This window comes from Pan troglodytes, chromosome X (genome assembly GCF_028858775.2).
Source record: "Pan troglodytes isolate AG18354 chromosome X, NHGRI_mPanTro3-v2.0_pri, whole genome shotgun sequence".
Taxonomy (NCBI): Eukaryota; Metazoa; Chordata; class Mammalia; order Primates; family Hominidae; genus Pan; species Pan troglodytes.
The window spans coordinates 135,639,138-135,783,316 of NC_072421.2; positions in this window are offsets into that span (position 1 = coordinate 135,639,138).

Below are 144,179 nucleotides of genomic sequence, written 5' to 3' on the forward strand. Positions count from 1 at the left end.
GTGCTGGAGAGGATTGGAGAAATAGGAACACTTTTACACTGTTGGTAGGACTGTAAACTAGTTCAACTTTTGTGGAAGACAGTGTGGCGATTCCTCAGGGATCTAGAACTAGAAATACCATTTTACCCAGCCATTCCATTACTGGGTATGTACCCAAAGGATTATAAATCATGCTGCTATAAAGACACATACCCACGTATGTTTATTGTGGGACTATTCACAATAGCAAAGACTTGGAACCAACCCAAATGTCCATCAATGATAGACTGGATTAAGAAAATGTGGCACCTATAGAGCATGGAATACTATTCAGCCATAAAAAATGATGAGTTCATCTCCTTTGTAGGGACATGGATGAAGCTGGAAAACATCATTCTGAGCAAACTATCGCAAGGACAGAAAACCAAACACTATGTTCTCACTCACAGGTGGGAATTGAACAATGAGAACACTTAGACACACGGTGGAGAACATCACACCCTGGGGCATGTCGTGGGGTCAGAAGAGGGTGGAGGGATAGCATTAGGAGATATACCTAATGTAAATGACGAGTTGATGGGTGCAGCACACCAACATGGCACATGTATACATATGTAACAAACCTGTACGTTGTTCACGTGTACCCTAGAACTTAAAGTATAATTAAAATAAATAAATAAATAAAAATAAAAAATAAAGATGTCTCTCCCTTTATTTCTGTCTTCTTTAATTTCTTTCATGAAAGTTTTGTAGTTTTATGTGTACAAGCCTTTCATTACATTAGTTTAATCCTAAATATGTTATTCTTTTTGCTGCTATTGTAAATGGGATTGCCTTTCTAATTTCCTTGTTAGAGAGTGTGTTGTTAGTGTATAAAAACACAACTGATTTTTGTATGTTGGTTTTGTATCCTGCAACTTTACTGAATTTGTTTATTAGTTTTAACGATTTTTTAATGGAGTATAGAATTTTCTATGTATAAGATCATGTAGTCTTCAAACAGGGACAATATTATTTCTTTCATTCTGATTTGGATGTGTTTTACTCACTTATTTTCCTTGCCTGATTGCTTTGGCTAGGACTTCCAATAAAAGTGGTGAGAGTGAGCACCCTTGTCTTATTTGAATTTAAGAAGTAAAGCTTTCAGTTTGAGCTACTCTTCCAAGCATCAGTTACACAGATAAACTAAGGACAGTTGTGAATAAAGCCTATGCTGCTCCCTCTTCTACTAGTACTGGGAATGTCAGCAGGGGAATGTCAACTTTTCAAGACTGAGCTGGGGATCATGACATGTAGTATTAAAATGCCATGAATCTCACTGTTCTTATTGAGATTCAGAGTTTTTTGTTGAATAAGTGCTCTTTGGGTTGCTGCAGGCTTTTGGTTAGTTTCCAGAGTTCTTAAAAGCTTTACTCTGCCAAGTTCTCCCAGTTATTAAGTAATTGTTATAGTGGAGCAAGCTTTGTAGTTCCTTTTCCCTACATCTTCACTGGTATCACACTTTTTAACTTTTCATACTATAATCGATGCAAGACGTTAGAGTCACATCTTACTTAGAACTAGTTCAAATATCTTCCCATGGAGCCTTTCCCATGTAAACTGACCTAGCCTAAACAGAGTTTACTTTAGCCATAAAGTTCAGTCATTTAGATATCCCTTAAATAAAGACTCACTATTCTGCTGGCAGCCCCCAGACTATGACTGATCATGACAAGGATCTGATCATTTCCTTCCAACATGAGACTTTTCTAATGTATCCATTCCTCCAAAAGAGGGTTCATGCTGGAATGTAATATAAATAAGATTGGCTAAGAAGGACAGGCCAGGGGGGAGGAGCCAAGATGGCCGAACAGGAACAGCTCCGGTCTACAGCTCCCAGCGTGAGCGACGCAGAAGACGGTGATTTCTGCACTTCCGTCTGAGGTACCGGGTTCATCTCACTAGGGAGTGCCAGACAGTGGGCGCAGGCCAGTGGGTGCGCGCACCGTGCGCAAGCCGAAGCAGGGCGAGGCATTGCCTCACCTGGGAAGCGCAAGGGGTCAGGGAGTTCCCTTTCCGAGTCAAAGAAAGGGGTGACGGAAGCACCTGGAAAATCGGGTCACTCCCACCCGAATATTGCGCTTTTCAGACCGGCTTAAAAAACGGCGCACCACGAGACTATATCCCACACCTGGCTCGGAGGGTGCTACGCCCTCGGAGTCTCGCTGATTGCTAGCACAGCAGTCTGAGATCAAACTGCAAGGCGGCAGCGAGGCTGGGGGAGGGGCGCCCGCCATTGCCCAGGCTTGCTTAGGTAAACAAAGCAGCCGGGAAGCTCGAACTGGGTGGAGCCCACCACAGCTCAAGGAGGCCTGCCTGCCTCTGCAGGCTCCACCTCTGGGGGCAGGGCACAGACAAACAAAAAGACAGCAGTAACCTCTGCAGACTTAAATGTCCCTGTCTGACAGCTTTGAAGAGAGCAGTGGTTCTCCCAGCACGCAGCTGGAGATCTGAGAACGAACGGGCAGACTGCCTCCTCAAGTGGGTCCCTGACCCTTGACCCCCGAGCAGCCTAACTGGGAGGCACCCCCCAGCAGGGGCACACTGACACCTCACCCGGCAGGGTATTCCAACAGACCTGCAGCTGAGGGTCCTGTCTGTTAGAAGGAAAACTAACAAACAGAAAGGACATCCACACCGAAAACCCATCTGTACATCACCATCATCAAAGACGAAAAGTAGATAAAACCACAAAGATGGGGAAAAAACAGAACAGAAAAACAGGAAACTCTAAAATGCAGAGCGCCTCTCCTCCTCCAAAGGAACGCAGTTCCTCACCAGCAACGGAACAAAGCTGGATGGAGAATGATTTTGACGAGCTGAGAGAAGAAGGCTTCAGACGATCAAATTACTCTGAGCTAAGGGAGGACATTCAAACCAAAGGCAAAGAAGTTGAAAACTTTGAAAAAAATTTAGAAGAATGTATAACTAGAATAACCAATACAGAGAAGTGCTTAAAGGAGCTGATGGAGCTGAAAACCAAGGCTCGAGAACTACGTGAAGAATGCAGAAGCCTCAGGAGCCGATGCGATCAACTGGAAGAAAGGGTATCAGCAATGGAAGATGAAATGAATGAAACGAAGCGAGAAGGGAAGTTTAGAGAAAAAAGAATAAAAAGAAATGAGCAAAGCCTCCAAGAAATATGGGACTATGTGAAAAGACCAAATCTACGTCTGATTGGTGTACCTGAAAGTGATGGGGAGAATGAAACCAAGTCGGAAAACACTCTGCAGGATATTATCCAGGAGAACTTCCCCAATCTAGCAAGGCAGGCCAACGTTCAGATTCAGGAAATACACAGAACGCCACAAAGATACTCCTCGAGAAGAGCAACTCCAAGACACATAATTGTCAGATTCACCAAAGTTGAAATGAAGGAAAAAATGTTAAGGGCAGCCAGACAGAAAGGTCGGGTTACCCTCAAAGGGAAGCCCATCAGACTAACAGCGGATCTCTCGGCAGAAACCCTACAAGCCAGAAGAGAGTGGGGGCCAATATTCAACATTCTTAAAGAAAAGAATTTTCAACCCAGAATTTCATATCCAGCCAAACTAAGCTTCATAAGTGAAGGAGAAATAAAATACTTTACAGACAAGCAAATGCTGACCGATTTTGTCACCACCAGGCCTGCCCTAAAAGAGCTCCTGAAGGAAGCGCTAAACATGGAAAGGAACAACCGGTACCAGCCGCTGCAAAATCATGCCAAAATGTAAAGACCATCGAGAATAGGAAGAAACTGCATCAACTAACGAGCAAAATAACCAGCTAACATCATAATGACAGGATCAAATTCACACATAACAATATTAACTTTAAATGTAAATGGACTAAATTCTCCAATTAAAAGACACAGACTGGCAAGTTGGATAAAGAGTCAAGACCCATCAGTGTGCTGTATTCAGGAAACCCATCTCACGTGCAGAGACACACATAGGCTCAAAATAAAAGGATGGAGGAAGATCTACCAAGCAAATGGAAAACAAAAAAAGGCAGGGGTTGCAATCCTAGTCTCTGATAAAACAGACGTTAAACCAACAAAGATCAAAAGAGACAAAGAAGGCCATTACATAATGGTAAAGGGATCAATTCAACAAGAGGAGCTAACTATCCTAAATATTTATGCACCCAATACAGGAGCACCCAGATTCATAAAGCAAGTCCTGAGTGACCTACAAAGAGACTTAGACTCCCACACATTAATAATGGGGGACTTTAACACCCCACTGTCAACATTAGACAGATCAACGAGACAGAAAGTCAACAAGGATACCCAGGAATTGAACTCAGCTCTGCACCAAGTGGACCTAATAGACATCTACAGAACTCTCCACCCCAAATCAACAGAATATACATTTTTTTCAGCACCACACCACACATATTCCAAAATTGACCACATAGTTGGAAGTAAAGCTCTCCTCAGCAAATGTAAAAGAACAGAAATTATAACAAACTATCTCTCAGACCACAGTGCAATCAAACTAGAACTCAGGATTAAGAATATCACTCAAAGCCACTCAACTACATGGAAACTGAACAACCTGCTCCTGAATGACTACTGGGTACATAACGAAATGAAGGCAGAAATAAAGATGTTCTTTGAAATCAACGACAACAAAGACACAACATACCAGAATCTCTGGGACGCATTCAAAGCAGTGTGTAGAGGGAAATTTATAGCACTAAATGCCCACAAGAGAAAGCAGGAAAGATCCAAAATTGACACCCTAACATCACAATTAAAAGAACTAGAAAAGCAAGAGCAAACACATTCAAAAGCTAGCAGAAGGCAAGAAATAACTAAGATCAGAGCAGAACTGAAGGAAATAGAGACACAAAAAACCCTTCAAAAAATTAATGAATCCAGGAGCTGGTTTTTTGAAAGGATCAACAAAATTGATAGACCGCTAGCAAGACTAATAAAGAAAAAAAGAGAGAAGAATCAAATAGACGCAATAAAAAATGATAAAGGGGATATCACCACCGATACCACAGAAATACAAACTACCATCAGAGAATACTACAAACACCTCTACGCAAATAAACTAGAAAATCTAGAAGAAATGGATACATTCCTCGACACATACACTCTCCCAAGACTAAACCAGGAAGAAGTTGAATCTCTGAATAGACCAATAACAGGAGCTGAAATTGTGGCAATAATCAATAGTTTACCAACCAAAAAGAGTCCAGGACCAGATGGATTCACAGCCGAATTCTACCAGAGGTACAAGGAGGAACTGGTACCATTCCTTCTGAAACTATTTCAATCAATAGAAAAAGAGGGAATCCTCCCTAACTCATTTTATGAGGCCAGCATCATTCTGATACCAAAGCCTGGCAGAGACACAACCAAAAAAGAGAATTTTAGACCAATATCCTTGATGAACATTGATGCAAAAATCCTCAATAAAATACTGGCAAACTGAATCCAGCAGCACATCAAAAAGCTTATCCACCATGATCAAGTGGGCTTCATCCCTGGGATGCAAGGCTGGTTCAACATACGCAAATCAATAAATGTAATCCAGCATATAAACAGAGCCAAAGACAAAACCACATGATTATCTCAATAGATGCAGAAAAAGCCTTTGACAAAATTCAACAACCCTTCATGCTAAAAACTCTCAATAAATTAGGTATTGATGGGACATATTTCAAAATAATAAGAGCTATCTATGACAAACCCACAGCCAATATCATACTGAATGGGCAAAAACTGGAAGCATTCCCTTTGAAAACTGGCACAAGACAGGGATGCCCTCTCTCACCGCTCCTATTCAACATAGTGTTGGAAGTTCTGGCCTGGGCAATCAGGCAGGAGAAGGAAATAAAGGGTATTCAATTAGGAAAAGAGGAAGTCAAATTGTCCCTGTTTGCAGATGACATGATTGTTTATCTAGAAAACCCCATCGTCTCAGCCCAAAATCTCCTTAAGCTGATAAGCAACTTCAGCTAAGTCTCAGGATACAAAATCAATGTACAAAAATCACAAGCATTCTTATACACCAACAACAGACAAACAGAGAGCCAAATCATGAGTGAACTCCCATTCACAATTGCTTCAAAGAGAATAAACTACCTAGGAATCCAACTTACAAGGGATGTGAAGCACCTCTTCAAGGAGAACTACAAACCACTGCTCAAGGAAATAAAAGAGGATACAAACAAATGGAAGAACATTCCTTGCTCATGGGTAGGAAGAATCAATATCGTGAAAATGGCCATACTGCCCAAGGTAATTTACAGATTCAATGCCATCCCCATCAAGCTACCAATGACTTTCTTCACAGAATTGGAGAAAACTACTTTAAAGTTCATATGGAACCAAAAGAGAGCCCGCATCGCCAAGTCAATCCTAAGCCAAAAGAACAAAGCTGGAGGCATCACACTACCTGACTTCAAACTATACTACAAGGCTACAGTAACCAAAACAGCATGGTACTGGTACCAAAACAGAAATATAGATCAATGGAACAGAACAGAGCCCTCAGAAATAACGCCGCTTACCTACAACTATCTGATCTTTGACAAACCTGAGAAAAACAAGCAATGGGGAAAGGATTCCCTATTTAATAAATGGTGCTGGGAAAACTGGCTAGCCATATGTAGAAAGCTGAAACTGGATCCCTTCCTTACACCTTATACAAAAATCAATTCAAGATGGATTAAAGATTTAAACGTTAGACCTAAAACCATAAAAACCCTAGAAGAAAACCTAGGCATTACCATTCAGGACATAGGCGTGGGCAAGGACTTCATGTCTAAAACACCAAAAGCAATGGCAACAAAAGCCAAAATTGACAAATGGGATCTAATTAAACTAAAGAGCTTCTGCACAGCAAAAGAAACTACCATCAGAGTGAATAGGCAACCTACAACATGGGAGAAAATTTTCGCAACCTACTCATCTGACAAAGGGCTAATATCCAGAATCTACAGTGAACTCAAACAAATTTACAAGAAAAAAACAAACAACCCCATCAAAAAGTGGGCGAAGGACATGAACAGGCACTTCTCAAAATAAGACATTTATGCAGCCAAAAAACACATGAAAAAATGCTCATCATCACTGGCCATCAGAGAAATGCAAATCAAAACCACTATGAGATATCATCTCACACCAGTTAGAATGGCAATCATTCAAAAGTCAGGAAACAACAGGTGCTGGAGAGGATGTGGAGAAATAGGAACACTTTTACACTGTTGGTGGGACTGTAAACTAGTTCAACCATTGTGGAAGTCAGTGTGGCAATTCCTCAGGGATCTAGAACTAGAAATACCATTTGATCCAGCCATCCCATTACTGGGTATATACCCAAATGACTATAAATCATGCTGCTATAAAGACACATGCACACGTATGTTTATTGCGGCATTATTCACAATAGCAAAGACTTGGAACCAACCCAAATGTCCAACAATGATAGACTGGATTAAGAAAATGTGGCACATATACACCATGGAATACTATGCAGCCATAAAAAATGATGAGTTCATATCCTTTGTAGGGACATGGATGAAATTGGAAACCATCATTCTCAGTAAACTATCGCAAGAACAAAAAACCAAACACCGCATATTCTCACTCATAGGTGGGAATTGAACAATGAGATCACATGGACACAGGAAGGGGAATATCATACTCTGGGGACTGTGGTGGGGAGGGGGGAGGGGGGAGGGATAGCATTGGGAGATATACCTAATGCTAGATGACGAGTTAGTGGGTGCAGCGCACCAGCATGGCACATGTATACATATGTAACTAACCTGCACAATGTGCACATGTACCCTAAAACTTAAAGTATAATTAAAAAAAAAAAAAAAAAAGAAGGACAGGCCAACATTACGGATATCTCACAAGCTAGACAGAAGTCTAGGCTTACTATGCAGGCAATAGCAGGTTATTGCAAACTTTAAGTTTTATAATATAATTCTTTTTATAATACAATAAAAATTGCCCTTACAGCTACTATGGGGGTGTGTTTTCTGGATCTCCCTTCAAGAAACAACCTGTCACTCAGCTATAAAGAATGTATTTATCTGACAGCCTCCACCAATTTGCTTAAACCAATTTGCTCAAAGACAGCAAATATCTTTCTCATAGTCACACAAAAAGCTAGTTGCCAAGCAATGGTTGAAACCAAAGTCCTCCTGATTTCACAGAGCTCCCCCTTTCTATTTGTGTGGTAACCATACTGGATGTGTCATTGATTCTAGAGTATTCCTGTTATCAAGAAGCTTAATCCAACAAAGTGCCTCCATCTATAATTCTTTGCCCTTCTCAATGAGCTAACATGCAGCTCAACAGAAAATTTTCTTTCTATCTGCAGAGATGATCCTTGATACGTGATGAAGTGAAAATCAACTAGAGGTTACATAATTTAGATTATCCAATTCCGAAGCAAGAGAAGACCTCAAGCAACATTATTTCATTATGGAATTTTGCTGTTGTAGAGAAGTAATCAAATTAATCTTAGAGGTTCATTTATGGGTGTGACATGCTCATTTCATCATACTGAAACTCCTCAACAATTTTCAGTACAAAATGTACTGGTGACTTCTTTTCCTAGTATTTTCTGATTTTATTAAAACCTTAAACTCTAAATGTTAGAAAATAGTTATTTACCTTGAATTTTCCAAAATGTTTCATAGTCAGGCTTTCTGGCTTTAATGTTGATTTCTAATGATATAGGTGAGCTCCTAAAAGGACAGCAAACTTATTAAGTTGTTTCTATAGAAAAAAATATATACCAGGTGCAATAGAATCGGGTGCAGTTGGATCTGCTTTTTCCAAAGTGCCAGGTTTAATCATAATTGTATCTTTTGGCAGCTCAGTGGCTGGCATTTTTCCCTTAGTCATTATGTAACTCATGTTCCTACAAGGTATCAGGGAATACAAGGCTTTGTGAAGTGCCAAGCTATTGACCAATTCTGGCTGCAGCAAATCGTATGACAAATGAAAGGATTTAGCTTGACTCCTCTGTTCTCTTGTCATCCTCTTTTGATTGTTGCCTCTGAGGATGGTCCTTTGGTTTGAAATTGGCACTACCTTGAACTGGTGGGACTCAGGCACTTCGGCAGAGTGAGATAGGCAGAGATTGGTAATGGCTATAGCTAATTAGGGTTATAAAATGTTGGAAAGACTCTAGAGATTTTATTTTTACATCCAATTTTTGTGGGTAAATGCCTGTTCCTGGGGAAGTATAGGCTGGTACATGTCCCTGTCTTAAACTTTCTTATAGCAGAATCAGGTTTAAATGAATTTCAAGGATATCTCACAAGGGGAGACTGTGTTTGCCTATTGGTGGTGGTAAGGCATTGCCAAAGCAATGCTCATTCATTTATTAAGCACACACTGTGTATCACATACTGGGCCAGACAATGAGATTATAATACTAAATAAGACAGTGAAAGGTCCTTGACTTCAGAGAAGTTATGATCTAATGGGAAATAGAAACAGATACACGTATAATAATTATAAACTATACGGAGATGGATTCTATGGAACTGCCTAGAAAAGGAATCTAACATGGATTTGGGAGTAATGAAAGACTTCTTAGAGGAAGTGATATCTAAGTTAAGACCCAAAGAAGGTGAGAAGTGAAGGAGGACAGAGTTTGTGCTCAGTAGTGAGGATGGCATCTGCAAACAGATTAAGAGAGTAAAAATCATGAAAGAAAGATCCATTCAATTAAGGAGAGAAGTCATCATAGATGGAGCATGACATGTAACGTAAGGAGTGATAAAGCTCTGAGGGCTGGCTATTACTCTGAAGAAGAGAGTTAGGACTTTAGCGTCAAAACGTGTATAGGTCTATTTCAATGGCACGCTATTCATTAGTATTCATCATATGTGAAACTCTGCACTAGGCACTCTGGGAGTCAGAGCTTTTATTATTATAGCACATATTTATTGAGTATTTAACTCTATGAAGTAGATACTATTGTTATCCTCATTTTGCATATGAAAATACTGTTGAATAAATGGGAGAAAAATGTAAGCAGTATGTAGCATGGACACTCATAAGAAGAAAGGATCATAGGACTCGAGCTCTCAAAAAGACAGAAAATATTGAGATACAGGAAACGATTGCAAAGGAGAGGTCAGAATTAGATTTTTCATCAGCATCTATGGGCTTAGATAGACACTGCCCCTAAAGGAGTGACTGAGCATGAAGAAGGGCAGATACCGATGATAGAAACTTAGAAGATGCTCATGGTCTGCTAGAGTGAAAAGGAGAAACCATCAAATGAGACCAAGAAGGAAATTCTTCTCTTCTCCCCGAAGCAAGTCAAAGTAACCAGAATTTTTCTTCCCCAAGGCAGGCTGTAGAAACTAGAACTCTTTTTTTCCAAAGCAAGTCTTAAAACTTAGAAAGGTCAGTATCTCCCTTTTCCCTTCTCCCTTCTCCCTTGAGGACCCTTATTCCAGAGGGGTCTTGCCCCACACCTGGGAGGAAGGAATGCTACACAGATAGAACAAGAAAAATCGAAACAAACAGAGCTTGATGGGTTCCTGGAATCTAGAAGGGATGAGTTTCACAGAATGTGTGAAGGATTGTGTCAACTAAAACTGAAGGAGGAAGTTGCTGTGACCTCTGACAATACAGTTTTACTTTTTCTTCTAAATATACTATGTAACAAAGGAAATGTTGATAGTTTTGATGCTAATATGAAAACTGAGATGCAGAAACATGATGTGTTGACAGGAATTGAAGACACGTTTTTGCTGTAGTTAAATCCTAAAGGTGTGTCAACATTTTCATAGCCAGAAGATTTTTCAGTGCATCACCAGATCACTTCTTTGCAAAAGTACTTGATGTTTTAAAAATAAAATTATCAATTTATTTCATAAGATGACTGCTCTAACAATGCCTTCATCCTCCTCAAGAAGAGCTTGTCTTTGCTACAAAACCTGTAGCCCAATGGCATAAGATTAAGATTCATGAAATGCTTCAATTAAAGCCAAATGTGTAACTACTTGATAAGTGCTTCTGTTAAGATTAGAACCCAGGTATCCATAGTTCTAAACTGTGCTTTTTCTTCTGGGGTGTCTCTTAATATAAAACAAATTAAGAAGGAATTGACCATTGAGCTGAATGAATCCTGGCCTTTTATTAATCAGGGTTCTCTAGAGGGACAGAACTAATAGGATAGATGTATATATGAAAGGGAGTTTATTAAGGAGAATTGACTGACATGATCACAAGGTAAAGTCCCATGATAGACTGTCTGCTGCAAGTTGAGGAGCAAGGAAGCCAGTGGTGGATCAGTCCAAGTCCCAAAACCTCAAAAGGAGGAAAGCGACAATGCAGCCTTCAGTCTGAGGCCAAAGGCCTGAGAGCCCCTGGCAAACCACTGGTGTAAGTCCAAGAGTCCAAAAGCTGAAGAACTTGGAATCTGATGTTTGAGGGCTGGAAGCATCCAGCAAGGGAGAAAGATGAAGGCCAGAAGACTCAGCAAGTCTACTCTTCCATCTTCTCCTGCCTGCTTTATTCTAGCCATACTGGCAGCTGATTAGATAGTGCCCACCCAGATTGAGGTTATGTCTGTCTCCCCCAGTCCACTGACTCAAATGTTCATCTCCTTTGGCATCATGCTCACAGACACACCCAGAAACAATATTTTGCATTCTTCAATGCGATCAAGTTGACACTCAATGTTAACCCATTACAAGTCCACCCCTTGCCAACTTGAACCTTTACATATCTCCTGAAATCATATATAATCTTCAAATAAAGACAATAATAAGGTCAAAATTATGCCTAACGTAATACAGCTACCCTTCACTAATCCTTAACCTAAAGTTAAAGTGCACTAATCCTTAACCTAAATGCTATTACATCAAGTTAACAGCACTTAAATGCTGATACAAAGTCAATAAATCTTATGTCACATGATAAGGAAAAAGAAATGAAATAAAAAGATTTTTTTTTCCAAGATGGAGTTTTGCTCCTGTTGCCCAGGCTGGAGTACAGTGGTGCGATCTTGGCTCACCGTAACCTCCGCCTCCCAGGTTTAGGCAATTCTCCTGCCTCAGCCTCCCAAGTAGCTGAGATTACAGGTGTGTGGCACCACGCCCAGCTAATTTTTGCATTTTTAGTAGGGACAGGGTTTCACCATATTGGTCACCATATTGGTCAGGCTGGTCAGGCTCCTGACCTCAGGTGAACCACCTGCCCTGGCCTCCCAAAGTGCTGAGATTACAGGTGTGAGCCACCACCCCCTGCCAAAAAGATATTTTCTTACTACAAGTGTATAAATGCACAAACATGTTCTTAACAAAATAAGGAGGAAATACTCATGATAATTACAGTCCTAATTTCTGCAACTGGTCATGTGGTAGTAGCTGGTAATGATGACTACCTTCTTCTACTACCCATTCTGCATTCCTTTTTAAACATAACTTCTAATTCCAAACTATATCTTTGTGAATGAATAAAACTGAAGGTTTTTTAAGAGCAACCTACTCACCTCTTGAAAGTTTTGCTGCTTAGAAATTTCTTCGGCCAGATACCCTAAATCATCTCTCTCAAGTTCGAAGATCCACAAATCTCTAGGGCAGGGGAAAAATGCCACAAGTCTCTTTGCTAAAGCATAATAAGACTCATCTTTGCTCCAGTTCCCAATAAGCTCCACATTTACATCTGAGACCACCTCAGCCTGGACTTCATTGTCCATATCACTATCAGCATTTTGGTCAAAAGCATTCAACAAGTCTCTTGTGGGAAGCTCTAAACCTTTCCACATCTTCCTGTCATCCTCTGAGTCCTCCAAACTGTTCCAACCTCTGCGTGTTACCCAGTTCCAAAGTTGTTTCCACATTTTGGGGTATCTTAATAGCAGTACCCCACTCTACTGGTACCAACTTAATGTATTTTCATACTGATATGAGTCCATTTTCATACTGCTATAAAGAAATACCCAAGACTTGGTAATTTATAAAGAAAAAGAGCTTTAATGGACTCACAGTTTCACATGGCTGGGGCGGCCTCACAACCATGGTGGAAGGTGAAGGAGAAGCAAAGACACATCTTGCATGACAGTGGGCAAGAGAGAGTGTGTAGGGGAACTCCCCTCTATAAAACCATCAGATCTCATGAGACTTTTTCACTATCACGAGAACAGAAAGGGAAAAATCCATCCCTATGATTCAATTACCAACCACCAGGTCCCTCCCATGACACATGGAGATTATGGGAGCTACAATTCAAGATGCGATTTGGATGGGTTCACAGCAAAACCATACTAGCCTTCATTCTTTTCCAAATGGTTGATGTGGTATTTGGACTTTTGAGGGACTATGAAGTTTTAGTAAACAATTCCTAACTTATCACGAACCAGGTTTCTTAAACAAATGACCTTTGATGTCACATACCTAAAATACAGAAAGATAGAATGAGAATATTTCTTCCAAATTTGCTTCTTTAGCTTGATAAGCTATAACTTGCAGGTTGAGAAGTGATACATTACTTAAAAACATTTATAAAATATGATATGTAAACATTTCTGCATAATTTTAATGGCTGTACCCCTACACACAAACCTATTTGAACCCAGTCAATGCCTTTGCAGGGGTGAAGGGAATGTACATTATTTCAACAAACTAAAATAATAAAATTCTTATTTTCTGATACTTCTGTTTCATGTAGGTACAATATGATAAATAGATTTTCAGTGCAAGGAAAGTTAAAGATACAGAATAGATGGAAATAAAGGAAGGCTAGAAGAATAAAAGGAAACAGAGAAGGTTGAGGCATTTTCTTGGTCTGTCTGACCTTCTACTTAGGTGGTCACTGGAAAAGGTCAAGTATTTTTCTCTAGATGAAAGTGAATCTGATTTAAATGGGAATATTGGATTTTTCAGATCACTGCAGAATGGCAATCATGCTATTTAAATGATTCATTTCTTTTGTTGACTTCACTTTGTCTTCTAATCTTTATATACCTGAATAGCAGAAGAAAGCTCCTCAAGTAATAAAAGGAACTTCAAACACACCTAAGCCCTGTTCATTTTTCTCTATCAGCTATAAACTTCACATTAACCCTAGCTGGCCAGCTCTCAAAAATGCTTTACCTTTTATAAGGAAGATTTGCAGGAAAGGAAAAATGTCTAGGTCTACTCTCTAGGTTTCCACTTACATGGAAAAAAATGCAGAGGAGTCATTGTTTATAGAAGGGGCCCACAAGAGGAGTTAAGAAAAGGAGGCTGTAATAGCTGTTTGGTGTGCTCCCAGATTCTCACATCAGGAATGAAGCACTCATTCCACTAACTGCAGTGTTGGCTGCCAAGCTAGTTTTTACCTAGGAATCACTCCATCAGCCAAAGGAAACTGCTATGTTCAACATTAAGCTTTCTCCCCAGGGGTAGCCGACATCCAATGGCTGGAAATATGGGAGTACAAAGCCTGGACCCCTTATGTTGGTTCAGTACAACTCAAAAGGGCCATCTTACCTCCAGAACTCACCCATAGGACCAGCTAAGGCCTTTGTTGCAGCTGCATATCAGTAGAACCTCTCTGCCAAAACTCACTTCTCCCATTCCTTTACCGTACTAGTCCTGACAGCATTGCTCAAGAAAACTCCTGCACACAAATTTCATTTCAAAGTCTGTTTCTTCAGGAACTTGGTGTAAGACAGAGGGAAAAGTAGAGATGTTGTTATCTAGCAGCATAGGAAGAGCTCCAAGGAGCTGGATGTTTCTTCTTTTTTCTGGGTTAGTGACAAAATACCATACTGCTGGCATACCACTTTCAGTCCAGGAATTGCTGAGTTTATCAGTACAGAGTGAACTTCTGATCTATTTATATTTTGCCACATTTAATATGACTCCATTGGGATAAATAAAATACCCTCTGATATTTTGACTGAATTGACTATTTAATTCAGTTAAGATGGTAAACTCATTCAACTGTATAGATAACAGCCCAAGAAAAGTTAATAAAATCAGACTGGGGAATTTAAGAATAATGAGTAAAGACTTATGTGATGCATAAATCTGAAAATTTTTTTTTCAGTAGAGTGGGTTATAAAATAAAAGACTGATATACAGAGAAAAGAAATATATTAGTGGAAGTGCTAAGATACGCATTATTGATTAGTACATAAGTTATTACCCTTGCACTTTCAAGTGATCTGCAATGACCAATAAGGGACAGGAATGTTTTGTGCCTCAGTCTGATCATTTTTAATACAAGGCTTTTGACAAGTTCAGTGAGGTTCAACCTTCTCACAACCAAGGTCTCTTTTTAAAACATTACCTATCCCCACCCTTGGAATACCATGGACTTCACAATTTAAAATATTAAACCCATTCTGCAAACTTCTTTTTACTAAACAGTAATTTTTTTACATTTAAGTGGCTAAACATACATGAGTCTGTCAATCAGAGCTTCTGATGAATATGAGGTAGCCAGATAAAGCACACAAATCTCACAAAAACTCCAGCCCAATGCAATGATACTTAATATTCTACTTAGCCTGTGTAGCTTTATTTTGAGAAACTAGGACTTCCAATTTGAAACAGTTCCAAATGCCTTAATATAAGGCTTAGAAAACCTATAGAAACCTTAGAACCTCAGGTTGGAAATCGCTAGACTATTTTACCTTGAAAGTATCTCTCAAGTCTAACATTTTATGTTTTATGACGTTTCTTCATGTCTCCTTTTAGCAATTCATTTTAATGCATTTTTGTTCAATCATAAAGAGTTTCACTGGATTCTGAACCCTTATAAATCTAAGAAGTAATTTCCTTTTCAATTGGTTATATGTAACACTTCGGTATAATCTTAAAAATAGTCTAATCAGAGGTGAGAATCAGAAGTTTATTATGACAATCTACAAGATAGGTGGTATCAAAGAAGTCACAAAGACCTCTACCTCTTGTCATAACTCACGTGGTAAATCCACAGTGCCCCAGAAACCTAGGATCCATTATTTGAGAAACATAACTAACAAATTCCAACGGGTGAATCCTGCCAACAAAGCTAATTTTTTGCATGTACAAGTAAATCAGCCATCTGAATTTTATCTGCAAGTTCACTTGGTTTCATAGGTTTCTATTTACAAATGAACAAAGGAATGTCATCTATCATCCATCAGGGTCAACATACATTTTGTACAGACGTGACAAATATTTGGCCCTGCTCTAATTGGAAAGTGATGGGATAGATCATCTGTGCTTATTGGCAGGACTGGTAAAATTTACTGGCAGCAGGAAGAATTCCTAACCAATATGCAAAGTATCTCCATTTATGGACAAGATGGCTTTATCAAGCAGTAGCAGGGAGGACTGGCTAAGAGGAAAGCCAAAGCCTCCTTTTAAGCTGCCTAGCTCCACGCTACAAATCTCAGTCAGTGTGAAAATTAAAATCATATTTGATTTAAATAACATTCGACTTCGGTGTAGCAAGAGTGGGAACACCCTACATGTTGAAATAATGAGAGGACACATTAATTACTATCTTTTGAAGAATGACTGGGGGTACTGAAGGACTGCAGAAGAGTTTCTTTGACTACTTTAAACACTCTTCTAAAGCAATAAAACATGCATAATATTAAAATACGACACATTTTACGTTTCTGTAATTCTTGTTTACCTGTCTTCTTCAAATGCTAATGAACAAGGATTATTCAGTTTACAAATGCATCCAAGGCCATGTTCAAAGACCAGTGGAGTCAGATCACATATGCAGAGCTCTGCCATTTTGGAAGTCACTGGACGTTAATTCCCTGCATGTTAATGGTTTTGCTCCTATGCAGAGATGGTGCAGAATACCTTTGGTGACTTTATAAGCAGCACTTCTGTTAAGTTCCTTCCTGTCTAGGTGCTTTAGCTTTCTGGGAGACCATCACTGTCATTTGAAGTCTATGAATTTAGTAATCTATAGATTTAGGGTGAGTTACAGCTAATAGAACTGTGATTCCCTGTGCTTGAAAAACATCCAGGTCCCTTCTTTACTTATTTATGTGACTTTTGAGGGAGGGTGACCGTCTTTATTTTGTTATCAGGTTCAGTTAGACAGAATCTCAAAGGCATTAAGGACCAGACACCTTTTTTATTATCTCAGAATTTCAGCAGAGGGAGGGGCGACAACTGTGGTATCCTGGAAGGCACACTGGAATGGGAGATGAGAGAGCTGCTTTACCTGTACTACTAACATCTTTAACCAAGGTCAATCACTTTTCTCTCTAGTAGGCAATTCTCTTAATTGCAAAATGAAAGGCTCAGGGATATGGGGAAGGAAGGAAGTTTACTTTTACTGAGAGTTTTCCATGTACTACTGGACACTACAAAAATTCTTTAACATATTATTGTATTTGGTCTTTACAACTACAATAAAAGCTAGATACTAGAGTTCTTTCAGTTTTACGGAGGAGAAAACTGAGGCTTACAGAAACTAGACATTTTAAATAGTCCTCAGCAGAGCCCTAGGAGTCCATAAAGGTGCCTCTGTACCCCTCAATGTAGTGAGAGGGTAGATGCCTTGACGACCAATTTCAATCAAACCTACTGTGTTTTTATACATTATATATGTTGGGTTTCCATGTATGTTTTTCTTTGTACTTTATATTCTGATGCTAGAAAGATATTTAAAAATTTTTAGTAATCTCAAAGATCTTGTCTGCCATCAATATAACATTCAACATCCAGTCACCACAAGAAAATACTACAAGGTAGACATCTGCTGGGCTTTCTCATTAGAGATCATCAGTTTCTCACATGAATTTGAAATCATCCATGTTTTTCTTCCTCCTAGTATAGAAACCAACATTCTGAGCTTTCCATATCTTATGCTGTTTTGAATTCTACACAGAAAGCCAGGTTGACCTGGCCTGGGTAAAATGCTCATAGGAAATGGCTGGAAGAGTTTGTTTCTTAGACCTGGTTATTCTGGTCAAAGCAAAAGTTCAGGGTGAAGTCAGGACTGTCCTCAATTCTCTGTCACTTCAAGCAGAGATGAGCTATTAGGCTTGCCCCATTTAGATGAGGCTTGGACAATCTCCAATTTCCCAGCTAATTAGGCAGCCCCTACTGCCCTGTGGAAGTTTCCAGTACTGCATACTGTCATAAATATGAGTAAAGCACCATATCTTGGCTGTGAAATCACTCAAAATTACAGTTTGGTTTCATTTTAGCACTCTTTGCCATCCATCTCTGTCCAAGTTTATTCCTAAAGACAATGTAATAATAAAATCTCATAAAAGAATGAGATTTAAAGCTACCCAATCTGTACTAAAATGCTCTTCTGATCAATAAGGCTTTTTTTCATTCATTCATTCTTTATTCATTTATTTTCTATTATGTGCAGGCAGTGAATTAAATGCTGAAAATGAAAAGATGAACAGCAAACACATGGTTCCTGCCCTTAAGAGGCTCACAGTCTTGTAAGAGACATGCATGCACGAGTAAGAATGAGTCAGGGAGATGAAGGTAATTATCCAGGTATGTTCAAGGTACACTGGTAAGGACCAAAGGACCAAATGGCTCTCAGCAGCCCTCTAAGAAGATTCTTTTTTTAAAAAATTATACTCTAATTTCTGGGATACATGTGCAGAACATGCAGGTTTGTTACATAGGTATACACGTGCCATGGTGGCTTGCTGCACCCATCAACCCATCATCTACATTAGGTATTTCTCCTGATGCTGTCCCTCCCCTAGCCCCCCACCCCAAGACAGGCCCTGGTGTGTGATGTTCACCTCCCTGTGTCCATGTGTTCTCATTGTTCAATTCCCACTTATGAGTGAGAACATGTGCTGTTTTTCTGTTCCTGTATTAGTTTGCTGAGAATGATGGTTTCCAGCTTCATCCATATCCCTGCAAAGGACATGAACTCATCCTTTTTTATGGCTGCATAGTATTCCATGGTGTATATATGCCACATTTTCTTTATCCAGTCTATCATTGATGGGCATTTGGGTTGGTTCCAAGTCTTTGATATTGTGAATAGTGCTGCAATAAACATACGTGTGCATGTGTCTTTATTGCAGAATGATTTATAATCCTTTGGGTATATACCCAGTAATGGGATTCCTGGGTCAAATGGTATTTCTGGTTCTTGATCCTTGAGGAATTGCCACACTGTTTTCTACAATGGTTGAACTAATTTACACTTCTGTACAGCAAAAGAAACTATCATCAGAGTGAACAGGCAACCTACAGAATGGGAGAACATTTTTTAAATCTATCCGTCTGACAAAGGGCTAATATCTGGAATCTACAAAGAACTCAAACAAATTTACAAGAAAAAAACAAACAACCCCATCAAAAACTGGGCAAAGGATACGAACAGACCCTTCACAAGAGAAGACATTTATGCGGCCAACAAACGTATGAACAAAAGCTCACTGTCACTAGTCATTAGAAAAGTGCAAATCAAAACCACAATGACATATCATCTCATGCCAGTTAGAGTGGTGATCATTAAAAAGTCAGGAAACAACAGATGCTGGAGAGGATGTGGAGAAATAGGAACACCTACAATAAGGCTTAAAAAATTTAGACAAACAAAACCACACAACATTACAAGTTGTAGTTTACAGCAAAGCTGGGAACGTGACCTGGAGCAGAATAGATGTATTAATTCTTCCAAGAAGTCAGAGCACTATGCCATCAGGGGCACCATTGTCTTTGTGACCCTCAAATTGTATCATGGCCCTAGATGATTCTGTCTTCTCCATCATCTCTGGGCCCTGCACCCTGGGTAAAGGGGTGAGGAATAAGAGCCACCTGGTTGGGCTTTGGCCATAATCCCTTGCTGTTGGTGTTTTGTAGTCTCCAGGGCAGTATGGCACCCATGTTTTCCCCTCCTATTTCTCCAATAAATTTTTATTGATGAGGAAATATTTTGGGGTGATAGATGTGTTCACTATATCTTGATTGTGATGATGATTTTACAGGTGTATAAACATGTAAAGACTCATCATATTGCATACTTGAAATATGAGCAGTTTGTTTTAAGTGAATTAGACCTCAATAAAGCTGTTAGAATGTTTATCGGGTGCTTCCCCTGTGTCAGTCACTGTGTTTGATGCTGGAAGTACAATGATGAATAATACCTCATGGTCTGCACCAAGTTTGATTGAACCATATCAAATTGCTTTTTGTATAGGTTAAAAATGAGCAAATATTGGCAATGGTTCAACCTAATTTAACAATGATATATACTTGTACTGTCACTTTGAGATAGGCAGTGTGGGTATTAATACCATTTTATAGGTAAGAAAATTGGGGCTCAAACAGGTAAGGTTAATTTTTGCCACCCCTTATTAGAGTAGTCTGGCCTGAGGACACTAAGAAGGCCAACTTATACAAGGCTGGACATATAGACCACTGATTGTTCCAATTTCTATATTCCTAGTAGCCCTTGGAGGTGCTGCTCCTGTGGCAACTATGAAGCCAGCGGGTCCTAAGGACCTGTTTGCTTTTCCTTGTTGACATACGGGTCCTTGCTGAGCTAGTCTTATGTGCTCTGGGTCTGTCTATGGATCTCAGACACTTGCCTCCATTTGCTACAATCTCACCTATCTTTTTGGTTTTTGGTTTCTACTCACAACTTGCTTTTTTATCTATTTCCAAGTAAACTTCCTTGACCTCTGACTTCCATATTCCAATGGTTTGGCTATGGTTTTCCTACCCAATAGTGAATCTTACCTTCTAACTAGAAATAGCACCTTCAAGGTCAGGGGCTAGAGGGCCCTGAGGAAGTCACAGTATTTTTAAAAAATATTTTCTGAGTTCACACAGCAATTCTTTCCGTCAGTGAATGTTTATATTTTACCTATTATTGTTGAGTTACTTTTCATGAAATGGGTATAACAAGTGTACCTAATTCGTGGAGTTATTACAAGGATAAAATGAGAAAAACCACGCAGACAACTTAGAAAAGGGCCTGGTCCATAATTAGTAGTCAATAATGTTAGCTATTATTCTTATCCACATAGCATTAGATTAAATTGTTGATTTATGTTCATAGCAGTTTAGATCTGATAGGATTAGAGACACAACAGACGAGGATACAGTAAAACTACTACCTGCAAGGAGCTTGCAATTTATTATCTAATTTTAATATAAGACATATTATGATAATTAACATTTAAAAAGCAAAATATGCTACAACAAAGGTGGAATTCCAAGTTAGGGATGGGGGACTGGGAAAAACTTTATAGAGAATGTGGCATTTGAAGTGGTCTCTAAAGGAAAAATCAGACTTTGACATGACAGATGGGCAAGAATGGAGTGGCTATGAAGGGTCAAGGAAATGACATGGGCAAAGGCAGAGAGGTGAAAAAGTATTCCTGGGCATTTGGAGGGAAGGCAACTTGCTGTAGTGTTCCTACAGGTATCATAAAAAGGGAAGCTATAAAGGTAGTCTAAGACCAGGCTTCCAGTAGATTTTGGCATAGAGGTATTACAAGTACCTGTCAAGATCCCTTTGTATATCCCGAGCCCAGCGTTAGAAGCAACTGGATGTGGTGCTTTTTCACAACTGGTGATGAAACTGATTCAAAAGCTGACTGCGATAAGTAACACTAAAATTTGCTTGTCTGTGAACCAACTGATAGGATGCAATGAGAAGAACATGGCATTGTTTCTGTAGTATCTCTACCAAATATGTATAAACTGAATCTAACAATGAGAAAACATCAGAAAACCCCAGATCGAAGGGCATTCTACAAAGTAACTATCCTAGCCTGGAGTATTCAAAATTATTAGGATCTTGAAAGTCAAAGACAGGCTAAGGAATGTATAGAGGGAGATTGGATATGCATAACAACTAAATATAACACATGATTCTGAACTAGGTCCTTTCACTATAAAGGACACTGTTCTGATGATTGGTGAAGTTTGAATGAGTTCTAAGAATTATACTGTATTTACCTATAAATATTAATTTCCTGATTTTGATGGGCACATTGTGATTATATCAGGCTGGCAACTTACTGTCACATGATTTGGAGAGGAGAAAAGCCCCTTGCATTGTACTTGAAATGTTTCTGTAATTCTGGATTGTTTCAAAAAATATATAAAATTATCCAAGTGGGTTTCTCAAGGGAAAGATAAAATTACAATGAAGTTAAAAAGTTATCTTTTCAAAAAAAATTGCTGGTGACTGGCTGCCATGGTTTCCTGGAGAGGCCCCTTAGATTGCCAGCCAACTGTGTGCAGGATGTGTCTCTACGAATTTGGTCCAGGGAGGCCAGCATGGCAGAGGCTGCTGTGCTTTTTAAAAATTAAAATATTATTGATACACAATAATTGTACGTATATATGGGCTACATGTGATATTTTGATACATGCATATAATACGTAATGATCACATTGGGTAATTGGGGTATCTATCACCTCATTTCTTTGTTTTGGGAATATCCAAAATCTTCTCTTTAGCTATTTGAAACAAAGCTATTTGGAAAAAAAGAGATTTCAAAATAGCTAGAAGAAAAGATTTGGAATGCTTTGCCCTTTGAGGGACTACACACAAAGAAGCAGTATCGGGAATTCTCTTCTGCTTTGGACACTTCAGTTACATATTGTAAACTTTCGTCCCCTCATCTTGCTCTAAGACATAGAGGGCAGAAAGAAATAAGAATGTGACCCAATAACAATATTCTAATCGACACATGGGCTACTCTTCCTCTGCTTGTAAGAAACATTAGCAGGTGTATTTATACCCTACCTTATATGTTTTGATTGGCCCTATGGGAACCTAGACAATAGTTTATCTTGCCACCCCTTTTTTACCCCAGCATAATCAGAAACAAGCTCTGAATCAATAGTTGAAATGCACAGGGATCATATACTTTAAGTAAGGTTTCAGTGAGCTAATTCCTCCTTCAGCATGGCTAGGGATTGCCCATATTTAAAAACCTGCCACAATGGAAATAAAATTTAGAACATTGTCTATTCTCACCCCACACCCCAATCACTGCCAATGCTGCTCCCACTGCCACTACCACCACTACGACCTGCCACCTAAACTGTGGCAGCATCTTTCTAAAAAGCCCAAAGCTCAAGAGGTGTGCTACCTTTCCCAGAAGGCTGAACCACCTCCTAGTATTTCAAGAGCCAATGATTAAATTCCTCAGTCAGTTGCCTGTTAAGCACTTTGAATCATTTACGATCACATTTGTGTGTGTGTGTGTGTGTACTTACTGTGTGCCAGGCATCATGCCATGTGCTTTACATGTATTAGTTCAATTGATTGTCATAAAATCCTATTAGGTGGGTGCTACTTTTGTTTTTAATTTTATAGGTAGGAATGCTGAAATTTGGAGAAGGAAAGTGCTCAAGGTCACACATCTCTTAAGTTGCAAAGCTAGGATTCAAACCCACACACCAAAGCCAAGTTCTCCACCACTTTGCTATACTGTCTTCCAGGCCATTTGATCTTATAAACTAAAAATTAGACACATATCCAAAAACCTCAGTCTGGTTTGGAGTGTCAAGTCAGACTGTCATCTGCTAGTGAGACCTTGGGCAAGTTACTTCAAGTCTCTAAGCTTCAATGAACTCACCTGCAAAAATAGTGATAATAGCATTGCCTCTCTCATAAGGGGTATTGAGGTGAAATGAATTTATGTATGTTAAGCATTTAGAACAACACCAGGCACATAGTAAGTACTGAATACATGATGCTATTACTATTACATAAATTTGAGTGTGCCATGGCAAATATTGTGTCCTCTGAAATAGTACCCAGACAATGACAGTCCATCAGACTCTCATTATCCCATTATGCAGACATTACTTTTGCTCTCAATATTAGCATAATGAATTTAGAAATTCTGCTCTAGTCATAGGTGGTCTGCTATGAAACTAGAGGAATTTTGTTTTTCTTTTAAATTATTTAATTGACAAGTATTATGGAGAAACTCCTACTTGTCTCAGCACTGTACTAAGAGTGAGAGTATTACATATGAAGTAAGGGATAGTTGCCCTGCCTTCATGAAGGCAACAGTCCAGCCAGAGAGACTAGCATGGAGGAAATAACAATGAGGAATGCTGGACAACACATAATTAAGTGCCAAGTGGTATGATATTTATTTGAAGGGACATGAAAGTTCAATAGGCAGGGAAGAGGTGAATTGGAATCAATATTCACATTAGAGCCAATTGATGAGAATATTCACTCCTAAAACATGCAGCAGAATTGACTGCTTGAGTGCTAACCAAAGCTAGAGTCGGCCTGGCCTGGTAGTCATTGAGACAGATGTCATCTAGCTAGTCCCTCATGTTTCTTAGCAACCCCTCATTCCCTCTCATGACTGTTTCCTAGCCAGCCGCTCTCACTATGTATCCCCTTACTCTGTGTTCTGTTTCTTTATAGTACTTATCACTACCTGACTTAATCATATATTTACTAGTTTTGTGTCTCGTCTATTTCTACCATTGGATTGTCAGATTTTTTTATAGCAGGAACTTTCTTGCCTTCATTCCTCAACCCCCAGCCCCCACAAGAGTGCCTAGAACCTATAGATGCTCAATAAATATTCTTTTGGGCAAAGGATGAACTTCTCACCATAAATGCTCTCTTCAGCTTTCTTTTTTGTTCTAAGGCCAAGGCTACCCCAATATTGAAGCCACAGTTAGCTGCCATAGAAAATAATAGTTATTGGTGATTGAGCCTTACTATATGCCAGGCTGTATAATGTGGTGCACACAACCATCTCATGAAGTAGATAATGTTATTATTCCCATCTTACCAATGCAGCAACTGAGGCCCAAAGGTGTTGTATAACTTGCTCAGGTTCACATACTTAAGAAATGAGTGAGCTGTAATAAAGATTGACTACATACCTTATGCTCTCTGGCTTTATATCTTATGCCGAATTCTAGTGGTTTGGGGACATGCCCAGAATTTGAGGCACAGAAATAGACCCTTGAAAAGGTAGGGGTGGAGGAAGGTGAGACAGTTGGTGGATAGGTGTTATAGTTTGAATTGTGTTCTTTCTCCCTCAAAGACCATTGTTCCTTACAAGGAAACCTGCTGAGACTTCACAGATTATGTGGTCTTGCCAAGGTCAACGTTGCCCTAAGCTATCCCAAATCTTTGTACGTGGATAAACTTCAGAAAATCCCACAAAGCTATATCCCTCACACATCATATGTTGGTGGCACTGCTTGAGAGAAAAAGTTGGAAACAGTTGGACACTTAAGGAGAAGACACCTTCTTACTCTCTGCAGTGTCTGCTGCAAGGTATTCATTCCATCGTCCTTTAACCCTCTGGCACAGAGGCTGATATTAAAAGCTGGTAATGAAGACAGGAGCCTGCCAGGAATTGTAAATGTCAGGGAGTCACTATTATAGGTCTTTTCACAGTAAAGTAATGGGGGCTCAGGACCAATTTTATAAAAAATGACAAGAGAAAATGTTTATGCCACCTCCATACCAACAGACCTACTGAAGGTCTTTATGCCAACTCCATACTCACAGACCTGCTAAGGGTCTTCCAGAACAGCAATTTGTGTTCTGGACATAACTCCCTTGTCATGACAACAGGAAGCTTTCCTCATGACTGGGGTTAGTGTTTGATTTCTCTAACATAAGGGTCAGCAAACTTTTCTGTAATGAGCCAGATGGTAAATATTGTGGATTTTGAGGGTTATACAGTCTTTGTTACAAGTACTCACTTAAGCCATTTTGTGCAACAATGGCCATGAACCATAAATCAATGAATGGGTGTGACTGTGGACCAATAAAACTTTACTTACAAAAGGCCGGGCGCGGTGGCTTATGCCTGTAATCCCAGCACTTTGGGAGGCCCAGGCGGGTGGATCACGAGGTCAGGAGATCGAGACCATCCTGGCTAACATGGGGAAACCCCGTCTCTACTAAAAAAAAAAATACAAAAAATTAGCCAGGCGTGGTGGCGGGTGCCTGTAGTCCCAGCTACCCTGGAGGCTGAGGCAGGAGAAAGGCATGAACCCAGGAGGCGGAGCTTGCAGTGAGCCAAGATCGCGCCACTGCACTCCAGCCTGGGCGACAGAGCAAGACTCCTTCTCAAAAAAAAAAAAAAAAAAAGCTTTACTTACAAAAATAGCCAGTGTTCAGATTTGGCCCATGGGCTATAATTTGTGGACCTCTGGTGTGTAACATAAAATGGCTGGTATTTTGCTGCTCGTGGAAATAATGTTATTGTTTCCAAAGCTTTGGTGTCCGATCTTTTCTGGGAAATGTCATGTCAGGGCTCACATTATCATTATTATTATTGCTCTGTATATTCAAACAGACAAGAGAAATGAATTGATCTATATTGTTATTCTTTTTTGGGGCTCCAAATTACCAACACTAAACTAAAGCGATGCCAACCTATGACCCTTTAATTATTTTCCCTAGAATATATTGGCTCATAAATTTTGTGATAAAGAACAAAGAAGAAATTGCCTTACACAGTGTTTCCCTCAGTGATGAAATGGCATTGATAGAAGAGGACTAGACTCTGTGTCTGAAGCCCTGGCTTCTTGTCTCTGTCTCTGGCCCTGACAAGCCCAGTAACCCCTCACAGTCATTTCATTTCTCTGATGTGACAATTCCTTCCTTACCTACTTCATGTGATTGTCATGAGAGTAAACTAAAAAGACCAAGATAAGAAATGTAAAGGCATTTCATACAAAGTTACATTGAAGCTAAATTCAGCTTTATTACAGAGATTATTGTCACAAATATATTTCTCCAAAGAAGCCAGAAAGATGAGAGGAATGTTTTTCTGCATAGACAGAAATGTTACAACTGAACACAGCACTGAATCCTCACAATCTAAGGGGACCAGGACAGGAGAGGGCAAAGGGCTACAGATGAAGCAGGGGCAGTTTCAAGCCTTCCCGTTAGACTGGCTGGTTGTTGTGTCATTTATATCTAAATTGATTCCTTTCACTTTTAGTTGCTTCCCGGCAAGTTTATTGGAAAGAACAGGTGCTCATTATTGAATTTCGTTGTTTATTTTCCCCCAGATCTATTAAATCAGTACCAAGCAGTCAGAATTCTCTGACACTAAAGCAAGTGATTTATTTATGTGTAGTTATCTATTGCTTCTTGCTTGATAGGCTTCATTTCTATGTTAAAAACATAGAGCCCTTTAAAAGTTTAATTTTGCTGCAAAAAGAAAAGTGACAAAATAAGCTATGTAGGAGGATGTGGATGGGAGTAAAGGGGAGCAACTCTCTGGCTGACAAGTCTAAATGTCAATGCTTTTTAAAAAATACACAAAAATATATAGAGTCTGAACATGGACTAACAGACCAGACTTCCAGAAATCCTCATAGGGAACTCTTGTTTAGGTTTAGGCCTAAGATGAATGTGGGAGATTTGGTGCAAGGGAAAGAGCAGTGGGGTCAGGAAGCCAGCTTTGAGTCCAGGATCTGCCACTAACTTGCTATGTGATAATAGCTAAGTTACTCACTCTTGGCCTTTGTCTTCTGATTTGTATTATGAAGGGATGTAATTTGATGTGCTCCAAAGCTCTTTCTCCACTCATTTTCTACAAAATAAGAATTCAGTCACATGACACATAAACCAATAGTTCCTACTACAGATCTCATCATTCATTCGTTCAGGAAATATTTATTGAGATGCTACTATATGAGCTAGGCACTGAGAATACAGTGGTAGACAAAGACAGCCTCAGGTCCTTAACTTCTTGTGTCCCATAGTGTAGAGACAATCTCTTTCTTCCCTTGAATCAGAGAAGCAGAAGGGCTTCTATACCATCATTCTTCAATTGTTATTTCAGTCCATTTTTTTGAACAGTACAAATTTTACCTGAGTTATAAGACAATATTGACCTGATCAAAAATCAGACTTTGTTGTGGTAATGAGCATAAAGTTTGAGTGTGCATGTGGAAGATGTTTTTGATTTAAAGAATATTACTAGAGGCTAGGGCTTCCAGTTTGAGGGCAAGAGTTGCCAAGCTTTTAGATCTTGATGACTCAGGCATTGTAAGTAACCTTGCAACCTCACCAGAAGCCTGACTCCAACTGGCTCTACCTATAGCCTGGGTCAGGAGGGGTGGGATTCCTAGCCAATTTGCCTGGAAAGAGGAGGGAGAGGTTTCAGCAGGCTCTCCAGAGAAAGGGCCACAGCCTAGAGCTTCACAAAGCATAGGACATGAAATAAATGGCTACAATAGCATAGAAGTCTCCAAAAGTTTGCAATGGCTAGGAAAGTAGGTAGGGAATGGAAAGAAGAAAGATCAGAAACAGCTGTCTGGGTTCATAATAGACAAGAACAGCCATGCTGGGGCTACTACATAGTTGTGAAAGTTGAAAATTAATTCACTGACATTTGCTTGTTGAGTGCCTAATTTGCACGACATACTTTGCTACATTCTGGAGATACAGAGGTGAGTTGGACTTGACCTGTGCCCTCCACAAGCTTACAGTCCAGTGAAGACGACAGATGAATAAACAGCTAATTAGAATACATGCCTGAACTCTGTGAGGACAGTGTTATAGTGTGTTTCATTAACTGCTGTTTCCCCAGTTCAATACATGACCTGGCACAACAGATTATTAGAGACCAGACAAAGGGTGTTGATGGCTGAGCGAGAGAAAAATGGAAGAGGAAGGATCAGTGAGATATTAAGAAGGGAGACTAGACCACACTTGGTAACGGATCGGAAGTAAAGTCAGGGGGGAAGTGTCAGGGATAACCTTCAGCCTTCAAACAGGCAACTAAGTGGATAGTGATGCCATTCACTGAGGGGAAAACTCAGGAGTTTGAACCAAGTACAGAAACTGCGGAATAAGGGGTGGGAGCCTAGTAAGGCACAACTTGCTGTGAAGCTCTGAAGTCACAAAGGAGCTGATTGTGGTACTGATCTTTCTGTTTCCAGCTTTGTTTCTACCCCAGGATATCTGTTTGTGTACCATATCCTGAGAAAAAGATAACTATTCTTTTTGAAGAGTAAGTAGAAACTGGGAATGGTCTGCAGTCTGACACTGCAGTGAGAGCTAACTGCAGTGAGAGTTAAATCAGGGAGGTGTGCAGTCAGTGAAGTCCAGTTCCTCCTTCTTCAGGGATTCCAATGCTTAAGTAATGTCCTGAGATATTTAAAATGATAAGGAAAAAAATCTACGTGGGAATATTTCACCCGTCAGTTCCATAGCTCAGCTCACAGATATGGGTATAGGGTTTGCCTTTCATCTATAAAGCCTTACCTTATTTGTGACTCCATGAAAATTTGAGATTCTCCCTCTCTTAAAGGCTCCTTTATAGAACCATTATGGCAATTAAGTTCAGGCAGAATGGAGCCACATACCCAAACATTATGCTAGGTAGAAGGATGAAAAATTAGCATATTACTAGTGAAAAGTGCTTCTGTCTGGAATTTCTTCTTGATGGGTTCCTTAGGAACATATTTTTGTGATATTGTTAGTTGAAACTGATGGCTATAGCACAATACTCAGTATGTATTTGTATGTGGGGTGGAAGAGTTTTGTTGGCATATTTTGGCATAGAAGTTTAGTATAATTTAAATTGAAAATTTTGTACAAAGGCAACCATCGGGAGGGAGTCAAGTGTAGAAGGAACACTGCACTGGGAGTCAGGAGCCCTTTATTTAGTTTTATCTTTGTTTCTATCTAGCTATGTGACCCTAAGCAAATCTCTTTCTTTCTGTATATCTCAGTTTCCCCAGCTATAAAACATGGAAGTTGGACTAAATGGGCTTTGTTCTTTTCAGCTCTGAGGTTCTAGAAAAGTGAACTGAGAAGAAAACTACTATGACATAACTACTATGAACTACTGTGAGATAAATCAAGAGTAAATAACTACTCTGGTCAACGGCTTCATTGCATACCTCTTTGAAAAGGCAGTAACTGGTAGATGAAAAGATAAAACAGCTTATAATTTTAATTAATTATGTTCCTATCCTAGAAATTAATCTGATGCATTTTCTACCTACAGAGCTGGACTAAGGAGCCAAATTGCAATTCTGAGAAGTAAAGAGCTCTACGTTTTTTGAGAGAACATCAATTGGCTTTAGGTTAACCCAAGTACTCACTTGGGGGTTTCCGCTGATATGGTTTGGTTGTGTCCCCACCCAAATCTCATCTTGAGTTGTAGCTCCCACAATTTCCACCTATCATGGGAGGAAACTGGTGGGAGGTGATTGAATTATGGGGGTGGGTCTTTCCCATGCTGTTCTTGTGATAGTGAATAAGTCTCACGAGATCTGACGGTTTTATAAAGGGGAGTTTCCCTGCACAAGTTCTTTTCTCTTGTCTGCTGCCATGTGAGATGTGCCTTTCACCTTTGCCATGATTATGAGGCCTCCCCAGCCACGTGGAACTGTGGGTCCATCAAACTTCTGTGTTTTGTAAATTGTACAGTCTCTGGTATGACTTTATCAGCAGTGTGAAAACAGACTAATACTTCTGCTAAATACAGAAGGTGGCTAGGATAAAGGTAATCAAAGGTTCCTATACTGACAGTTAAGTGAGGGCTATGTTGAACCCCACCCCTACCATCCAAAAGTGATCTTTTCCTATGCCCAAATAAAAATGAGTGCCTCATAATGCATGGGGATCTGGGCTGCTTCTCAAACAACAAACATAGCCTTTCCAGTCTCAAAAAGAAGAAGCTATGGTAGATAACACCTCTGCAGTTTGGCTAGAGACTGTAGGATCCAATCATCTCTACTAGAATTGTGATGAGGGTCCACATCACTTTGGGACACTGAGTCTTTCTGTCACTGCCAACCCAGAACTGACAGACTGAACATAACCAAGTCATGTTTTCTTAGAGGCAAAGAGTAGAAAATATGAAATCAACTATGTGGGGTGGGAGAATTTATGGTACCTGAAGAGTGGCTCCCTATGTTGGGCTTAAGACCCTGAAGTGTCTACTTGTTGGCTTCCCTTTCAAAATGGACTATTTTTCATGACAGTATTATTCATGGCTTGTACTGACTGCAGCAGTGTAAGAAAAAGAACATGAATAGTCACACCCTGTCTGTGTACTCTAGCAGTGCTCCAGGAACCACAAGACAACTCCTTTTCTCAGACTCAAGAAGTCTTCTGTGAGTATCCCAAGAGATTTTCTTACCCTCTCCCCAGAAACAGGAATGCAGAGCCTTGGGACTTGGGCCTGGGCCAAGCCATGCCTCAGATCGCAGTAAGTTAATGGCAAAGTTAAAACTCAAAATCAGACTATTTTTGCTGAATAATCAACCGTGGCCACTTTTCCTACTAGTGGTTCTGAACTCTAGGCAGCACCATTTCCCACACCTCTTCACTTCCACACACACAATGGACATTTGGAAATGTGTGCAGCATTTGGGGTTGTTACAATGACTAAAAGTAAAGATGTTACTGACATTAATAGCGAGAGGTATGCAATGCACTAGCCACTCCTGCATTACAAAATGCCAACAATGTCCCATTAAGAATCACTACAGGTCTATACCAGGTTGTGTCCATTTAGAAAAAAGAGAGAGTTATGGCTAGGTCTATACCAGGTTGTGTCCACTTAGAAAAAAATACAGGGTTATGGCTGTATCCTGTCTCCCTCTTTGCCTCAGAATAAAGCATGGAGAATTGAGGGGTAGGGTGATTAGAGACCTTGGTTCCAGTTCCAGCTCTGGAATTATATCGTTGTGTGACCTTAGACAAGACTTCCTATCCAGACCTCAGTGACCTGGTTTGTAAAATAGTGGTTTAGTCAAGAGGGTCAGCAAGAGCTCTTCCAATTAGACATTTTGCTCCTTTTTCTTTCAGAGTATGGTCCAGAGACCACCTGAGAAGCTGTTTGTTAACAATTCAGATTCCTGAACCCTATCACAGACTTGCTAAATCAGAATTTATGAAGGTAGGCCACTGGGATCTGTATTCACCACTCACTCCCATCCCTGGTAATTCTGAAATACAAAATGTTTGAGAACCAGGATTCTAGTATTCTAAATGTTAGAACTGTACCTGATCAGCTAGCAAATAGAGCATAAAGGGATGGTTTCCACCTCCCATTCAGAGGTGCAGCAGCATTTGTGTGATGGTAGGCCTGTCCCCACCAAAGCTTCACCACTGCATTCAATGCCCTTTGCAGGCTCCTTGCCAGATTGCTGAGGCATATGGGAGGGAAGACAGAGTCAGCTCAGGGATTGGAACTGGTAGAGGCAGAGGGTCTCCAAGGGAGCAGTCTGGCTTTTAAGACTGCAAGATTTACTGCTCTGACAACAGAGAGGAGACAGCCTACTCCTATTACAGCTGCCCACCCAGCACCTGCCTTCTCAAGCAACTGCCTCTGTTGAAGCTGTAAGTTCAAGCTATATGTTCCTATTGCTGCTAACCAAAGAACTTCTGCACTTAGTCTAAGCACTTCCTCTGTAGCCTGTCTCCTCACACAACTCCAGTGGCTTTCTCTCTATTCCAGTGCAGTGAATAGAGTCAGCAGCAAACATATTGTGTACAACACACCCAGAGTGCATTGATGAGTCATAGAGTGCTTTGCTCTTCCATTCAACAACCCAAAGTTGAAGACCTCCAACAATGTTCAAAACCAAAAGGCAAATACATGGAATTCAGTCTGGCTAGTTTGGTGGAGGGTGTTTGAGCTTGGAAATGAATGGATAAATAAAGTGGCAGACAGATTGCTTTTATTCATTGTGAGGAAGATGCAGGTGTTTTGTTCCAGGGAAGCTTTGAAGATTTATTATCTGGCATACTAGATGACCTTCAGGCCGACAGGCCATTGGTAATCACCCTTCTAAATAATGCAAAATATGTTGGCACAAAGAAAGAGAACACACACACACACACACACAAATGCACACACACATTTATTTATTAAAAACTCACTGTTTTCTCAGTGATTCTCAGGGATCATAAGTCACTAAAAGAGAATGGGGGAAGGTTAGAAGTTAATTGTCAAACTAGTGTCCCAATTTAGAGTGTACTCTCTCTTTCATGGAGAGCAATCTTTCTAATTTGCTAAAAGCAATGACATATAAGATGAGAGACAGTTGGTTCCAAGATGGCTAAATAGGAACAGCTCCGGTCTGCAGCTCCTAGCGTGACCAATGCAGAAGACGGTGATTTCTGCATTGCCAACTGAGGTACCTGGTTCATCTCACTGGGACTGTTCGGAAAGTGGGTGCAGCCAAAGGAGGGTGAGCCGAAGCAGGGCACGGCAACGCCTCACCCAGGAAGTGCAAGGGGTCAGGGGATTTCCCTTTCCTAGCCAAGGGAAGCTGTGACAGGCTATACCAGAAAAATTGGGACACTGCCACCTAAACACTGTGCTTTTCCAATGGTCTTAGCAAACGGCACACCAGGAGATTATATCCTGCACCTGGCTCAGTGGATCCCACGCCCATAGAGCCTTGCTCACTGCTAGTCTGAGATCGAACGGCAAGGCGGCAAGCCTGGCTGGGGGAGGGGTGTCCGCCATTGCTGAGGCTTGAGTAAGTAAACAAAGCAGCCAGGAAGCTCGAACTGGGTGGAACCCACCGTAGCTCAACAAGGCCCGCCTGCCTCTGTAGACTCCACCTCTGGGGGCAGGGCATAGCTGAACAAAAGGCAGCAGCAACTTCTGCAGACTTAAAAGTCCCTGTCTGACAGCTCTGAAGAGAGCAGTGGTTCTCCCAGCACAGTGTTTGAGCTCTGAGAATGGACGGACTGCCTCCTCAAGTGGGTCCCTGACCCCCATGTAGCGTAACTTGGAGACACCTCCCAGTAGGGGCCAACTGACACTTCATACAGCCTGGTTCACCTCTGAGATGAAGCTTCCAGAGAAAGGATCAGGCAGCAATATTTGCTAGTCTGCAATATTTGCTGTTCTGCAGCCTCTGCTGGTGAAACCCAGGCAAACAGGGTCTGGAGTGGACCTCCAGCAAACTCCAACAGACCTGCAGCTGAGGAACTTGACTGTTAGAAAGAAAACTAACAAACAGAAAATAATAGCATCAACATCAACAAAAAGGACATCCACACCATAATCCCATCTGTAGGTCACCTATGTCAAAGACCAAAGCTAGATAAAACCACAAAGATGGGGAGAAACCAGAGCAGAAAAGCTGAAAATTCTAAAAACCAGAGTGCCCCTTCTCCTCCAAAGGATCACACCTCCTCACCAGCAATGGAACAAAGCAGGACAGAGAATGACTTTGATGAGCTGACAGAAGTAGGCTTCTGAAAGTTGGTAATAACAAACTTCTCTGAGCTAAAGCAGGATGTTCAAACCCATCGCAAGGAAGCTAAAAACCTTGAAAAAATATTAGATGAATAGCTAATTAGAATAAACAGTGTAGAGAATACCTTAAATGACCTGATGGAGCTGAAAACCATGGCATGAGAACTACATGACTCATGCACAAGCTTCTGCAGATGATTTGATCAAGTGGAAGAAAGGGCATCAGTGATTGAAGATCAAATGACTGAAATGAAGTGAGAAGAGAAGTTTAGAGAAAAAAGAGTAAAAAGAAATGAATAAAGCCTCCAAGAAATATGGGACTATGTAAAAAGACCAAATCTACATCTGATTGGTGTACCTGAAAGTGACGGGGAGAATGGAACCAAGCTGGAAAACACTCTTCAGGATATTATCCAGGAGAACTTCCCGAACCTAGCAAGGCAGGCCAACATTCAAATTCAGGAAATACAAAGAACACCACAAAGATACTCCTCGAGAAGAGCAACCCCGAGATACATAATTGTCAGATTCACCAAGGTTGAAATGAAGGAAAAAATGCTAAGGGCAACCAGAGAGAAAGGTCAGGTTACCCACAAAGGAAAGCCCATCAGATTACAGCGGATCTCTCGGCAGAAACCCTACAAGCCAGAAGGGAGTGGGGGCCAATATTCAACATCTTAAAGAAAAGAATTTTCATCCCAGAATTTCATATCCAGCCAAACTAAGCTTCATAAGTGAAGGAGAAATAAAATCCTTTACAGACAAACAAATGCTGAGAGATTTTGTCACCACCAGGCCTCCCTTACAAGAGCTCCTGAAGGAAGCATTAAACATGGGAAGGAAAAACTGGTACCAGCCACTGCAAAAACATGCCAAATTGTAAAGACCATTGACGCTAGGAAGAAACCACATCAACTAACAGGCAATATAACCAGCTAACATCATAATGACAGGATCAAATTCACAAAAAAATAATATTAACCTTAAATGTAAATGGGCTAAATGCCTCAATTAAAAGACATAGATCGGTAAATTGGATAAAGAGTCAAGACCCATCAGTGTGCTGTATTCAGGAGACCCATCTCACGTGCAGAGGCACACGTAAGCTCAAAATAAAGGGATGGAGAAACATCTACCAAGCAAATGGAAAGTAAAAAAAAAAAAGCAGGGGTTGCAATCCTAGTCTCTGATAAAACAGACTTTAAACCAAAAAAGACCAAAAGAGACAAAGAAGGCCATTACATAATGATAAAGGGATCAATTCAACAAGAAGAGCTAACTATCCTAAATATATATATACCCAATACAGGAGCACCCAGATTCATAAAGCAAGTCCTGAGGGACCTAAAAAGAGACTTAGGCTCTGACACAATAATAATGGGAGAATTTAACACCCCACTGTCAATATTAGACAGATCAACAAGACAGAAGGTTAAGAAGGATATCCAGGACTTGAACTCAGCTCTTCAACAAGCAGACCTAATAGACATCTACAGAACTCTCCACCTTAAATCAACAGAATATACATTCTTCTCAGCACCACATTGCACTTATTCCAAAATTGACCACATAGCTGGAAGTAAAGCACTCCTCATCAAATGGAAAAGAATGGAAATCACAACAAACTGTCTCTCAGACCATGGTGCAATCAAATTATAAGTCAGGATTAAGAAACTCACTCAAAACCACACAATTACATGGAAACTGAACAACCTCTTCCTGAATGACTACAGAGTAAATAATGAAATGAAGTTAGAAATAAGGATGTTCTTTGAAACCAGTGAGAACAAAGACACAACATCCCAGAATCTCTGGGACACATTTAATGCAATGTGTAGAGGGAAATTTAGAGCACTAAATGCCCACAAAAGAAAGCAGGAAAGATCTAAAACTGACACCCTAACATCACAATTAAAAGAACTAGAAAAGCAAGAGCAAACAAATTCAAAAGCTAGCAGAAGGCAAGAAATAATTAAGATCAGAGCAGAACTCAAGGAGATAGAGACACAAAAAATCCTTCAAAAAAATCAATGAATCCAGGAGCTGTTTTTCTGAAAAGATCAACAAAATTGATAGACTGCCAGCAAGACTAATGAAGAAAAGAGAGAAGAATCAAATAGATGCAATAAAAAATGACAAAGGGGATATCACCACCAATGCCACAGAAATACAAACTACCATCAGAGAATACTATAAACACCTCTATGCAAATAAACTAGAAAATCTAGAAGATATTGATAAATTCCTGGACACATATACTCTCCCAGTGCTAAACCAGGAAGAAGTTGAATCCCTGAATAGACCAATAACAGGTTCTGAAATTGAGGCAGTAATTAATAGCCTATCAACCAAAAAAAGTCCAGGACCTGATGGATTCACAGCCGAATTCTACCAGAGGTACAAAGAAGAGCTTGTACCATTCCTTCTGAAAATATTCCAATCAATAGAAAAAGAGGGAATCCTCCCTAACTCATTTTATGAGGCCAGCGTCATCCTGATACCAAAGCCTGGCAGAGACACAACAAAAAAAGAGAACTTTAGACCAATATCCCTGATGAACATTGATGCGAATATCCCCAATAAAATACTGGCAAACCAAATCCAGCAGCACATCAAAAAGCTTATCCACCATGATCAAGTTGGCTTCATCCCTGGGATGCAAGACTGATTCAACATACGCAAATCAATAAATGTAATCCATCATATAAACAGAACCAAAGACAAAAACCACATGATTATCTCAATAGATGCAGAAAAGGCCTTTGACAAAATTCAACAACCCTTCATGCTAAAAACTCTCAATAAACTAGGTATTGATGGAACGCATCTCAAAATAATAAGAGCTATTTATGACAAACCCACAGCCAGTATCATACTGAATGGGCAAAAACTGGAAGCATTCCCTTTGAAAACTGGCACAAGACAGGGATGCCTCTCTCACCACTCCTATTCAACATAGTGTTGGAAGTTCTGGCCAGGGCAATCAGGCAGGAGAAGGAAATAAAGGGTATTAAATTAGGAAAAGAGGAAGTCAAATTGTCCCTGTTTGCAGACGACATGATTGTTTATCTAGAAAACCCCATCGTCTCAGCCCAAAATCTCCTTAAGCTGATAAGCAACTTCAGCAAAGTCTCAGGATACAAAATCCATGTGCAAAAATCCCAGGCATTCCTATACACCAATAACAGACAAACAGAGAGCCAAATCATGAGTGAACTCCCATTCACAATTGCTTCAAAGAGAATAAAATACCTAGGAATCCAACTTACAAGGGAAGTGAAGGACCTCTTCAAGGAGAACTACAAACTACTGCTCAAGGAAATAAAAGAGGATGCAAACAAATGGAAGAACAATCCATGCTCATGGGTAGGAAAAATCAATATCATGAAAATGGCCATGCTGCCCAAGGTAATTTATAGATTCAATGCCGTCCCCATCAAGCTACAAATAATTTTATTCACAGAATTGGAAAAAACTACTTTAAAGTTCATATGGAACCAAAAAAGAGTCTGCATTGCCAAGACAATCCTAACCAAAAAGAACAAAGGTGGAGGCATCATGCTACCTGACTTCAAACTATACTACAAGGCTACAGTAACCAAAACAGCATGGTACTGGTACCAAAACAGAGATATAGACCAATGGAATAGAACAGAGGCCTCAGAAATAACACCACACATCTACAACCATGTGATCTTTGACAAACCTGACAAAAACAAGAAATGGGGAAAGGATTCCCTATTTAATAAATGGTGCTGGGAAAACTGGCTAACCATATGTAGAAAGCTGAAATTGGATCCCTTCCTTACACCTTATACAAAAATTAATTCAAGATAGATTAAAGACTTAAATGTTAGACCTAAAACCATAAAAACCCTAGAAGAAAACCTAGGCAATACCATTCAGTACATAGGCATGGGCAAGGACTTCATGACTAAAACACCAAAAGCAATGGCAACAAAAGCCAAACTTGACAAATGGAGTCTAACTAAAGAGCTTCTGAATAGCAAAAGAGACTACCATTAGAGTGAACAGGCAACCTACAGAATGGGAGAAAATTTTTGCAATCTACTCATCTGACAAAGGGCTAATATCCAGAATCTACAAAGAACTTAAACAAATTTACAAGAAAAAAATCAAACAACCCCATCAAAAAGTGGGCAAAGGATATGAACAGACACTTCTCAAAAGAAGACATTTATGCAGCCAACAGTCACATGAAAAAATGCTCATCATCACTGGTCATCAGAGAAATGCAAATCAAAACCACAATGAGATACCATCTCACACCAGTTAGAATGGCAATCATTAAAAAGTCAGGAAACAACAGGTGCTGAAGAGGATGTGGAGAAATAGGAACGTTTTTACACTGTTGGTGGGAGTGTAAACTAGTTCAACCATTGTGGAAGACATTGTGGTGATTCCTCAAGGATCTAGAACTAGAACTAGAAATACCATTTGACCCAGTGATCCCATTACTGGGTATATACCCAAAGGATTATAAATCATGCTACTCTAAAAACACATGCACACGTATGTTCATTGTGGCACTATTCATAATGGCAAAGACTTGGAACCAACCCAAATGTCCATCAATGATAGACTGCATTAAGAAAATGTGGCACATATACACAATGGAATACTATGCAGCCATAAAAAAGGATGAGTTCATGTCCTTTGTAGGGACATGGATGAAGCTGGAAACCATCATTCTGAGCAAACTATCCAAGGACAGAAAACCAAACACCGCATGTTCTCACTCACAGGTAAGAATTGAACAATGAGGACACTTGGACACAGGGTGGGGAACATCACACACTAGGGCCTGTCCTGGGGTGGGGGAATGGGGGAGGGATAGCATTAGGAGAAATACCTAATGTAAATGACGAGTTAATGTGTGCAGCAAACCAACACGGCACATGTATACTTATGTAACAAACCTGCACGTTGTGCACATGTACCCTAGAACTTAAAATATAATTTAAAAAATAAAAAAAGAGAGACAGTTATAAATAAAGTTAAATATATCAATATATCTCCCCTGTGGTATTTCTTAAAAATTAGCATTGCTTCCCCTTCCACTGCCCTCCTCCAAGGAGAAAAATAATTGGTAACGTAGGGTTTATCGTTTCTGGCCAATCGCAACAATTCCTGCTCAGGGCAAATGTCAAAGAATCATTGCTCATTATTCAATAGTTCGATGTGAATATTTAATTACAAATAAGTAATTCATTAAGAGTAAAAGATAAGTCAAAACAAAGGCCAAAAGACAATGCATTGCCAGTAAGGAAAGGCCCATTTTACACCTGTTGGAATGTCATTAATCTGCCCTGACAGGAAGAAAGTAGTTTTGTACCTGACAGACTTGATAAATGTGCAAACATCAGTCCTACATTTTAAAATCAATATGGAATGTCTTTCATGGCAAATCCAGATCAAGCTGGCATACCAAACACATCGCATAACAATCAACATGTAGATTAAATGTTTAAATGAGTTCCAGGGGGCAAATTAAAATTACGAGAGGGAAGATAAGAGTGAGACAATGGTGATAAAAGGAAAATGGACTTGGCTTGGTTCAAATAAACTTTTCTCTAATAAAAACGATCTGGGATGTGAACGGGACCTGTTATGACAGACAGCAATAAAATGCAGGCAAGAACTGAGCAAGCATTCAGTGAGAGCTCTTTATGGATAGCATGCAATTTGGGGCTGAAAGTGTGAACTATGTATCAGATACACAGTTATAGGCACAAAAGCACTAACATAATGGAGGAATCCTCCAGGTTAGAGATACTCAGCTACAGCTTTTATTTTACCTGGATCAATTTATTAACTAAGCACGAACAATTACCAAGAATCCTGGAGAGTCACTGGTGAACAGAACACTGTCCTTGCCCACAAGGAGCTCAGAGAAGAGTAAATAAGATAGAGATATATATGTGGAAAACTACAGTACCGTGCAACAAGTGCTGTGACTGAAGGAGGTGCAAGTATTGTTGGACCAAAGAGCAGAGGCACCAAGTCCACCCTTTCTGGAGGAGAATCCAGGAAGCTTTCCTAGAGAAAGGCAGAATTATGTCACAACTTTGAGCCAGGTTCTGAAGTCAGATAGCCCGGAGTTCACATCCAGGTTTTGCCACTTGCTAGTTATGTATGACTTTGAGCAACTCACTAATTTCTATGAGCCTTGGTTAACTCATTTCCAAAATGAGAACAGTGATAGGACCTACCTCATAGGCACGTGCAGATTAAATGAACATCCCATGAAAAGCACTCAAAACCGTCTCTGTCCTCCAAAAATTGTTTAGAAAATAAAAGAGAATATATTTATTCATTCTCTTCTTTTTAAAGCAATGGGTACTATAGACAGTAAGGAGATGTTGTGCTAATGCACAAGTTTATTTCCATAAGGATATTAAAAGGGAATGATTTTTTCCACAGTGGGATAAAAAGGGAATGATTTTTTTTTTTTTTGGAAGTCTTGCACTGAACTTGCTCAGTCAGCTCTGGAAAACCAATCCCACAACTGCTACTGACACCTGCTACTCTTTGTTTTACTAAAGCTGGCTCCTACACCTGAGCCTTAGAGGAAGCTGGTCATTAAACGCACATTCATGTGCACGCACACATATGCACATGGTACGCACACACACATCTACCTTCTCCTGGGCCTTGTGTTAAGTTCTTTCACGTATTTTCTCTTATCAAATCTTCACACCAAACTTGAGAGAAAATTGTTGCTCTCCCCCGTTTACAGATGAAGAATAGGAAGCTCAGAGAGATTGACTAACTTGCCGTACTGGTTAATTTTGTGTGTCAACTTGACTGGGCCATGGGGTGGCCAGATATTTGGTCAAACATTATTCTAGGTGTTTCTGTGAAGCTGTTTTTGGATTAGATTGACATTTTAATCAGTAAAACAAATTGCCCTCCATAATGTGAGTGGGTCTTATCCAATCAGTTGAAGTTCTAAATAGAACAAATAGACCAACCTTACCTCCGTAAGAGAGAATTCTCCAGCAGACTATCTTCAGACTTCATCTATATCACTGAATTTCCTGGGTATCAAATCTGCCAGTCTAAGCCACAGATTTGGGCTTGCCAGCCTCCATAATTTTATGAGCCAGTTCTTTTTAATAAATAAATGTGTGTTTGTGTGTGCACGTGTGTGTGGTGTTCTGTTTCTTTGGAAAAATGCTCAGTAATACAGTCACATTTTCTATTTTATTAAATTATTTTAAAAGTTATGTAAGATTTAAATATTATTATTCACATTTAACAGACAAAACAGTGAGGTATAGAGAGACTAACTTACCAAAAACCACAGTTAACCACACATTTTCCCATGGCCAGGCTGATTCAATATGCCTGTTTAAAATGTTACCAGTGGCTAAAAAATGTTACCAGTGGTTTTAGGTTGTAGCAGCATCCAGCCAAAGCCCTAACGTCCTTTGAAGGACATGGCACAGCACACACAAACATGTAAATCAGGCTATCAAATGCAAATAGAGGCATCAAGTTGGGAGTATACTTCGGTGTTCACAAAAGGTACCTCCTTATCCAGTATGCATTTCTTCAATTGGAAAGCCTGTTCTGCATAGCAAAGACAGACTTTCGGCAAATTCAGTTTTTCTTCGGTGATGAAACTCTGGGTTTAGAAAACTCTTTTCCATTTCTTTTCAACGGCTGGCAGCCCTGGGTTAAATTTGGCTTTCTATGAAGCTACTAAATGAAAAGCATATCAGAGAACACTGGACAGAAAAGTGGAGACCCAGAGCACAGGCAGAAAGGTTCGGGTGATAGACATGGATGGATTTAGTTAAGGAGTGGAATGGCCTCAGATTTTCTGGCGGAATGTTTTTTCATCCAACATTTATCAAAAACCTATGCTGCTGATGGTTACCCTAAACACCCAGACTTCAGGACTGCAAAATAGATCCATGTAATAAAATTGCACTTGTACCCTTTAAATTTATACAAATAATTTTCTTAAAAAAAGAACCTATGTTATGCTAGGCGTGGGAAATCCAAAGACAAGTAAGATGTATCACTGTTTTTGAGTAATTAATAATCTAGTATGTATCACAAGATGACCCGGAATTCCTTCATCTGTACAACAAACTTACTAATCGCCAATGATGTGTCAAGGCCTTGTGCTAACCGCTGGACATGGAGTGGTGAGTAAATTCATGTACTATAGGCTCCCAGCACTAATGAGGCTCACAGTCTACCGCTATATCTGCCCTCAAATCACCAGAGTGAGAAGGAAGCCCTAGAGCCCTGCCGCCACCCTCTTCCCAATCTCCTTGAGTTGAGCTCTTCTGAAACAACGTATTGTGTTTCTCTATTAGATTCTGAATTCACTCCTTTTGTCAGGAACATAACCCTGTGACTGTGGAGAGATTACTGTATTTTCAGTTATACAAAGCCTAATGCTTTTGGGAAAAAAATAAGATGGACAGACACTATACTCAGACATGTAATCTTCTCAGCCAGGATGCAAGGCAGCCAGAGTGCAGTAATGGCCATCCATCTTCCCTAGCCCAACCCAAGAACAAACAATCTTCTCTAAAGCTTAAAGGCCTAAGAACAATTTACAGGGAAAATCTGCACTTGCTTCCTCTCCCCTACCCTATTCAGTGAAAGGCAATTCTGATGTGCAGAGAGGCTTCTACTAAGTAGATAATACAGCCACATTTTTCAAAGGGCCTGCCATGGCTTTTTATCCTCCACAGCATCTAATATCTGTCAAACATTTTAGATTAAAATGAATATAAAAAACACAGCCTTATTCAGCACTTCCTTTGCTCTGCAGGTCAGGGAGTAGGATGAGAACAATCCTCAGGGCTTTTAGGTTCACACTGGGATTCCCCTTCCAGATACCCCCCACCCTGCCCTTCATCGGCCAATAGCAAATAAGAAGTAGCATTGGCTTTGGAGTTGGGCATACCATTGACCTGTTGTTGAGCTTGGGAAGTCACTTCACCTCTCTGAGCCTCAATTTCCTTATGTTGATACTGGGAATAATAATCCTTCTCCCTCTCCCCATAGGATTATAATGATAATTAAATAAGATGACATATATAAAAGATTTGATACACAGTGGACACTCAACTGACAGATGTCCATCCTCTTCCTGTCTCCCATCCCTGAAGACAGCCTGAGAGCAGATCCCTTCTCAAGGCTTACACTCTTGTTTTGACCTGTACTTACTTACTACTTCTCGATTCTTCATGTAACTAGGGAATTCCTCCTGACCTTCCTTTAGGTATTTCCTGCTTCATTCTGGTTTCCATTTTTGTTGTTAATTAGGAAGTAAGATATTCATGCAATATTAGTACAACCCAATCAAAATGAGCACATTCTGTCATCATTGAGAATCTGCATAATTTAACTGATGCAAATCCTCCAATAATGGGAAAGTTTCATGTTGCATATGAAAAAAAATCTCTATTAATTAGCATCTTCTTGTCATCACTGTGTTCCGGCAGGCTGTCTGAATGGCTTAGGTCAGGGATTGGCAGCACTCCAAAGCCTCAGTCTGTTAGGAGTTCAGGCCTTTCAGTAGGTTGAAAGGAGGTAATTTAGGAAGGAGGAGAACTTTCAGCACTTCTCATGTCATACCATGTGAGTGGCCTAAAAATTGCCGCCCTCTGTGCAGAAAGCTCAAAAACATTTTCCGGTCACCATCTCTCCCCCAATCAAACTTGCTTGCTTCATCTATTAAACCGGCATGTCTGTTGCTAATTTACTGTGTGACTTGGGAAACTCTCCTCACTTCTCTTTGTGCCAAACTTCTCTTAATTGAATAATCTGGAGAAGGGCCAGAAGAAATCTGGAATGTACTGGATTTGGATTATTTCATTATCCTCATCTCCGCTCACCACTAACATCAAAAAACTCTCTAGGTAACTTAAACGGCAGCAATACAGGTCTTTATTGGCAGGATATCAGGGTGATTGCAGATTCAATGGGAGGCTGTAGACCTAGGTTAGGAAAGAGACTGGAACCTGGTGAGAAGTTATTTGGGCTCAGGGTGCTGCTGCTTGCATGGATCAATCCCAATCATATATATTTTGTCTTTGGATCACTCTTTGTAAGACTGAAAGTGCTGGGATGCAAAAGCAAATGCAATAAAAACAAAGATAAATAGCTGGGACCTAATTAAACTAAAGAGCTTTTGCATGGCAGAAGGAACAGTCAACAGAGTAAAAGACAACCCACAGAGTGAGAGAAAATCTTCACAATCTATATATCTAACAAAGGACTAATGTCCAGAATCTACAATGAACTCAAACAAATCAGTAAGAAAAAACAAACAATTCCATCAAAAAGTGGGCTAAGGACATGAATAGACAATTCTCAAAAGAAGATATACAAATGGCCAACAAACATGAAAAAATGCTCAACATCACTAATGATCAGGGAAATGCAAATCAAAACCACAATGTGATACCACCTTACTCCTGCAAGAATAGCCATAATAAAACAACAACAACAACAACAACAACAACAACAACAACAACAACAGTAGATGTTGGCATGGATGCAGTGATCAGGGAACACTTCCACACTGCAGGTGGGAATGCAAACTAGTACAGCCACTATGGAAAACAGTGTGGAGATTTTTTAAAGATCTAAAAGTAGAACTACCATTTGATCCAGAAATCCCACTACTGGGTATCTACCCAGAGGAAAATAAGTCATTATTCGAAAAAGATCCTTGCATGTGCATGTTTATAGCAGCACAATTCACAATTGCAAAATCATGGAACCAACCCAAATGTCCATCAATCAATGAGTGAATAAAGAAACTGAGATATATATATGATATATATGATATACACATATATCTATATATGTATATTGATGTACATCTATATCTATATACATATACAGATATACATATATATGAGATATATATATATATATATGTATGATACACACACACACACACACAATGGAATACTACTCAGCCATAAAAAGTAATTAATTAACAGCATTTGCAGTGACCTGGATGAGACTGGAGACCATTATTCTAAGTAACTCAGGAATGGAAAACCAAATGTCATATGTTCTCACTGATATATGGAAACTAAGCTATGAGGATGCAAAGGCATAAGAATAATACAATGAACTGTGGGGACTTGGGGGGAAGAGTGGGAGGTGGACGATAGATAAAAGGCTACAAATATGGTGCAGTGTATACTGCTCGGATGACGGGTGCACCAAAATCTCACAAATCACCATTAAAGAATTTACTCATGTAACGAAATACCACCTGTACCCCGATAACTTATGGAAAAAAAATTAAAAAATAAAAAATAAACAAACAAATTAAAGGAAAGTGCGGCCAGGTGCAGGGGCTCACACCTGTAATCCCAGAACTTTGGGAGGCCAAGGCGGGTGGATAACAAGGTCAGGAGATCCAGACCATCCTGGCCAACATGGTGTAACCTCGTATGGACACAGGAAGGGGAACATCACACACTGGGGCCTGTTGTGGGGTCGGGGGAAGTGGGGAGGGATAGCATTAGGAGATATACCTGATGTTAAATGACGAGTTAATGGGTGCAGCACAACAACATGGCACATGTATACATATGTAACAAACCTGCACATTGTGCACATGTACCCTAAAACTTAAAGTATAATAAATAAATAAAAAAATAAAAATACAAAAATTAGCAAGGCATGGTGGCATGCAACTGTAGTCCCAGCTACTCAGGATTTTGATATTGTCAAGGTAGTTAAGGTTTATGCTTTGTCTTGCAATCATGAGAAAAAGAAAAAAGAAGGAAAAAAGGAAAAAATTCTTTTTATTTATTAAAAGTTTATTATCTTCTATTTTTAAAGGCACTGTTGTGTTTAGTCATTCCTCTATTCCTCCTAGTTAGTCTTTGCTTTTCAAATGATTATTTTCTTTTATTTGTAATTCTTTCATAAGTTCTGTCTCTTTCTGAACATTTTAAATCATGATATATATTGTTCTTTCACATATTGCTTCATTTTTTAATATCTTGTAGCTTGTTTAAAATAATAAGTTATGATTTCGATCTGTTTTGTGGGCATGTCTTTCTGGCATGCTTTCATCGTCTCTGGGATGTTATGCTTCTTTTTTCATATAATAACTTTGTATGAGATTTGGCTCTGATAAACTTTGGTTTGCTCATTTCTATGTTAGATTAATTTTATGTTGTTTGGTGAAGTAGTCACAAATATAGTGGCTGGCTTTCTGAGAATCCCTGGCTTTCTCCTCTCTCTTATTTTGATCTGAAACCTTTTACCTTTGTCTCTGTTGTCCCTCTTCTGGTCAATTTTGATTCCCCCACCATTGATTTTAAAGCCCTGGCCAATCATGTGGAGAGTTCCTAGGAGTTATACTGCCTCAGTCTCTTTAGTAGTTGATATGGTTTGGCTCTGTGTCCACACCCAAATCTCATGTCAAACTGTAATTCCCACATGTTAGGGGAGGGAACTGGTGGGAGGCGATTGGATCATGGGGTCAGTTTTCCCCATGCTGTTTTCATGATAGTGAGTGAGTTGTCACGAGATCTGATGATTTAAAAGTATGTGGCAATTCCCCCCTCACTCTTTCTTTCCTGCCACCATGTAAGACGTGTTTTTCTTCCCCTTCACCTTCCACCATGATTTTAAGTTTCCTCCCCAGCCATGCAGACCTCTGAGTCAATTAAACCTCTTTTCTTTATAAATTACCCAGTCTTGGGTGGTTCTTTATAGCAGTGTGAAAACAGACTAGTACAGTAGTCCATTCGACTTTTCAGTTATACGATCTCACCTATGTAGGTCATTTGTTTTCCTCTGTTTCTAGGGAGACTTCTGCCCACTCACTCTAACTCAGACTTTATAAATTGGTCTTGTTTCAGGCCTACAGTGCTATCCTAGGAATCTCCTTTACTATTCTTCTAGGGTAGATCTAATGTCTTCCTCTTTTATGATTTATTATCTTATTTTGATGAATTATATCTGCAAGGAATGTTCTAAAAATGGGTTTTAGAAAGCCATACTTTCTGAGTTCTTATGTATCTGAAAAAATCTTTATTCTACTGTGAGGTTTGACTAATAGTGTCAATAAGATAAAATTCAAGTTTTCCATAGACCTTTGTATATATATCTTCATAGTATTTTAGTTTCCAATGCTGTTGACGGGAGGTCTGATGGCACTCTGATTCTTGTTCCTTTATAGGTGACCAATTTTCTATCTCTGACAGCCTTTAGGATTTTCTCTTTATCTTTGTGGTTCTGAAATCTCTCAGTAATGTCTGTGCAAAGGGGAGTCGTTTTTCCTTCGTTTTTGAACACTAAATGGGCCCTTTTCATCTGAAGACTTATGTCCTTCCCACTCGGGAAAATTATTACTTATTTTATTCAGGAACAATTTCCTTCCTTCCATTTTCTCTATTCTCTTATTTTGGAATTCTATTTAGTCAGCTGTTGGACCTCCTGGTTGGAGTTTCTAAAAATCAATTTTGTTGAAATATTATTCAGCTACAGAAATATACACTTATTTTGTGTGCATTTTAGTGAGTTTTGACAAAATGTATATGCCCAGGTAACCACCACCACCACAGTCAAACTATAATGTATTTTTATGATCATAATTTTTTTCATGCATCTTTGCAGTTATTCTCCCCACCTCCAGCTCCAGTCAACAACTGATCTGCTTTCTGTCACTATAGATCGCTTTGACTTGAGGTCATATCAATGGGATTACATAATGTGTATCTGGCTACTTTTGTTCAGCTAATTTTTAAAACAGTTGATCCATGTTGTTGCACATATCAAAAATGCATTGTTATTGCTGAGTAATAGTCTATTTTATGGATGTACCCGAATTTATTTATCTGGATTGACTTTTTAAAATCTCAGAGTTTAGTAGCTCAGAGTATGTGCTCTGGAGCTCCTGAACTTTACCCTCCGGTATCACACTTGTGATTGTGTTATGTTACTTGGCAAATGGGACTTTGAAGATGTCATTCAGACTACTAATCAGCTGACCTTAAGATAAAAATAAGTATTCAGGATTATTTCGTGGGTGGGGCAAATATAATCACATGCACTTTTAAAAGCAGAAAAAAAAAGTCAGAATGATGTGGCAGAAAGGAAAGTCAGAGAGAATTAAAGTGTGAAAAGGATTCAATGTGCCTTTTCTGGCTTTGGAGATGGAGGGGAGCATGTATCAAGAAATGTGATCAATCTCTAGAAGGTGAAAATAATCCCAGGCTGACAACTAAAAAGAAAATGGAGACTTCAGTCCCACAGTCTCAAGGGACTAAATTCTGCCAATTATATAAATGAGATTGGAAGCAGATTATTCCTAGAGCTTCATAATTATAGCCCAACTGACCAACAGCTTGATTTCAGCTTTGAGAGACCCTAAGCAGTGGACCTAGATGGGTCCTGAGAACTGCCTGCCTCAGAGCAAGCATTATATTAAATGGTGGACATTGCTATTATCATTTTTGTTCTTTTGTATTCAACTTTCTGGGAAACTGTATCAAGTTTATCTTCTAATCTTCTTATTAAATGCAATATTTTGACAATTATTTTATTTTTAGAATGCTTTTTTTGCTGTCTGACCATTCCCTTTCCATAACACCCTGTAAATCTTCTGTTTCTTGAATTATCTGGTTGCTAGCCTTTTAAAAAATTTGCATATTTTGTCTTTCTTATTCATATTGCATGCTTTTCTCAACACCCATTGACCTTTGGTTTTGCATTAATATTAAAAAAGTAATAGAAAAACTGACTGGAAACTCAAGGCATATGGGATTTGGGGCTTATCACCCGGCTGGCTTTGCCTTTGGTAAGTGAGTGGAGAGCTGCCATTAGGCAGGAGTCCTTTGACATCTCCCAGTCCAGACCCTTTCTATGGTATTGGCAAACAGATAAGTTCCTACCTAAGCTGCAGCTGCCTCTGCACAAATTCTAAGCTGTGTTTTCCTCTGTCCTACAACAGTTGCCAATTTTTTTAAACTGCTCTCTTCCAGAAACTTGTTCTTTCTCACCCACTGATGGTCCTTTTTCTTGTCTTGTTGGTGTTGAATATTCATACCTATTTAATATTTTAATGAGCTTAATTATAAAGCTAATTTTCATGGGCTTTCCAGATGCCCAGCCTACCATGTTGAACCAGATGCCCCCTGTCTGCCCTCAATCCTTAACATGTGACCTTGCCTTTTCTTTCCCTGAGAAAATAAAGGCTTTCTGACTTGCTACTCTCAACTTCCAGCTCTTATAAATTTGCTTCCACACCCATACTCACCTCTTTTTCTCAGAAGAACAGATGTCTCTTATTTGTCCAGAAATAATCCTCTACCTCCATGCCCTTATACTTTTGGTCATAAGAAAATTAGTAATTGGTGACTCTTTCCTTTAACATATCTTCTCAGAAAACAGACAAAATAAGCTGTGTAAAACAATGGTAAATTCACTCTGCTCTTCTTGGAGAGACTGTTCATGTCTCTTGCCTGTGATTTCAAATCTTTCCACCTGCCAATTTGAGTGATAGGAGAAAAGGTAGGCAGCCACTTAGTATTTATCAGGGGTAAAATACAGAAAGGAGTCAATTGCATCCATGAATGATGTGTCTATATATTTCTAGGTGCAGTCAAGCACAAAGCTCACTCCCACACTTCCAAGCCTACAATTAAAAATATATTAAAAATAAGGATATTTCTTTTACTTTAGCTTTGGTCTTCTATCTTACAGCTGCAATTTCCTCACATGGTTACACTTGGCATATATCCTCATTACCACCTCTCTTTCTCACTCAATGTTTGTAGATTATTTGAAGTAATCCTGAGTAGAATAGAAGAAATCAAAATGTAAGGCAAGAGCATGTTTCAAGAAAGAGTAGAGGATCAACAGCATGAAACTATTCAGAGGTCGAGGAGGATGGAACTGAGAAAAAAATACCATCAAATTTGGTAACGAGATCATTGGGGATCTCAGTGAGAATTGTTTCTAGAAGTTTTTTTAGATCAGAAGTCCATAATGCAGGAGGCTGAGAATTAAAAGGCATGTTGAAAGCCTGAGATGTATCTAGATGAAAGAGAAAGGAAATGGGAGAAGGCAAGAGTCAAGAAGGAGGTTACCTCTAAAATGTGGATGATTGGAACATGTTTGTGGGCAGAGAATAAAAAGCCAGTAAAGAGAGGGCCAGGGTGTATGTGGAAGACCAAAGAAGAGGAAACCAGTCTTTTTCTGCCCTTAAATTTGGTCGTTTACCCACATTTCTATCTTTAGTCTTCTTTTTTATACCTACACACTCTGTCAAGTGTTTCAGCTATCATCATAGTTTTAATCACTATCTATCCATTAGTAAACGCTCCATCTTCAGCTCTAGCTTATACCTCACTTACAAGCCTCAGTTCAACATTCTGGATTACTTATTGGGTATGGATGTATTGCTGCCCTCAAAGTTAGTGAGTCTCAAAATATACTTCCCTGTGCCTTCAGGTCTGTTATTTCCCTTGACTTCTCTTTGTGTGAAATATTCATTTTCCAGGTGCCACTGAGATAAATTCTGCATTTTCTTCGCTTTATTTAGTTTCCTCATTCTCCTTATCCAGTCATTCTTCAGATCTTGTTAAGTTTCCCTTCACAGTGACTCTAAAAAATACTCCATTCTTTTATCTTCATCTTCACTGCCCCTGCCATATAACAGCCTCTTGTAATTGCTCATATTTACTATTGGCACCTCTGCCTCTAGTCTTATCCACCTTTATTTTATCCTCCACACAAGTATCAGTGCCTTCTTTCCTAAATACCACTTTCATCATACCACTGCTCTACTTTAAACCAACCATCCAACCAACCAACCAACTAACACCTACTGTGGTTCTCAGTACCTTTAGTAAAGTAAAAGTCAATTACTTATTTTGGCAGTCAAGGTCCTTCACAATCTTGTCCCTGACTTCCTTTAAAACTTTGTATTGTGTTCATCTCCAAAGGACCTCCTTCACTCCACCAATTTGAAATGGCCAAAATGCTCCATTTGCCATCTCTGTACTCATGCTGTCATCTAAATTGAAATGTAGTTCTTTCACTCATTCTTACCATTTATTGATATTCTTTCCATCCATTGCAGCCTAATATAACCCCCACTTGCTCCATCTACCCTTATGCCCAGTAACAATGTTAGGAATACAATGCTGAATTCAATAACTTTTTTCCATTCTTCACTAAAAACTATTGCAATAAGCTGAATGTTTGTGTACCCCTAAAATTCATGTGTCTAACCCTAATCCCAATTTGATCATATTTGAAGGTAAGGCCAAACGAGAGGTAATTAGTTCACGAGGGTGGCGTGGGGCCCTTATGAATGAGATTATTGCCCTTATAATAAGAGGCCAGAGAACTAGCTTGCTCTCTTTCTGCCATGTGAGGAGGACACAAGGAAAAGTTGCCTCTCTGCATCCTGGAAGAGAGCCCACCCCAGAATCTGACCATGTTGGCACCCAGATCTCAGATTTTCAATCTCCGGAACTGTGAGAAATAAATTTATGTTATTTATAAGCTCCCCAGTTTATGGTACTTTGTTTTAGCAGCCTGAACTGACTAAGACAATGATCTATCTCATCTTCTAGAATCCCATAATGGCAACACTGTAAATTCCATCAAATATTATCTAGCCCAAGTTTCTCACTGTTTAGAAAATCAGGCCCTTGGGCTGGGGGTGGTGGCTGACTCTTGTAATCCCAACAACTTTTGAGTTCAAGGCAAGAGAATCATTTGAGGCCAGGTGTTCAAGATCAGCCTGGGCAACACAGTGAGACATCATCCTTACAAAAATACAAAAATTAGCTGGATGTGGTGGTGTGTGCCTGTAGTCCCAGCTACTTGGGAGGTTGAGGTGGGAGAATCACTTGAACCCAGGAGTTTGAGGCTGTAGTTAGATATGATCCAGCTACTGCACTCTACCCTCAGTGACAAAGAAAGGCCTTACCTCTTGAAAGGAAGGAAGGAAAGAAGGAAGGAGGGAGGGAGGGAGGGAGGGAAGGAGGGAAGAAAGAAAGAAAGAAAGAAAGAAAGAAAGAAAGAAAGAAAGAAAGAAAGAAAGAAAGAAAGAAAAATGAAGTCCAGTGAGAAGTGTCCTGCAACAATAACACAGTAAATTGATGACTTAAGATGTGTCTAGAATCCAGATCTCAAGCATCTTAAGCCACCAAGGCATTGGCCACTGCCCCAGCTGATTTCCCTATTATTTATCCTATATTTCTTATGTGTTGCTGCCTTAGAGTGTAGATATAAAGTTGATTCTCATATCCTGCTTAGTACTGAGTTTTAGGAGAGCAGGTGATATTTCCTCTACTCCTCTGAATTCCCCACAGCACTAAATCTATTGTTTTGGACAGAATAGTCACTAAGCAAATATGTATTGATTGAACAAGAAATAATACATCACAACCTGAGATAAACCATCAATTTCCACTGTCTCATTAACATATTCTACAGAGTAAAATTAGTAATAACCTTGGGTCCTTGAGCAGTTACGATAACAAAACACAATACTCAAATATAGGCAGGAAAACTTGAAGACTCAATGTATATTTGATAAAATATTTGAATAGCAGAGCTGGAATTTCCCCTTGAAGGTCATCTTACATAGCAGTCTCCTCCTTTCCCACATTTTTACTGATGGGAAAATTGAGATTCACAGAGTGACAAAACTCCCCCAAAATGTGCATAAATGCACAGTAAATTAATGATGTAGTTACTAGCAGAATTAAATCTCCAAATTCCTGGGCCAAATTTTCCATAACCCAAAAGAGCAGGTTGACCACTATAATGATTATATAGTTAAAGACATGGGGTTTAGTGTCTGACTGACCTGGCTCTGCCACTTGATTAAGTTAATTAACCTAATTGAGTAAGGCTGAATTTCTTTATTTTCAGTAATAAGCCTGCTTGTGGAGCTCTGATGCCAACTGAGAAGTCAGCACTCTCTATATAGTCTGTAGTGCTGCCTATATCATGCCTTCAGTCTGTGTCTTCTGAATCGGATGGAGAAGATCCAACCACTAGCTTCAGCCCAAGACCATACAGGCTCCTGAAAACACTAAGAGTAAGATATGGCCCATACTGTGTCGTACTTACTTTGAGACACTAGAGAGTAGGTATTGAAGTAATAGGACAGCACCCTTAGGAGTTGTCACTCCTCCATGACATACCTATTATGAAATTGTCAACAATGCCACTGAAAGTCGCTGAGTAGAGGATGACATCTTGTCTCCAAGGTACTTAATTAGAGCTGCTTAATGCTAGGATAGCTAGAGGGACTCTAACGCCTTACTGTAGGAAAGGTAGAGAACAGTCTTCCAGAATAAAATATTTAGCATCAACCCTTTGAGTAGCTGTGGCTACAGGGACAGAGCTGCTTGGAGAAAGCTATGACCTCCAAGTAGAACTCTGTAGAGTTCTACCTCTAAGTAGAGTTCAGACAGAGCAGGGCTGGGTGACACTTTTAAAAAGTCATGAAAGGTCAAGTCTGCTGGGAAGCATGGGAGGCAAGAGAGAAACTTCTTCTGTCTCTGATTTCTATACTTTCTTGTAAAAGACTCCTCCGATTAGATCAGACCCACCCAGAATAATTTCTCTTTTGAGTAACTCAAAGTCAAACTGATTGGTGACTTTAATATATCTACAAAGTTTATTTTTTCATCTTTACCATATAACATAACCTAATCAGAGTTGTGACATACATCATATTCACAGATTCTGCCCACACTCAAGGAGAGGGATTATATAGCAATTGGTAGAAATATTGGAGACCATCTTCGAGTTTTGCCAACCATAGTCTTCCCTCTGGCCACCAATGACTCACATCCCTTCTAAGTGCAAAATGCATTCACCATGTTCCTACGAGTTTCATCCCATCATAGCATCAGCCTGGTGTCTCATCATCTAAATCTAAGTTTTATCCACTTATCAGCTGAAAATCCAAAATCTCATCTAAATCTCATCAGCTAAGAGATCAAAATCTCATCATCTAAATTATGTATATTAGGTACAGATGGGGCTTCCTTTCCATCTGTTGAGTTCTTTACACACATTATTATATTTAATTCTCAAGACAATCCTCTGAATAAATTTTCATCATCTTCATCTTATAGATAAGGAAACTGGAGCATTGAGAAGTTAACTAACTTACCTACAGTCATTTAGAGATTAAGTTTCAAAGCTAAATCTTGAACCCAGCTATTTGCAAGTTTGCTAACTATACTAATCTCCAGAGAATAATTTTCTGAAGCCCTCTTGGCAAATAGGGGCTCTTAAATGATCATTCACATCCACAGTAGCCAAGCTTTGGAGGCCATTAAGATTCTCACACTGGAGCGCTAAGTATCAGATAGCATTACTAACATCTTAGAATTGATTATTTTGCCAGGATATATTCCAGTGGCATAGGTGAGCATTGGGTTAGGGAAAAGTATGAATTAACGAGAGGAATCAAAAAATGTTAGTAACCCCAATTACATGATACAAGAAGAAAAAAAGCGGATGAGAAATAGATAAGTGCTGGCTTCAGTCCTGTCATGACTTCTTATGACTTTGGGCAAAAAGCTTTTTTCTTTTTGAGCCTCAGTTTCTTTTTATGTAAAATGAGGAAGATACGTTTGAATGCTAGATGATCTCTAGGTCACTTACAAAAGCCTGTAATTCTAACAAGAGGAGCAACCAACAATGCAGATAAATGTCATGATTTGGCATTTGATAGAGAAAAGAGACATGGCTATTTGAATTCCATGACATTGTTCTTAAACAGAAAATGCTTAAGCATATGGACAACCATAGCTTTGACTTCAGAATATGTGATGGAATCCTACAAAATATTGCAAGGGTAAATCCCAGTACCTTTGAGGAACAAAAGTGATACTTGAGCCATCGATGATCATTATTCAGGCCACTATATTTCTGAAAAACAGGGTCATGAGGAGTGGTGAACAAAATGAATGAATCTCCATGAGAAGTGGATATATCCTGGAGTGATCAGGTTGAGGAATACCAGAGCCCCTGAATGCTTGGGCAGATGAGAGGGAGTTGTGTGCATTTGAATACTAGGTTAAATTGGAAGAAATGCCTCCCTCTCATCACTATACCTACCCCAAATAACCATTCACATCATGCAATTCCCTTCTCTCCACTCACAAAACTCTAAAACCTGTTTTCATTCATTCCACAAATACTGATAATACAACTCCTTTGTGCTGGGCACTATGGGAGCATATAACAATTGATAAGATATAGTCTAGAGCCAAATTATTTATTATGATATCAGTCCTTTGATGTTCCACAAATTATCTAAGACAATTATTCATCCTTCAAGGTTGAGGTCTATTGTTACCTCTTCCATGAATTTTTTCTCTGGTAAGTGGTGCTGGCTGCCTTTCATCTTCCCTTACTGCCCCTTCCTTCCCCTCCTTTACCCTCTCTTTTCAGCTCTTTCTGTGACTTCTTCATATAGAGTAGTCCCCGCTTATCCACAAGGGATAAGTTCTAATATCTCCAGTGGTTGCCTGAAACCGTGGATAATACTGATCTCTATATATGCATTGCCATACAGTACCAGAGTTAATTTGCCCTTCCACATTTTATGCCCTGGTGCCTCCTTTGCACTTTTATGAATGTTAATTGCTGTTGGGCATCTTCATCGCAATTGAAACCTTGCTTTGCGTGGCATCCTTTCTCCTTAATCAACTTCTTCAACTCAGCCAAATGTGGCAGCAGATTCTTTGTTGGCAGATGCAGCCTCTCCAGTAAATTATGTCTTTTTCAGGCCAAATCTATTCCTGAATCTGTGTAACCATCCTTTACTTGCCATAAATGGCTTGGTGTCACTAGTTTTGGGAAATCCCTTGCTGAAGTCTTCATATAAACTCAATGCTTTCTGGTGCAACATGTTGCTGTCAATCAGAACATGCTTCTATTCATGGCTTCCACCTACAAATGTAATGTCTATTCCACCTGAACTAAGCACTTATCATGCACTATGGCAGTAACTTTTTAAGTTTAGGGTGACACAGCAAAACTAACACAAATTTATTTTTCCTTCTTCACAATTTCACGGACAGAATATTTGTTCTTACCATAAATCTTAGCAACCTCAGCGTATATTTTTTTCTTTCTTTATTAAGTTGAGAAATTTCACCTTTTCACTTAAAGGAAGGACTTTATGGCTTCTCTTTGGCACACCCAAATGGCTAGCATCACTCCTTTTGCACTTCAGGGCCCTTATGAAGTAAAATAAGGGTTACTTCAACACAAGTACTGCGATACCTGCACACTCAATGTGATAATCAAGAAAGCTATTAAGTGACTGATGGGCAGGTAGCATCTACAGCAAGTATCCGCCGGATGATGGGATGATTCACATCCCAGGCAGGACAGAGTAGAACAGTGTGAGATTTCATAATGTTACTCAGAATGTTGTGCAACTTAAAACTCATGAATTGTTTATTTCTAGAATTCTCCATTTAATATTTCCAGACTGCAAGCGACTGTGGGTAACTAACCCACTTAGAGTGAAACTACAGATGGAGGAGACTACTGTATTTTGGGACCTAGAAAACCATACCCCAAAGTATGGCACTTTGGCATGCTGAGTATTTTGCATTAAAGGACGTTGGAAGGCCTCAATAGCAGTCTCAGAACAAAGATCTCTCTGACTGTCTCTTGGCCTCTTGTCTCCTGCCCCTCATTCTCCCCTAAAGCAAGTCATAGACACCTGAATTCCTTTTCCCGAAGGTGGGTCATAGAAACTAGAATCCCTTTTCCCCAAAGCCAGCCATAAAAACAAAATTACTATTCTAACATTCTCCTACCTTTCTAAGAGCTGGCCATAAAGAAATTCTCTGACCTACCCTAGTCTGATTATAGGTCATAAGACCCTTATTCCAGAAAGGTCTTGCCACATACACAGGAGAAAGAAATGTTTCAATCCAGAGACCGAGAAGAATCTGAACAAATTGACCTTGCTGTGTTTCACCACTCGGTTTACTAGCATTCGATCATATCATTTTTTCCCAATTATATTTCTACACAGCTGTCCGTTCTTCATTGAACCTAAGCATAAAAATGGATAGTTTTCCCTGTATCTTTGGGTCTTCATTCTGAAGACTCCCATGTCACATAAAACTGGCTAAATAATTACGTTATGCTTTTATCTTTTTCACCTGTATTTTGTTATAGGAATGTCATCCATGAGCCTTATGATCATATCTTTCCACCCCTACAGTGTAATACTTGGCACTACCTATCTTATGCTCTAGATCGTGTACATAAGTGTGATCTCCACTAGTAGTCTGTGACAAACTTGAGAAGAGAGTATGTTATGTTTATCACACAGTAGGTGCTCAGTGCTGCAAGATATTTCTGAGGCTGACCTTTAAGGCATTATTCAGAATAATAATCACTATCATTACTGTTTAAGGTATGGTGCTGAAGGTGCTGAACATTTTACATTCATTATCTTATTTAATCTTCATCATAATTGTACAAGCTAAATTGGGCTATTAAAATACTGCAGTTCCTATAAGAACCCAGGTCTGCCTGATTCTCAAACCTGTTTAAATACCATGCTAATTTATCTCCCAGAGTATTGAGTATTGCCCTGTCATTCTTTACAGCTGCTATAAATACAGTGTCAGTTAAAATATAGGTCTTCCTAGCTTTGTTTAGTTCCGGCAAATACTGAAATAAATTTGCATTCATTAAGCCCACATTAACTACTAGTTCGGGTATGGAAGAGGGGGAGTGGAGAAAAGTAGGATGAAAACAATCCTGAAAGGTACTGGGACAATATACCATTGCAGGGAAAATGATCTTCCAGGGTCCCCAGAATCATCAAATCCTGAGGTAACAGAAGAAAAGAAAACAGCCAATGACAAAATGATTACCTTTTGTCCAACCACATGCTTGGAGATTGTTTTTTATGAAAGAGCAGAAGAGGGAAAGCCCTTAACCAATATGCTCAGCTTCCTTGACTACTAGAGGGAAAGCCAGAGGGTCTCAGTTCCCTGAACCTTACCCCACAAATCTCTATCACCTGCAGTAGGAACCAGCCAAGACCAGCATTGGCTCCCCCAAAGAAAGTGGCATCCCAGTGACAGACTTCATTTGACACTTAAAGATTTTTATCAGGTTTGTGACACATGCATGAATTTTTGACAAAAGATGTAAAAATATTTTTTTAAATATTTTTAAACAATTAAAAATTGTTAAAATATTTGTTAACAATTACTTGTTAACAAAAAGCACAGAGCAGCTTTTTGAACAAACACCACAGTGACCCTTCCATATGAGCACTCTTTCTTATGCAGGAAAAAATGGATTCTTTCTCCATATATTTACAGCAGGAGTAAACTTAGGACTTTACAAAATCCATCTATAAATCACATTTTAATGCTGCATATCAGATACAAATTAGATCCTCTCCCAGTTTTCTTAATAGTTTATATTCCAATCACTTTTCCTTGCTCATATTTTATATGAACAATTTTTAATTTGTCTGTAGGGCTGTTTTCAATAAATCATTTGATGATGCTCAGCTTGCATTTCCCAGCATTCTATGTGCTCACATACTCAGCTAGTTCTGGAACTACCCAAGATTATTTTTCAATCCTAGGCTCTTGGAGGACAGTAAGGAGCTCCCTCTTCAAATCCATTTTATCAGCTGCAAAACAGATAAACCACCATATAATGCATTGTTAATATGTAAAGATGTATGTGCACAGACTTTGATTGCGTAATCAAACTGTGGGAGGTGAAGGGTAAACCTTGGGGAAAGTATTTTCCATTTGTCAGAGATGCTGAAAGATGGAAGGTGCTGATAGGGTTTTGGCTTTGTCAAGACCTTTAGAAATTCACATTCTCCAGAGTGTAAAATTTAGCTCTACAAAGAGGAAGAGGCTTTGTCCTTTCTGAATGATTCTGCTGGCTTTTCAGAGGTACAAGCAAACTGAACACCACAGGGGATCAGGAGAAAATGCCGCTGAAAGGAATGAAAATGTTCAACTGAGACACTCAAACTTCACTGTTCTGGAAGAAGGCATACTGCCCTGAGAGTGGGGAGGGTCATAGTCATATTTATCCTCATTCCAAAATGCAGGTACCCAGAAACCAGATATAGTCCCTTCATTAAAGCTGGTATCCTGCGCTCACTTAACAGGCTTGGAGTTGAGGACAGTTGAAGTAGAGGTACATTGCGCATGTGGAAAGGCAGACACGGGGCAGAGATTCAGAGAGGCAGTAAGGTCAATATATTTTTCAGCATTTTCCAGGTCCGGCCTAAGGTCAGTGTCTAGAACTGGACACTGACTATGGTTAAAACCACGTCTTCATAGTCATACAGACCTAGATTTAAATCCTAGTCTAGAAACAAAGTATGACTTTGGGCAAGTTATTTAAACTCTCTCCTTCTCAATTACATCATCTTATAACAGGCATAATTATAGCCGTTACCTCCTAGGGTTTTAGTGGCGAGTTAGTTAAGATAAGGTGATTAGAACAGTACATAGCCCAGGGTGAGTGCTCAATAAATAGTGGCCATTACATAAATTAGACTTTAGGGAAGGACAGGCAAGGAAGGATCTAGAGCTGGAGAACATGGCTAACCAGACATCAGGCAGATCGATGTTCAATCTGAGAGCTTTAGTTCAGTTTCTAGAACTTTGTCATCAGATTAGAGTAAGATTTTATGCTGAAGTATCTGACATGTTTAACCAGGACTACCAGAATACTCCGTATTATTTGGTAATGATTTTCTGGACTTGCTGAGTTGAGGGGTGGGGTGAGAACTCAGCTCGTCCAGCTATAGAGAGAAGGAATCCAGAGGGGCAGAGCACTAGACACCTCGCCATCTTTGCAGCAGCCAAAATATTGGCAGGGACACTTCGATCCCCTCATATTTCTTATTCTCAAACCTGTTTGAGAATTCTTATTCTCAAATCACCTTATCCAAGCCGTCATGAACTTTTGCCTGAATTATAGCATTGGCTTCCTAACTGGTGTTCCTGTTTCCACCTTTGCTTCCTTTCCTCCAAATCTCTTCTCAAAATGCACACATAGTAATCTTGCTAAGCAATGATTCTCAGCCGATAACACACAGATTAGAATAACTTGAGGAAGTTTTAAAAATACCTTATTCCAAAAACTTGAATCAGACCCTTTGGTGTAACATTTTACTTCATTGCTCATACCCTTTGGTATCTTTCTTTCTCACTCAGAGTAAAAGACAAACTCCTTAGAAGGGTCTGTATAATCAGGTGGTTGCCTGTTTTTCTGACTTAATCCCTGTCAGGCCTCTGAGCCCAAGCTAAGCCATCATATCCCCTGCGACCTGCACATACACATCCAGATGGCCGGTTCCTGCCTTAACTGATGACATTCCACCACAAAAGAAGTGAAAATGGCCTGTTCCTGCCTTAACTGATGACATTGTCTTGTGAAATTCCTTCTCCTGGCTCAAAAGCTCCCCTACTGAGCACCTTGTGACCCCCACTCTGCCCGCCAGAGAAAAACCCCCCTTTGACTGTAATTTTCCTTCATCTACCCAAATCCTATAAAATGGCCCCACCCTTATCTCCCTTCGTTGACTCTCTTTTTGGACTCAGCCCACCTGCACCCAGGTGATTAAAAGCTTTATTGCTCACACAAAGCCTGTTCGGTGGTCTCTTCACACGGACACGCATGAAATTTGGTGCCATGACTCAGATCAGGGGACCTCCCTTGGGAGATCAATCCCCTGTCCTCCTGCTGTTTGCTCTGTGAGAAAGATCCACCTATGACCTCAGGTCCTCAGACAGACCAGCCCAAGAAACATCTCACCAATTTCAAAACCGGTAAGCGGCCTCTTTTTACTCTCTTCTCCAACCTCCCTCACTATCCCTCAACCTCTTTCTCCTTTCAATCTTGGTGCCACACTTCAATCTCTCCATTCTCTTAATTTCAATTCCTTTCATTTTCTGGTAGAGACAAAGGAGACATGTTTTATCTGTGGACCCAAAACTCCAGCGCTGGTCATGGACTGGGAAGGCAGCCTTCCCTTGGTGTTTAGTCACTGCAGGGACACCTTTTTGACTATTCACCCACGTTTCAGAGGTGTCAGACCACGCAGGGATGCCCGCCATGGTCCTTCACCCTTAGCAGCAAGTCCTGCTTTTCTGGGGGAAAGGCAAGTACCCCAACCCCTTCTCTCCATGTCTCTACCCCTTCTCTGCTTTTCTGGGGGAGGGGTAAGAACCCCCAACCCCTTCTCCTTCACCCTTAGTGGCAAGTCCCACTTTTCTAGGGGGCAAGAATCCCTAATCCCTTATTTCCATGCCCTGACCTCTTATCTCTGCACCCCAATCCCTTATTTCCACACCCCGACCTCTTATCTCTGCACCCCAATCACTTGTTTCCGTGCCCTGACCTCTTATCTCTGTGCCTTATCCCTTATTTCTGCACCCCAACCTCTTATCTCTGTGCCCAAATCCCTTATTTCCATGCCCGGACCTCTTATCTCTGTGCCCCCATCCCTTATATCCTTGCCCCAACCTCTTATGTCTGCACCCCAACCCCTTATTTCTGTGCCCCAACCCCTTTCCCGCTTTTCTGGAGGGTAAGAACCCCCGAATCCCTTTCCTCCATGTCTCTACTCTCTCTCTTATCTGGGCTTGCCTCCTTCACTATGGGCAACCTTCCACCCTCCATTCTTCCTTCTTCTCCCTTAGCCTGTGTTCTTAAGAACTTAAAACCTCTTCAACTCTCACCTGACCTAAAATCTAAGCATCTTATTTTCTTCTGTGATGCCACTTGACCACAATACAAACTCGACAGTAGTTCCAAATAGCCAGAAAATGGCACTTTCAATTTTTCCATCCTGCAAGACCTAAATAATTCTTGTCGTAAAATATGCAAACGGTCTGAGGTGCCTGACGTCCAGGCATTCTTTTACACATCGGTCCCTCCGTAGTCTCTGTGCCCAGTGCAACTCGTCCCAAATCTTCCTTCTTTCCCTTCCGCCTGTCCCCTCATTCCCAACCCCAAGCATCACTGAGTCTTTCTAATCTTCCTTTTCTACAGAACCATCTGACCTCTCCCCTCCTCCCCAGGCTGCTCCTCGCCAGGCCGAGCTAGGTCCCAATTCTTCCTCAGCCTCTGCTCCTCCACCCTATAATCTTTTTATCACCTTCCCTCCTCACACCCAGTCTGGTTTACAGTTTTATTCTGTGACTAGCCCTCTCCCACCTGCCCAGCAATTTCCTCTTAAAAAGGTGGCTGAAGCTAAAGGCATAGTCAAGGTTAATGCTCCTTTTTCTTTATCTGACCTCTCCCAAATCAGTTAGCATTCAGGCTCTTTCATCAAATATGAAAAACCCAGCCCAGTTCATGGCTCGTTCGGCAGCAACCCTGAGACGCTTTACAGCCCTAGACCCTAAAAGGTCAAAAGGCCATCTTATTCTCAATATACATTTTATTACCCAATCTGCTCCTGACATTAAATAAAACTCCAAAAATTAAATTCCGGCCCTCAAACCCCACAGCAGGACTTAATTAACCTCACCTTCGAGGTGTGCAATAATAGAGGCAGCCAAGTAGCAATGTATTTCTGAGTTGCAATTCCTTGCCTCCACTGTGAGACAAACCCCAGCCACAGCTCCAGCACACAAGAACTCCAAACACCTGAACCACAGCTGTCAGGGGTTCCTCCAGAACCTCCTTTCCCAGGAGCTTGCTATAAATACCTGAAATCTGGCCACTAGGCCAAGGAATGCCCAAAGCCCAAGATTCCTCCTAAGCCGTATCCCATATGTGTAGGACCCCACTGAAAATCAGACTGTTCAACTCACCTGGCCACTGGAACGCTGGCCCAAGGCTCTCTGACTGACTCCTTCCCAGATCTTCTTGGCTTACTGGCTGAAGACTGACACTGCCCGATCACCTCGGAAGCCCCCAGACCATCACGGATGCCGAGCTTTGAGTAACTCTCACAGTAGGAAGTAAGTCCGTCCCCTTCTTAATCAATACGGAGGCTACCCACCCCACATTACCTTCTTTTCAAGGGCCTGTTCCCCTTGCTTCCATAACTGTTGTGGGTATTGACAGCCAGGTTTCTAAACCTCTTAAAACTCCCCAACTCTGGTGCCAACTTAGATAATACTCTTTTAAGCACTCCTTTTTAGTTATCCCCACCTGCCCAGTTCCCTTATTAGGCCGAGACACTTTAACTAAATTATCTGCTTCCCTGACTATTCCTAGGCTACAGCCACACCTCATTGCCACCTTTGCCCCCAGTTCAAAGCCTCTTTCACATCCTCCCCTTGTATCTCCCCACCTTAACCCACAAGTATAAGACACCTCTACTCCCTCCTTAGCGACTGATCATGCATCCCTTACCATCCCATTAAAACCAAATCACCCTTACCCCGCTCATCGCCAATATCCCATCCCGCAGCACGCTTTGAAAGGATTAAAGCCTGTTATCACTCACCTGTTACAGCATGGCCTTTTAAAGCCTACAAACTCTCCTTACCATTCCCCAATTTTACCTGTCCTAAAACCAGACAAGGCTTACAGGTTAGTTCACGATCTGCACTTTATCAACCAAATTGTTTTGCCTATCCACCCCGTGGTGCCAAACCCATATACTCTCCTATCCTCAATACCTCCCTCTACAACCCATTATTCTGTTCTGATCTCAAACATGCCTTCTTTACTATTTGGACCCTTCATCCCAGCCTCTCTTTGCTTTCACTTAGACTGACCCTGACACCCATTAGGCTCAGCAAATTACCTGGGCTGTACTGCCGCAAGCCTTCACAGACAGCCCCCATTACTTCAGTCAAGCCCAAATTTCATCCCCATCTGTTACCTATCTCGGCATAATTCTCATAAAAACACACGTGCTCTCCCAGCTGATCATGTCCAATTAATCTCCCAAACCTCAATCCCTTACAAAACAACAACGCCTTTCCTTCCTAGGCATGGTTAGTGTGGTCAGAATTCTTACACAAGAGCCAGGACTGCACCCTGTAGACTTTCCGTCCAAACAACTTGACCTTACTGTTTTAGCCTAGCCCTCATGTCTGCGTGCAGCGGCTGCCGCTGCTTTAACACTTTTAGAGGCCCTAAAAAATCACAAACTATGCTCAACTCACTCTCTACATTTCTCATAACTTCCAAAATCTATTTTCTTCCTCATATCTGACACATATACTTTCTGCTCCCTGGCTCCTTCAGCTGTACTCACTCTTTGTTAAGTCCCACAATTACCATTGTTCCTGGCCCAGACTTCAATCCGGCCTCCCACATTATTCTGGGTACCACACCTGACCCTCATGATGGTATCTCTCTGATCCACCTGACATTCACCCCATTTCCCCATATTTCCTTCTTTCCTGTTCCTCACCCTGATCACGCTTGATTTATTGATGGCAGTTCCATCGGGCCTAATCGCCACACACCAGCAAAGGCAGGCTATGCTATACTACAAGCCACTAGCCCGCCTCTTAGAACCTCTCATTTCCTTTCCATCGTGGAAATCTATCCTCAAGGAAATAACTTCTCAGTGTTCCATCTGCTATTCTACTACTCCTCAGTGATTATTCAGGCCCCCTCCCTTCCCTACACATTAAGCTTGAGGATTTGCCCCCACCCAGGACTGGCAAATTAGCTTTACTCAACATGCCCCGAGTCAGATAACTAAAATACCTCTTAGTCTAGGTAGACACTTTCACTGGATAGGTAGAGGCCTTTCCTACAGGGTCTGAGAAGGCCACCGCAGTCATTTCTTCCCTTCTGTCAGACATAATTCCTCAGTTTAGCCTTCCCACCTCTATACAGTCTGATAACAGACCAGCCTTTATTAGTCAAATCAGCCAAGCAGTTTTTCAGGCTCTTAGTATTCAGTGAAACCTTTATATCCCTTACGGTCCTCTGTCTCAAGAAAAGTACAACGGACTGAAGGTCTTTTAAAAACACACCTCACCAAGCTCAGCCACCAACTTAAAAAGGACTGGACAATACTTTTACCACTTTCTCTTCTCAGAAGTCAGACCTGTCCTCAGAATGCTACGAGGTACAGCCCATTTGAGCTCCTATATAGACGCTCCTTTTTATTAGGCCCCAGTCTCATTCCAGACACCAGACTAACTTAGACTGTGCCCCAAAAAAACTTGTCATCCCTACTATCTTCTGTCTAGTCATACTCCTATTCACCATTCTCAACTACTCATACATGCCCTGCTCTTGTTTACACTGCCAGTTTACACTGTTTCTCCAAGCCATCACAGCTGATATCTCCTGGTGCTATCCCCAAACTGCCACTCTAAACTCTTGAAGTAAATAAATAATCTTTGCTGGCAGGACTAATGCTGAATCTCCTTAGGCACTCTCTAATCGGATGTCCTGGGTCCTCCCAATTCTTAGATCTTTTATACCTGTTTTTCTCCTTCTCTTATTCCGTTTACTTTTTCAATTCATACAAAACTGTATCCAGGCCATTACCAATAATTCTAAATGACAAATGTTTCTTCTAACAACCCCACAATATCACCCCTTACCACAAAATCTTCCTTCAGCTTAATCTCTCCCACTCTAGGTTCCCACGCCGCCCCTAATCCAGCTCGAAGCAGCCCTGAGAAACATCGCCCATTATCTTTCCATACCACCCCAAAATTTTCACCGTCCCAACACTTTACCACTATTTCATTTTATTTTTCTTATTAATATAAGAAGACAGGAATGTCAGGCCTCTGAGCCCAAGCTAAGCCATCATATCCCCTGTGACCTGCACGTACACATCCAGATGGCCGGTGCCTGCCTTAACTGATGACATTCCACCACAAAAGAAGTGAAAATGGCCTGTTCCTGCCTTAACTGATGACATTGTCTTGTGAAATTACTTCACCTGGCTCATCCTGGCTCAAAAGCTCCCCCACTGAGTACCTTGTGACCCCCACTCCTGCCCACAGAGAACAACCCCCCTTTTCACCAAATTTCACGCACATCCCTGTGAAGAGACCACAAACAGGCTTTGTGTGAGCAATAAAGCTGTTTATTTCACCTGGGTGCAGGTGGGCTGAGTCCAAAAAGAGAGTCAGCGAAGGGAGATGGGGTGGGGCCGTTTTATAGGATTTGGGTAGGTAAAGGAAAAAGGGGGGTTGTTCTCTGGCAGGAGTGGGGGTCACAAGGTACTCAGTGAGGGAGCTTTTGAGCCAGGATGAGTCAGGAGAAGGAATTTCAGAAGACAATGTCATCAGTTAAGGCAGGAACAGGCCATTTTCACTTCTTTTGTGGTGGAATGTCATCAGTTAAGGCAGGCACCGGCCATCTGGATGTGTATGTGCAGGTCACAGGGGATATGATGGCTTAGCTTGGGCTCAGAGGCCTGACATTCCTGTCTTCTTATATTAATAAGAAAAATAAAATGAAATAGTGGTAAAGTGTTGAGACGGTGAAAATGTTTTGGGGGTGGTATGGAGAGATAATGGGCGATGTTTCTCAGGGCTGCTTGGAGCAGGATTAGGGGCGTCGTGGGAACCTAGAGTGAGAGAGATTAAGCTGAAGGAAGATTTTGTGGTAAGGGGTGATATTGTGGGGTTGTTAGAAGAAACATTTGTCATTCAGAATTACTGGTGATGGCCTGGATACAGTTTTGTATGAATTGAGAAACTAAATGGAATAAGAGAAGGAGAAAAACAGGTATTAAAGGTCTAAGAATTGGGAGGACCCAGGACATCTGATTAGAGAGTGCCTAAGGAGATTCAGCATAGTCCTGCCAGCAAAGATTATTTATTTACTTCAAGAGTTTAGAGTGGCAGTTTGAGGATAGCACCAGGAGATATCAGCTGTGATGGCTTGGAGAAACAGTGTAAACCGGCAGAATAAAAAAGAGCAGGGCATGTATGAGTAGTTGAGAACGGTGAATAGGAGTATGACTAGACAGAAGATAGTAGGGATGACAAGTTTTTTTGGGGCACAGTCTAAGTTAGTCTGGTGTCTGGAATGAGACTGGGGCCTAATAAAAAGGAGCGTCTATATAGGAGCTCAAATGGGCTGTACCTCGTAGCATTCTGAGGACAGGTCTGACTTCTGAGAAGAGAAAGTGGTAAAAGTATTGTCCAGTCCTTTCTAAATTGGTGGCTGAGCTTGGTGAGGTGTGTTTTTAAAAGACCTTCAGTCCGTTGTACTTTTCTTGAGACAGAGGACCGTAAGGGATATAAAGGTTTCACTGAATACTAAGAGCCTGAAAAACTGCTTGGCTGATTTGACTAATAAAGGCTGGTCTGTTATCAGACTGTATAGAGGTGGGAAGGCTAAACTGAGGAATTATGTCTGACAGAAGGGAAGAAATGACTGCGGTGGCCTTCTCAGACCCTGTAGGAAAGGCCTCTACCTATCCAGTGAAAGTGTCTACCTAGACTAAGAGGTATTTTAGTTATCTGACTCGGGGCATGTTGAGTAAAGCTAATTTGCCAGTCCTGGGTGGGGGCAAATCCTCAAGCTTGATGTGTAGGGAAGGGAGGGGGCCTGAATAATCACTGAGGAGTAGTAGAATAGCAGATGGAACACTGAGAAGTTATTTCCTTGAGGATAGATTTCCACGATGGAAAGGAAATGAGAGGTTCTAAGAGGCGGGCTAGTGGCTTGTAGTATAGCATAGCCTGCCTTTGCTGGTGTGTGGCGATTAGGCCCGATGGAACTGCCATCAATAAATCAAGCGTGATCAGGGTGAGGAACAGGAAAGAAGGAAATATGGGGAAATGGGGTGAATGTCAGGTGGATCAGAGAGATACCATCATGAGGGTCAGGTGTGGTATCAGAAATAATGTGGGAGGCTGGATTGAAGTCTGGGCCAGGAACAATGGTAATTGTGGGACTTAACAAAGAGTGAGTACAGCTGAAGGAGCCAGGGAGCAGAAAGTATATGCATCAGGTATGAGGAAGAAAATAGATTTTGGAAGTTATGAGAAATGTAGAGAGTGAGTTGAGCATAGTTTGTGATTTTGAGGGCCTCTAAAAGTATTAGGGTGGCAGCAGCCGCTGCATGGAGACATGAGGGCTAGGCTAAAACAGTAAGGTCAAGTTGTTTGGACAGAAAGTCTACAGGGTGCAGTCCTGGCTCTTGTGTAAGAATTCTGACTGCACTAACCATGCCTAGGAAGCAAAGGCATTGTTGTTTTGTAAGGGATTGAGGTTTGGGAGATTAATTGGACATGATCAGCAGGGAAAGCATGTGTGTTTTTATGAGAATTATGCCGAGATAGGTAACAGATGAGGATGAAATTTGGGCTTGACTGAAGTAATGGGGGCTGTCTGTGAAGCCTTGTGGCAGTACAGCCCAGGTAATTTGCTGAGCCTAATGGGTGTCAGGGTCAGTCTAAGTGAAAGCAAAGAACGGTTGGGACAAGGGGTGCAGGGGAATAGTGAAAAAAGCATCTTTAAGATTGAGAATGGAATAGTGAGTTGTGGAGGAAGGTATTGAGGACAAAAGAGTGTACGGGTTGGGCACCACGGGGTGGATAGGCAAAACAATTTGGTTGATAAGGCGCAGATCCTGAACTAATCTGTAAGACTTGTCCGGTTTTTGGACAGGTAAAATGGGGGAATTGTAAGGAGAGTTTATAGGTTTTAGAAGCCCATGCTGTAGCATGCAAGTGATAACAGGCTTTAATCCCTTCAAAGCGTGCTGTGGGATGGGATATTGGCGCTGAGTGGGGTAAGGGTGATTAAGTTTTAATGGGATGGTAATGGGCATGTGATTGGTTGCCAGGGAAGGAGTAGAGATGTCCCATACTTGTGGGTTAAGGTGGGGGGATATGAGGAAGAGGCGAAGGAGGCTTTGGACTAGGAAGAAGGGCGGCAATGAGATGTGGCTGTAGTCCAGGAATAGTCAGGGAAGCAGATAATTTGGTTAAAATATCTCGGCCTAATAAGGGAACTGGGCAGGTGGGGATGACTAAAAAAGAGTGCATAAAAGAGTGTTGTCCAAGTTCGCACCAGAGTGGTGGAGTTTTCAGCGGTTTAGAAGCCTGGCCGTCAATACCCACAACAGTTATGGAGGCAAGGGAAACAGGCCCTTGAAAAGAAGGTAATGTGGAGTGGGTAGCCTCCATATTGACTAAGGGGACGGACTTACCTTCCACTGTGAGAGTTACCTGAAGCTCGGCATCCGTGATGGTCTACGGGGCTTCCGAGGCGATCGGGCAGCGTCAGTCTTCAGCCGCTAAGCCGAGAAGGAGTCAGTCAGAGAGCCTTGGGCCAGAGTTCCAGGGGCTCTGGGAGTGGCTGCCAGGTGAGTTGAACAGTCTGATTTTCAGTGGGGTCCCGCACAGATGCTACACGGCCTAGGAGGAATCCTGGGCTGCAGACATTCCTTGGCCTGGTGGTCAGATTTCTGGCACTTGTAGCAAGCTCCTGGGGGAGGAGGTTCTGGAGGAATGCCTGGCCGCTGGGGTTCAGGTGTTTGGAAGTTCTTGTGTGCTGGAGATGTGGCTGGGGTTTGTTTCACAGTGGAGGCAAGGAATTGCAACTTTTTTCTATTATTGTGCACCTTGAAGGCGAGGTTAATTAAATCCTGTTGTGGGGTTTGAGGGCCGGAATTTAATTTTTGGAGTTTTATTTAATGTCAGGAGCAGATTGGGTAATAAAAGGTATTTTGAGAATAAGATGGCCTTTTGACCTTTTAGGGTCTAGGGCTGTAAAGTGTCTCAGGGTTGCTGCCAAATGAGTCATGAACTGGGCTGGATTTTTATACTCGATGAAAAAGAGCCTAAACGCTATCTGATTTGGGATAAAGAAAAAGGAGCATTAACCTTGACTATGCCTTTAGCTCCAGCCACCTTTTTAAGAGGAAATTGCTGAGCAGGTTGGGGAGGGCTGGACACGGAACGAAACTGTAAGCCGGACCAGGTGTGAGGAGGGGAGGTGATAAAAGGATTATAGGGTGGAGGAGCAGAGGCTGAGGAAGAATTGGGACCTAGCTCAGCCTGCCCAGGAGGGGAGAGGTCAGATAGGTCTGTAGAAAAGGAAGATTAGAAAGACTCAGTGATGCTTGGGGTTGGGACTGAGGGGACAGGCAGAAGGGAAAGAAGGAAGATTTGGGATGAGTTGCATTGGGCACAGAGACTAGGAAGGGACCAATGTGTAAAAGAATGCCTGGACGTCAGGCACCTCAGACCGTTTGCCTGTTTTATGACAAGAATTATTTAGGACTTGCAGGATGGAAAAATTGAAAGCACTGTTTTCTGGCTATTTGGAACTACTGTCAAGTTTGTATTGTGGTCAAGTGGCATTGCAGAAGAAAATAAGATGCTTAGATTTTAGGTCAGGTGAGAGTTGAAGAGGTTTTAAGTTCTTAAGAACACAGGCTAAGGGAGACGAAGGAGGAATGGAAGGTGGAAGGTTGCCCATAGTGAAGGAGGCAAGCCCAGAGAAAAGAGACAGTAGAGACATGGAGGGAAGGGGTTTGGGGTTTCTTACCCTCCAGAAAAGTGGGAAAGGGGTAGGGGCACAGAGATACGAGGTCAGGGCACATAAATAAGGGATTGGGGTGCAGAGATATGAGGTTGGGATGCAGAAATAAGGGATCGGGGCACAGAGACATAAGAGGTTGGGGAATGGAAATAAGGGATCGGGGTGCAGAGATATAAGGGGTTGGGGTACTTTCCCCTCCCCCAGAAAAGCAGGACTTGCTGCTAAGGGTGAAGGAGAAGGGGTTGGGGGTTTCTTGCCCCCCAGAAGGGCAGAGAAGGGGTAGAGACATGGAGATAAGGGGTTGGGGTACTTGCCTCTTCCCCAGAAAAGCGGGACTTGCTGCTAAGGGTGAAGGACCAAGGCAGGCATCCCTGCATGGTCTGACACCTCTGAAATGTGGGTGAATAATCAGACAGGTGTCCTGCAATGATTAAACACCAAGGGAAGTCTGCCTTCCCTAGTCCATGACCGGCGCCGGAGTTTTGGGTCCACAGATAAAATGTGTCTCCTTTGTCTCTACCAGAAAATGAAAGGAATTGAAATTAAAAGAAGGGAGAAATTGAAGTGTGGCACCAAGATTGAAAGGAGAAAGAGGTTGAGGGATAGTGAGGGAGGTTGGAGAAGAGAGTAAAAAGAGGCCGCTTCCTAATTTGAAATTGGTGAGATGTTTCTTGGGCTGGTCTGTCTGAGGACCTGAGGTCGTAGGTGGATCTTTCTCACGGAGCAAAGAGCAGGAGGACAGGGGATTGATCTTCCCAAGGGAGGTCCCCTGATCCGAGTCACGGCATCAAATTTCATGCGTGTCCATGTGAAGAGACCACCAAACAGGCTTTGTGTGAGCAATAAAGCTGTTTATTTCACCTGGGTGCAGGTGGGCTGAGTCCAAAAAGAGAGTCAGCGAAGGGAGATGGGGTGGGGCCATTTTATAGGATTTGGGTAGGTAAAGGAAAAAGGGGGGTTGTTCTCTGGCAGGCAGGAGTGGGGGTCACAAGGTACTCAGTGAGGGAGCTTTTGAGCCAGGATGAGCCAGGAGAAGGAATTTCAGAAGACAATGTCATCAGTTAAGGCAGGAACAGGCCATTTTCACTTCTTTTGTGGTGGAATGTCATCAGTTAAGGCAGGCACCGGCCATCTGGATGTGTATGTGCAGGTCACAGGGGATATGATGGCTTAGCTTGGGCTCAGAGGCCTGACAAAGGGAGATAAGGGTGGGGCCATTTTATAGGATTTGGGCAGATAAAGGAAAATTACAGTCAAAGGGGGGTTCTCTCACGGGCAGAGTGGGGGTCACAAGGTGCTCAGTAGGGGAGCTTTTGAGCCAGGATGAGCCAGGAGAAGGGATTTCACAGGACAGTTTCATCAGTTAAGGCAGGAAGAGGCCATTTTCACTTCTTTTGTGGTGGAATGTCATCAGTTAAGGCAGGAAGAGGCCATTTTCACTTCTTTTGTGGTGGAATGTCATCAGTTAAGGCAGGAACCGGCCATCTGGATGTGTACGTGCAGGTCACAGGGGATATGATGGCTTAGCTTGGGCTCAGAGGCCTGACAATCCCCTCCTACTTTCCTCCATTCTCACTATGCCCAAAACACAGTGTTTTCTTTGCTCTTTTTTGAATGTGCCAGGTAAGCTTCTACTTTGGATACTTACTTTGCATTTATCTTCCTTCTGCTCACAGCACACTCTTCCAGACACATTCAACATTCACTTCCTTGCTTCCTACAGGTCTCTGCTTAGATGCCATTTCATCAGAAAGGCCTTCCGTGCCTAGTCTATCTGGAGTAACACGCTAGTCACTCTCTGTTTCTCTACCATGCTTAATTTTTTTATGCACTATCACTACCCAATGTTACATTTTAGATCAATTTGCTACTATTTCCCTCCACTGGAATGTAAGATCTATGAAGTCAGGAACTTTGTCTTGTTCATAACTATATCCTTAACTCCTAGAGCTGTATCTGGCACATAATAGACACTCAATAGATATTTGCTGCTGGTTGATTGAGTGAATGCATGAATGGGTGAATCTGTGTTTCCACCTCCTAGGCTCTGAGTATATGGGGAAAGCCAGAGGGAGTTCCCAGGCTATGACAATACATATTGAGCAGATGGCTGAGCAGAATTGGTGTGCAAGGTCTAAGCTCAGATTTCCATTAATTAATTGAAAATCCATTAATAATCATTATGCCCAGATGGATTTTTGTTCAATGGTCATAGAATGGATCCTCAGCCTTCTTAAAGCCTGTTGATAGTACATAATCTGATAGATATTTGAAGGCTTTATGTAGAGTTTTGGAGTGGAGAGATTTCTGAGCTCAGCTCTGACAACATAGCAGATGGCCATGCACATTTGGTATCTGATAGTAATACCACATTTGCATAAGTGCTGTATTTCAAAGAATTTTTTTTTTCGCTTTACAAAAGACTAGACTAGAAATTGTATATTATGGATTTCCCACTAGCCACTGAATGTGAATCCAGTTCAGGTAATAGGTTAGGTGGCTCTATATTCTTCAGGTTTCTCCAGTAAAGCTTTGGGAAGTTGCCATGTGGGTCCAGGTGAATCTAGAACTAGCAAAGAGCTTCCCCAAACTGGCTATGCCCACTTGTCATCACTAGAGAGTGACAGAATTAGCCCTCATTGCTGCTTTTTCTGCCTTATTTCCACTCTATTCAACTTGACCCCCTGGACAACTCACTTCATAAGAACAATTCTGTCTTGAGCATTGCTGTTTCTATATATGTGCTTCTGGAATAGTCCCTGAAAAGAAAACTCTGTACTGTCTTCGCTGCCTGTTTGAATTCCATCTGCCATTAAGGGCCAGATCAAGTACTCTCCTTCCAGAAAGGTCTTATCTAACCATCCTAGATCAAACTGATAGCCTCTGTGAACTCCAGCAGGCCCTGCCCATGCCATCAACCAAGCCCTTCAGTAGCTTTATCTCTGGGCATCATATTGGTTAGGAACACAGGCTCTTGTCAAGACATACCTGGACTTCAATCTTGGCTCTGCCATTTCCTAGCTGCGTGACCTTGGACAACTGACTTCACCTCCCAAACGATCTCACCTTAGTTGTGAAACTAAAATCATCCTAGTATTAAAATGACTCCAGATCCAATTCAAAGATTTTAAAAAGCTATGAAATTATCAAGCTAATTCACAAGTAAAATAACTGACAAAACAAGTTCCCCATTGAAAGAGGACAATAAAATGTGGACACTAGACAACTTTCACAGTGTCCATCAGCCAATCAAAAATTAACCGGCCTACAAAGAATCTGAAAAATGTAATGCCAACCGGGGGAAAATTAGTAAAAAAAAAATCAGATTCAGAAATAACATTGATGGAATTAGCATATAAAGTGTGTTTTGCCATTCTTGTATTGCTATATAGACATAGACTGTGTAGTTTATAAAAAAAAAAAAGAGGTTTAATTGACTTATGGTTCTTCAGGCTGTACAAGCATGGTATCGGCATCTGCTTTCTTCTGGGGAGGCCGCTGGGAGCTTTTACTCATGATAGAAGGTAAAGCAAGAGCAGACACCTCACATGGCCAGAACAGGAGCAAAAGAGAGGGTGTGGGGAAGTGCCACACACTTTTAAACAGCCATATCTTGCAAGAACTCACTCATTATCACAAGGACAGCACTAGGCCATAAGGTATGTTCCCCCATGGCCCAAACACCTCTTACCAGGCCCCATATCCAACACTGGGGATTACATGTCAACATAAGACTTCGGTCGGACAAACATCCAAACCATATCACAAAGATGACAGCTATTACAAATACATTAAATAATTTAAATAAAACATATATATAATGAGGAGAAATGGAATCTATAAAAAAGGACTACATTGAACTTCTAGAGCTGAAAAATGCAATAGCTATAATTAAACATTCACTGGATAGTCTTAAGAACATATTAAATCCTATAGAAGAAAAGATCATTGAACGTGAACACTTAGTAGTAAAAACTATACAAATTGAAGCACAGAAAGAAGATGAACAGAACTTTAATGATCTGTGGGACAATATCAAGAGATGAAGCAAATGTATAATCATAGTTCCAGAAATGGTGAGAGTCTAGGAAAATATTTGAAGTAATAATAGCCAAATACTTTCCAAATTTGTTGTAGAGAATAAACCTACAGATATGAGTTAAACCTACACAGGCCAAAAAGTAAAAGACATGAAGTAAACCACAACAAAGTACATAATAATCAAATTGCTGAAAAGCAGTAATAAAGAGAAACTATTAAAAGCAGTTAGAGGGAAAAAAGTCACATTACATATTGGAGAAGCAAAATGAAACACTGCATACAGGAGAAGAAAGATAAAAATAAACACTGATTCTGCATCAAAAACAATGTTGAAGGAAAAAACACCTATCAATCTAGACAGTTTTTTCAGACAAACACAAGCTGAGAGAATTAATCACTGAAAGTCCTGCAATATAAGAAATTGTACTCAGGTTGAAGGAACATCGTACCTATGAGAACTCTATCTATACAGGAAAATAAAGAGTGCTGGAAAATATTAAATGTTTTCTCATTATTAAAAAATAAAAATAGTTGTTTAAAGAAGTAAAAACAGCAATATATTGTGAAGTGGAAAATATGTATACAAGTAAAATGTATGAAAAGAATAACAAAATGTCTTAGGAGAAATGTTGTAAGGTTCTTACTTTATACATTAAATTATGTAATATTATTTGAAGTAGACTAGGATAACTTAAAAGTACATATTGTAAAACCTAGAGAAACAATTTAAAAAGTAACAACTAAAACTAATAAACCAATATGGAAGAAAAATATATCCTAAAACAAAACAAAAACAAAAACTATAAGCAACAACAAAAACAAAACTCTCAATCCAAAAGAAAACAGGAAAAGAAGAAAAAATGGAAAAAAAAATAAACAGAGCATATATTAAAAAAACTGATACGGTAAATTTAAACCCACTCATGAATAGTTGGATCAAATGTAAATAGTCTAAACACACCAATTAAGAGGGCGAGTTTGTCAAATTAATTTAAAAAAAAGGCAGACTCAACCATATGCTCTGAGTAAGAGACACACTTTTAATACATCAACATAAATTAAAAGTAAAAGGATTGAAAAAGTTATACCATGCAAGTAGTAATCATAAAAAGTTTGAGAGCTATATTAATACCAAAGTGTACTTCAAAACAAGGAATACTTGCCAGTGATAAGGAGGGACATGATATAATGATAAAAGGGTTGATTTATCAGGAAGACAAAAACAATCATAAATATTTATCTAATTATATAGAAAACTACACAGAACTGAAACAAGAATTTGACACAAGTGCAATCTTACTTGCAGATGTCCACATTTTTCTCTCAGTAACTGGTTAAACAAGTAGAAAGAAATCAGCGATGATACAGAAAACTTAAACACCATCAAACAATTTAACTTTACTGACATTTACATGCCACAACATCCATTAGCAGCAACTTGCACATTCCTTTCAAGTACACGTGGAAGCATCGATAGATCATATTCTGGGTCATGAATCAAGTCTAACTAACTTTAAAAATATTTAAACAGTACAGAGTATGTTTTCTGTCCACCAAAAGCAAACTACAAAGTAATTAAAATGTTATTTGAGAAATACTAAGTTATTTGTAAACAAACATCACACTTCCATAAAACCACAGGTCAAAGAAGAAATCACAAGGGAAACTGAAAAATGTTTGAACTGAATGAAAACAAAAAGCACAGCATATTATTATTTGTGCCATGTAGTTAAAGCAGTGCCTAGAAAGACATTTATAGCATTGAATGGATACATTAGAAAATAAAGTTTCAAAATCTGGGCTTCCATGGTAAGAGGCTAAAAAAGAATGTGTTAAATCCAAAGTAAGTAAAAAAAGGAAATAAGATAGACAAAGAGGAAGGCAAAGAACTTTCAAAAAACAGACAATTAATGGAGAAATACTAAAACCAAAAGTTGTTTCTAGTCAAAGTGATCAAGAAAAAAAAAGAGACCACAAATTCTCAATTTCAGGAATAAGTGCAGACTCATTAGATATCCTATAGATTTCAAAAGGAAAATAAGAGTATATTATGAACAAATATACACCAATAATTTTAACAACTTAGGTGAAATGGAAAAACTCTCTAAGAGATGCAAATTATAAAATCTGACTAAAGAAATATAGAATCTAAGTATCATTATATCCATTAAAAGAATTGAATTTGTAGGTTAACCCCTTCCAACAAAGAAATGATAGCCCTTTTCTTCACTGATGAATTATGCCAAACATGTAAGCAAGAAATAATATCAATCACACAACTTATTTCAGAAAATAAAGAACAAGGGAACACCTCCAAAATCATTTTATGAGGCCAGCATTACCCTGATTTTTTTTAAAAAAGACGTTCTAAGACTAGGAAACTACAGACCACTATCTGTTCTCTATAAGTAGCATCATCCCTCCTCTTAAGGAGCTCCAATATGTGGGTGGGTGGAGTGCTTAAAAATGCACCAAAGTGTGTATACCATAAAGTAGAGCATAACTGGCATTGTAGAAAGCTCCTTGAGCAAGGTTATGTTGTTTGATGGTGTTCAAGTTTTCTATAGCCTCACTGATTTCAAGTGGGCACACAGAGGAAGCAGCTAAGAAATCTTCTAATCAAGTGTCTGGGGAATTGGGCAATTATTTGCATCCATATCTGAGCTTCCTTATTATACTCTAAGCTTCTCAAAAATTGGGAAATATCTCATTCATCTCTACCTATGTATGGTTCTCTAATAAATTAATACTTTAAAGGAGGGATTAGCAAAGGTTTTCTGTAAATGGCCAGAAATTAATTCTTTTAGGCTTTGCTGACGACATTGTCTATATTGCAGTTACTCAACTCTGCTATTGCAGAGCAAAATTAGTTATAAATGATAAGGAAATGAATACATCTAGGTATGCCCCAATAAAATTTTATTTACAAAGACAATTGGAGGGCCAGATTTGGCCCACAGCCTATAGTTTACCAACTACTGATTTAGGATATACTACAGAATATGCCCAAAACTGATCCTGTGTGGTGAAGCTAGCAGTATAAGTCAGAATAATATCTCCCAATTATTGATGTTATTAGTGTTCATTCTAGTACTATAATAGTAAAATGTTGGAAATAGCCCATATATCGAAAAATAGAGTAGTAATTGACTAAATTTTGTTGTAGAAATACAATGGGATGCTTTGCACTCATTCAAAATGGTAAAGATTTACAGCATTTGACATGAAAAGATATTCTGTACACATAAGGTAGAAAAGCAGAATATAAAAGTCTTGCTTGCATTATTGTCCTAGGCTCCTAGACTCCTTACTCCAAAGGATTTACATCACTCAGCAGTTAGAGTAATATTTTAAAAATTCAAATAAAAATGTCTCATACTCCTTTTTCAAATCCTTCAGTGGCTTTCCAGCATATTTGCTTACAAAGCTTTACGTGATCTGGTCTTTGTCTATCTCTGATCTCATCTCTTACTACTTTTCCTGCTTACCCCCTGTATTCTAGCTAGCAGCAACTCTTTATGCTCTGGATGCCTTCTCCACCTCAAGAGTTTTGTGTTTGCCATTTTCTCTGCCTGGGATGTCCCAATTCTCACCCTTCAGATCTCAGTTGAAAAGGCATCTTCTTATGGGCACCTTCCCAACCCACTATTTGTTAAGTTGGCCTTTTGCAATTACTTATTTCCTTTGGAATTTTTTTATTAAGTCTTTAATTATTCTGCTTATTAGTTTTTTATTGTCTATCTTTCCAACAGGTATGTAAGCTCCAAGAGAACAGGTGTTTTTTCTTAACATAGTACAGGCACATTTTAGCCTCTGAGTACCCATTTCTTGAAATAATGAATGAATGAATGAAACACATTCATAGTAGAAAGCAGAGCACTAACAAAAGCATGGGGTTGCAAAGTGTTAGAACATGGAAATAACCCCTAGACTTTTTGTCTTCTCCCTTTTTCTTTCTTTCTCTGACATATATGGACACACACACATACACACACAAACACACACATACATACACATGGTTTGTAGTCAAATAAAATGTTGGTTAAAGCCTCAGTAAACTTGTACTTAATTTTTCAGTACTTAAAATTTCTTTATATGTAGGCTTCATTTAACTGTACTGCCTGCTCTCAAAAGATATTCAGATTTCTTAATAGAGAGTGAGCCATCTTTTATTGTTTGGTTTGTTTTTCCTTTTCACGGTAGGTAGTAGTTATTTCCTGATGGGAAACAGTAAGAACACATGTTTTCATTAAATTTTCAAAGCTTTTTTTACCCCTAATGAGAAAGAATCTCTTAACTGGAAGTATAGCTTGTGATCTTTCAAAAGGCTATTGCATTCCTTTTGCATATATATGCAAATATATATGCATATATAATATATATACATATATATTATATATCCACCAGTAGTGTGATTGCCAAATCATATAGTAGTTCTATTTTTAATTTTTTAAGGACTCTCCATACTGTTTTCCATAACAGCTGTACTAATTTAAATTTCCACTAACCATATACAAGGATTCACTTTTCTCGACAGTCTCATCAATATTTGTTATCTTTTATATTTCTGATAATAGTTATGATATGGTTTGGCTGTGTCTTCACCCAAATCTCATCTTGAGTTATAGCTCACATAATTCCCACATGTCATGGAAGGGACCCAGTAGGAGGTAATTGAATCATGGGTGTGAGTCTTTCCCGTGCTGTTTTTGTGATCGTGAATAAGTCTCATGAGATCTGATGCTTTATAAAACGGGAGTTCCCCTACACAAGCTCTCTTGCTGGCCACCATGTAAGATGTGACTTTGCTTCTCATTTGCCTTCAGCCATGATTGTGAGGCCTCCCTTGCCATATGGAACTGTGAGTCCATTAAACCTGTTTCCTTTATAAATTACCCATTCTCAGGCATGTCTTTATTAGCAGCGTAAGAACAGATTAATACAGGCTATTTTAACTGGAGTCAGGTGAAATCTCATTGTGGTTTTGATTTGCATTTCTCTGATGTTCAGTGGTGTTGAGCATTTTTTCACATATCTGTTGGTCATTTGTCTGTCTTCTTTTGAGAAATTTCTATTCAGGTCTTTTGCTAGGTTTTCAGTCAGATCACATGTTTTATTTTGCTGTTGAATTGTTCGAGTTTCTTATATATTTTGGATATTAACCCCTTGACAAAAGTGGAGTTTCCAAATATTTTCTCCCATTCTGTAGGTTGGCTCTTCACTCTATTGATTATTTCCTTTGATGTGCAGAGCTTTTTTATGTTTATGTATCCCCATTTGTTGATTTTTGCTTTTGTTGCCTTTTGTTTGTTTGTTTGAGGTCTTATCCAAAAAATCCTTACCCAGTACAATGTAATGAATCATTTTGCCTATATTTTGTCTTAGTAGTTTCAAACTTTTGGGCTTCACATTTAAGCCTTTAATTGATTTTGAGTTGATTTTTGTATATGGTGAAAGCTAGAGGTACAGTTTCATCCTTCTGCAAGTGGACATCCAATTTCTCCAATATAATTTATTAAAGAGACAGTCATGGTGTGTTCTTGGCTTCTTGGCATCTTGTTGAAAATCAACTGACCATAAATGTGTGGATTTATTTCTGGGCAATCTATTCTGCTACAATTGTCTATGTGTCTGCTTTTTATACCAATATAATGCTGTTTTATTTACTATACCCTTGTAATATAGTTTGAAGTCAGACAATATGATGCCTGCAGCTTTGCTCCTTTTGCATGGGTGACTTTGTCTCTTTGGGCTCTTTTTTTGGTTCCCTATAAATGAATTTTTTTCTATTTGGAAAACAGAAAAAAAGTCATTTTCTATGGAAAATGATATTAGCATTTTGATAGGAATTGCATTGAATCTGTAGATTGCTTTTGGCAGTATGATCATTTTAATATTAATTCTTCTGGTCCGTGAGCATAGATATCTTTCCATTGGTTTGTGTTCGCTTCAATTTATTTCATCAGTGTTTTGTATAGCTTTCCTTGTAGAGGTCTTTAATCTCTATGGTTAAATTTATTCCTTGACATTTTATTTTTTGAAGATATTGAAAATGGTCTTGGCTTCTTGATTTCTTTTTCAGCTATGTCATTATTGGTATATAGAAAAGCTACTTGTTTTTGTATGGTGACTTTGTATCCTGCAACTTCGCTGAATTTGTTGGTCAGCTCTAAGAGTTTTTTGGTGTTTTTTTATTATTATACTTTAAGTTCTAGGGTACATGTGTACAATGTGCAGGTTTGTTACATAGGTATACATGTGCCATGGTGGTTTGCTTCACCCATCAACTCATCATTTACTTTAGATATTTCTCCTAATGCTATCCCTCTCCCAGCCACCCACCCTCCAATAGACCCTGGTGTATGATGTTCCCCTCCCTGTGTCCATGTGTTCTCATTGTTCAACTCCCACTTATGAATAAGAACATGCAGTGTTTGGTTTTCTGTCCTTGTGATAGTTTGCTGAGAATGATGGTTTCCAGCTTTATCCATGTCCCTGCAAAGGACATGAACTCATTCTTTTTTATGGCTGCATAGTATTCCACAGTGTATATGTGCCACATTTTCTTTATCCAGTCTATCATTGATGGACATTTGGGTTGGTTCCAAGTCTTTGCTATTGTGAATAGTGCCGCAATAAACATACATATGCATGTGTCTTTATAGTAGCATGATTTATAATCCTTTGGGTATATACCCAGTAATGGAATTGCTGGGTCAAATGGTATTTCTAGTTCTAGATCCTCGAGGAATCACCACACTGTCTTCCAAAATGGTTGAACTAATTTACACTCCCATCAACAGTGTAAAAGCATTCCTATTTCTCCATATGCTCTCCAGCATCTGTTGTTTTATGGTGGTCTTTAGATTTCTCAATATACAATATCATGTCACCTTAAAGAGGGAAAGTTTGACTTCTTCTTTTCCTATTTGGATGAATTCTGTTTCTTTGTCTTGCCTGATTGCTCTGGCTATGACTTCCAGTACAATGTTGAATAGGAGTGTTGAAAGTGAGCATCCTTGTCTTGTTTCATTTCTTAGAGGAAAGTGTTTCAGATTTTCCCTATTCAGTATGATATTAGCTGTAGGTCTCTCATATATGGCTTTTATTGTGTTGATGTATGTTCCTTCTATACCCAGTTTTTTGAAGGTTTGTATCATGAAGAGATGTTGAATTTTATGAGATATTTTTCTGCATCTACTTAAATGACCATGTGGTTTTTGCTCTTCATTCTGTTGATGTGATATATCATGTTTAATGATTTGCATATATTGAACCATACTTGCATCCCTGGGGTAAATCCCACCTAATAATGGCATATTATCTTTTTCATGTGCTTTTAAATTTGGTTTTCTAGAATCTTGTTGAGGATTTTTGTATCTATGTTTATCAGGGATATTGGCCTAGAGTTTTCTTTCTGTGTTGTGTCCTTTTCTGGTTTTGTTATCAGGATAATGCTAGACTCATATAATGAGTTAGGGAGAATTTCCTTCTCTTCAGTTTTCTGACAAGTTTGAGGAAAATTGATGTTAGGCCTTCTTCAAAATTTTGGTATAATTTGCGGTGAAGTCACAGTCCTGGACTTTCCTTTATTAGGAGACTTTTTATTACGGATTCAATCTTAATACTCATTACTGATCTGTTCAGGTTTTCTATTTCTTCCTGATTCAGTCTTTATAGGTTGTATGTGTCCAAGAATTTATCTATTTTTTCTAGATTTTTCAGTTCATTAGTGTGTAGTTGTTCATAATGATCTCTAATAATCTTTTATATTTCTGTGGTATCAGTTGTAGTGTCTCCTTTTTAATATTTGATTTTATTTGGGTTGTCTCTCTTTTTTTCTTGGTTAGTCTAGCTAGCAATTTATTAATTTTGTTATCTTTTAAAAAGTCAAACTTTGATTTTGTTTGTTTTTGTGTTTTTTTAGTCTGTATTTTATTTACTTCTGCTCTGATGTTTAATAGTTCTTTCCTTCTACTAATTTGGGGTTTGGCTCATTCTTACTTTTCTACTTCTTTGAGGTGCATTGACAGACTGTTTTAAACCTTTCTACTTTTTGATGTAGGTGTTTATTGCTAAAACTATCCTCTCAGTACTGTTTTTGCTGTATTCCATAGGTGTTGGTATGTTGTATTTCCATTTTCATTTTTTTTTTACGAAAAAATTTCCTCCTTAATTTCCCTTTTGACCCAATGGTCATTCAGTACCATATTGTTTAATTTCCACATATTCGTATGGTTTCCAAACTTCCTCTTGTTAATTTCTAGTTTTATTCTATTGTGGTCTGAGAAGACACTTTATATGGTTTTGATTATTTTAAATTTGTTGAGACCTTCATCAAGTCAAGCGGCCTTGTGTATGCTGCATATTTGAGATTCAATCATTGATGTTGCTCAAAGGGTTTAAATTAGGTTCCAAGCTTCTGCAAGGCCCCCTTTCTATAGCTTCTACCAGTTCTCCAATGGATGAACATTTTCTTAGACTGTCCTCACTGATCTGGTTTGGGACAGAACAATTAAACAGCCCATACTTAATCTGAGCAATAAAGCTTATTTTGATTAGACCTGCAAAGGTTCCTGGTAGGATATTATCCCCAGCAAGTCTCTGTGTTTCTTTCCAGGCCCTAATTAGCTCTTTATACTCTCTGGATATGAATATTTTAGATCATGTTTAACTTAATTAGTATAAAGATTTTTATGATGATTTTCTTTCATTATTACCAAAAAATGGAAAAAGAAGAGAAGAATTAGTGGATTCAACAATATAAAAATTAAACTGCTTAACAAACTTATTGTAAAAAGTTTCAATTATAAAATAAGAGAAACATTGGCAACACACATGAGAAAAGACAAAGCCTTAATATATAAACAACACACAGAAATCGATAAGTAAAAAATCAGTATGCCAAAAAGGAAACAGATGAATAATATAATCTGGCAATTAAAACTTTATAAAGTACATGGCTGAAAAATATAAAAAATGTTCAACCCAACAGATAATAAATGAAAAACAAAACAATAATGTGTTACTACTTTTTTCATATCAAGTTGCACCAAAATTGAAAATATATAGTTTTGACAGTGTTGCCAGGGGGAAAATGTTGTAAATAATTACTTTCATACACGTTTAGGACTGTAAGTTGATGCAATCTTTCTGGAGGGAAATTCAGCATTTGTGTGTTTTTTTTTTCTTTTTTATTTATTTATTTTTTTTCTTTTCTTTTTTTTTTTTTTAGTATTTATTGATCATTCTTGGGTGTTTCTCAGAGAGGGGGATTTGGCAGGGTCATAGGACAATAGTGGAGGGAAGGTCAGCAGATAAACATGTGAACAAGGGTCTCTGGTTTTCCTAGGCAGAGGACCATGCGGCCTTCCGCAGTGTTTGTGTCCCTGGGTACTTGAGATTAGGGAGTGGTGATGACTCTTAAGGAGCATGCTGCCTTCAAGCATCTGTTTAACAAAGCACATCTTGCACCGCCCTTAATCCATTTAACCCTGAGTGGACACAGCACATGTTTCAGAGAGCACAGGGTTGGGGGTAAGGTTATAGATTAACAGCATCTCAAGGCAGAAGAAGTTTTCTTAGTACAGAACAAAATGGAGTCTCCCATGTCTACTTCTTTCTACACAGACACAGTAACAATCTGATCTCTCTTTCTTTTCCCCACATTTTCCCCTTTTCTATTCGACAAAACCGCCATCGTCATCATGGCCCGTTCTCAATGAGCTGTTGGGTACACCTCCCAGATGGGGTGGCGGCCAGGCAGAGGGGCTCCTCACTTCCCAGACGGGGCTGCCGGGCAGAGGCGCCCCCCACCTCCCGAACAGGGCGGCTGGCCGGGCAGGGGCTGCCCCCCACCTCCTGGACGGGGCGGCTGCCAGGCGGAGGGGCTCCTCACTTCCCAGACAGGGCAGCTGCCAGGCGGAGGGGCTCCTCACTTCTCAGACGGGGCAGCCGGGCAGAGATGCTCCTCACCTCCCAGACGGGGTGGCGGTTGGGCAGAGACACTCCTCAGTTCCCAGACGGGGTCACGGCTGGGCAGAGGTGCTCCCCACATCTCAGACAATGGGCGGCCGGGCAGAGACGCTCCTCACTTCCTAGATGGGATGGCGGCTGGGAAGAGGCGCTCCTCACTTCCCAGACTGGGTGGCCGGGCCGAGGGGCTCCTCACATCCCAGACGATGGACGGCCGGGCAGAGACGCTCCTCACTTCCCAGACGGGGTGGCGGCCGGGCAGAGGCTGCAATCTCAGCACTTTGGGAGGCCAAGGCAGGCAGCTGGGAGGTGGTGGAGGTTGTAGCGCACCGAGATCACGCCACTGAACCCCAGCCTGCAATCCCAGGCACTCGGCAGGCTGAGGCAGGAGAATCAGGCAGGGAGGTTGCAGCGAGCCAAGATGGTGGCAGTACAGTCCAGCCTCGGCTCGGCATCAGAGGGAGACTGGGGAGAGGGGGAGGGGGAGGGAGAGGGAAGCATTTGTTAATAAGCACTATAGAATCTGATAATCCTTTGGTTCAATAAAATATTGGCTGACAAAGGTCTAATATCCAGCATCTATAAGGAACTTAAACAAATTTACAAGAAAAAGAAACAACTTTATTAGAAAGTGTTTCTAGTTTATTTGCATAGAGGTCTAGTTTCTCTGATGGTAGTTTGTATTATTTGCATAGAGGATTACAACAGGCAAACAGATGCTTCTTAACCATTGCACATTTGATTTTTGTTTTAAGTATCTGAGTGAAACTATGGCAGAAGTGCTCAGGGATAGGAAAGTTGTTTCATATGTCCCTGCTCATTAGGCCACCTGAAGGACTAAGGATGGATTCAGGACTTGCCACTTCTGTCTACTAAAAGAAAATGCTACATAATTTTATTGAATGTGCTGTGCCAGAAATCCTGGAAGATCTATGAATATAAAGCTAGAAAGATTATAATTTACCATGTGAAGAATTTTTTCCTTGCTAGGAAAATATTTTTTAAATGAGAGTGCCTGTTAGATTAGATAGTATTCTGCATGAAGAACTGATTGGTAAAAAGCACAAAAAAGTTTTCATTTTCTGATACCAGCTCTCTGAGTTGGGCTTATTTATAAAGTGTTTTAAATTTCACATGTTCCTAGTAGGGACTAAAAAGTCTGTAGCTGACTGTTTCACTTGGAGTAATGGGCAAGCATATAAATGTAGAAACACGGAAAAGCAACCAACTTTTTACCACTGTTTATTAGGACAGTGAAAAGTCAGAGACTGATGTCGTTTATGGTGTGTCTCCTGAATTACAAAGCTACAAATCCTCCCTACCTATATTCCCCTTACACTTCCCTTGGCAGCCTGTGTATGGTGTGTTGCATGATGTACCTGCCTTTCTGCTTTTTGGGATTTTATGCCAGTGTAAATTAGTAAGCTTCTATAGCAAAGGTAACAGCTTGATAGGAAATCAGCTTAATAGCTAGAGGTTATTCTTAAATATTACATTGCACCTTTATTTTTATGTCCACCTTGCAAAAGCGCTTACCAAGGAGGTGTGTGCCAGAAAGCACTATTGATTTAAGAGCCCTTTGCTGTATTGTGGTACATACTCTCATTAGGCCAGCATCTTGAGATGTGAGGGACTCTCTTCCTGCAGCAGGAAGTGTGAAAACAACCAGGAAAGTAGTATGCTGATGACATCACTCTTGCTCCTGCTACTTCATTATTAAGTGCAAACTCCCTTGGCCTTTGCCTATGTTATTCCTTGGAATCCTGAGGTCATTGAGGAGTGGGAGGATGCTTAGCTGCCTGAATTCATTCAGCATTCTGCAGCTACCCTACTTTCCTTATCCCACCTCTATTCTACTGTCCACTTTTGCCTCTTGTTGTCCCAGTGGTGACTATGGGATTCTGGAAGGAGGTGTGCATGCTTCAGCATTTTTAGCTTCCTTTTCTTAAAGGCAGCTGATTTAGTGAAAAGAACTATTAAAGTGAGACATACGGGTTTCTCTCTGGACTCTGCTACTGTCTTAGGCTGCTATAACAAAATACCACAGACTGGGTAGCTTATAAACAACAGAAATGTATTGCCCATAGTTTTGGAGACTGGGAACTCCAAGACCAAGGTACTAGCAGATTCATTGTCTGGTGAGGGCTTGCTTTATAATTCGTAGATGGCCACTTTTTTTTTTTGTTTTGTTTTGCTATATCTTTACATGGTGGAAGTGTTGAAGAAGCTCTCTGGTCCTCTTTTGTAAGGGTACTACTCCTATTTATAAGGGCTCTACCCTCATGACCTAATCACCCCCCAAAGGTCCCACCTCCTAATACCATCACATTGGAGATTAGGTTTCAACATATGACATGAATTTTGGGGGAACACAAAGATTTAGGCTATAGCAGCCACACACTAGCTGTGTGCTTGGGTCTCTGAACTTCATTTTTTTGTGATCTACACAATCAAAGTAATAATAGCTCATTCATAAAGTTGACGGGAATTAAAAAAGTGTGTCTAACATTTGACATAGAGCCTAATACATAGTAGCCACTTTGCAAATATTAACCTGTATTTAATATTTCTTCAAGACAGAAGCAGTCCCCATCCCACTCAGGGTCCCTCAGAGGCCTCATGTCCTTTATGCTCCCCTTACCCACTCAAGGACAACAGTACATACATACCATCTGTCTTTCTTCCCTGACCATGCCCATCTCCCCCGCTCAGTCCTGGCCTCCTTACTCCTCTTCTATCAGCATTCTAAAGGTTTAGAGAAATTAAAAGTAGCCCCTATCCTTACAATCATTGAGGACTGTAGTGGTAACATCTGAGATTAATCTCCTCCTTAACCTGGAGCCCTCTTTAATGGGACTGTTGCCTTCAGTATCCTGGAAACTGGTTTAAACCCAAGCTTTTTCTTATACTCACAGATCCTTGATTCTAGTTGAGCTGGGAAGGAAGGGGAAAGGAACTTACAACTTCCACCAAATCCCCGAACAAACGTCACAGTGACTGGCCATGGCTAGGACTCAGCTGCAAGGCAAGAGGAGGCATTAGGTTTTATTTCACTCACCCCACAGCTTTATGAGCTTGTTAACACAATATGGCTAGAATCAGTGTTAGCCTCATGAGGCCTCATGACAGGGAGAGAAGTGTTATGAGCAGCAGTTGTCAGTTTTCTGTGCCAAGGCTTATTGCACCTTCAAGTTTAGATTGCAATCTGGGTAACTTGGGCCTGAACAACATGATGACCTCTAAGATGTTCCCTCACAGAGCTGGGGAGAGGCAAAAGCAGTCATTGACTTTACTGAATTTCCTAGTTGCATCTACATAAACCTAAAGCAAGTGAGAGAAGAATCCAGTCAAACTAGTTCTTTGGAAGTCAATCCAGAGGATTTAGGTAGGGACCAGAGGAACTTCCTCAGAGATAGGCTTGTCAAAGAAATAGGTTCAAATATACACTCTTGGAGGGTGCGGTGGCTTACACCTGTAATCCCGGCACTTTGGGAGACCAAGGCAGGTGGATCACTTGAGACCAGCCTGAGCAACATAACAAAACACCTCTCTACCAAAAATACAAAAATTAGCTGGGCCTGGTGGCACAAGCCTGTAATCCTAGCTACTTGGAAGGCTGAGGCATGAGAATCGCTTGAACCTTGGAGGCAGAGGCTGCAGTGAGCCAAGATCATGCCACTTCCCTCCAGCCTGGGTGAAAGAGCAGGACTCTGTATGAAAAAATGAACAAACAAAATAAAAAAACCAAATATACACACTTACAAAGCAGAGCAGTGTATTGGAAGACACATGGGTCTTCCCCATTTCCAGTGGAACTATCTACAACATCATTCAATGAAGTGATGAGTTGCCAAACTCCTAGTTACTTTGTCCTGTTATCTAATACACCTACAGAGCCCACTTGTAATCAATTGATTTATTTTGCATTATTACTATTTGTGTTATCACTTTCAGGAGATAGGAAACAAAACTGCTTTTACACATCTGATCACCAGTGACATATTTTGATACTCTTATTTCAGCACAGAATAGGGCAAACAGACAGGGTACCAGCTCTGTGCCCTCCAATCGTCTTTCCATCTCCTGGGTTCAGTTTCACATCAGAGAAGGTATATGATATGTGTTTACTGAATGGATGAATAAATGAATGTGAAATGGGGATAATAATAACACTCAGCTTAAAGCAATTTTGTGGAGAGTAAATGAGAAGATTCATGAATTTAGTACTACACCTGGATCATAGCAGTAAGGGTTTCAATAAATGTTAGCTCCCTCCCTCTTTCCTGCTCCCTCTCCCAGGCATCCATACAGCCTCACCACCTTTCAGGCAGCCCTGTTAAAATTGCTGGAGCAAATATTTCATTTCAGGCTGTCTTCCCTCAGCACCTCTAGAGACTGCCTCCCACGCAGCTGGTATGTGCATTCAGACGGCAAGTGACTCAGGGACAGTGTCAACAGGGTGATGAAAACTGTGACAAGAGAAAAGGGTAGTCTGAAGGCAGAAATAACTACTGTGAATCCAAGTGTTCATTGATCATTGTTCTTATCAAGCTGAGAAGTTGCACTTTGGGTGATAGGAGGTTTTGCTGAAAATGAATTTGTTAGAATATTTCAAGGTTCATACTCATTTAGATACTTAGACAAATTAAAGAAATCCCAGCAGGCAGCAATCCTGATAATTTACACACAGCACCAGGGGTTGTGAACTAGGTTTCAGATTTCCTTGAGAGCTGATATGTGCTCAGTGATGTATTAAGAAAATAGAGTATATGGGAGTAACTGCTCCTGCCACAGAGGACCCTCATGGCCCACACCATGCCAGTGAAAAGTAGTTTTATTCTGATCCTCCTGGCCTTTGCAGCTTCTCCAAGACATGCTTCATCCCCACATTTTACTTGCATTTTTGACTGTCTCTGTGTCATAGCTGAAGTTTTTTCTCTCCTATTCCTTGCCTTCCCTGCTTTCTTTCGTGAACTCCCTTCCTTCAGGGTTGTTGATTTTCCCCTTTCTACTGCACCATCTATTTTCCCATGCCTGATGTGGCCTCCAATTTGATCTGCCAGATTACCCCAATTATCTCATCCAACTGAAAGAGTTTTCAGCTAGGAAGATCATTTGAGAAAATAAAACTTCCCAAGAGTTTGAGCTGCAGAAAATGAAAATGGGCTTCCTAGACAGGTTGCGAGGTCTAGTTCACAGAATATAAAAACAGAATCTGTGGCCCATTGATGAAGATGTTGGAGAAGGGGTTTTAGTATCTGATGAAGCTCCTTAAGAATTCTGAGATTCTACAATGTTAGCAACATCAGCCCTCTCATTTTACAGATGAGAAAATTAAGGCTAAAGGTTTAAGGAGATGCAATACCTGAATAGGTTTCCTGAGTTTTAGTCCATGACTTTTTCCACTATCACACACTGGCTTCTCAAACCCACTACCAATCTCAATCCCTCTGGAAAGCTCTCCTTGGTTAAATGAATTTCAGGCTTAATTACATTCTATTTCAAATATACCTTGTCTTGCAAAAAATTCCACCACCATTGAGTCCCACTCACACACCCACAAAGAGGGGCATTACAACTTTTATGAAAAAATATCTTTGTGCCAAGCTACTAGATGCACAATTGCTAATGAAAATAATCAGACTTAGAAAAAGTCATCTAGGGAGTTTGGCTGAGACCTTTCCCCTTTCAGATACTGTCCATAACCCCCTTCTTGATCACTTGTGGTTGCTTAGACAACTAGGCTTGACTGAAACTCTAGGTTGACATTGCCAAGTTCAACATTATGCAAGATTAAGAAAAACAAAAGGTCAGAGTCTTACCTTTGGAGAGCTTAGATTCCTGTAGAGAAGATCACATGTAGGTGAAAAAAAGGATTTAAGAGCAAGTACAAGTAAGATGGTGGCAAATAACACAATTGTATGCTTTAAACTGAAACTGTAGGTAAGTGCTTAGAGCACATTAAAGAAAAAAATTAGGGCTATTTCTCAATCAAATGTTTTTCTTAATAGCTGCTCTGTTGAGAAAAATTGTTCCATCATCATCAACAAACATTGATGAGCACCTTCTCTGCTGGCTGGGGAGAAGAGGAGGCACCTACATCAGGATAGAGATCTAGGCCACGCGTCAGGCAGCAAGTACTCAGGTCCAAGAATGTTCAGGTACACAGGTATGCAGGGGAGGTGCTGAAATCAGAAATCCCGAGGGCCCGAAGAGAAAGAGAGGGATTTTCTTCAGGATGCTGGTCTCAAAGTGTTCCTTGAAGAATAGCTAGGAAACAGAGAGGGCAAAATTATGCCAGGTTGAGGAAACGATATGGAAAGGAGGTTTCGTTTACTATGAGGTTTTAGGAGCTAACATTGAAGAAAGAGAAGCCCAGTTGTGGAAGACCATGAATAATACATTAAATAAGGATTTGTACTTTATCCTATAGCCACTTGGGTACCATTGAGGATTTTAAAAAGAAAAGGAGAGGGATAAACTTTACAGAAAGGTTTTAAGAAGTACTCTCTTTACTTTCAGGTGTGGGTTGTTGGTGGTAGTGATGGTAGGGAAATGATCATGTAAGTGTACAAATGGAACCAAAGCTTGGGGATATGGATCTCAGGAAGAAGAAATGGATAAAACTGTAGTCCTTGTTTTGATGTATTTAGGAAAAACAACGTACTCCATTTTAAAAACAAAAATCAAAGAATGTTGTTTATTTAAAATCAATATACATGTCTTTAGTGATTTGGGGTATTTGACCTCTTCTTCCAGTTTCATGTTTTAAAGGAAATACAAGAACAACGTGCATTTTGATTTCTTTTTAAAATTAGGCATAGGTAAAACTGTCTAATATGCCAGTGAGTGTCTTTCCTTCTTTAAACCTAAATATACTTAAAACACTATTTATTGCCAAATTAACAATTCTACATTAAAGTTAATTTAAAAAAATAAGTTATTGTTCCTGATGATACAACTCTTTGTTATTTTTCATGTTCCCTTCCAGACCTAATCCTTATATATAATTTATTTTATATAACTGTTATTACAGTCCTTTATGTAACTGTCACTAAAACCTACATATAAAATGAAGGAATTTTAATAGAAAACTAAACCACATAAAAATAAACAAAAATGTTGTAAAATGCAGTTAAAAATAAAAATGCTGTTTTGATACAACTTTGCTATGCCTCCTCAAACTCTCTCTAAACTACACCTGAAGTCATACGAACTGTTAGAAGGCTCTCATAGTTTATAAGCCTGAGATTTGACATCACTGGACCATAAACTGTTGATACTTTTAGGGTCATTATACTTCTCATGAGTAAGTAAAGTGGGCTTTAAGATTTGGTCCCTAATAGTTGTGATACTTATTTAATTATTCAAATAATCATAGTAGTTCCTTTTACTGTATGCCAATGGAATGCCAGGCACTGTGCTAATCAATTTGCATACATTAATTATCTCCTTACGACACCTGAACAGGCTAGCAATTATCCTCATTTTACATAGAAGGAAACTGATGCAAGAAAGGTCAGAAACATACCTAAGATCATGAAGTTAGTTAAGTACCAGAATGGGATTTCAAATTTAGGTCAGCCCCATTCTTGTGTCTGAACTCTTAACTGATACTCAACTTGCTATTTTCAATTTTGAAGGGGAAAAGAACTATTTTTGTTCCTATTTAGTGCCTCACCCCCAGCTCCCATGTAACTTTCAGTTTCAGCAGCAGCAACCTACAGAATCTTTGATGGGAGCAATCAGTAGAGTGTGAAAAACCCTATGGCTGACAGACACTAAATATATGAATCCTGAGGAAACTAGGCACACTGGGAAACTGCCCTGATCAAACCTTTTGAGGCTTCTACCTAGTAGGAAATTGTTTCTTCCCCACAATAGTATTGACACCAGGTTCCCAGCTTCTGGGAATCACTTGCTCGCATAATCCATGTCTTCTATTTCTGTATTACAGTAACTGTTGGGGTTGGGGGATAGGAGTTGGTATGCAATTAAAGCATAGCTTTCATCCCATTAGTCCTTCAACAAATATTTTTTGAGTACCTCATACATACCTGGTACCATAATTGAGCAACTTTTATCATTCGCATTTGTGTTTATTCAGATGTTTTCTGTTAATTTAATTGGAAGTTTAATTTGTTTTCTCTTCTTGGTTGTTGCTTATTTTTCTCTACTGTATACTTGAGGAAATGGAAACTTCCTCAGCAGTCTTCTCCTGAGCACTCTGAGCTAACCATGTCAAACACTGTCTGGTTACTTTCCTAATGGAGTCATGTCTGAGAAGAAGTCTTCTAAGGTCTCACAATCAGTGATCTGGGTGGGGCAGGGCTAGCTTGCTGGGCATGCAGCTTATGCAGTCATACAGGGCCTGAGCCTAGAAAGGCCCTGTACTTTGTAGAATGCTCTGCTGTTGCTGACTTGAAAATCTTAATGACTTTTGAACAAGGTGCCCCACATTTTCATTTTGCATGTGGCCTCATAAATTATAAGGTTGGTCTTGGATGGGCCAATGGCCCAGTGAAGCCAGTGGGAACTGGGATCACACAAATGATCCTTGCCAGCCTTGCCTAGATCCCCCATTTTGAATTGAAGAAAGATGGGAAGATGAATGGCCAATTCATCTTGTTCAATGTATGTCTGCTCTCCATTGAACAATGTGAACCACCTTTGAGGTTTTTGTTTTTGTTTTTGTTTCTGTTTTTGTTTTTGGAGTCCCACTCTGTCGCCAGGCTGGAGTACAATGGTGTGATCTGTGCTTACTGCAACCTCCGCCTCCCAGGTTTAAGTGATTCTCCTGCCTTAGCCTCCGGATTAGCTGGGACTACAGGCGCATGCCACCATGCTGAGCTAATTTTTGTATTTTTAGTAGTTTCACCATGTTGGCCAGGATGGTCTTGATCTCTTGACCTCATGATACGCCCGCCTTGGCTTTTTTTTTTTTTCTTTTTTCAGAAGGAGTTTCTCTCTTGTTGCCCAGGCTGGAGTGCAATGGCATGATCTCGGCTTACCGCAACCTCTGCCTCCAAGGTTCAAACAATTCTCCTGCCTCAGCCTCCCGAGTAGCTGGGACTACAGGCAGGCACCACCACGCCCAGCTAATTTTGTATTTTTAGTAGAGACGGGATTTCTCCATGTTGGTCAGGCTGGTCTCAAACTCCCGAACTCAGGTGATCCATCTGCCTCAGCCTCCCAAAATGCTGGGATTATGGGCGTGAGCCACTGCACCCAGGGAGTTATTTTATATTTGCAGATTTCCCTGCAGTCAGACATAATCCAGTTGTAAAAGGATAGAATCAGAAGACATGGGTTAAATGTAAGCTCTAACACTTACTTACACGGTGATATTAATAAATCACTTAATGTCTTTGGACCTCACTTTTCTATCTGTAAAATGGAGATAGCAGTGGTCTGCCTTACGTATCTGAAAGAGTGTTTGTGAGACTCAAATGAGATAATGTATTTGAAAACTGTTGAATGTTATTCATGCTTTTGAGATCAGTATAATTGTATATTCTTTCTAAAGTCTATGTAAAATAGATTTTAAATTTTTCTATTTAACAGAATAAGTGTTTGTGATTATAAAATCAAATAAACAACTACAGAAGTTAAGAAATGCACAAAGAAATAGATCAAAAGAAGAAACATAAAACCCTGTAGAGAATGCATGCCATTTCTTGCACGGGAAGCTATCAAAGTGATTAACAAACTGCCGTGATATTTTCAAATTCTTATTGCAATTCTCATTATTTAAATAATAATTGGGATCTCAGGAGCATCATTTTCCAGCTACAAATCTACTGTCTGTCTGCACGTTTGCCTAACACTTCAAAAAGTAGAACTGGAAATATTTGAGAGAAATTTGTACCTACTTGTCTAACTTCCAAATCCCTTGTATTCATCTTTCTCCTGTCCTTCTATTTGTTGACAGTTGATATTAAATTCTTGTTTTTGTTTTTAGGAGAGAACGAAAGAAATGTTTAAAGTGGTATGTTTCTCATATGTCAGAAGCTACATCAATCACCTATTCCCCCCTCCCTTTCCTGTCAGCTATGGGAAGTTCACACAAGTATAACTTTTATTGAAAGTTGTTGTTGTTGTTGTTTTTAACCAGAGGAGCCTACATCCACCAGAATTACCAGTCACTTCTGTTAACTGGTATGCGGTGAGCAGTCTAGCCACTTTTAAACGTTGTACTCTGAAATAAGCTTCCTCTAATCCTCCATGGCTGTTCTGACAGTTTTCTGGAAAGTTGGCTCATGCCGTGATGCATATAGTGAGTTCATTTTTAGGCTCATTTGCCACATTTTTCGAGTAAAATGCATAACGTGAATTCCTAAGTTACAAGCTGGGCTTTGTATCTATTTCTTTCAAGTCAAGAATTTGCTTCTTGGTTAAAAACATCATATTTCCAAGTTAATAGACATCCAGATGGGCCATATGCTCCTCCAAAAAATTTAGGAGGGGGATGTCTCACAACCACTGCTAGGGCTACTTCCTCTCCAGGCAGCTCATTTTGGAAGTGGGCAACCTTGCCTAACTTGTACATAAATGATTTTAGCATCCAAATAGTCCATACAAGTTGGTCATGAAGATAGTAAAAAACATTGATTAACCATTTGTGGTTCTATTTTGCTTATCATATACACATGGTTACACAGTGTAAAATTTAAAGTTAAAAAGCAATTTTACAGTTTCTTGTACTTCATTTCATTTTGTCATGTCACTAAAAGCCATTCATAAATGAATCTTCATATTTGTATGGCTTAGCCTCTGGTCTTACCACAGATCCTGCCTTAGCACTTTGGTTATTAAAAAAAGAGGCAATACCCCTCCTGGATTAGTGTCTCTGAGATGTTTCAGTAGATTTGTCAAACTTACTTTCCCCCATATGCTCCAAGACTGATAGATTGAAGCTCTTTGAAAGGTGCATATGTGCACAGCCTTAAGTAAAATATACCCCCATTCACAACATTAGTGACAAATGGGAAATGGAGTTGAATGATTCCATTTATCTTAAAACTAGCAAAGGGACTCTTTTTCTGACTGTCTGTGCTCAAACCCCTGAAATAAAGGCTAATGATGGAAGGGCCAAAAGAATGCACGGTGCTCATGGACTAGATGCTTCCTCCCAAGAGATTGGCTGCCCAAGGTCAATGATAGGGCAGGGTATATGTGAATAGTAGGCTCTACTGAAGATGACTTTGGCCCAAGGCAATCCGCTTTTCCTCTCTTGAATTCCATTTCCTCTTCTGTAAAGGCAGAGGGTTGAGGTCAGCAGAAAAAGTGGGCTTTGATAAGGAGGTGATAGATAAGAGACTGTAGAGAATAGTGCAAAGAGGATGGGCTATGTAGCTAGGTTGCCTGCATTCAAATTCTGGCTCTGCCATTTACTGGTTGGGTGGCCTTGGGGAAGTTGTACACTCTGTGCTTCAGTTTCCTCTTCCACAGAAATGGGGCAATAATAGTGCCTACTTCACAGCATTGTAAGAATAAAATGAATTCATACATGCAAAGACTTTAGCACAGTACCTGGCACACTGCAAGTGCCCAATATGTTTCAGCTGTTATTATCAGTGGTCTGTAAGCAAAGAAAGGTCCAGAATTGCTGATTAGGATGATATCTCATCCTGGAGTCCCAGAAAGCCCCAAATAGTAGGTCCTTTAGTGCCTCTCAGCCATCCGACTACTGAACACTGGTCGTTATCCTCTTCACCTGGCTGAGCCATTGATAAATGGAATAGTCCCTTCTTTGCCTCCTGATTTTATGAACCACACATACCTTACAACTCCCACCCCTTTCACAATGCTTTACCCAAACCACAAGGCACATCCACAGACTCACCATAAAAGTAGGCCCACACATAATATTTAGACACATCATTTAAAATACACTCTCTCACACACCCTCCACACCACACACACACAATCAATCTCTGTCTCTCTGTCTCTCCTGCTTCCCCTGTCCCCCCCGCCGCCCCCCGACCCACAGCCTCTCTTTCTCCACGTCCATGACTTGCCAACATGTAGGTTTAGAACAGTGGGCCAGGCCCAGGTTGTGCCCCAAGAGGGCCACTTCTTGCACAGTGCTGTATGCCTTGCCTCTCTCCATGAAAATAATGTGCTCTGGCTGGCCTTGCACAATCCTTGTCCAGCTGGCTGGCAAGCAAATGAGAATGCCTCACATTAACTGACTGAGCGAGACCTTCATTACCTGGGGTTCAAAGCTCTTCTCTTTCCAACTCTGTATGGGTGCCAAATAATAGAAAGAGTCCTTTCTTGCATCATGATCCCTGCAATAATTGCTGCCTCAGAGGTCAATGCCATATTACAGCATTAAACATGAGTGACCTGTACTTCCTTGCCTGAGCCTCTGTGTTGCTTCTGTGACCTGTGTAAAAACTGTGAGCTATTCTAACAAACGTACCATTTTCTTTCATAGTTTGGGGTCCAGGTAGTAATTACTGGGTCAGAAGAACATAGCATAGTTGAAGCTATAACTTATTTTGATATTCTGAATTTTCAGCAACACTGGTTCAGGTCTTAGGCCAGCTGCTGAGAATGGTCGGGGGGGGCAGGAAAGAGGCTGCTACTTGATGAAAATTCAATTTAAGAAAATGAGTACCTCCCTTTCTAGCTGTAAGTTAACAACAGTGACCATCTCGTCAACATCATTAAACCTTTATGGAACACCCTTTAGCCTCAAAGTTTCTTTTCCTCTTTAAAAACTTTTCCTCCCCAGTTGCCTGTAAATTGATGCATTATAGCAGTAATAGAGATAACAAAATGCTGTAGGAATGAAGGGGTGGGTTGCCCCTCCACACCTGTGGGTGTTTCTCGTAAGGTGGAACGAGAGACTTGGAAAAGAAAAAGACACAGAGACAAAGTATAGAGAAAGAAATAAGGGGACCCGGGGAACCAGCGTTCAGCATATGGAGGATCCCGCCAGCCTCTGAGTTCCCTTAGTATTTATTGATCATTCGTGGGTGTTTCTCTGAGAGAGGGATGTGTCAGGGTCACAAGACCGTAGTGGGGAGAGGGTCAGCAGACAAACACTTGAACAAAGGTCTTTGCATCATAGACAAGGTAAAGGATTAAGTGCTGTGCTTTTAGATATGCATACACATAAACATCTCAATGCTTTACAAAGCAGTATTGCTGCCCGCCTGTCCCACCTCCAGCCCTAAGGCGGTTTTTCCCTATCTCAGTAGATGGAATGTACAATCAGGTTTTTTTTTTTTTTTTTTGGCTTACATACTTTTTTTTTTTTTATTATACTTTAAGTTTTAGGGTACATATGCACATTGTTAGTTACATATGTATACATGTGCCATGCTGGTGCGCTGCACCCACTAACTCGTCATCTAGCATTATCAGGTTTTATACCGAGACTTTCCATTGCCCAGGGACAGGCAGGAGACAGGTGCCTTCCTCTTGTCTCAACTGCAAAGAGGCATGCCTTCTTCTTCTACTAATCCTCCTCAGCACAGACCCTTTACGGGTGTCGGGCTGGGGGATGGTCAGGTCTTTCCCTTCCCACGAGGCCATATTTCAGACTATCACATGGGGAGAAACCTTGGACAATACCTGGCTTTCCTAGGCAGAGGTCCCTGCGGCCTTCCGCAGTGTTTGTGTCCCTGGGTACTTGAGATTAGGGAGTGGTGATGACTCTTAAGGAGCATGCTGCCTTCAAGCATCTGTTTAACAAAGCACATCCTGCACAGCCCTTAATCCATTTAACCCTGAGTTGACACAGCACATGTTTCAGGGAGCACAGGGTTGGGGGTAAGGTCATAGATTAACAGAATCTCAAGGCAGAAGAATTTTTCTTAGTACAGAACAAAATGGAGTCTCCTATGTCTACTTCTTTCTATACAGACACAGTAACAATCTGATCTCTCTTGCTTTTATCCACAAGGAAAATCACCAACTTCCATCCAGCCACAATCCTTCTGTGAGACCTCATGGAAGATACTTTGCTTTTTCTCCCGGGTGGCACTTTCTCCACTGGCTATGTTATGTTTTTAGGCCATGTTTTTGAACTTCCTCTTTGGTGGGTAGCCTGAGATGATCATTGAAGGCATACACACTTATTTCTAAAACCAGAAGAGATTACGTCTTGAGTCTAAAAAGTACCCCTGACATAGGAGGTGCCTCCATACCTGTAAGCATTCCCAGAAGCCAACAGGATTGCCTGGATCAGAACATTGAGTAAGGCAACATGGCTTAAACCCTTTGCTGTTCATAGTTGGAAAGCAGCTTCCAAGGAAGCAGATCTCAATTTCTTCTACAGCTGAAGACACCTGAAGGCTGAAGCAGGACTAAAGAGCCCAGAGACAGCATGGTGTGTTAGGAGAGAACTGGCCTTGCACTTGGAGGACCCAGCTTCTGGTCCTGCTATGCCACCCACTTGCTTGGTGACCAACTTATGTCTCCTCTCAGGACGCTTGTTTTTCCATGTTTCAAAAGGGGAAATTGGACTAGATGGTCTCTAAGGTCTCTTCCAGTGTTGATATTTGATTGTTCTCCCTAGGGGTTTCACATAGATCATAACCATTCTAGAGTCACACCCTCTGTCCCCAATCCTGGATCAGTATTTGGTTGCTAAGGGAAACAGGCAAGCAAAAATGTTTGACAATCCTTAGTGCTATCACCAGTTGCCAAGTACACATCTGTCATGCTGACAGTGTCAGCAGGGTCACTTTTTGTGTCTGGATGACAGAATGGTCATATTATTGCTTGATTTGAAGAAGAGCACCATTGACTATCTGCCGGAAAAAAGCTGTGGGTCCTTTATGACTGCATGATGCACTTCCACTGTTTAGGAAACTGACTATCCGATCATGTGAACTGACAGATACGGGGCTGTGTTAAATATGAAGTATTGTAGAAATGAAAACTGTTATTAAAGTAGTAAAATGTTTATCTAGACAGCAGTGCTGATGAAACACTGTGGTTAGTTCTTGCCCTCTTTGTTAAAATAGGTAATTGATTGTACCATCCACATACCCACGTGAAAATTATCCAGCATGTTGTATTTATAAGCTCCTCCCTACCTGAGAGAAAAAATGATAATTATCTAGCCTTTTTGTCCTGGGTCACTTAATTGAGTTTCAGTCAAAGTTTTTGACCTTCTTTAATAAGAAAATGCCAGATTTTCCATCCCATAATCTGGTTATCTAATACCTTGCTCAGTGATTAAAATTGATTAAAATGAAGAAAGAGTGCTCTTTTAAAATAAGAAAATGATTGAATTTCTATGGTTTAGGTTGTATTTAAGCAAAGATTGGATTAAATTGATCTGGATTGAATGAAGGACACTCTAAACAATTCTAAACTTATTGCAACTCTGAATATTGCTTTCTGGAATGCCTCAGCACAAAATGTCACTGTCACTTTTGTTTCATAAACACATATATCTTTTAATGCATAGATAATGCACTTTTTAGAGGTGTTTAAAACATACACATTTGCATAGATATTCCTTCACAACTGTTTTCACTAAACCAAAATAGAAAAGACTTAGCTGACTTTTAAGCACTTGCATTTTCCAGTTTGAATACAGAGAATTATGACTTTGGAGATCTCTATTTACATAACCAAGAGGTGGCAGTATTACATCCATTATGTATTCACTGCACCATGTATCATTTAATGATAAAAAGTGAAATGTGTAAATAAAAATATGTAACAAATACTTCTGTCCTTTATAAATGTCTGCATCGCTAAAAACCATTAAAGTGTAATGTTTCCTTATAAACAACAATAACCTTCCCAAAAAAATCAAAGCTAGGAACCACAGTTTATTACCAGTAGTGAGTTTATTGCAGCTCCAAGAATCCATACACATCTACTTCAGTAATCACTTGTTTTCTGGTAAAACATTCACCTCCTTCCCAAATATATATATATAAATCAATTTCTAAAAAAGCAATCAATCACAAGATGCCCCAAAGTAAGACCCTCTGTTTCTATATAAGAAACAATTTAGAAAAAAAGTAAGTAAAAGAGTTAAATATGGATAAACATCATCTTATTAACTGATTATTACTATTAAAATAACTATTTGGAATCAAACATTTTTGGTTACCTTCCAAGATTGTTTTGAGCATCTACTATGTTATAACATGTCACTTGTGTTATGATCCAAGTAAGTTTTATCTAAGCTACCTAATCTTTTCTGTTTTATTTTTGGTCTTCTATTTCTAACCAGTCTTGGAGATAAAAAAAAAAAAAACAATAATAGCAGAAGGAAAAACTATGTAAAACTTGAATCTGTTGAATCACCAGTTTATTATAAAACTATCCTCAGTAAAAATCAATACCACAAATACACCTGAGCAATGAAGTATTGGTATTTGGAATAGAAATTCTTAGAAAAATAGTTTAAATAGAAACTGAGCACTTTACATTTGGCCTTGTGGAAAGTTGGGTTACTCATAAGGAAATATGATGTTATTTTAAACCATGAACTGCATTGTATAAGATTTCTAAAGATCCATCATCCCCGGAACTAAGCCATTTGAGTGTTGGGAAATATTTTTATGTTATTTAGATGCTTCTGCTACTGATTAGAATCAGTGCATATCCTAACTGTATAAGAATGTTTGTTGTACAGGGTCTAAAATTTATCTAAAAAGCTTTTATAGGGCACTTAGATTATCAATATCAAACTAAAATATTTATAGCTCTCAATTTCCAAGAAGGTATTATATAGTTATGAGATTGACAGTTCTAATTGTGGACACTTGAATATTTTAAATATGTCCCTTTTATTTCTTTTTTTAGATCTCATTTAAAATCAGAAATTGTGGTTGTAATGGAGAGAATTGGGCATTTTTTTCATATATGGAATAAACAGCAAACACATTCTCAATGAGTTTAGACTGAACGTCTAGTTTGAGAAAATTTGATTTATGGACAGGAGTCAAAGTTTACCTGTGAATATAATGAAATAGCATGACAGAAAAGAGTGGTGTTGTGCCAATGGCCAGAAGAGTAGATCAGAGATTACCTTCCAATGATTTCAAAGTGGCCAAGGGTTTTAATTACTGAAGGCGGAAGGGGAATTAATTTAATTATTGTAATCACTCCTAAGAAATCTTCTAGTTTCACCACACTGTGGAATAATTTTAAGTTTATAATTCATTCTTAATCAAATTTGATGCATTATATTGCCATCTCTCACAATGTTAAAATAAAAATGTATTTTAATGTTTTAATTAAATTTACATTTTTTCTATGTATGAATTATGTGGTTGTATTACAATATTTGATACTTCATCAAACTCTCACCTTCCTCTGTGTACAGGTACTCCTGTCACGTTTTCAGATTCTTTCCCATGCCTCTATTTTCCTTCCTCAATAAAATATTCATTCCAGGGAAAGATGTTGGTTGGTCAGGAAGAGGAGGAAGCAACAAGATAATATCAAAATTTATTTCGTTACTTAAAACATACCAGGTGCTTTGCTAAGAGCTTTGTACTGATTATTCTGTGTAATCTTCACAACAACCATTTCAGGTAGGAACTGTTATTATCCTTATATGACAAAAGGGAAAACCAGAGATGTGAACTGACTTGCCCAAAGTCAAACAGCTGGTAAGCAGCAAAGATACAACACAATTCCACTTACAGGAGGCAACATCACCAACAACAACAATAATAGCCCCCGTTTATTGAACTGCATTATGTGTTAAGCACCATGCTAAGCATTTTACAAACATCAGTTCATTTAATCCTCACAACAGTCCTCATGAAACAGGGGCTAATCTTTTTTTTTTTAATTTCATTTTATTTTTTATTTATTTATTTTTTTAATTATTATTATACTTAAAGTTTTAGGGTACATGTGCACAACGTGCAGGTTAGTTACATATGTATCCATGTGCCATGCTGGTGTGCTGCACCCATTAACTCATCATTTAGCATTAGGTATATCTCCTAAAGCTATCCCTCCCCCCTTCCCCCACCCCACAACAGTCCCCAGAGTGTGATGTTCCTCTTCCTGTGTCCATGTGTTCTCATTGTTCAATTCCCACCTATGAGTGAGAACATGCGGTGTTTGGTTTTTCGTTCTTGCGATAGTTTACTGAGAATGATGATTTCCAATTTCATCCATGTCCCTACAAGGACATGAACTCATCATTTTTTATGGCTGCATAGTATTCCATGGTGTCTATGTGCCACATTTTCTTAATCCAGTCTATCATTGTTGGACATTTGGGTTGGTTCCAAGTCTTTGCTATTGTGAATAGTGCCGCAATAAACATACGTGTGCATGTGTCTTTATAGCAGCATGATTTATAGTCCTTTGGGTATATACCCAGTAATGGGATGGCTGGGTCAAATGGTATTTCTAGTTCTAGATCCCTGAGGAATCGCCACACTGACTTCCACAATGGTTGAACTGGTTTACAGTCCCACCAACAGTGTAAAAGTGTTCCTATTTCTCCACATCCTCTCCAGCACCTGTTGTTTCCTCACTTTTTAATGATTGCCATTCTAAGTGGTGTGAGATGGTATCTCATTGTGGTTTTGATTTGCATTTCTCTGATGGCCAGTGATGGTGAGCATTTTTTCATGTGTTTTTGGCTGCATAAATGTCTTCTTTTGAGAAGTGTCTGTTCATGTCCTTTGCCCACTTTTTGATGGGGTTGTTTGTTTTTTTCTTGTAAATTTGTTTGAGTTCATTGTAGATTCTGGATATTAGCCCTTTGTCAGATGAGTAGGTTGTGAAAATTTTCTCCCATTTTGTAGGTTGCCTGTTCACTCTGATGGTAGTTTCTTTTGCTGTGCAGAAGCTCTTTAGTTTAACTAGATCCCATTTGTCAATTTTGGCTTTTGTTGCCATTGCTTTTGGTGTTTTAGACATGAAGTCCTTGCCCATGCCTATGTCCTGAATGGTAATGCCTAGGTTTTCTTCTAGGGTTTTTATGGTTTTAGGTCTAACGTTTAAGTCTTTAATCCATCTTGAATTAATTTTTGTATAAGGTGTAAGGAAGGGATCCAGTTTCAGCTTTCTACATATGGCCAGCCAGTTTTCCCAGCACCATTTATTAAATAGGGAATCCTTTCCCCATTGCTTGTTTTTCTCAGGTTTGTCAAAGATCAGATAGTTGTAGATATGCGGCGTTATTTCTGAGGGCTCTGTTCTGTTCCATTGGTCTATATCTCTGTTTTGGTACCAGTACTATGCTGTTTTGGTTACTGTAGCCTTGTAGTATAGTTTGAAGTCAGGTAGTGTGATGCCTCCAGCTTTGTTCTTTTGGCTTAGAATTGACTTGGCAATGTGGGCTCTTTTTTGGTTCCATATGAACTTTAAAGTAGTTTTTTCCAATTCTGTGAAGAAAGTCATGGGTAGCTTGATGGGAATGGCATTGAATCTATAAATTACCTTGGGACAGGGGCTAATCTTTTCTCTGTTTTGCGGGTAAGCAGATGGAGACACAAAAGATTTGTAACCTACCTAAGGGCATGTAGCCGGTAACCTAGGATTCAAATCCAGGTCTCTCTTCACTCCATAACCCTTAACTCTCCTGCTATAAAATAGAAGAAGACAGAACTGAAGGTGGGCTCCAAGGATGATTCAGCTTATTCAGCATATTCAAATAATCCTAGAGCTGTCCAAAGATATGAGATTTGACTTTATACTTCTTATTTGTAGCTACCTTCAAAAGTAGACCTGGGGCTCTGTCCATATGCAAACTTATATGGTACACCTTCACTCAATATATTGTTTTGTTCTGTCTTGTGGATAAGGATTAATCCACGAGGGAACATGCTCATGTCACCCTTCTGACTCAAAAAACTTATTAACTGACCAGTTTTATCAAAAGGGTGGAAAATCCTGCCCATGTAGATACTACTTACAGATACAAGTGATTCCCTACCACCACTCATACCATCAAGGTATCATGAGTAGAGCAGATGCCTTTGGATTTTATAGACTGTTTATTTATTTATTTATTTTTAGTTTTTTAAAATTATACTTTAAGTTCTAGGGTACATGTGCACAACGTGCAGGTTTGTTACATATGTATACATGTGCCATGTTGGTGTGCTGCACCCATTAACTCATCATTTACATTAGGTATATCTCCTATGCTATCCCTCCCCCGTACCCCCACCCCACAACAGGCCCCGGTGTGTGATGTTCCCCTTCCTGTGTCCAAGTGTTCTCATTGTTCAGTTCCCACCTATGAGTGAGAACATGCGGTGTTTGGTTTTTTGTCCTTGGGATAGTTTGCTGAGAGTGATGGTTTCCAGCTTCTTAAAGAGTAGTACTGGTTGAGGGGGGTAGAGGACACTGACTCAGGGTATTTGCGCTCAAAGGGAAAAGTCATTAAAGACCAAGATGTGAGATCCAAAGAAATGAATCAGAATTGATGAAATTTCTTAGCAGTTGAGTGATTACTTGCAAATATCTTTCATTTTATGGACTATAGTGCAGACCTAGGACTGTGAGCATTCTTTTTCTCAGAAAAAAAAAGGCTTTTTGACACTAACACACTGTGAGGCAAAGCTATCTACAAAAGACCACAATTAAAGCAAACTTACTTTTACTTTGTACCAAAGATATGATTTATATCCTAGTCTCCAAAGATTAAAAAAGCTCATGTGCAAAGATAGAGACATCTATGCCTTGAATTATTAAACTTGTCAGTCTCTATTTTTAAAAAGTCAACTTAACATGCAGTCCTGGATGTCTGAACCACATTCCATTTGCAAAAGGCAGCAGTGAGGATGCTCACTTCATCTATTTCTTTGTTAAGTAATGAGCAATCTGAAAAGACAAGTTATTTGTAATCAACGTATCCATTTTAAAAAAGGACACGTCTAAGGAGAAATCCAGTCATCATCAGTTGAAGTTTGGATTCAGTGGTAGACTTTCCTTTGGAAAACTAAGTATTACATCTCATCTATTGGTGCATGAATTAGAAATTTATTACAAGCTAGTCTGCTAGGTTTTACCTTGTGATATGCAGAATGTTGCTGCTACATATAATAAAAAAGCTTAGTGATACAGTATGACCTCAGCGGTTTTCTATTGAAGCATTGTGCATGATAGTGGATAATTTCAATCAGAGTAAATGCAATGGAGATATGACTTTACGTCGAAGCTCTGTCTCTGTGACCTTGGAAAAGTTACTTAACCTCTCGTGCCTCAGTTTTCTCTTTTGTGAAGTAGGATGTTTGATTCGTTCATCTCACAGGTATGTATAGGGTACCTAGTATTTGGTAAGTACTAAGGTTGTCATAGTGAACAAGAAAAGCCCTTGCCTTCATGAAGCTCATAGTCTATGTGTAGAGACAGCCAATATATAGGCAAATAAATAATTTAATGTATAATTTCAGACAGTGGTATGGTTTATGGAAAAAATAAAGCAGAATAAGGAAATAGAGCATAATGAAGAGGATAGACTAACTTTTTGAAAGACTGCTCCAGAAAGGCTTCTTTGAGGAGGAGACTTTAAGCAGAGACCCAGATAAAATAAAGAATCTAGACATACAAAGATTTGGGTGAAGGAAGAAGGAGACAGAAAGTGCAAAGGCTCTAAATTCAGTGTGCTAAATATATTGGAGATACATAGAGGAGGCTGGAGCTGACTGAGGAAAATCAAGAGCAGTAAGAAAATGGCAAGAGCATAGGAGGCCTTCTGGGCCATGGTTAGGAGTTTTGTTTTATTTTAAGTATGATGGGAAGTTATGGATGTTTAAGCAAGGTAGTGCTTTGATTTGATTTACATTTTTAAAAAGATAACTCTGTCTTCTCTGCAGACAATAGACTTTAAGGGGAGCAAGAGTGGAAACAGAGAGCAGTTAGGAAGCTATTACAATAATCCAGGCAGGAAATGATGTTGGCTTAGACCCTGATTTTCATCAGCAGAGGTAGTAAGAAGTGTTCATATTTTGAACATATTTTGGAGGTAAAGCCTACACAATATCTTGATAGATTGGATATGACGTGTGTATTAGTCTGTTTTCACACTGCTGATAAGGACATACCCAAAACTGGGCAATTTACAGAAGAAAGAGGTTTAATTGGACCACAGTTCCAGGTGGCTGGGGAGGCCCCACAATCATGGTGGAAGGCAAAGAGGATCAAGTCACGTCTTACATGGATGGCAGCAGGCAAAAAGAGAGAGCTTGTGCAGGGAAACTCCCATTTTTACAACCATCAGATCTTGTGAGACTTATTCACCATCATGAGAACACCATGGGAAAGACCTGCCCCCATGATTCAACCACCTCCCACAACACATAGGAATTCAAGATGAGATTTGGGTGAGGACACAGCCAAACCATAACAACATGTGAGTGAAATAGAGGTACCAAGGATGATTCTGAGAGTTTAGGTCCGAGCAAGTGAAATGTTTGATAGTGAGATAGGAAATATCAAGTGAGATAGGAACTATATCTCACTTGATATATCAAGTGAGATAGGAACTATATCTCACTTGATATATCAAGTGAAATAGGAAAGATGGAAGAACATTGTTTAGGACAAGAATCACTAGTTCTGGTAGACTTGTGAAGTTTGACATACTTATTAGATATTTAAGTAGAAATGTTGAGGCATCAGTTGAATATATGCATCTGGAGCTTAAAGAATGCTAAGATATGGAGTGACAAATTTTGGAATTTTCAGTATATAGAAGGTGTTTGAAACCATAGAAATGTAACATATCAACTCCTAAAGGAGAAAATACAGTTGAATAAAAGAAGAGATCCAAGGATTAAACCTGGATCACTCTTTCATTAAGAGGTTAAATAGATCAGGTGGATCCAACAAAGGAAACTGAGAAGAAACAACCAATGAGATAGAAGAAGCAGCAAGAATGGTGTTTCAGAAGGAAGTGTTTCAAGATGAGGAAGAGAGTGATAAACCATGTCAAATGTTGCTGAAAGAATAAGTAAAATGAGACTTGAGAATTGGCCAGTAGACCTAGCCACATGGAGGTTGCTGAAAAACGTGTTAAGGGTGATTGCTGAAAAATGCTTGGTGAAAAATTGTTGGTTGAGAAGACAATGGAATGCAAAGAAGGAGAGACAATGAGTATACATAACTATTTTTAGGAGTTTTGCTGTGAGTAGGAGCAGAGAAATTATGTAATAATAATGCTGTTTTTACTGGCTTATGAAAGTTTTTGGCAGACTCTTATGTTTAATATACAAATAATTAGACTGATAAAAATTAATCACTTTCTGATGTCCATAACTGGCAAATTCACTTTACATGTTTCTACATATTCACGCATTATAAAGGTTTATTAGTATTTTTGACCACATTAATCTGAATGTTAAACACACAGCAGTCTTCACTGAGTCAGAGACCCCCTCACATGAAACACAAACCCTTTGCCCCATGCTTACTGCCATTCTGGATGACTTTGTTCACTCATAACCACTATCTAAGAAGATGTCTATATTTTTCTACCAGCCTATATGCCTTGACACATATACTACATAGAGGGAGTATACTTTCTCTTTAGTCTTCAATATAAGCATAAGATCTGTGAGGAAAATTAAACAGAGTGAGTCAAAGTTCTAGAAGGTGGCTTGAGGTCATGTCATAGTTATGGAAAGGGGAGCAGAAAGCTAGAGAACAAAATATTTATTGATTTCTTCCTTTTCATGAGATAATCATGGAAAGGGGAGGGAAATAAACTTGCAATGGAACGAAACTTTCAGAGACATTGAAGGGTATTTATGTGATTGTCAATTTTTTTTTTGTTCCAAAATGTCTAAGGAGTTCCTTAGAACCCAACGACATTCATTTATAAAATGAGGGTGTTGGAGGAGTTTATGCCAATAAGTGACTGACAACATTAACTCATTCTAGAGGTTCTGGCCATCACCAATATTCCCTGTATTCCCAAGTAATAGAAATAGAATTTGACTTAAGCCAAAGGAAATATTGACTGCTATTTCAAGGGTTTACCTGGCAGGGTTGGTAATAGCAAAGAATCCCTAGTGTGTCAAGGAGAGAATGGAATCTTTTCTCCAGGTGTAAAGCCTATAATAATCACCGGCATCCACTTAGGTCAGAAAATAAAGCTGTCAAGTTAGAAAATAGCAAACATTTATTTAGTGGATTTCAGCTAACCCCATGTGTGCATGTATACACATGCATGTGTGCACACATGCACACACTTTGTGTGATAGAATAGCTAAAGGACAACTCTAAATAATGTGCTTCATAAGGAAAAGTACTCAACAGATGCATAGACTCTGTTTACATTTTTATTCCCAGAGTTGATTGTTTGTGTTAATTTCCAAAAACCCTTGTGTTGATGAGAGCTAGTTGGTAGAAAGAGAAACAAACTCTATGTCATTGTATAATTATGCCCATGTTTGAAAATTTCTTTTTGTTTCTCATCAAGATGCAAGGCTTACCATATATCATTATGCACTGACAATGCTAATAGAGGAAAAAATAAAGCAAACAATTAGCCTTGAGGAAAAGATATAAACTAATGCACAATTCATGAATTTGCTACTCATTCACACCTGTGATTCTAACAGTGAGTGATTTTGAACAATTCTGAGTTAATCTTTTGAGAAAGCACTTGATGTTAGGATTATTTAAAATATGACTTCTTATGGTACGTATGCAAAATAAGTTGTTTTCAACAGAGATGAAGTTCACTGACTTTCGTACAAACTTCTTAAGTAGGCCAGGAATGAGGCTCAGGGCAGCTTCATTACTGCCATGAAAGCACCTTACTGTGAGCTAAATGTTTGTGTCCCCTCAAAATTCATATGTTGAAGCCTAAACCCCAACATGATAGTATTTTGAGGTGAGGCCTCTGGAGGTTGATTAGGTCAGGATGTTGGGGCCCTAATGAATGGAATCTGTACCCTTATAAGAAGAAGAGACATGACAGAGTTTCTCTCTTTCACTTTCTCTCTCTCCCTTTCATCTGAGGATATAACATTAGATGACCATCTACAAACCAGAAAGTGAACTGTCACCAGGCCTTGGATCTGCCAGCAATCTTGATCTGGGAACTTCCCAGCCTCCAGAACTATGAGAAATAGATTTCTGTTGTTGAAGACACCCAATCTGTATTATTCTGTTACAACAAACTCTATGGACTAAGACATGCCCCTAATGATAACGTCCGAATGGGATACAATTTCACAGATACACGTATAATCTGCAGTCATCAGAACTCTGGATAGATCCCAATTTAAATCAGCTGATGCAAAAATGAGGATGTATTAGTTTAGATTACCTAGTATAGAAGGAGGCGTATAGCTGGTTGTCAGCAATGATTACAGCAAGGAATTTTACTACTCCCTGCGTATACTCTTTTTCTCCATTGCCTGTCCATTTCTCAATATACAGTAATTTTATTCTTTCAGATTAGCTTTTAAAATACTACAGAAGATATCTTATTGGCCCACCTTGGGTCAGGCTCCCACTGTTATACCAATGAATGGTCCCCTTGAGCACTACCTCTGGGAAATATAAGACTCCCTATGCCCCCATGAAGCCTTCAGAAGCCCTGAAAATGTGGTTTCTGGGTGTATACCAGCCACACAGCATTACCTGGACTACGTCCAGGAAAATAGTTACTACCTGCCTGGGATTTAGAACTGTTCATATTTCAAACAAGACCAAATAAAACAAAGGAAAAGAATGCACAGACACATATATCTCCTCAATAAATCAGAGGGCTTCATTTTGCTGGATTCCATTCTAGACTCACAGACACCTGTGTTGGAGTTGGCAGGAGCTCATTACTCAGCTTTTCCTTTGTCTTTCTGAAAGTAATCAAGAAAAGAGGCCTAGGAGCCAGGTTAATTTAAATATTTGTTTATAGTAAGTAAAACTGTATTGGAAGAAGTGGTTTGGACTGCTTGCCAAAGTGGGAATTCCATATTACTTCCCCTCAATCTGTATTATGAGACCTACATATGGGAAGAGTTGGGTCTATAAGCCAGGAATTTACCCAGCTAGCCACATGGAAGGCTGATACATACCCTGGCTGAGCAAGAGTCAGAGGGAAAGAAAAGAGGGGGACTTTCAGTTTTGCCTATAGAAAGTAGGTCCTGAGCCCTGATCCAGCTATCTTTACCATATATGGAGCAAGGATAGAGAGAACAAGTGCCCCTAAAGAGAGAGCAAGCAACAGATATATGCATGTATCCAGTGACACCTTTCCCCATTTCATCAATCATGTAAATAATTTTTTCTCCCTAGGAAAGGAAAAGGTGAAAAAATAAAGAAAAGCCCTTAAAATGTCTCTCTGATACTACTTTCTCCTGGGGAGTGAAGCCAAAGCTCTCTTATGGAAACATGAGGACAGAGGAATAGGATCCACATCCCTACAAAGTATTATTTTTTCATAACCATGATTATATCATAGTACATTCTTATTGTTTATTCTAATCTACTAAGCCACCAATAATAGAGGCATGTACCAATTTTACCACAACTTTGCAAGCATCATGGATGAACCATTGAACATTTTGGTTTTGACTAATTTAATAGCTATAAAACGCAACTCATTAATTTTCTCTTTTTTATTTTTTGATTGCTAGAGGGTTTAAATATTTTCCTATATGCTTGTTTACTAATAGCATTTTCTTTTATAAATTTTTCACCTCCATTACCCACTTATCTCACCAATTTGTATGAGCTTATTAGATTATATAGACAGCAACTCTTTGTCATATTTACTCTTAACTTTTTTTCTCATCTGTTGTTTACCTTATTATTTTAGCCACTTTTGTATGTATGCAGAGGTTTAATTTTCAGGGAGTCCACATCATCCATTTTCCCTTGTAAATTCTTTAATAGCTTCAGATCTAAGAATGTAATTGACCCCTTGTTCTAATGTATTTTGGGGGATGGAATTATTTAAAAAAAAGAAACAGTCATGTCTCACTTCCAAAAAAGTTACAGGAATCAAAGCAATCTTGAACTAAATCACAGTTTGTAAATGAATTAGTTAAGCTTCAAGTTAGTTTTTCCTTATTCATGCTGAAAAAGACTTTTTCTCTTTAAGCAACAAAATATGGATCACAGCGGAAGTATTAACTTCTAACACTTTCGGAAGCGCACAAACCTTCTGTTATTCCATTCACATAAAATACCAGTTGACAGATGGTATTTGCCAGAAAATAGGAGAGAAAAGCATCTGAGCAGAGATTTATAAATTGAAAATTCTCTCAAGAGAAGTACCTATCTATTTGGTTGGATATTTAAGAGATAATAAGTCTAGGGCCAGTGTCAGAAAATGGAAAGAAGATAGGGAGAAAAGGAAGTTCAGTCTTAAGCCTGGTTTGGTTTTAACTAACTATGTGACTTTCATCAGCTATTTACCTTCTCTGGGCACATGTTTTCTCATGGTTTTTGTAAGAAAATTGAACAGAATAATTTATTAAATCCCTTTTGATGCTAGCATTCTGATTCTTCATTTATTCATTTAATAAAAATGTCGAGTTCATAATATGTAGCAGACACTCTGCTAGTTGCTAGGAATACAATGTTAAATAAGAATAGTTGCTAGGAATACAATGTTAAATAAGAAATAGCTCCTCTTTTCACTGACCTTTTGAGCAACTTGATAGGGAAAAGAGATACATAAGTAGAACATTGAAAACCTATGTTATTAGTTCTTTAATGGCAATGGGAGGTAGAGCTATACACTGTAGGCTAAGGAAACAACTAAGGGGCATCCTCTCCATCCCCAACTTCCATCTCCATGCTTTCCTCAGCACAAGTCAGGTTGTCAAAGGAAAACTTAACTGAAATCTAAAGATGTATAGGATTTAGGTAAGAGGAGAAGAGATGTGGGTAGATGAGGAAGACTATGTGGAGGAATCCAGTAGGAGCAAAGGCTGAGAAGCATAAAACAACAGGAACCATGCGGAAAACTGCAAGTCTTGATTGTCCTGGAGTTTGGAGTGTAAATCAGAATAAGCCAGAGACAAGGCTAGAGGACAGGGCTCAGACCATAGAGGACTTCTTGTGTTAGGGTAAGTAATCTGGCATTTATTCTCTCAGAAAAAGAGACTTATTATAGAGTTTCAGGTATGAGAGTACCATGGTGAGATTTGTATTCTGTCAGAAGACTGCAGGGTGGGTTGGAGGAGAGTACAAATGGAGGCAGGATCAGGTAATATATTGAAAAGCTATTGTCATAAACCAAGCATGATCCTAGAGGCTTAAATAAGGACAGTAAGGGTGGCTGCATATGGTTGTTCTGGTCATTTACTGCACAATGGTACCTGGTTAGGGGACAAATGGGAGCTAAAATTCAGTTTGTACTCCAATTGTCAAGTCTGCGCCTTGGTAAGAGGCTTCATCCTTCCAGAGAAAGAGACACCATGTTCTAATTCCTGCAAAGAGGTCATAAATGCTAACTAGCATTGGCCCTAAAAATGGTCTTAGACATGAACACGGATTTGAGAAATATTTAGGAAGGATGTAGGAAGGACTTTAACAAAATTATTGTGAGTATCAAACAATCTAACTATTTGTTATTTCTAAAAAGTCAATATTAGATGGCATTGATCTTTCCCCTCATTGAATTTACCTGTGTAAGTTCTGAACTATATCAAAGTTAAGTTCATTTATTTAAATATAAGCTACCAGAGTTAACAGGAATTGTTAGTTTAAACATTTACATTTACCATACCATGTGTGACACACAATTGCCATCAGCTGGGTTGGGCTATTGAAGATGGTAAATAGGACCTCCTATGGCCATACCATTAGGCTCTAAAAACCATGAGGCCATAGTGCTTCATGGTTTTTATAAATATCCACTTTCATTATTGCTTTTTATTTTCACACTAACCTTCTAAGGAAGGCACAGAAAAATGGCCTTATTCCCTTTTGTAAATGAAGAAACTCAGGATCAGAAATGCTAAGGGACTTGGCATGGTCACACACAGACACAAGACAAGAACCTGAGTTCCAAGCCTCCCAGGCCAGTGCTCATTCCTTCACACTAATTGGCCTCCATGACTACTCTATCTGTTGTAATCTCACTGCTAAAATAGTTTGAGAAACATCACAGCTGAAAATTCCTATATTAATTTTCAGTAATCATCAGCAGAAATCATACTGATATTTAAAGGTCATTAGTAAAAACAATTTATAAAATACTAAGTGTCAGTCCCAGCAGACTAATAAAACTATCTGAAATGGGAGAGGCACCGTTTCTCTGGCATTCGTTCCATCATCTGTGCCTTCTATTCCTGTATTAGTTGTCAAGTGCTGCATAACAAATCACCCCCACCTTGGTGAAATAAATGAATGGATTCAGCAAAAAATCTTAAATATTTACTATGTGCCAAGCTTTATACTAGGTGCTGGAGATACTGTGAGACACAGTCCCTGCCCTCACAAATCTTATAACGTAGTGGGAAAGGTAAACAGGCAAAAGCAATAGACTGTGATGAGGGCTTTGATGGAGGTAAGCCCAGTGTAGTCTGGAAGTGCAAAGAATGTACACTCCTATCTCAAATTCTGTGATAAGGGAAAAGTGAAAAAAATCACCACAGAAGAAGTAATATACAACTAGAATCTTGAAGTAAAAGTTAATATACCAGTGAGAACAGGAGCAGGGGGAGGAAATAGCATTCCTGGTAGCAAGAAAAAGAAGTGCAAAGGCCTAGCAACAAAGTGTGCTTAGATTGCTGTATTAGTAAGGGTTTTTCAGAGAAACAGACCCAATAAGATAATATGTATATGTTTATATAGGTGCTATAGTGTGTGTGTGTGTATATATATATATATTTGTATGTGTGTATGTGTTAGAGTGACAGCAATTAAGAGAGAGAGAGATCTTAAGGAACTGACATGCAATTGCGGAGGTTGACAAATCTAAATCTGCAGTGTAGGCCAGCAGGCTGGAGACACAGAAGTTGGTGCTACAGTTTGAGTTTAAAGGCAGTATGCTGGCAGAATTCATTCTTGCTTAGGGGATATTAGTCTTTTCTATTAAGGCCTTCAACTGACTGAATGAGTCAGTTACATTACATTACATTACATTACATCTACATTACAAAGAATAATCTGCTTTACTCAAAGTTAAGTTTTTAACTGTTAATTGCATCCAAAAAAAAACCTTCGTAGAAACAACTAAAATGATGTTTGACCAAATATCTGGGTTCCATGGCCTAGCCAAGTTGACACATAAATTAACCATCAAAGTTGCTGAACGTAGTTGAGTACACCTAGAGAGCAGATGTCATGTTAAGAGGGAGGTTGTGCAAGAGACGAAACTACAGAAGAAAATGGAGTCCAAATCCCTAAGGATTTTACAAGTCTAGAAAGAAACCAAGGACTGTATCTTGAGGGCAGTGAAGAGCTATGTAAGGCCTAGATTTCCATTTTAGAATGGCTCTTCTGACTGCAGGGTAGAAACTAAATTGGGGAGAACAGGGAATCAAGAACTAGCAAGAGGAAGACCAGAGAGGAGAAAATTGCTGAGTTCAAGCAAGGCATGTTGGTAGCTCGGACTAGAGAGATGGGGATGGAGATGGAGATAAGTGCTTGAAATCCACAGATAATTTAGAGGTAGTAGTCCCAATAATTGATCATGGATTTGATACATTAGAGAGGGAGAAGTAGCCCTAAAGTGATACCCAGGATGCTGGTTGGGGCACTGGATAAATAGAGATTTCATTTACTAAGATGGAAGAAAGAGAAGGAGGAGGCAATTTGAGGGAAACTATGAAGCATTCCTTTTGTACAAATTGAATTTGAGATACTGTGAGATTCTAGATAGAATGGCAATTGAATGAACAGAGAGTTATATAATCCTATTCTTTCTAAAAACAGTGAAAGGTGCTTTTACGCTACCACAATTCATCTGCCTTTTTCTCTTCATCGGGCAAATACATTCGTTGTAAATTCCTGCTATTCCTATAACCTAGTGATTGTCAGCCCTTCTCCCTGGATTTTACTGTGGATGCAACTGGAAATAACACAATGGAGCTGCACACACTAGCAATTTAAAAATTTCTGGAACTCCTTGAGATTTTTAGCTTAAAATAATAAAATGTGGATTATTTTTGGCATCAGATTCCAAGCCATTTCCATTGACTCCACAATCCTGGAAAAGTATTTGGTTTTGGTGCTATCAAGCAGGTTCCCAGGATACCCTCATAAATTGTTCTTTTCCATTTTTATCCACACAGAAGCCTGAGAGATACTTTTACAATGTAAATAAGATGATGTTATTGCTTTGCTCAAAACTGTCCCATGGCTCCCCATTTGGTTCTGAGTAAAAGCCAAAGCTCTGATAATGGCTTTCATTCTACAGGATCTGTCCCCTGGCTATTTTTTCTGATCTTATTCCAGTCTCCCCCTTACCCCTTCCATTCTATCCACAGAGGCCTCCTTTCTATTTCACAAATGCACCAGATACACCTCCATCTTAGGGTATTTGTATTTTCTTTCCTACTGCCTGGAATGTTTTTCTGCCAAATATCAACATAAATACCTTCAGTCTCTGCTCCAGTGTCAACTTGCCTAAGAGGCCCTCCCTGATAACCCTAAATGAATCTTGCATAAATGTGCCAAATTCAGTTCCTTCCTGTTATCCCTGCCATACGTACACACACAGGCACAAACACACGGATTCAGTCATTTCTCTCTGAAAGCGGAGTTTCCTGGTAGAAACATGTTATTTAACAAAAGATATCCTGGGCTAAGGCAGTGTAGAATGATGGGAATAGAGAGTAAGCAGTGGAAAGATGCTGAAGTCAGCCTTCTTTGGGGACGCTGGTGGCCTAGTTCTACCTAAGATAGACCCACTAAGAGTGGCTTTCTCTTCTTTTTTTAAATATTTCATTGTACTACCACTTTTCTAACATTGCCTTCTCCTGTTGAAATGGCATGTCTCTAGTTCTGCTCCTAGCTTCTGGGTCTCTGTCCCAATTACCTACCCTTAGAAGAAAGGAGCCCTGACCTGGCTATATGAGGTAGAAGGCAGTGCCATAGGTATAGTTCAGGCCCTGGGACATCCAATCCTTCTTCTTTCTCCCTGAGGCCAAGAGTCTTATCTCTCTCCTCTCCTTGTAATAATCATGTTTCGGTTCACTTCCAGCCCTTTGTCAAAGAGAGTAGGACATGGGCTATCCTTCAAGATATGGGCCTAAAATCTCCCTGGCATGATGAATGATCGTATTGGCCCAGAAGCCATTGAGGGCTGTAATGGGAGAGGGCATCATCTCTAATCTAGTTCGTCACTCTCCATCTCAGAAGTGCATGTCTTATTTTCCATTTGAACCACTGGAAGTAAATGTTCTACTTTCAACTCCTAGAGATTATGGTTCTGTTCTTTACCTGACATTTATGTTCTCTCTCAGCAACTCATTAGATATGCTAAGAAAAGAACAAAGTGGTGGGGTTGGGAGTTGAATGGAGTACGTCAAAGAGATGGGATATCCTGGAACATGTGATTTGCTTTAAGCTCTATTGTTGTCATGTCTTTTCATCCACTGTGTCCCCAACCTCATGATTGTTCCTGTAACATTAGTCTAACAAACACACCATTATAATTGCATAGTTTTTTTACTACTATTTCAGAGCATCAGGAGTTGGCCTAACACCTTGGCTATTATATTCAACAGAGCCTATTCAAATTATAAATAAAGCTTTACTGCTAGCTCTTTCCATTTTAATTTCTCACACATGTACATTATCTTTGCTTGCCAGAATGACAGCTCACTATCAGTGAGCAAACACAGGTAGAGGAAGAAACTACCCAGCAGAGAAATTGAAACTAGCTGAGAAGTTCAACATACATCCCTCTCTACTAAGTCTCATCTTGGAAGAAAGAAGACTACTTTCAGTTAGAGTTGGAAATCTAGGACACTGCCTCTAAGAGATAGAAATTCCAAATCCCACACCTAGCTTTTTGCTCTATCTAGTTAGCTATTTTATACCTCTGCAGCTTTTCTGAGGGGCTTTTCTTTCAAGATTCAATTCAAGCCCTACCACCTTTGGAAAATCCCCTGGGGATTGAAAGGCTGTTTTTACTTTTATGCCCCTGTAACATTTTTTAAAACTTTTTATTTTGAAATACTTTTACATTTACAGAAGAATTGCAAAGATAGTACAGATAATTCCTATAAATCCTTCACCCAGCATCCTCTAATGTCAGCATCTTACAAAATCCTTGTTCATTTGGAATTCACCAGTTTTTCCACCAATATCCTTTTTCTGTTCCAAGAGCCAATCGAGGATCCTACGTTGTGTTTGGCTGTCAGGTCTCCTTAGTCTCCTCCAATTTGCAACATTTTCTTGGTCTTTCCTTGTTTTTCATAACCTTGACACTTTTTAAGAGTACTAGTCCAATATTTTTCATAATGTCATCTTTGTTCACTGTAAAGTTATTACATTCTCTTTTCACACTCTATTCATTAGAAGTGAATCAGCAAATCCAGCCCACACTGAAGAGGAGAAGAGTCAAGCTCCACTTCCTGGAGGAAGGAGTATCAAAGAATTTGTGGACACATGCAAAGAATACATTTGCAGATATCCAGTTTCCCCTTAAGGTTTTGCCTGTACAATTTGCCACTATCATGTTCTAATAGTTCTAATAGTGATTTTTCTATTTATTTCATTCCTTTCACATTTTATTTATTTTTAATTTTTAATTTCCATAGTTTTTTGGGGAACAGGTGGTGTTTAGTTACATGAATAATTTCTTTAGTGGTTATTTCTGAGATTTTGCACCCATCACCCAACCAGTGTTCACTGTACTCAATGTGTAGTCTTTTATCCCTTACCACCCCCCAACCCTTTCCCCCAAATCCCAAAAGTCCAATGTATTATTCTTATGCCTTTGTGTCTCATAGCTTAGCTCCCACATTTGAGTGAGAACATACGATGTTTGGTTTCCACTTCTGAGTTACTTCACTTAGAATAATAGTCCCAAATTCCAGCCAGGTTGCTGTGAATGCCATTATTTCATTCCTGAGTAGTATTTCAGGGTATATATACACCATATATTTTTTATCCACTTGTTGATTGATGGGCATTTGGGTTGGCTCCATATTTTTGCAATTACAAATTGTGCTGCTATGAACATGCATGTGCAAGTATCTTTTTCATATAATGACTTCTTTTCCTCTGAGTGGATACCTAGTAGTGGGATTGCTGGATCAAATTGTAGATCTACTTTAGTGCTTTAAGGAATCTCCACACTGTTTTCTATAGTGGTCGTACTAGTTTACATTCCCACTGACAGTCTAAAAGTGCTCACTTTTCACTGCATCCACATCAACATCTATTATTTTTTAATTTTTTGATGATGGCCATTCTTGCAGGAATAAGGGGATATCACATTATGGTTTTGATTTGAATTTCCCTGATAATTAGTGATGTTGAGCATTTTTCCACATGCTTGTTGGCCATTTGTATATCTTCTTTTGAGAACTGTCTATTCGTGTCCTTAGCCCACTTTTCGATTGGATTGTTTGCTTTTTTTTTTTTTTTTTCTTGCTGATTTGTTTTAGTTCTTTGTAGATTCTGGATATTAGTCCTCTGTCAGATGTATAGATTTTGAAGATTTTCTTCTACTCTGCGGGTTGTCTGTTAACTCTGCTGATTATTATTTTTTATTTTTACTGTGCAGAAGTTTTTTTTAGTTTAATTAAGTCCCATCTATTTATCTTTGCTTTTGTTGCATTTGCTTTTGGGTTCTTGGTCATGAAGTTTTTGCCTAAGCCAATGTCTAGAAGGGTTTTTCTGATGTTATCTTCTAGAATTTTTATGGTTTCAGGTCTTAGATTTAAGTCTTTGATCCATCCTGAGTTGATTTTTGGATATGGTGAGAGATGAGGATCCAGTTTCATTCTTCTACATGTGGCTTGCCAAGTATCCCAGCATCATTAGTTGAATAGACTGTCCTTTTCCCACTTTATGTTTTTGTTTGCTTTATCAAAGATCAGTTGGCTGTTAAGTATTTGGCTTTATTTCTGTGTTCACTATTCTGTTTCATTGGTCCATATGCCTATTTTTAAACCAGTACTATGCTGTTTTGGTAACTATGGCCTAATCATATAATTTGAAGTTGAGTAATATGATGCCTCCAGGTTTGTTCTTTTTGCTTACTCTTGCTTCGGTTATGAGGGCTCTTTTTGGTTCCATATGAATTTTAGGATTGTTTTTTCTAGTTCTGTGGAGAATGATGGTGGTATTTTGATGGGAATTGCTTTGAATTTGTAAATTGCTTTTGGCAGTATGGACATTTTTACAATATTGATTCTACCCATCCATGAGCATGGGATGCACTTCCATTTGTTTGTGTCATCTATGATTTCTTTCAGCAGTGTTTTGTAGTTTTCCTTGTAGAAGTCTTTCACTTCCTTGGTTAGGTATTTTCCTGAGGGTTTTTGTTTTGTTTTGTTTTGTTTTGTTTTGTTTTTGCAGCTATTGTGAAAGGGCTTCAGTTCTTGATTTGATTCTCAGCTTGGTCACTGTTGGTGTATTGCAGAGCTAGTGATTTCTGTACATTAATTTTCTATCCTGAAACTTTGCTGAATTCTTTTACCAGTTCTAGGAGATTTTTAGATGAGTCTTTAGGGTTTTCTAAGTATATGATCATGTCATCAGCAAACAGCAACAGTCTGACTTCCTCTTTACTGATTTGGATGCCCTTTGATTTCTTTCTCTTCTCTGATTGCTCTGGCTAGGACTTCCAGCCCTATGTTGAATAGAAGTGGTAAAAGTGAGCATCCTGTCTTGTTCCAGTTCTCAGGGGGAATGCTTTCAACTTTTCCCTGTTCAGTATAATGTTGGCTGTGGGTTTGTCATAGATGGCTTTAATTACCTTAAAGTATGTCCCTTCTATGCCAATTTTGCTGAGGATTTTAATCAAAAGGGGATGCTGGATTTTGTCAAATGCTTTTTCTGCATCTATTTAGATGACCATGTGATTTTTGTTTTTAATTCTGTTAATGTGTTGTATCACATTTATTGACTTACATATGTTAAAACATCCCTGCATCCCTGGTATGAAACTCACTTGAACATGGTGGATTATCTTTTTGATATGCTGTTGGAATTGGTTTGCTAGTATTTTGTTGAGGATTTTCACATCTATGTTCATCAGGGATATTAGTCTGTAGTTTTCTTTTTTTGTTATGTCCTTCTCTGGTTTTGGTATTAGGGTGATATTGGCTTCATAGAATGATTTAGGGAGGATTCCTTCTTTCCCTATTTTTTGAAATAGTGTCAATAGGATTGGTACCAAATCTTCTTTGAATGTTTGTTAGAATTCAGCTGTGAATCTGTCTGGTTCTGGATTTTTTTTTGTTGGGAATTTTTTTTATTACCATTTCAATCTCACTGCTTGTCATTGGTCTGTTCAGATATTCTATATCTTCATGGTTTAATCTAGGAGGATTGTATATTTCCAGGAATTTGTCCATCTCCTCTAGGTTTTCCAGTTTATGCACATATAGGTGTTCATAGTAGCCTTGAATAATCTTTCTTTAAAATTTATTTGGTGTCAATTGTAATATATCTCATTTTGTTTGCAGTTGAGCTTATTTGGATCTTCTCTCTTCTTGGTTAATCCTGCTAATGGTCTACCAATTTTATTTATATTTTCAAAGAACAAGCTTTTTGTTTCACTTATTTTTTGTATTTTTTTGTTTCATTTCGTTTCATTTAGTTCTGCTATGATCTTTGTTATTTCTTTTCTTCTGCTGGGTTTGGGTTTGGATTTTTCTTGTTTCTCCAGTTCCATGAGGTGTGACCTTAGATTGTCTATCTGTGCTCTTTCCAACTTTTTGATGTAGTCATTTAGTGCTATGAACTTTCCTCTTAGCGCTGCTTTTGCTGTATCCCAGATGTTTTAATAGGTTGTGTCACTATTATCATTTAGTTCAAACAATTTTTAAATTTCCATCTTGATTTCATTTTTGACCCAACAGTCATTCAGGAGCAGGTAATTTAATTTTCATGTATTTGCTGGCTTTTGAAGGTTCCTTTTGGAGTTGATTTCCAATTATATTTCACTGTGGTCTTAGAGAGTACTTGATGTAATTTCGATTTTCTTAAATTACTGAGACTTATTTTGTGGCCTCTCATATGGTCTATCTTAGAGAATGTTCCATGTGCTGATGACTAGAATATATATTCTTCAGTTGTTGGGTAGAATGTTCTGTAAATATCTGTTAAGTCCATTTGTTGTAGGGTATAGTTTAAGTCCATTGTTTCTTTGTTGACTTTCTGCCTTGATGACCTATCTAGTGCTGTCAGTGGAGTGTTAAAATCCCCCACTATTATTGTGTTGCCATCTATCTCATTTCTTAAGTCTAGTAGTAATTATTTTATAAATTTGGGAGCTCCAGTGTTAGGTGCATATATATTTAGAATTGTGATCTATTCCTGTTGGACTAGTCTTTTTATCATTATATGATGTCCTTCTTTGCCTTCTTAAACTGCTGTTGCTTTAAAGTTTGTTTTGTCTGATGTAAGAATAGCTACTCTTGTTTGCTTTTGGTGTCCATTTGTATGGAATATCTTTTTCCATCCCTTTACTTTAAGTTTATGTGAGTCCTTATGTGTTAGGTGAATCTCCTGAAGATAGCAGAAACTTGTTTCGTGAATTCTTATCCATTCTGCCATTCTGTAACTTTTAAGTGGAGCGTTGAGGCCATTTACATTCAATGTCAGTATTGAGATATGAGATGCTATTCTATTCATCATGCTATTTGTTGCCTGAATACCTTGTGCTTTTTTCATTGTGTTATTGTTGTTTAAGTCCTGTGACAATTATCCTTTAAGGAGGTTCTATTTTGGTGTATTTAGAGGATTTGTTTCAATGTTTACAGCTTCTTTTAGCAATTCTTATAGGGTTGGCAGTGGCAATTTCAGCATTCATTTGTCTGGAAAAGACTGTATCTTTTCTTCATTTATGAAGCTTAGTTTGGCTAAGTACAAAATTCTTGGCTGATAATTACTTTGTTTAGGGAGGCTAAAAATAGGACCCCAATCCCTTCTAGCTTGTAGGGTTTCTGCTGATAAATCTGCTGTTAATCTGGCAGGTGTTTCTTTATAGGTTACCTGATGCTTTTGCCTCACAGCTCTTAAGATTCTTTTTTTCACCCTGACTGTAGATAACCTGATGACTATGTGCCTAGGCAATGATGTTTTTGTGATGAATTTCCCATGTGTTCCTTGTGCTTTTTGTATTTGGATGTCTAGATCTCTAGCAAGGCCAGGGAAGTTTTCCTCAATTATTCCCTCAAATATCTTTTCCAAACTTTTAGATTTCTCTTCTTCTTTGGGAACACCAATTATTCTTAGGTTTGGGCGTTTAACATAGTCCAAAATTTATTTGATGTTCTGTTCATCTTAAAAAAAATTTCTGTGTCTTTGACAGATCAGGTTAATTTAAAAGCTTTTTCTTCAAGCTCTGAGGTTCTTTCTTCTGCTTATTCGATTCTATTGCTGAGACTTTCCAGTGCATTTTGCACTTCTCTAAGTGTGTCCTTGATTTCCAGATGTTGTGATTGTTTTTTTTATGCTCTCCATTTCACTGAATAATTTTCCTTTCATATCCTGCATTATGTTTTTTATTTCTTTGAGTTGGACTTTACCTTTCTCTGGTGCCTCCTTGATTAGCTTAATAATCAACCTTCTGAATTCTTTTTCTGGCAATTCAGAGATTTTGTCTTGGGTTGGATCCATTGCTGGTGAGCTGGTATGTTCTTTTGGGGGTGTTGAATAACCTTGTTTTGTCATATTAATAGAATTGTTTTTTTGGTTCCTTTTCATTTGGGTTGACTATGTCAGAGGGAAGATCTGGGATTCAAGGGCTGCTGCTCAGATTGTTTTGTCCCACAGTATGTTCCCTTGATGTGGTGTTCCCCCACTTCCCCTAGGAATGGGGCTCCCTGAGAGCCAAATTGTAGTGATTGCTTTTGCTTTTCTTGGCCTAGTCACCCAGCAGAGCTATCTGGCTCTGGACTGGTACTGGGGAGTGTCTGCAGAGTCCCATGATATGATCTATCTTCAGATCTTGCAGCTGTGGATACCAGCACCTGCTGCAGTGGAGGTAGCAGGGGAGTGATGTGGACTCTGTGAGGGTCTTTGGTTTGAAAGGAGCCAGGCACATTCCTCAGCCCCGGGCTCAAAACAAACAAGCCCAGTACAAACACATCCCATCCTCCCATCCCACCACATATCGCCATATATCTCTCAAACTTCCTGAGCCCAGTACAAACACCACCAGGAAAGTCTCCGATAAGGGGACAGCCGTTCAAAGTTTTACTGAAAGAGCGGGAACCAAAAGAATTCCTTTGTTCCCCTGTAACTTTCAGGCTATAAAAAGCAAACACTTGCATTGTTCAGGGCCCTCTTGTATGCTGTGGAATGGAGGGACCAGGTTCGAACTTGTAGTAAAGATCCTTGCTGCTTGGCTTTGACTCTGGACTCTGGTGGTCTTCTTTGGGGAACTAACGGTCTGGGCATAACAGGTTGTGTTTTTGTTTAGTATGCTGGTTTTCTGTTGGTTGGCCTCCAGCCAGGAGGTGGCACTTTCAAGGATGCATCAGCAGCAGCCTTATAGGGAGGATGCCAACTTGCCCTAGGACACCTGGTTAAGTATTCGGTTTTCTCTGGTGGTGGGCAGGGCCATAGCGCTCCCAAGAGATTATCCCCTTTGTCTTTGGCTGCCAAATTGGGAAGAGAAAGACCACCAAGTGGGGACAAGGATAGGTGTGTCTGAGCTCTGCCTCTCTTTAGGTATGGCTTGCTGTGGCTGCTGTGAGGGATTGGGGTGCTCTTCCCAGTCCAGTGGAGTTATGTTCCCAGGGGGATTATGGCTGACTCTGCTGAGTCATACAGGTCTCCAGGGAAGTGGGGAAAAGCCGGCAGTCACAGGCCTCATGCTGCTCCCATGCATCTGCAGTCCTAAAGGCTGGTCTCACTCCCACCATGCACCTGCCCCCCGCCAATAGAACTGAGTGTATTTCCAAGCAGTTAGTGACCAGGGCTGGGAACTTGCCTCAGACCCTCAGCCTCCCCACTCAGAAAGCAAGCAGGCTCACAGGTTTTTGGCATCTCAGGGAGCCTGCAGTGGTGATCCAGATTCTTCAAAGAGTCTGTGGATTATCTCAGCTTTCCTGGTATGTTCCTGTATTATCTCAGCTTTCCTAGTATGTTTCCTGGTATGTTCCTGGTATGTTCCGGGTATGTTTCTGTATCTCAGCTTTCCTGGTATGTTCCTTAGAGCAAAAGTTAACAATGTGAGTTTCCACATGTTACTCTGTCTGTAGGAGCAGGAGCTGCAAGCTACTCCTGCCTCTTCTCTGCCATCTCAATCCTAGTACCACCCCTTTTACATTTTTAGTTGGCATTCTTCTGTGAGGAAGATTTGGCCCTTTACCTCATTTATTTATATAATCATCTATTTGATCCAATAATCATATGGACTCTTGGATATTTATTTTATACTTTGGATTATAATCTAATACTGTTATAATTTACTTTCTTGCTCACATTTTCAAGTGTGAGACATAGAAAGCTATTTTATTTTGGCTCTTATGTCCTTTTGACATCACCTGAAACATTTTAATATACTTTCCTGTGTGTGTGTGTATCCATCTCATTCAATTAGGTTGTCATCAAAGACAGAAATGTTGTACTATTTATTTTTGTGTTCCTTGTGTTGAACACAGTGATGGACATGGTAGGTCCTTGATAAATGTCTGTTGAATGAATTAGAGGAACAGAGAAATGGGAGTGGAAGATTTATCTCACTAATAAAAGAAGAATTCATCACTTTAGGCCCATACAAGTCCATATGGGACCACAGGAAACTTAGATACAGAGTTGTTTGTAAAGACCTCATCATTTTTATGAGAATATCATCTAACACAGTTATAGATCAATTTGTGAACAGAATTTCTGCTGCCAAAGAAGAAGAGGTATTGTTGAATAAGTGAACATAGATAGGGTGCTTGAAATAGTAAGTGTCCCCAGAATCATGGCCTCAGAGTTTGGAAGTGTGCTTTGTGAAGAGCATTTGGAAGCAGTCCATATACATTCCCTGAACACAGAGCCTTCATAAGCTACTTCTGACTGGGAAGTTCTCACTGACTCCTGACATCCCAGGGAGTCACATTCTGTCCAGGATCAGGAGGGTGGCATAGATTTTAGAGTGAGGCTATTCAGCCAGTCAGAAGATTTGGCTAAGAAATTTAATGCTTTAAGGTAATATCTCATGTATCCCAGCGTTTCTGAGATTTATTTTTCTTTTTTCTTTGCACCTGTGAGAAAAAGCCAGCTAGTGGCAAAATTTTAGAAAACTTCTGATTCTCATCCATTTTCATCTTTGGTAAGGACCATCGATCTAGGTTTCTCAATAGAGAGCTTAGAGCCCCTGAAGGCAAAGTTGTATGAAACTCAGCCAGGATATCCTTGGTCTCTGCCCAGGTATTAAATAAGAGCCAGAAAAAGCTGCACTCAGGCTAACTCACAGCTACCTTAGTCTCACAATGTCCAGAAGAGAGAAGATAACCAATCATCTTTGGGTGGTGGGAAAACCTTTCTAGAACTGTAACAGAGTAGGCAATAGAATCAGTGAAACTTGAGTTGGAATTTTCTTTACTTCTTGCTTATTTTATAACCTTGGACAAATTGCTTCCTCAAGCCTCGGTTTCTTCATCTGTAAAATGGTGATAATATTGCCACCTTGGTAGGTGGCTTTAAGGAGATAAATCATAGATGTAAAGCCCCTAATGGAATACTTGGCACACAGCAGGTGCTGAAGAATGACACCTGTTATGAAGGCTCCAAACTCCCATTCCCTAAGCTCTTCTTGCAATTTCAAGTTCTTGTCCAGTCTGTAGTAAGTAACTGTTGCTGCACTACTCCATCCCAAATGTGAAAAGAATTCACAAGCCTTCCTTTATACAGCCCACAATGCCCCCGGCCTGCAACCGTTCCTTTTAGTTTTTAATTATGTTTATAGTTCTCCTCAGAATGGCTCCCAAAAAGTTTCAGATTGTTACCAGCTGAAAAAAACCTCCAAAATCAACCTCCTTCTTGTATCTATTGTCCTCTCTTCAAACCATCCTGTGGCTCTCTTGACAATACTTTGTGTTCCTACAGCGTATTCTAGTAAAATAGGATTAAGTCTTTTCTATTTGGCTCTAGGAAGGCATATTGCTTTCTGATCAAGTGTTACAAGCATTTTCTCAATACAAGGAGAGATGGAGAAAAATGTATACCACATCAGCCAGAATCTCTAGTAGAAAAAAATTCCTACACATGGGAAATTCTCTTCACCTGAAAGCCTTAAATATAATATAGTGATTAGTTTAGATTGTTACTTGACTTCTGAGTAGTATGACTCTAAAAACACAGAGCTCTTACATGCATTTTAGCTTTCTCTGCATCCAGTACTCTGCCCGGTCAGGCTGACAGAGATGAATCTTTGAGTATAAGCTTTTAGGTTAGATTGTCACAAGCACAGCACTGCACATCCTATAAGCTGACAATAAATAATAAGAGCATATAGTAAACACATATAAAAATTATGTGGCCTGGCCTCATGTAGTGCAAGATATAACTCCTGTAATCAAGACCTAACTGGCCATTTTTAGGACACCAGTTCCCTTCTATAAATCTCCTGCTTCCAGGACTGCAATTTGATATGTGTAGCTGAGAAAAAAGTTGGTAAGTGGGCAGAATATTTGCCTTAAATATCTGAGGAGAAACCATAAAAGGAAGAGCTGAAAATTATTAATGTGGTCAGTGGGGCAAGAAAGAGATTACAGAGCTTAAATTGTGTTTTCCCAAGCATCAAGCTAGCTACATCATTAGGGAAAACAGCATATAAAACAAAAGGTGAAACAGAGAGCATTCTAAAAACTCATCATTAAAATAATTTCAATATCTTATATTTATAGGCAGATTAGTCAGGAAAAGAAGCCTATAAGATTCCTTGTAGGATGAGTTTCCAGAATAGGGGCACAAGGTCAGGCAGAGTCACTCTGATTGGGATAAGAAGAATTGAAAATGAAATAGATGGGGTTAGCCATCTGTGGAAATCTTTTCAGAAGCAACCAACCCTAAGAGATATCTTGAAAATGTGTTGCCTAATGAAATGAAGGCAAGTCCCTAAAATTTCCTTGGGAAGATACCAATCAAAATGTCATGCATTTAGGATCTGCTGTAATCTCAGAATTGTTACTTAGATTGGGAGTCATAAGAGCTGGCATCCTACACTTGCTGAGTGACCTTGGGGAAGTTATTTGACCTCCCTGAGACTCAGTTTCTTCATCTGCAACATGATAAAGACTTATATCTACCTGATAGAATTGCTGTATTATATGAAAATATTCATTAGAAAGTGCTTTGTAAATGATAAAAACCCTAAAATATTAATTTGATGATGATGCTGATGATGAAAGTGACAAAAATGTAAATGGATATGGGCTGTAGAAAAAGGATAATTGTAGTGTATGTTCTTCTTAATTGTGATTGTGACTAGGTCTCCCTGCCTAGTTTAGGGATATCCTAGGGTGCTACCGCCCACGGCCTGCATATTTTAACCCACCCAGCCATAATTACCAGTGATTTGTCATCTGTCTCCCTTGCACATGATGGCAAGTATCTCTTATTCCCTTGCCAAACCCTCCCCTTTCTTACTTTAAAGCACCTCCCATTTCTCCTTGCAACTAGTTCTATGTAATTAAAGGAAGAGAAATCATGATGTAGTCTTGCCCAGCATTTTTCTCTCTTTTCTACCATCTTTCTTTTGCTTATTACTCCCCAAAATACATCTTCATGCAAAATAAGTTAAGTCAAAAGTGCCTTTGATTAGGTCAATAACCATAGCCTTTGATCTAAAGCTTGCTTCATTTTAATTCTACACTGGAACCCCGCCAGGCATTCCTAAATGTTTTATGGCTTATGGTCGTACAGTCCTAGGAGACTACCAAGTCTCTATCCAATGTGATTTTTATCATGTGATTTGGCAACTGATTTCAAGTATATGCATATCTTCTACTTATGCTTCCACTCCCATCAGCTCTTTTGTAAATCCTGCTCTAGGACTGTCAACTGGTCAAGTTTGTGTTTTACCTTGGCAATGTATTGTCAAGATATATCATTTATTTTGATTGCTTAAAAAACACTTAATACAGAGTTCAGCATTGGAAAGAACATTACACCAAAAAGTCAGGGAAACTAAGTTCAAGTTGTTAGCCTGCCACTAACTAGCTATGTGACTTGAACAAACCACTTTATTTGTTGAACTTCAGTTTCCTTATCTGTAAAATTAGAATGATCACTGTTTTACTGTGTATCTCACAGAAGCATTGCAAGGATCACTGTATCCTGTACTTGTGTCTCTCATGCTATTTATTACTTTGTGCTTTAATTGTTTGCTTATTTATCTGTCTCTCTATTCCCAGAACCTAGCAGAAAACCAGACATATAGTAGGTGCTCAATGACATTTGTTGGAAGAATGAGCACATGAATGAATAAGGTAGTGATTGTGAAAGTGATTTGCAAAAATAAAAATGTATTCAAAATTATTTCAAAATGTCCTAGTAAGACAAGTATTGTAAGTATTTGCATACCCCGTTTAGAGATGAAGTAATAGACTCAGAGGGGTAAAGTACATTGTCCAAGGTGGTAAAATGACTTGATGATGGATAAATGAGAAGACTGGGGTCTTTTGACTCCTAGTCCAGCTCATTCTCTACTGTAGTACATTGTCTCACGTTTTGCTATCAGTATTGTGAATCTTATTGGATGGAGACTTCAGATATCTTATTTTCTGGACCATGTGGAATGAGACTATAGTAATGATCAATTTGGCCTGGGCTTCTCAAAACATTAGAGTGTAAAAAGTGACTGGTAGTGCTTAAGGCCCATTATGTAGTTTTTTTTTAATAGTTTGATTCTGAAGTAATCTATCAGACCAATAAACTCAGAGCAAAAGAGCACTTTTGAGCAGGGCCTAGCTGAGTAAGAAACCACTACCCAACAACAGAAGTTAAAAACATTTGCAGTCATATAATAGTGACCCGAGATCACACTTCAACCTTGGTGACAGAGTGAGACTCTGTCTCAAAAAAACAACAACAAGCAAAAAAACAAAACAAACAACAACAACAACAAAAATTGAAGTTATGACTACAATTTGCAGATAATCAGACAATTGACAGGAAGCCAGACTTTTCTAAACCACTTTAAACCTCTTTCTTCTCATGAAACCAGGTAACTTGCCTTTATTTTATCAAGAAACTGTTACCCTACGATTCTTTACAGCTAGAATGAATGCTAAAAGAGCAATAAACACCTTTAGGAAACAAGTGTAGGACAGAATTCAGGAGACCTGCAATTGCAGTGTGGTGTCTCAATCAATTACATTGAAAAAGCAGCAGCTGCAGAGGCATTGTTACCTTGGAAACAAAATAAGCATAGCTTATAGAAGTGGACAACACGACCTGAGCACCCCACGCACTTTTATGTGAAGATAGTTCAGAGCACAATTATGCCAATTCCTGCCACACACTAATACCAATTTTAATACACAGAGAACAGCCCTTGAAATCTTCCCTGAGGTTTGCTTTTGGCACTGTATTATATTGCAAGCACACTGAGTAACCAAATCTAGATGGGCTCCAAGAAATCTCTGTGTTGGACTCAATTCCATCCTAGAATATTTATATTTATTATTTATTATTATCTATTATTTATTATTATTTATTTATTTATATTTATTATATACCTTTCAGCTCCACCATCATACCTCCTCCCACAAACAAGAGCTCATCTTTTCTCATATGTAGTATTACAATAACCTTTTAGGTAGACCCCTTTGGCCTGTTTTTGGGCCACCTACAACACTTCCTTTACATGGTTCCCCGAGTAATCTTTCTAAAATTCAAATATTTGATCATGCTATTATCCTATAAAAACCCTTTTAAGTAGTTCTCCATAATCTCAACTGTATTTTAAAAAATGTACCCTGGGGTTGCACTGTCAAATAAGTTTGAGGAAGTGTTTCTTAAAATATTCCTGCTCCTGGGCATTCACCCTGCATAGCAGTGTATTGAGAGCTCTGAGAAGAGTACCATAAAAATCTGTTTGATTTGTTAAATCCAGTACTTCCATACTTATTTGACCACAGACCCATTTTTCATACTACCTCTACCAACATGTCTAAGCCATTGATATATCAATTTATCAATCTCTTCAGTGTCACTCTGAAAAAAATGGTTTGGTAAGTTGTCAGTATCTGAACAATTTCTTAGACCCATGTGCTTTTTTAGTTACAAGTTAGCTTAAAAAAAAACCTTAAAGTTTTTAAAATGTTTTGTTTTTAGCTTATTGGCTTGTATTCTATTTTATTAATTAACAAACTTTACTTTACACAGCAGTTTTAGGTCCACAGCAAAGTTGAACAGAAAGTACAGAGTTCCCATATATCTCTATCTTCACACATGGACAACTTTCCCGCTGACCACATCCTGTAATCAGGTACATTTGTTACAATCAATGAACCTATATTGACTCATCATTATCACCCAAAGTCCATAGTTTACATTAGATTTCACTCTCGGGAAAACCTTAAGTTCTCACTGTGAATTGGTTCCTTGTCAGTTTCTAGCCTCTATTGGGATTATACTTCTGTTTAAAATAGGGGCACCAAGCAATTCATTTTTAGGGATCAGCTTTTTACTACTCAATAAAGGTCCTTGATAAAGAATCTTACCATACCATGAACTTAGTTGTACATCAACATCTTAGGGAACCAGTTGTTCTCATTAACAACATTTCCCACAGAGCTGAAGGCTAATCCTTTCCTGCCATCAAGGGCATGACACCAAGGTACAGCACACAAACAGAAAAGATGTGTGTTGAGTTTTGAAAAGGCAATAGAAGTTTGCCAAATTAAGAAATAGAGAAATGGATTCTGCTGTGGACTGAACTGTGTCTCCCCCCACCCAAATTCATATGTTAAAGCTCTAACCTCATATGATTGTCCTTGGGAAAAGGGCCTTTAGAAAAGGGATTCAGGTGAAATGAAGTCATAAGGGCGGGGACCTGATCCACTACAACTGGTGCCCTTAAAAGAATAGAAAAAGACAGCTGATGTTTCTCTCCACCGTGTGAAGTCACATGGAGAAGACGTCCATCTACAAGCCATGAAGAGGACCCCCCTGGACCCAACCATACTGCCACCCTGTTCTGCGAATTCCAGCTTCCAGACCTATAGAAAATACTTTTCTATTGTTTAAGCTACCCAGTCTGTATTTTGTTATGGCAGTCTGAGCTAAGACAGCGTCCAAATAGAGAGAATAGCCTATATACAGGTAAAATGTCACAGGAAAAGAGTTTGCAAAGACTACCAGGTGATAAAGCCAGATTGCACATGCCCTTTATGTCATTCAAAGAGTTTTCAAAAAACACTGGTCAATAGGATTAAGTCCAATGTGTGTTCTTTTCAACAGTAGTTATATTGTGCTTTAGGGACAATTTACAAGAAAAGAGAAAAAAGTCAGGAAATACAACTGGAGCCTGTGAATGCTCCAGGAACTGATAAGAAAACTATAAGATTGATAAAGGATGACCTGATTTTCAGGAGTGGAAACTTCAGTGTCCACATCATCTTTCAACTCAGTTGTCATAATAGCTTCTTAACTGTTCTCTGAAAATCTACTCTTGTCCCTTCCCAACCCTGCAAACCCATTTTTTTCTACCTCAGACAGAGTTGTAGATAAAGCTTCTCACAATCTGATGTGCATTGGAATTCCCCGAAGGGCTGGTTAAACAGATTACTGGACTCTACTCCCAGAGATTCTGGGTCAACAGGTCTGTGGTGGAGCCCTGAGAATTTGAACATCTACCAGCTCCCAGGTGATGCTTTTGCTGCCAGTCCTTGGACCATACTTTGAGGACCACTGGCATGAAAACCAACCTGATTAGTCTCAGAGTTGCAATTAATATTCATTTTTTCCTCCACTGTACAAATGTAGACTCCCCTCAGCTACTATACCTTCTAACCTTGATGGCTTCTCTTGCAGTGTGAATTTGACTCTCATCCCTGAGTGATCTGAGTCCCTAGTCATCATATTGTCTCATGCTTAACTCCTGCCCTTGTCTATTCAATATTACAATGGAGCAAGTGGTGTGCCAAGAGATGCCCCAGTTGATTATCTGGGTTTCATAAGTATTCACCCTGTTACCATTGTGTAACAACAACCCAACCTCTTCCTGCCAATAAGTCAGTGAGTCCTACCAAGATGATGACTCCTTTTTTCTCTTGTGGTCCAAGGACATAAAGAGTCTCAAGTTCTCTAGTGGTAGTTGTCACTTGTAATTCAATGTTACGCTTGCTGTATCCCCTGGTAAAAGTGTGCTGCCTTTGGTGACGAGCATCTCTATTCTAACTCTATTGAGCCTACAGTTCCAGGGACAGGAAGAACAAAGTCTCCCATTGTAAGACAGGGAGTAATAGAAAATGGAATCATCCTAGCTTTCACCCATTGGTTTTCAGATTATGTATTCATCCTGTAGGGTTATAGCACCATATATAAGTCTTTTATTTAATTTATACACTGTATCCTAGAAAAGGGAACCCCATCCTCAAAGAGAATTCCCTCGAAGCTGGCACTTCAGCTGTGCCTTCAGCAGGCCTTACAGACAGTCTATCAGGCTGGAAATTTCTGAAAAGCACAATATCTGAAACAGTCAGTGGAACCCATGGTTTTATTTTTTGAGATGTTTTATTGGATCCCATTTTAATGGATCCTTTTATAAGCCCTCAGATAGTGGTGCTGGCTGAGGCTCTGCAGGCAAGAAAGGAAAACCCATACCTGATATACCCATCTATTTCTAACAAGAAAGCACTGGCCCTTCCAAGATGGAAGAGACCGACTTGCCACCCTCATGGCCAATTTGCATCTTCAAGGACAGGTTCTATATTGAGGGCTCAGTGTTGTCCTTTGTTTCTGGCCAATTGAATATTTGACAGCAGCAATCAGCCTTGGTGAATGGGAACCCATGTTGTTTGGTCCATGTGTGGTCTCATTTTTTGCCTCCATGTGCTCACTATGCCAGTTCCAGAGTAGCCAATGTCAAAAACAAGTTAATGTCAAATGACTGAGTCATTCTATATATTTGGCAGTTCAGTGTCTCTCCCATAGTAGATGTTTTCTGGTAAGTGTTAACATGTGAAACAAAGATTCTCACATGTTGTACCCACTCAATTATGTCCATCCACATGGCTTTACCCCAGAGTTCTTTATTTCAGTCCTTTCTATTTTTTTTTCATGCCCCTACCAGCCAGACAAGCCATTTGCTGCTGCTCATGAGTCTGTATATGTATTCTAAACCCTGGCCTCTTCTCCTTCCACAAAAGGTGGACAACCTAGTGCACTGCCTGAAGCTGCTCATCGGAAAAATTGTTTATCACCAGTTTTTCCTGGCCATCCTTGAATAAGATTGTATTGCAACTGTCATCCATTTTTTGTTTGCACTCATCTACCCAGCTGACTAATCTTTAAACAAAGTTTGAACCTTTTCACAACTCCCGCATCAGCCGGTCATCTGAGCCCCCAGATGTGGCCATAGGCATGGCTGAGGCAAGGGAAAGGATGATGGTGCAAATGTGGTAGATGATTCTGGCGTCTGGGCTACTGGTTCATGTAGTTTGCTGGTATCCTTTGGTCTTCCTTGTACTTATCTCAGATGTGGCACTTCTACTCTATGATGGGTTCATTCTACATCCTTATGATTTCATCCTCTCACCATTACCAATCAGCAACCCCAGTCTTCTCGTCTCTTGCCTGCCATCATTCCCTTAAAAACTTTACCCCTTAACCCTTCAGGGAGATGGATTTGAGGGTTCCTTCTGTCTCCTCATCCAGCTACCTAATGATTATTAAACTCTTTCTCTGCTGCAACTCCTGCTGTTTCAGTGTATTGATATGTTATGGTACAGCAGGCAAATGATCCTGGTGGTCCCATAACACAGGCATACTGCTTTTCTTGTGGTAATGGGAACAAGTGCAACAGTATGACTTTTCCTTCAGTGAGGTCTCAGCACATTTCTGAAACCAGGACCCCTGAAAACTATACTGATTCAGCAGACTCCCGAATCTTTCAGTATTTACCTTTTACCTCTTGGAGTGGAATGCATGTGTCTTACCAAGTTCTCCATCATGCTAACCATCCTTTGCTGATGTGGCCCAATTAGCATGAAGTCATTGGTTTAAAGGATCTATGTGATTTTCTGCAGTATTTGCAGGTGGTTCAGATCTCTTCAGACTACTTTATAACAAAGGGTCAGAGATTTAGCATAGCCCCATGGAAAAACTGAAAATGTGTGCTAATTTTCATCCTTGAGAACATGAACTGATTTTGATCCTCTTTGATTGGGATATACAAGAAAGAATTTGCCAAATTGGAGGCCACATATTAATCTCTTCTGACAGACATTTCATATCTAGCACAATGGCTGTAGTTTGAGCTATCGCTTAAATGAATTTGTGGTAGTCTCTAGTTACCATCAGTATTTATTACATTTCTGTAGGGACTAAACTGGTGGATTAAATGGAGATATAATGGGAACTACCACCTCTGCATCTTTCAGGTCTTTAATAGTGGTGATAACTTCAGCTACTCCCCAAAAGTAATACTGGCTTGAATTTACTATCTTTGCCTGAGGTGACAGGGGGTGGAATGAGGCAGCTCTTATCTTATAGTCCAAGGACCCAAGTATGTGAGTTATTCCAAATGCCAAGTATGCCAATCCAATTATACATTTGAGTGTAGGGAAAAGAAAGAGAGATCAGATTGTTGCTGTGTCTGTGTAGAAAGAAGTAGACATAGGAGACTCCATTTTGTTGTGTACTAAGAGAAATTCTTCTGCCTTGAGATGCTGTTAATCTGTAACCTTACCCCCAACCCTGTGCTCCCTGAAACATGTGCTGTGTCAACTCAGGGTTAAATGGATTAAGGGCTGTGCAGGATGTGCTTTGTTAAACAAATGCTTGAAGGCAGCATGCTCGTTAAGGGTCATCACCACTCCCTAATCTCAAGTACCCAGGAACACAAACACTGTGGAAGGCCGCAGGGACCTCTGCCTAGGAAAGCCAGATATTGTCCAAGGTTTCTCCCCATGTGATAGTCTGAAATATGGCCTCGTGGGAAGGGAAAGACCTGACCATCCCCCAGCCCGACACCCGTAAAGGGTCTGTGCTGAGGAGGATTAGTAGAAGAGGTAGGAACGCCTCTTTGCAGTTGAGACAAGAGGAAGGCATCTGTCTCCTGCCCGTCCCTGGGCAATGGAATGCCTTGGTATAAAACCCGATTGTATGTCCTGTCTACTGAGATAGGGGAAAAACCGCCTTAGGGCTGGAGGTGGGACAGGCGGGCAGCAATACTGCTCTTTAAGGCATTGAGATGTTTATGTGTATGCATATCTAAAGCACAGCACTTAATTCTTTACCTTGTTCATGATGCAGAGACCTTTGTTCACGTGTTTATCTGCTGACCTTCTCTCCGCTATTATCCTATGACCCTGCCACATCCCCCTCTCCGAGAAACTCCCAAGAAGGATCAATAAATACTAAGGAACTCAGAGGCCGGCAGGATCCTCCATATGCTGAATGCCGGTCCCCTGGGCCCCCTTTTTTCTTTCTCTATACTTTGTCTCTGTGTCTCTTTCTTTTCCAAGTCTCTCGTTCCACCTAACGAGAAACACCCATAGGTGTGAAGGGGCAACCCACCCCTTCATTTGAGACCAGGGAAGTAACCATTAGGTGGTTTCATGGACCCAGTAAATCCATAGTAAGCCAAACCTTGGCCAGATTTTTGTTTATTATCTGGCCTCCAATATGCCTCCACCCTAACAGAGGAGTCATAGCTTTTGCTTACATCCTGTTTCCCAGAATTGAGCCATATAGCTACTCCTAGCTGCAAGAAAAGTTGTGAATGTGAATATTTTAATATTATGAGTAGTTGGGCAAATTACCAACCCAAACACAATCTGAGCTCTGTAAGTAAGGAAAAAGTGGAAAATAGATGCTGTGTAGGTAGCTAGCTTGTCTGCAACAGCAATGCCTATTGGATCCAAGAGGTTTTTTTTTATATGCCATATTCCTTTTATACTTAAATAACCAGTTTAGGAAAATTAGAGCAATATTCATTATTATTCCATTTAAGGTAATGTTTACAAAATACTGAAGTCTCCTAGTGTTAGTGAGGTTATTCCCTCAAAATCAGTGCCTATGTGACTCTGAACAATGTCTGTCTCCAGCTGTCCATTGTTCCAGAATCACATTTTCCCCAAATTAATATGAATTGCTAAGAACATTTTCTATTTTGTTATATCTATAAGGGAGAGAGAGACAGCCAATTTTTTATTAGTCTCAAATTATATTCATCCCACTTTTTTGGTGGTAAAATTACCTCTTATGAAGTGACGATGATTATAACTTATAATTAAATAATAATTTATTTAATATCCTCATTTGGAAAAATTAATTTCCAAATATATATAACACCTGAACTTAACCCTTAAAAGTAAAGGAAAGATAATGCAGACCTCAAGTAAATTATCTTAATGTCAGATAATATACAAATGTCTGAGTCCAGAAGAACATAATAAAGTCTCCTTTACTTTCGATTTAACTGTATGTTTCAAATCATTTGAGGCACATCATAAAAATTGTCTCTTCTTTATCATTTTACCCGTGCCAAGTTTCCTAATGGACACAAGTTCTTCATTCTACTCTTTTAAATTACCCCACTTAATCAACTCTTTTCAATTGGAAGGAAACCTCTTCCTTTTAAAATCACCCTATCTCATTTCTTTCTCGTGTGGCCACTTAGATTTGGTGATTCTTCCTCTTGTCCTGTGAAAAAGGTTATTGAGCATTGAGTATTTTGATCCTTAGACACCTGATGGATTGCTTAGTATATTAGAAAAGGGGGAGGTTTAGATTCTGAAGGATAAATTGGAGAACTTTAAAAGAAGCTATTACCTTTCTCTGCCTTCAGGGTATAATATCTTTAAAAAAATCAGATATTGTACACTGCAAAGATCAAACTGCTCTTAGCACTTTCACTATGCATTATAAAGCTAAAATAATCTCTAGTTCTTTTTTAGCATGGACGTACAGGACCAGAGAACAACTTTAGTTATTCTGGCCTAGATATGCTTTGTATCTCCAGAAGAAATGCAAGAAAAAAGAAAAAATATGTATCCCATTACACTTATATCGCTCCCTGTCTCAAATTGATTTTTGAAATTTGGTGAGTATAGTGAACTCTAGGTGTACAATAGTAAAATTATAGCAGACTTGAACCATGTAGTTAAAATCATCTCTTACATCTAAATGCCACTTTAAAGTTAGTAAAGACCTGTTTTTATCCATTACTTCATTTGATTTTCTTTAATCTCTTATGAAGGTAACTGAGCAAGATAGTCATTAGTACTGATCACACATATTTAAGCTGTCTCTCCCCTTTGGCACATAGGAAGATTGCCCTTCTCTCTGCCTACTTCAAGTTAGGTGTAATCATATGACTTGCTTTGAAAGGTGAGCAGATGTGTCATTTCCAAGGAAAAGCATTGAGAGGCAGTCCATGCTTTTCCACATTTTTTTATTCCCTCTGTCAGGGCAACCGGCAATGCTAAGTCTGTGTCCCAGAGTGAGAATGAAAATTCAGAGCAAAGTCCCCAGACTACCCACAATGAACATAGAGTGTGAATGAAAAATAAACCTTTTTGTTGTTTTAAGTCATTAAGACTTTGGAGTTATTCATTACAGCAGCATAAGCTTGCTTAACTTGCAAGATTGAAGTGGCTTTAATCTTAACAATATATTGTTTGTTTGCAAAGAATGGAAACCCATTCAAACTAGCTTGAGAAAAGTGGGCTACAAAGGTATCACATTAAACCCAAGTGTAGGAAACATGACCAAGCCTTGTGGAACCAACCACATATTTGATGATCTCTTTCTTCTCCTCTATTCTGTCTCTCTCTCTCTCTTTCTCTCTTTCTCTCTCTCTCTCTCTCTGTCTCTCTCTCGTCTGCCTGTCTCTTTCTCACTCTTACTTTCTCTTTCACACACACGCAAACACCTTAAACCCCAAGTGTACATGATCGAATTTCTAGAAAAGAGAAGCTGATTGCCTAAGCTTGGATTAAGTGTCCTTCCCTGTATCATTCAGCTGTGACCAAGGCACAAGGTCATGTGGCAAGCAAGCTGCTCATTTTCTGCAATAGCCAAAGCATATTCCGTAAGAAGAGAGAATAGACAGAGTGAAATGATAGAGATTTTTAGTCCACCAGTCAAAATTAGTTGGCTTCAGAGCCAGAAATAGAACTCAGGTGTTCCGACTTGTAGTTCAGGGCTTTTTTTCTACCACACCGTTTGCTGAAGCTTCACACTTTTGTATTTGGAAGAAATGATTGGACCTAAACTCTATCTGAACCCATGTAATGATAACACTTTTTATAACAGGGCACTACTGTTATTTTCATTTAAAAAAAATATATAGTGATGCAAAAATAGACTGGTATCTCATAGAAGATATCCAGCTTTCATTGGATAATAAGTCAAAACCTCCTTGAATTTATAATTCTATATTTATTGTGCCTTATTTTGTTGTCTTCTTTCAATGTTTCTGTATTGAATGATCTTTGTCCTAAATCTATCTAAAAAAATACAAAAAAGTCTTTGATTTTCTTCTCAAAGTTTCAGAGTTAGATGTATTCTTTATCCAGATTTTTTGGGCTCAATTTTTATTTTCCCTAATTTAACATTAACTTTTTAACTATTAGTGTTCCTTAAAAAACCTTGTAACAGCATGAAAATCAACTTATAACTTGAGTAACTTGTATTTCTCCCAAATTAATAAATATGTTATTTTTATGTCATCTGTGATGTTACTCTCACTATATGCATGGTGTACATAAATTCAACATTTAATACTCAATAGCCTCTGAAGAATATTTGCACAATTTGAGCAAGCTACCATGCATTAAAAGAGCAGTGACAGGCCAGGAGTGGTGGCTCACACCTGTTATCCCAGCACTTTGGAAGGCTGAGGCGGGTGGATCACCTGAGGTCAGGAGTTTGAAACCAGCCTGGGCAACATGGTGAAACCCCATCTCTACTAAAAATACAAATAATTAGCTGGGCATGGGGGTGCCACGCCTGTAATCCCAGCTACTACGGAAGCTGAGGCAGGAGAATTGCTTGAACTCAGAAGGCGGAGGTTGCAGTAAACTGAGATGCCACTACACTCCAGCCTGGATGACAGAGCAAGACTCCGTCTCAAGCAAACAAACAAAAGAGCAGTGACAGCTTGGTTATGGTTCTGTGAATTGAAATGCCAGGCTTCCCTTAGGGTTAGTTCCTCCATAAGAAAGATGATAATTCTTCTATCCTCTACAAAGAAGTAAAATATTTATCTTCTCTCTTCACTCTTCCCTGCCTCACCTATCACACACATTTCTGTACCTGATTATGGTGTTCTCCCTTGCCACTAATACTTGGGCCATGTTTCTGAAATCCAGAGCTTAAAGTTATCCAGAAAACTGCTTAATGTAAAGCTTGCTTAGGGTGCAGCATGCTGTAGTAGAAAAAGCTCAAACCAGGCTTGAGAAAGCTAGATTCTAGTCCTAGCTTTGTTCTTTAAGAATGGCAAACCTTCTGCAAGTCATATACACTCTGAGCTTCCATTTCCTCATCTGGAAAAGATATATTATAAATACTGTTCTACTCACCTCTCAGGCACACTGAAGGCTCAAAGGAGATGTATGTGACAATTTGTTTAGAACTGAGAAAAAATATACTAATGTAATACACCATTAACAATATTTTCTATAAGAATCTCTATCTCTTACAGTCTCTCCGAAATTGACATTAGAAGAGAAAATTTAAGAATAATCTTAAATAGAAGACAAGCAATCCCTTATTTAACAACATCTGTGTCATAAATGTTTCATATATGTTGTTTGCCACAGTTCTTCCAACTGTTTCTGTCAATGTAAAAACAACTGGAAATTTCAGACAACCTAACGTTTACAAATAGAAGAAGGCAAGATGCTGTTTAATAAAATAAATCACTTCAAGACCCAATGATAGATTTAATAGTCATGTCCTTCAGCAGATGCCCAAATCCTAAAATTCACATGACCCTTAAATTTTTTTCACTGCTAGAAATCCTACCAATTATAGACTCCATTGCATTAATATGCATCTTTGAAAATGCACGAAAATGCATGTTAATCTCTGCTTTATAAGGATGCAGATTTTGGTTGAGGTGCAGAGGTAGGTATTTTTGTGGCCAGTAATACTTTGTGGGAATGTAGACCTGAGCGATTTTCTCTGGTAGGGGATTAAGGAAGCATGCAGGTATTGGGCTCCAAGCCCAAGGAATAGGAGAAAAGTAGTAGGAGGGTAATAAAGATAATCTTCATCTATTTTTAATGAAAAAGTAACTAATGATAGCCCTGTAACTTACAATAGAAGAAATACTCTCCTTTCACTTCCTTCTCCTCTTTCTTCTGCTTTCAACACATGAGCCCTGTATTAGGGATACAACTATTACATGGTTTCTAATATCTAGGAGCTTCCTTACCTCAACCCTACATTTCAGGAATACAGCCCTCAGTATCCAGAAATCAGGCAGAGACATTAGATCTACAGTTACATTTCTGACCATAGTTTACTTTCCATGCTACCTTTTATATCAATATCCTTAGATCAATCAATCTGGAGCCTCTTAGATCAATATGCTTCTCTATTATCATCCCCTGATGTGTATATGGGAAGGATGGAATTGGAGGGGAAGGAAAATATTGGGTCTCACCAAGGGTTACATGTATATGAGGCAACTGAAGAAAATGACTCTGCTTTTCCATATAAGATTCCATGTTGATTTTGTGGGCAAATTCAATTCCTTATCTTGAATGATATACAAAAGTTTAATATATTTAGCAAATATTTATTGAGCACCTTCCTTGTACCAGACACTGTGGCAGATTATGGTATAATATGAGATGAATAAGCCACTATGCACATTCTAAAGAAGCTTACTGTTCACTGGGAAGAAGACACAGGCATCAGATTTCAAAACAATAAATAAATACTGTATTAGGAAAACAAACAGCGTTTTATGAAAGATCAGAAAAGACTTTGTGCAGGGCAGGTTTTCAGACAAGATAAGAGGAAGTTGGAAAACTGCACCAGACAGAGGAAATAGAATGTGCAAAGTTTAGCATTGAGATAAGGCATAACATATTTGAAGAAGTGCAGAAACTCTATTGTGGCTAGAAGATAGAGTGAGGTGAAAAGGTGGGAAGGGTAGCAAGAGAAAAGGCTGTGGCTGTGAGCCTTATATATTTTATTAACGTATTACAGTGGCTTTCCAATTATGTGTGATGATAATTCTGGAAGATTTTGGAGTTAGATGAGGTCAGTAAAGAATATTCTTCTACCATATCTGAGGATAGAACCAACAGAGGGAGAAAAAAAAAAGTCAGACAAATGTAGATAAAAATATCAACTTTATGTTGGAGAGTATAACTTTGTATATATTATAATGTCAAGTAGACTTGTTAATACTGCATCCTTAATTTGAATTTATCTACCCAATCCCAGATACTACTGAAATACCCTAATAGTCTTCTATAGCACATCAGCCTTTGTCAACTTTACAGCATGGAGGAGCAGATAATTCATGCGTCCTGAAGGCAAACTATTTCCTGAAAAAAGAGCCCAGGGGCTAAAGAACGTGAGTTGTCAGATTTCTTGTAATGAACAACCACAGTAGCAACAACAACAAACTCATTCAGACACTTAAAATATGATAACAAAGAGAAGGTCTCAGAACTTCCACAAGGAAGAAAACAAAAGTTTTACTACAAAGGGGAGAGAATCAAATTGGCATCAGACTGTTCACCAGCAATTTGTACCTTTGTGAATCTACTGAACATCTGTCATCCTTGAAAGTCCTGTTATACAATAAACAAGTAATCGAATCACACAAACAATAACTTCTTAAGAAAGTGAGGAGAACTCGGGAGACGGAGCTTGCAGTGAGCCAGGACGGCACCATTGCACTCCAGCCTGGGCAACAAGAGCAAAACTCTGAAAAAGAAAGAAAGAAAGAAAAGAAAGAAAGAAAAGAAAGAAAGAAAGAAAGAAAGAAAGAGAGAGAGAGGAAGGAAGGAAGGAAGGAAGGAAGGGAGGGAGGGAGGGAGGAAGGGAGGAAGGGAGAGAGGGAGGGAGGGGAAGGGAATATTTGGGCACTTGCATATTTGAAAAGGTATTTTGTGTTCAAACAAGATTGGTATATTGTGTGTAGAACTCTAGGATTAAAATGATGTTTCATTAGAAACTTGAAGTGTCACATCATTGTTACTCCTACCATCCAATTTTTTTTCCTCTAATAATCTTCCACTCTGTTTTTGAAACTCAAATAGTTAAATAATGGATCTCTTGGATTAATTCCCTCTGTTTATTTTCCTCATATATTTGTTTCTTTTTTATTTGTTTTAAATCATATGACATCTCCACAAATTTTTCTTCTATCAGTTTCTAAGAGCTCTTTTTAGTGCTCTGATTGTTATTGCTTTTCCTGAGAACTCTCTTTTATGTTGCTATCTTCAAACGTGTAGTTATGTTTTTTTCTTTGTATTTTAAGATTTAGCAACAGAAAAGCTTTTCATATTCAAGAAGTTTGTTCACTCACAGAGTTTACTTTAAGGGAGAGAAGGCTGTTTCACAAAGTGACCCACAGAAGCCAATGTCATTCTGGAGGTGCTAATTACTACACTAGTTGCCCTAATTTCCCCAATAACATATAATTTTAACTTCTTTAGGAAAGTGTCTTATAATTTTATTTGCTTATTTGTTTACCTGGGAGATAAATTTTGGCAGTGGGTGTTGCAAACCTAATAAGCCTCAGTGTTTTGAGGTTCCGTTTCTCTTTTCTGACCTCTTTGCATTAAAAGAGATTCAATAATTCTTTTTTTTTTTTAAGTTTTTTTCTTTTATTATTATACTTTAAGTTTTAGGGTACATGTGCACATTGTGCAGGTTAGTTACATATGTATACATGTGCCATGCTGGTGCGCTGCACCCACTAACTTGTCATCTAGCATTAGGTATATCTCCTAAAGCTATCCCTCCCCCCTCCCCCCACCCCACAACAGTCCCCAGAGTGTGATGTTCCCCTTCCTGTGTCCATGTGATCTCATTGTTCAATTCCCACCTATGAGTGAGAATATGCGGTGTTTGGTTTTTTGTTCTTGCGATAGTTTACTGAGAATGATGATTTCCAATTTCATCCATGTCCCTACAAAGGACATGAACTCATCATTTTTTATGGCTGCATAGTATTCCATGGTGTCTATGTGCCACATTTTCTTAATCCAGTCTATCATTGTTGGACATTTGGGTTGGTTCCAAGTCTTTGCTATTGTGAATAATGCTGCAATAAACATACGTGTGCATGTGTCTTTATAGCAGCATGATTTATAGTCCTTTGGGTAT